Below are 144,179 nucleotides of genomic sequence, written 5' to 3'. Positions count from 1 at the left end.
AAACAAATAATATTGTATCACACAGGGTGGGAAACGGGCAAAGCTAGAACGTCCATCCTAACTCTGATTCTTTTTTTTTCTAAACTTGATTGATTGATTTGGGGGCCACATCCAGCGGTGCTCAGGGGCTACTCCTGGCTCTGCACTCAGAAATTGCTCCTGGCAGGCTTGGGGGACCTATGGGATGCTGGGAATCAAACCAGGTCCCTCCCGTGTGGCCGCATGCAAGGCAAATGCCTTACCATTGTGCTATCCCTCTGGCTCCCCCTAACTCTGATTCTGAAATCAATAAATATTCTTCACAGCAATCTTTGGTCATAGCCAGTTATCTGGAGCAGAGATATCTGGCTGCCACTTGGCTACTAACTTCATAAGGTGAATTCTGATTGTTTTATATTACTACTCATATGGGCTCACACAGGGTGAAGATTAGGCCCCCTTCTGGCAAATGGAATGTGGTGGGAGAGAGACTTTTAGAAAGATTTTCTTGTTCTGAAAGAGATACAGTTTTCACCTGTCTTGAATTTGTTGCATCTATATGAACCCTGTGAGGAGAATAGAGGGGAGACCACAGGGCCAGCAGCACAAACAGAACCCTGATTCCAAACCCCTGAGATTTGAGTATCTTGTTTTGTGAGATGAAGTTTTCTATTGTCTACTTCCTTTCTCCAGTGAACCTTCCTCTGGGCTTCAATTAGAATTGAAGCTCCACTATGACGTGATATTACCTCACATCTGCACCCTGGGAAGGACACAGGGATCAGTCTGTCTGGCCTACCTCGTTAGCTTCTAAACAGCTAGAGGTGTGTGTGTGTGTGTGTGTGTGTGTGTGTGTGTGTGTGTGTGTGTGTGTGTGTTTGACTGCTTTGCATGAATATTTGGGCTCCATATCTTCTGTCTGTATTGGGTCTTGTGAATGTTAAAAATTTTGTTTCCTCCATCCCTTCACCAGCAGGCGATATCATGAACTTCCATCAATATAAAACATATATAAAACATATATAAAACATAGCTTGTGACTCTCAGGCATCTCCATTCTATTTTTTTTTATTCTATAGAGGAAATAAATATTCTCAAAGAATATTTGAGAATACATGGTTTTTCTTAGACCTCTTCTAGAGAAAAGAAACTTCCAAACTGGAGGCATATTCAAAACCAGTTTTATTTCCTTGAAAAGGAAAAAATATATGCATTGGAAGCAAGAGTCTTCTCTTTAGAGTTTTGTCTTTCTATGAGATGTCAATAATTTCTGACAGGATGAAAAACACAATGGAAAACATGAAAAAGCATCTCTAGTTCTGAGTGATTGTTCAAATGCTTCACCCTCAAGAAGTCACCCAAATGATTAAATTTTACTTTGTGTGTATGTGTGCGTGTGTGTTCAATTGATCACCAAAATGAAAGATTAATAGGGAATAGATCTAAACCATTTTTTTTTCTTTTGCATGAGAGGACTCTACAGCACAGAACAGTAAGGCTCATGCCAAGGTCAAGGTTAGGTTTTCCCAAATTAATTCCCAGTTCCCAGAGAGCCCAGTTCACTGGCAGCTCCGAAAAGACAACAAATGCATCAGACAAGGACTTATTTGGTTTAATTCTGGTTTAATTCTTGCTTGCAAGGCCTGAAGGTCTAATCCCGAGATGGGAAGGGCAACGTCAGAAGTTTACCCTCTGGCGCCACCTGCTGCTCCTATTCCGCAACGACAGCCAAGCAAATTACTAAAATCACCGTAGAGCCATATCCTACTTAACCTCCAGGTGGCGCTGCTGTTCAGAAAAAGCGATTTTTAAGATCTGTCACCCCCCCCCCAGATCTGAAAGCCCAGCACTGATTTGCCTTTTAGGGTCTTTTTTATAAAAGTTGTAGAAAGACATTGACTATCTGTCAATTAAATCTTTCCATTTATTTTGCTTACTGTTTTTATCCTGTCTCCTTTACAAGGTCTTTTTAAGTGATTCCCTTAAAAATCTTGAGTTTTGTTAGTGATGTTTCCTCCTTGAAGATGCCTTTAGCCTCAATGTCATGGGGTGTTTTTACCTACGTGTTATTCTATATACCTTATAATTCTGGGTTTGATATCAAAGTCTTTAATCTATTTGCATTTGACCTTTATGCATGGTGTTAGATAGAGGTCAGAGTTCACTTTAACACCACCTGTGTTGAAGAGGTTTCCTTTGCTTCATTTTGCATTTCTTGCCTCTTTATTAAAGATTAATTGATTATATGTCTGGGGAACATTCCCTGAACACTCAAGATTATTCTATTGATCTGAGGGTCTGTCTTTATTCCAATACCTTGCTGTTTTAATGATTATTTCTTTGTAGTACAATTTAAAGTTGGGGAAAGTGATGCCTCCCATCTTCTAAGGGTTGCTTTAGCTAAAGAAAGTGTGGTACATTATACAATGGAATATTATGCAGCCATCAGGAAAAATGAAGTCATGGATTTTCCTATACATGGATGGACATGGAAACTATTATGATGAATGAAATAAGTCAAAGGGAGAGAGATAGACACAGAATAGTCACTCTCATCTGTGGGATTTAAGAAAAACAAAAGACATTATTGTAATAATATCCAGAAACAATAGAGATGAGGTTTGGAAGGACCAGGCCACGGTATGAAGTTTACCACAAAGAGTGGTGAGTTCAATTAGAGATATAACTACACTGACCACTACCATGACAATGGTAGTGAGTGAGAGAAATAGAATGTCTTTCTATTTCAGGCAGAGGTGGGGGTGGAAGGAATTGGGGGGCATTGATGGTGGCAAGGTTGCACTGGTGAATGGGGGTGTTCTTTTTTTATAACTAAAACCCAACTATAAACATGTTTGTACTTAAATAAAGATATTATAAAAAGTAAAATAAAAATAATAATTTAGAGGAGAAAATAAAAAACTCTTGAGTTTTCAGACAGATTGTCATTTGCTAAAAGATGACTTCTTTTTTTTTTTTGGGCTATCAAGTACAGTAGTTTATTTTTTATGAGCACAGACATACAAAGATGTGTTTGAAACTATGAGGAATTAAAATTATATTGTACCGGGGCCGGGTGGTGGCACTAGAGGTAAGGTGCCTGCCTTGCCTGCGCTAGCCTTGGACAGACCGCTGTTCAATCCCCTGGCATCCCATATGGTCCCCCAAGCCAGGAGCAACTTCTGAGCGCATAGCCAGGAGTAACCCCTGAGCGTTACCGGGTGTGGCCCAAAAACCAAAAAAAAAAATTATATTGTACCAAGAGGTTATGACCAATATCATACTGGCAGGTGCCCTTGAACTGTACTTATGCAAGCTCTATAATATAAACAAAAAACTAATTCAATCAGGTGTTTCATACATTTTGGATTCCATGACTAATGAACGTCTAACACCTTCCCCAGATTTTGGCAACTACTTTTGAAGATGCACTTTCTCTCAACATACAAGCATGTAGTATGCCAGTGAGTCTGCCTCCTCTATATTTCCTGCTGGTATTTAAATTTAATCTATATGGTTTGAACCCTTCCCTTTTTAAAAATCAATTGAATCGGGGCCGGGCGGTGGCGCTAAAGGTAAGGTGCCTGCCTTGCGTGCGCTAGCCTTGGACGGACCGCGGTTCGATCCCCCGGTGTCCCATATGGTCCCCCAAGCCAGGAGCAACTTCTGAGCACATAGCCAGGAGTAACCCCTGAGCGCTATGGGGTGTGGCCCAAAAACCAAAAAAAAAAATCAATTGAATCATATAAATATTTTCTTTTTTTATCGTAATGGCTTACATTATTAGAGGCATTTTTAATTTTTTCACAAATCTTACACAGTGATATTTAAGGTACACAGTGACAATAAATGAGGGCCTTTCCACCACCAGTGCTGTCCTCCCTTCATCCCTGTTCCCAAGCATATATCCCTTATCTCCCTCCTTTATCCCCCAGAATGCTAGTGTAACTAAAGGCATATATGCAGTTCCAGATATTTTTACTAGTGGTTTCTTAAAAGTTTAGAGTCAAAGGAGCTCTGTAAAAATAATGTTAGAGTGGCGATTATCGTTTGCACGGGCCCACCAAAGTATGGGGGTCATGGAAAGAAAAAACTTTGGCCTAAGTACACAGAGACCCTACCCCTGAAGTTTCCTGACATAAGACCATTTCTAGGCTCCAGGCAAACTAGTTTGTCCAATCCCGGTCATTGTCTGTAGTGCCCATACAGTTATATTTTTTTACAGTCTCTGTTGTTGGTATCATGTTTCTGTACTGAAGATCCTGGAATCTGTATATCCTACATTGAAGTCAGGATGGTGCAGAGCGGCGTCTAATTTCAACTCACAACTGAAGGGCAATGCAGAAAGCCCTGTCCAGTACGCAGGTTATTGTTGTTGTTTAAATCTTCTCAGTGTTAAGGGAAGACTCTTTTGAGTAAATCGATGTCAGAGCAGCAGTAGGGTCTTCCCTGGTAGAGGATTGCTTCCAGGTGATGTCATAGATAACTTTGGATGTTTCGTAGATGGCTTCCCTGGTTCAGGGGTGACTGGAAAATGCCCAAAATTTGAGACCTGTGCCGGGTCATAAAAGATGACTTCTTGAACACATTTTATTTGTTAAATTGGGTTGTTTTGGTCGCACTCAACTTAGAATTTGCCCATGGCTGGGGCTGGAATGATAGCACAGTGGTGAGGTGTTTGCCTTGCATGCTTCCAACCCTACAGACCTCGGTTAGATTCCCAGCAACCCATATGGTCACTGGAGCCTGCCAGGGGTGGTTTCTGAACAAGAGCCAGGAGTAACTCCTGAGCGCTGCAGGTTGTGACACACCCCCTCAAGAAAAAGGGAAAAAAAAAATTTGCCCATGGTTGATTTATAATTTTCTCCAAAGTCAAAGAGCATCCTGAAATCCTTCATATCTGACCTATTGACAGTTTGCTTTGCCTCCAAATATCTTAATGTATGAACATTTGCATATGGGAGCTAGTTTAAGGTTTCACTCTGCAGCCTGCCAGTTTTCTCCACAAAACCTTATTTTTAAGTGGTCAACTGGGATTCTGTGAGAAAACACCACAGGGCAGAAGAATTCCTACAAGAATCTCTGTTGACTTCTTATTACCAAAGCCAGATTCTTCTTAATTCACGACTCAAGAGTTGAGAATTTACTATTACAGTCTCATCCCTGTCAATTTAAGAATGATTCAAGTCTGATTTCTTTTTTTTTTTTCTTTTTGGGCCACACCCAGTGATGCTCAGAATTTACTCCTGGCTATGCGCTCAGAAATCACTCCTGGCTTGGGGGACCACATGGGACGCTGGGGATCGAACTGTGGTCTGTCCCAGGTTAGCATCTGCAAGGCAAATGCCCTCCCACTTGCGCCACCGCTCTGGCCCCTCAAGTCTGATTTCTAAGTGAGATGGGGTCCAACCCATTTATTGAGATAGATTTCCTGAGAATGTCAAAATCCTGCCTCTAAAACACTATTAAATCGTCAGGCAACGTGACTTTTTTTTTTATAATTTTTAAAGACTGTTTTACCTTTATAAAAATGTTTTTATTTAAACCATTGTGATTTACAAAGTCATTCTTAGTTGAGTTTTAGACATACAATATTTCAGCACCAATCCCACCACCAGTGTCTTCTCCCTCCACTAATGTTCCCAGAGTCTATCCCATGCACCATCCCCTGCAATTATCACAGACCTGTTTTTAATTTTGGTTGTTAAAGTTTGAGTGTCATGATTTCATTGTTGTTGACTCTAGTTTTGGGAGCTGGTTGGCAGCTGGCTAAGGTAGGAGGCATGTTTTGCTTCAAGAGGAGTTAAGAATTGAGGGTTAAAGGGGTTAAATGGGAAGAGTAACATGTTGGGCTAAAAAAAAGGGTTTGTAACATGGTAAGCAAAAGGGAATAAGGGGGTTATATATGATGGCAGGAGAACAACATACAACATAGGCATCATATCTGTTATCGACAGGCATTAGACTGGCATTGGTGTGGTGACCACATACACTCATGTGCATATAACCGCAGACACAGAATATTGATTCATGAGTTACCTTTACAGAGCTGACCCAAGTGATATGGGACTTAAAAGGGGAGCTGGAGAGATAGCACAACGGCGTTTGCCTTGCAAACAGCCAACCCAGAACCTAAGGTGGTTGGTTTGAATCCCGGCATCCCATATGGTCCCCCGTACCTGCCAGGAGCTATTTCTGAGCTGATAGCCAGGAGTAACCCCTGAGCACCGCTGGGTGTGGTCCAAAAACAAAAACAAACAAACAAAAAAGCTTAAAAGGGGGAAAGAAAAAAAATGAAAACCAAACAAAAAAGATTATTTAAAGCTGGCAAGTCTGATGTAAAAGTTTTCCATTTGTTAGGCCAATCATGATTGGGGACGGTGAGCTTTACTGGAAAAAGGCTTCATGCATTAGGTTGTGTATAAAGCATTCTAGAAAACTACGTAATATGGTATTGAGCACTGTATAGGGAGTATAAACAGTGGAATATTATACAGTAGGTCCTGGCATCCCATTTCCTTTCCCAAAAGCCATCCAAAATTATGAGCATTATGGTATCATAATATAGTAAACTACCTATAGTTTGCCTACATAAACTATAAACTACCTACAGTCGCTGCACATTTTGGAAGATAAGGACTGATGGGAGGGAAGGAAAGCTGTTTGGGAAGGCTGCTTGGACAGTGTTCCTTTCCCACAAACCCCTTGAGACCCACCTGTCTGGCCTCCTGTTCCCAGGTGAAAAATGTTCCGGTTTTAGTCTGTCGTAATTTCTAAGCAGAGAGTCAGGACTAATCCATAAGTGCTGACAGGTGCGGCCAAGAAAACAACAACAACAAATCTCTTAAAATCAGAAAATAGATCAATGGTAACCAGAGGGAATGGGACTTTGGGGTGACAATGGAAAAAGGAGTCAACTCATGATTTCTAAGTGCTTGAGTTTCCCCTTACCCCACCTCTTTTAGTTTGTTTGCTTTCACTGTGTTTTTATTCTTTTCCTATTCTATGATTTTTTGGGGCCACACACAACCATGCTCAAGTTTTATTCCTAGTTCGGTGCTCAGGGGTCACTTCTTACAGGGCATAGGAGATCATGTGTGGTTTGGGGGATCAAATTGGGGGTCAGTCATGTGCAAGGTCCATGCTCTATCTGGGGTACTATCTATCTAACCCTATTTCCCTGTTTTTATTTGTGATTACATTATGAGAACATTATGGCCTGAGAGGACCGTTGTTTGGATTTCTATCTTCTTGAGTGTATGGAGATGTCTTGTGGCTCATCTCTTCTGTCCTGAGAACATTCCACATGCGCTGGGAAAGAATGCATTCAATTTTGGGGGACAGTGAGGTGCCTTATCATAGTTTTATTAGGTTTATCTCTTCCATGTATTTCTTTAAGATCCCCCAGAATTGAGTTATCTCATGTACTTGCCTGAGAGTATCCCCCGAAATCAATTGAACCCCCTGGACATTTTCAGGTTTGAGATTGAGCAGCTAACAGAGAGATATTTCCTCTGGGACCCACCTTGGAATTAAAGTCTCCTGTACGCAAAGTAGGACTGAAATTTTTCACAGAATCACAGCCTCCAGCCTGCTGAGAATGACACAGTTTGGTCACAGTTTTACACAAACAGTTTTGCGGATAAACTGAACAGTCAACAAGGGGGAAATACACTCTTCATTATAATTCTCATGAGTAAAGCAATTTAAGAACAAGTGTGTTTAAAGGGAAAGAAGAATCGGAGAGGGAAACATTAGCAATGCTCCTGGCAGTGCTCAGAAACTAGTCCCTGGCTCTGACTCATAAGTCATAGTCATATGACTCATAGTTGGCAATGCCCCAGGTACCATCACAAGGTGCCAGGGATTGAACCACAAGAAGAAGATGCTTTCATCCCTGGACTTTCTCTGTGGCTCCCATATCATTCATTTGTTTCAAAGATGAAAATTACAGTCCAAAATCAAGAGAATAGTTTCATTTCTATTTATTTCAAAAGCAATAATAGGGAGGGAATAAGCAAAGCTTGCGGGAGTGGGTGGGTGGGTTGTTTCTATTCAGAGACAACATCTATTTCTACCAAGTCAGATCAAATAGTATGCAAGAATAATCGATGCATGAGAAGATTTTAATGAAGTTAAAAATTAAATCATAAAACTGAGTCAGTTTTTTTGACGCTGATGGTCATTCTGGCTGGAAATATTTGACATGTTATTGTAATCCTGAAGTTGTTGATTGTCACAGGGTTTAGAGTCTTTCAAACATGACTCAGGGAAAAATCCTTTATGCAGAAAAATCAGATTGGCATCCTTGCCTACAGAAAGAGCTTGAATTATCCATGCTTGCCTATGTGTGCATGGATCACATATGTTTTATATTTTCATTTTGTAAGTAATATAATCAAACTTTCTGAAAGAAAATGTAAGGATGACATAAAAATAATGCTAAGGAAAAAGTAGCTCTTACTCCTCAAGACCTGGGACCTTTTTCTAAATTCTTGTTTTGTTTTAGGTGCTACCAACATTTGTTCTTGGGTTTACTCATGGCTTTTTGCTTGGGCTTCACTCCTGGCAGTGCTCAGGGATTGAACCAGGATTGAACCAGAAGCTGTGCACAAGGGAAAAAAACCTTACTCCTCTATTGTCTATCTGACCTTCTAAATGCTTGGTGTTAGCAATGGACAATTATAGGGTTATATCTTTTTTTAAATTTTTACATTCAGATAGCTTTATTATAGTAGTATCTATTTTACAATATAAAAACCAGGGTTATTCTCCCTGAATATATTAAATAGTAAAATTCAGAATAAAACAAAAATCTCTGCAGGAACCAGCTACTAAGAAGTCACTTATAGTAATGATCAGATGTTAAAACCAGAAAAGTTCAGGGCAGGACCAGATATAATTTTCCATGACCAGTGTTTCTAATGCTCACATGGGGGACAAAGTCTGGTTTGCTAGCCCAGCTCTTTTAGGGAAACTGAAGTGAACTTTATACATTAAACTAGGGATGTCTGGGGCATCCCTAGCCTGGACTGAAGTTAACAGAACCAAACACTGAGGGGAAAACATGAAGATGTTTTCAGCTGCAGCAGGAGTGAAACAAGTCAACGCAAAGTAAGTCAGAGAGCTGATTTTTCTCCATTCCTGTATGGACATCCTCATTTCTTGTTAGAGATTCTATCCCGAGTTAGTGGTGATTCAGGCTGCCTTATTGCATGCTTACCAATTTAGAAACCCCAGGAAGTACTTTGAAAGGTCTGTAAAACACACCTGTCAATAGAAAATAAGTAGATAAAATAATATAGAAATAAATAGAAAACATAGTAAACAAAGGAGAAGCTCACCAAATATATATAAGATGCATTTAGGGTGATGTGATTGTGTGTGTGTGTGTGTGTGTGTGTGTGTGTGTGTGTGTGTGTGTGTGTGTGTGTAGAAAGGACCAGAGAGAACAATAGAGCTCTTTCAGCTTATTTGGAATATTATAGTTCATGTGTTTCAAAAATTAAATTTCAAGTCAAAAAATTAAATTTCAAGACAAAAAATTAAATTCCAAAAGAAAGATCATTTTTTAAAAAACGGACAGAATTTTCCTCATGCAATTATGGAAGTTCTGATCTCTGCCACCAGGCCACATCCCAGATCCTTTCACTCTTGTATTTCTCTCAAAAAATTTCAACACACAACTCGGGTCATTATGGTCTCCAAAACAAAAACCACACACAACCCCTGAGATTCTGAGGCGAGTTTCTGGTGAAATGCTCAGGCTGACAGACATATTGAGAAAATCCGGTAGAGCTACACAGGGGTCAAGATTCCACATTCTCAAGACACACATTTCTGTAAAGTTCCCCAGGTCCACTTGGCAGGATGAGCTTTGAATTCGACTTCTGGTTTGATGACCCCATTAATGATTAGCAGTTCCAACCTGGGAGAGGTAAAAACCCTTTGCTGTCTGCTTACTAGGAGGTGGGGAAAGCTTGAAGGACGACCCGGCTCTAGGCCGAAGGTGCTTCCTCAGATGCTCCTTGGGTAAGTAATTTATTTTGATCTTGCTCTGAGCCACCCCTAATGGTCCTTTCACACTCCAGCTTGTCTGATGTTGATTTTTAAAAATGAGTGAAATGTAAGGTGATAGATTACCACCAAAGGTCAAAGTGATCGAAGCAGAAGCTGGACTTTTGGAGCTGATCACATGCTAGTGTGTCTCCCTGGGAGGGATCTAGAACAATTTGGGATGTGAACTTAGCGGGAGAGGAGGGATCTGTTTGTGAACAAATATCAGCTCTACTATCTCTTTTATTGACTGAATAACCTAGAGGTAGATGGTCCATGTTCTTGCCACAGTGCAACAAGATAGTACAGCTCTTAGGGCACATGGCCAATACACACCTGACCAGATTCAGTTCTTGGCACTGCATGATATACTGTTTCTGTTGTGGCCATGGAGGTCCATGCTGTGAGGTGTGGGTACTGGAGTTTGCTAGAACTGGGTACTGCTGGAGATGATCCAATTGATTCCTCAAACCTCAAGCTTGGTCCCTTTGGCAAAAATAAATAGATGGGGGTGGGCACAGGCCTTCTGAGAACCTTTTAGGAGGCTCCCAAAATTAAACAAGAGAAAAATAATAGTGGGCCAGAGTGACTAGACAGCAGGTAAGATATTCTCCTGAACCCAATATAGCCCCCAAGAACTGCTGCGAGTAATTCCTGAGTCAGAAATAACTCCTGAGCAACCTGGGTGTGGCCCCAAAACAAACAAAAAGAAATAAAAAATAATCCTCCCCATGAGGTTGATGCAATCTGTCTAAGTTAGTAGTTAACAACAGTGGCTAAGTTGACTTCTGCTATACCAACTCTTGTGAAACACAGAAGAAAAGCTGTAGATAGCTGACAAAAATGTACTCCAGATAGAAAGAAAAAAATAGTATTCGCATCCTCATCCCATAGATGAAGAGTCGATTCCCACCTGCCAGAGCTGGCTCTGGCCTTTCTTAAGATCCATCTACTCAGCAGTAAGGCTATTTCTAATATCTTCGAAGACCCTGGTCTTTGTAACCAAGTTCATTGTTTTGGTGTCCTATTCACATCCACTAGGCTCCACGGCTTTAACAGAAAGATCTGGGGGTGGTTCTGGTCCAAGAAAACATCTAGAAAAATACATAATAAATAACTAATGAGTTAGAGCCATCTATAATCAAGTAAAGGAGACTGAATGAAAAGGAAATGTAGGGCTGGATTGATAGCACAGTAGTAGGGCCTTTGCTTTGCATGCGACTGACCCAGGATGAACCAGAGTTCAATCCCTGGCGTCCCATATGGTCCCCTGAGCCAGGAGCAATTCCTTAGTGCATAGCCAGGAGTAACCCCTGAGCATCACCAGGTGTGGCCCAAAAACCAAAACCAAACCAAACAAACAAGAAAAAAGGAAATGTAGAGAAAGAGGCAATGGAAGTGTACTGTAGGGCCATGAACGAAAGGGAGTCAGAAGGAATTACTGGGGAAAGTCCACAAGGCTAGAACATAGAAGCCACAACATTCTGCTGTTACTTGTACCTCATAAATGTATGTCTGGAATGGTGAATACCCCTGCCTTACACCTAACCATCCCTGCAAGAAACCTCAGTGCAACTTCCTGTGAATACAGTTTGGAACCAGAAACATCTCAGGATACTATATGCCCCCTCTTGCTTAGGTTGTCAACACACTTTTCTGGAGCAATGATAGAAAATACATGTATTTATTAAGACCATATATGATTGCATTACATTACATGTATGTATAGTTATACATACTCAGCAAGTCATTGAACAAATTCTGACATTTGTTCAATGTTATATTTAGTGTGACTTCCTGTTCTGATGAGAAGAAACTACTTCCTGGGTCATTAGTGGAGTTGGGAGGTTTTTGCCTGGTATGTGTGTTTTTTTCTGGCTTCTTCCCACATTACATATGTAGGAGGGATGTGGATTCATGGGTGTGGTCCTGTGTGTGTGTGTGTGTGTGTGTGTGTGTGTGTGTGTGTGTGTGTGTGAAATAGAGAGGAAAGAAGAGAAGAGGAGAGGGGAGGAGAGGAGAAGAAATGAGGAGAGGAGAGAAGAGGAGAGGGGTGGGGAGGGGAGGGAAAGTAAAAGGAGAGGAGAGGGGAGGAGAAGGGAAGGGAAGAGAGAGACTCCTGAGATAGAAGAGCATCCTGTCATGGTTGGGTCTAGACAGGTGCCCTGAGCTGTCAAGATAGACTCTGACCAACTATAACTCAGAACTTAAATCAGTTGGGAATATGAATCAGTACAAATCACTGTTTCATATTAACAATGTGGTGGGGCCTTATTTAGAAAGCTGATGATGTTCCTAAGACCAGAAAATATACTCTAGAAATTTGCATCTTCTCGGCATCAATTAACATATAATAAAATTGGCTTTCTAAAAATGGTTTTGCTTAAAATTACAGTTTCCAAAAATTTAGCAGTGATAACAAGAGAAGACAAACTTATTATATACATATAAAAACATAAATACTATGCAAAAATGTAGCTTCCAAGACTAAAATCATAAAACAATGGCCCTGTTATTCAGAGTGGAAGAGTATCACCACCACTGAAAATTCACTGCACAAGCTTCTATCTATAAAATCTCCTAAAGTCACCAAACTTTCATAAGATTCAGAGACTCCCTTGACTGCCAAATGTTCTCAGAACTTTTCCCCTTGTGTGAATCTCTGTTGGCTGCATATGTTCAACACTTCTTTGTGTATGTGAGTAAATGAATACTTATAAATACTTATAAAATACCATAAAAGATTGTCCTCCATAAAAAAAGAATGCTCTCCATGTCTATTTGTTTGTATTGAGTATGCAGATTTCTTGGACAAGACCTATCTCTTGATCCAGAATAAAAATAAGACAAAACTAAAAGTACTTGAAAATACTTAGTCCATATTATTAAATTTCTTCTTCCATCAAAGCTGATGTTCACGGCTCATCATTTGAAAGCCTAAGAGTCTATTTTATTTTTATAATTCTTGAAAGTAACTTGAAAACAAGGGAATATCCTCTCCGTGGGGACATCAACTACACTGGGGCTACTACTCTGAATAAGTAGAACTAGAGTGGAGGGACTCAAAAACTGATTCCTGGGCTGGAGAGATAGTACAGCAGGTGAGATATTTGTTTTTCATGCAGCTGACCTGAGGTCAATCCCTAGGATGATGACATAAAGTTCTCTAAGCACCACTAGGAGTAATCCCTCAGCACAGAGCTAGGAGTAAGCACTGAGAATTCATGGGTGTGACTTAAAAACATAAAAGAATAAAAGATCTAAGTCCTCTAGTGGTAGAAAAGTTTCAAATACTACCTAGAGGAACACATTGAAGACAGAATGAAGTCAAGGTAAACCAGGAATATGGCATAGTTTATTTTCACCCAATGGAATTGGGTATCAGAGTCAAATGACAAGATTTTGTTTTCCAAACACTTAAAGAGAAGGAGATTCAGCAGTGGAGCAATCACTTTGAATGTGAGAGGCACCACAAACTAAAACAAAACTAAATAAAAGTAACAAAGCCAAAATATTTATTTGATCATTATCCAAGAAAGAACATCATAAAACTTAGAGTAAAAGTTAGACGATAAAAAAGTTAGACGATATAGTATTTCCATCTTAAATTTGCAAGAGACATAAATTACCTCAGTACCTGAGAGTATAATACAATATAAGTGATAAATATTTGGTATTTATTTAAAATATATTCAATTATATATTAATTATATTAACATTAATTTATTATTAAAACATCGATTTTATATTAATTTAGTTATATTGATTAATTGATTGTATATTGACTATATTTAATTAATTTCTAAATTTACATAATTTAACTTCCGGTAATGGATGGATTAGAATTATTTTAACCACTACACAAATTATGTCTCCAATTACTATTGACACAAATCCATAACCCTCACAGTGGGTCATATTAGGAATAGTCTGACGGTCACCAGGACACCACAGGTATTGGGCAGTAGGAAATTCTAGTGCTGCCCAATTCTAGGTTGACCCATATTTATGGCAGCTCTATTAAGATGACAACGACTCTACATCACTTCTGAGTTCCAGGCCAGAGCAAAGTCTTGTGTGCTCACAACCTTGGTGAATGTGCTACTCATATAACTGTTATTTTTTAACAACATCTGGGATGCTGAAACCAGCATTTATAGGTAAATCACAGCTTGTATCTGAACGTAGGAAACCCTCACTCCAAAGCTAGGTACACTGGGGATTTGAGTCCTTAAACCTAAGCTATTGCAAACTCTAGATGCAGCCTGTTTGACTGAACAGAGAGGTGATGACTTCCTCTACCCCATCCAAATGATGATCCCTTCCTAAGTAGGGCTGTTCCTATTGCTATATTAAAAAGTTCTGGATGGTGATGGATGATGAGGCCTTTCTCCTCCAGCCTGGGCCACGTACCTGCAACCCTTTCCTTCCATACTTCGGGTCTGAGAGTTCAGGGTAGCTGTGAGGAAAAGACTCACAGCAATCAGGTTTCAGAGGCATCAGTTTTATTCAGGACCTAGCCACTACATGTGGCCCCTAAGCTTTAAAACTTTCAAGCCATCGCCATTATTAGCCCTGCATTCAACCTTGTCTCTTCCAGCTTCTTTCTTGCTGAATCTCTCTCCAACCCCTCAATCTGAGGCAATCTTTTTTCTACCTTCCAAAGACCTCTCCCAGAAATGGGCAGGTCTCACATCAGGTAAGGCTACTCAGGAAGATTGGGGGATGGAGGTAACACCTATGAGTTGCTTCCAACAGGAAAAGGTGATAACATGCAACCTCCACTTTATATATAAGACTTTATCTTAGCAGGGTGAAGCTAAAATCTTCCAAAAGGATCCCACTCTGCTTTTTGGTTTGGTGTTGGGCTACACCTAGTTTTTGGTCAGGGCTTACTCCTGGCTCTGTGCTCAGGGATCACTACTGGTTGTGTTGGGTGAAAGGCAAAATATGGTGTTGAAAATAAAATCTTGACCTCCTTGTGCAATTCAAGAGTCTTACCCACTGTCCTAGCTCTTTGATTCAAAGGCTCACTATTCTTTTATTTAAATTATTATAATTATTACTCATAATGTTTGCAATATTGCTAATATTTATTATTTTGATGTACACAGTTAACCCACCCTTTAAAATAGTATTTAGACTAGTCCTTAAATTAGGAACAATTCTTGCTTGGTGATCTCTGTTGAAGTGCTTCTAAGGAGTCTCCTTGCCTTGCAGATATCTGTGGGCTTCATATCTCTCGGATAGGTGAGGACACAATGGCAGCCATGACAGATTTGAGTCCCACAGAAGAAATGAATAAATATTCCCAAGAGATGCAAGTGGATAAAAAAATTCTTTCCAGAAAAGGTAAATTCACACCAGCCATTTGGTTTTAGGACTTCCTGGTGAACTCTTGATTTCAAGTGTCAGTACACAAAGAAATGAATTTCTACTTTATAAATTGCTCAATTATTTTTAAATATTAGTAATATAGATGCATATTGACAAAGATATCAAGGGAATCAATACCACTATTCTAAAGTATTTATCTTTAATGACTAATTGTTTTCCATGGACACTATATTCTTGAAATTACTTCTAATGATTCCTAAAATCATCTATAGTATTATTATCAATCAATATTATTATATTATTATTGTATGTGAATAAAAATAGTGTATTTCTTAATTAGGTAAAATAAGAAAAATTTTATTTCTCCACACATAATTTTACATACTGCTATATTAAGCAATCACTAATCTTAAAGAATACATGTTATTCTAAGATAGAAAATAAAATATTATTTGTCGGAAAATCAAACTATAGTTAGATATCTAAGTTAAAGCTTTTGTCTTGCTATTTGCTATGTGTACATATATTATATACTGCATAATGATCATATATGTGTAATAATATTTTTCAATGTAGTATTTGTTGGAAGTTAGAGTTACTCTTCTTGGTGTTATGCTTAAAATATTTGAACATTGAAGCAAAAGCTGTAAATGCTTCATTTTACACTGGCCACTACATAAATTTCAGTGAAGTCACATAGAAAACTTGGAGCAGAAAAGAGAATTATGTGATTGATGGTGTAACAAGGGCATTCAAACTGTTGTATTAGGAATAGACTGGAAGTAGGAAGTCAAAGTGAATATACTGCAGAAATCTAGGCAAGAAATAGGGTAGTGACTAGAAAGCCATGCAAGAAGCTCTCCATCAGAAGATAGTGATTAAAAAAAGAAGAAGATAGTGATAACCTGGTGAGAGATGGGTGATTCTACATACATTTTAACATAGAAACAATATGTGCTAGAAAGAGGCAATCTAATATGTAAAAAAAAATCAAGTATTGTTGCAAAGAGAGGTGATGAAATTTGGAGAATACACGAACTATATTAGGAAAGTATCTGGGTAGAAAAAATTTGCAAGTGGGGGTTAAGAGTTTAGTTTAGCATGACAATGTTAATGAATGGAGAAGTAGAATGCTTGTCTAAAATACAGGCAGGGGAGGGGGAGGAGGAGATTGGGGGCATTAGTGGTGGGAATGTTGCACTGGTGAAGGGGAGTGTTCTATTAATGACGAAACCCAACTACAATCATGTTTGTAATTCTGGTGCTTAAATAAAGATTTTATTTTAAAAAAAAGCGTGTAGTTTAACACATGGTTAAGTTGGGTACATTGTTTAGCCTATCATTTGTTCTTAGAGAAGTAAAACTTAAAATCAATGACAGCTTTTATTAGATAAAGTACAATATAAAGTATAATGTTTCTGTACTATATCGACTCTATTTGACTTATTTTTCTGTATATTATACAGTTCTTCATCACTGCCTATGCAATTTAACTTTTCTCTATGAATTGTTACAACACCCTCTACTCAGTATATGATTTGGGATGTTTTTATTATTTTTTGAGATTTACTGATTTTTAATAAAATATATATTTATTTCATATATGTCTTATTTTACCTTTATGATAAATTTTAATGCTTGATAGTGAAAATACTTTGAATGCTTGCCCTCTTTTTTAAAAATGTCTGTACAGTCTGTCATCTTATCTAACTTGTCTTTATTATTTTGCTAAGTTATTCATTTGTTATGTCTGCAAATATATATCTGCACACACATTCCCCTACCATAACACTTATTTATTATGTCATAGCTCTTAAGGTTCATAGTTGCAGATATACCTTAATTTATCTGATTTGGAGGTTGGGGGAGTTAGAAAAAGAAGGACAGATACTATATGGACTCATTTGTCTTTGACACATAAAGAAACAAACAAACAAAAAAAGAAAACAGATAGTACTGAACAACAACAAAGCCAAACAGTGGACCAAAGGTCTGCTGTAGGGAAGAATTATCCCTAATTTAAGGACTAGTGTAAAGACTATTCTAGAGAGGGCATTAACTGTGCACATCAAAATAATAAATATTAACAATATTACAAACATATTTGTAAGCAATAATAATAATAAACTTAAATAAAAGAAGAGTGAGCTTTTGAGTCAAAGAGAAAATTTAGTGGGTAAGAGTCTTGAATTGAGGGTTGGAGTAGTGGCACGAGCAGTAGGGTGTTTGCCTTGCACATGCTAATCTAGTACAGACCTGCATCCCATATGGTCCCCAAGCCAGTAGAAATTTCTGAACTCATAGCCAGGATCTCCCCCTCCCAAAAAAGAGTCTTGAATTACACAAGGAGATCAGGATTCAATCTTCAACATCATATTTCGTTTCTCATCCAGCACTACTAGTAGTGATCCCTGAGCACAGAGCCAGGAGTAAGCCCTGACCAAAAACTAAGTGCATCCCAAAACCAAAAACCAAAAACCAGAAGCACAAAATCAAAAAAGCAAAAATCTCAAAACCAAAAGCACAATGGGGTCTTCTCAGGAGATTCTAGCATCACCTTGCTAAGATAAAGTCTTATATATAAAGTGGATGTGCCACTTTATCACATTGTCCTGCTGGAAGCAACTCATAGACACAGCCCTACTTAGGAAGGAATCAGACAAATTTGTGCTAATGTCAGTCACATCAAGTTCAAAAGCAAACTCCTGGATTCTGATTAGAGTTTTCTTAAGGTCCTCAATTTACCTTTCCAGTCTCAAAAATTCATGATTCATGGTGTTAATGCTCAGTTCCAGTGGTTAAATATTGTTAAGACATTTATTAATTTTTACACTCTCCTATACACATACAAGATCACACATTCTCATGGGTTTGGGTTAATCATTGAAAAGAGACAACTTGTCTCTTGCATCAACCTGTAGGGCATATATGGTTAGACACTTTCATTTGGAATGAACAGGGGACACAAGGAACTATTGAGGATGCACATATAATAGCCAATAGGGAAAAATATATCATCCATCTAGGACCAGACTAAACCTTTTATTATGTTTGTGTGTGTATATATATACATATATGTATTTTTTTATTTGGGGATGGTTGTTGAGCACAATATCCCATGATGCTCAGGACTATGTGCTCAAGGCATCACTCCTGGCAGTGCTCAGGGGACTGTATACAATGCCAGGGATTGAACCAAGATCAGAAATATGAAAGAAGGCTAAGAACCTTAACCTCTGTAAATCTCTCACCAGTCTCAAGACTAAGCCTTTTAAATATATCCTTTAGATAAACCTCCAATAGTTCTTTTTTGTTTGTTTGTTTGCTTTTGGGGGGGGCACACCCATTTGATGCTCAGGGGTTATCCTGGCTAAGCGCTCAGACATTGCCCCTGGCTTGGGGGGGGACCATGTGGGACGCCGGGGAATCGAACTGTGGTCCTTCTTTGACTAGCGCTTGCAAGGCAGACACCTTACCTCTAGCGCCACCTCACCGGCCCCTCCAATAGTTTCTTAAGGTTGTTCAATCTACATATTTGTGGGTCTTTAGTTTCTTGATTTTCTTTTTTTTTTTTTTTTTGCATATTTTTTTTTATTTAAACACCTTGATTACATACATGATTGTGTTTGGGTTTCAGTCATAAAAGGAACACCACCCATCACCAGTGCAACATTCCCATCACCCAAGTCCCAAATCTCCCTCCTCCCCACCCAACCCCTGCCTGTACCCTAAACAGGCTCTACATTTCCCTCGTACATTCTCAATATTAGGACAGTTCAAAATGTAGTTATTTCTCTAACTAAACTCATCACTCTTTGTGTTGAGCTTCCTGAGGTGAGCTGGAACTTCCAACTCTTTTCTCTTTTGTGTCTGAAAATTATTATTACAAGGGTGTCTTTCATTTTTCTTAAAACCCATAGATGAGTGAGACCATTCTGCGTTTTTCTCTCTCTCTCTGACTTATTTCACTCAGCATAATAGATTCCATGTACATCCATGTATAGGAAAATTTCATGACTTCATCTCTCCTGACAGCTGCATAATATTCCATTGTGTATATGTACCACAGTTTCTTTAGCCATTCGTCTGTTGAAGGGCATCTTGGTTGTTTCCAGAGTCTTGCTATGGTAAATAGAGCTGCAATGAATATAGGTGTAAGGAAGGGGTTTTTGTATTGTATTTTTGTGTTCCTAGGGTATATTCCTAGGAGTGGTATAGCTGGATCGTATGGGAGCTCGATTTCCAGTTTTTGGAGGAATATCCATATCGCTTTCCATAAAGGTTGAACTAGACAGCATTCCCACCAGCAGTGGATAAGAGTTCCTTTCTCTCCACATCCCCGCCAACACTGTTTATTCTCATTCTTTGTGATGTGTGCCATTCTCTGGGGTGAGGTGGTATCTCATCGTTGTTTTGATTTGCATCTCCCTGATGATTAGTGATGTGGAACATTTTTTCATGTGTCTTTTGGCCATGTGTATTTCTTCTTTGTCAAAGTGTCTGTTCATTTCTTCTCCCCATTTTTTGATGGGGTTAGATGTTTTTTTCTTGTAGAGTTCTGTCAGTGCCTTGTATATTTTGGAGATTAGCCCCTTATCTGATGGGTATTGGGTGAATAGTTTCTCCCATTCAGTGGGTGGCTCTTGTATCCTGGGCACTATTTCCTTTGAGGTGCAGAAGCTTCTCAGCTTAATATATTCCCATCTGTTAATCTCTGCTTTCACTTGCTTGGAGAGTGCAGTTTCCTCCTTGAAGATGCCTGTAATGTCCTGGAGTGTTTTGCCTATGTGCTGTTCTATATATCTTATGGTTTTGGGGCTGATATCGAGGTCTTTAATCCATTTGGATTTTACCTTTGTACATGATGTTAGCTGGGGGTCTAAGTTTAATTTTTTGCAAGTGGCTATCCAATTGTGCCAACACCACTTGTTGAAGAGGCTTTCCCTGCTCCATTTAGGATTTCCTGCTCCTTTATCAAAAATTAGATGGTTGTATCTCTGGGGAACATTTTCTGAGTATTCAAGCCTATTCCACTGATCTGAGGACCTATCCTTATTCCAATACCATGCTGTTTTGATAACTGTTGCTTTGTAGTACAGTTTAAAGTTGGGAAAAGTAATTCCTCCCATATTCTTTTTCCCAATGATTGCTTTAGCTATTCGAGGGTGTTTATTGTTCCAAATGAATTTCAAAAGTGTCTGATCCACTTCTTTGAAGAATGTCATGGGTATCTTTAGAGGGATGGCATTAAATCTGTATAATGCCTTGGGGAGTATTGACATTTTGATGATGTTAATCCTGCCAATCCATGAGCAGGGTATGCGTTTCCATTTCCGTGTGTCCTCTCTTATTTCTTGGAGCAGAGTTTTATAGTTTTCTTTGTATAGGTCCTTCACATATTTAGTCAAGTTGATTCCAAGATATTTGAGTTTGTGTGGCACTATTGTGAATGGGGTTGTTTTCTTAATGTCCATTTCATCCTTATTACTATTGGTATATAGAAAGGCCATTGATTTTTGTGTGTTAATTTTGTAGCCTGCCACCTTGCTATATGAGTCTATTGTTTCTAGAAGCTTTTTGATAGAGTCTTTAGGGTTTTCTAAGTAGAGTATCATGTCATCTGCAAACAGTGAGAGCTTGACTTCTTCCTTTCCTATCTGGATTCCCTTGATATCCTTTTCTTGCCTAATCGCTATAGCAAGTACTTCCAGTGCTATGTTGAATAGGAGTGGTGAGAGAGGACAGCCTTGTCTTGTGCCAGAATTTAGAGGGAAGGCTTTCAGTTTTTCTCCATTGAGGATAATATTTGCCACTGGCTTGTGGTAGATGGCCTTCACTATATTGAGAAAGGTTCCCTCCATTCCCATCTTGCTGAGAGTTTTGATCAAGAATGGGTGTTGGACCTTATCAAATGCTTTCTCTGCATCTATTGATATGATCATGTGGTTTTTATTTTTCTTGTTATTGATGTTGTGTATTATGTTGATAGATTTACGGATGTTAAACCAGCCTTGCATTCCTGGGATGAAACCTACTTGATCGTAGTGGATGATCTTCTTAACGAGGCATTGAATCCTATTTGCCAGGATTTTGTTGAGGATCTTTGCATCTGCATTCATCAGGGATATTGGTCTGTAATTTTCTTTTTTGGTAGCGTCTCTGTCTGGTTTAGGTATCAAGGTGATGTTGGCTTCATAAAAGCTATTTGGGAGTGTTTCTGTTTGTTCAATTTCATGAAAGAGTCTTGCCAAGATTGGCAGTAGTTCCTCTTGGAAAGTTTGATAGAATTCATTAGTGAATCCATCTGGACCTGGGCTTTTGTTTTTCGGCAGACATTTGATTACTGTTTTAATTTCATCAATGGTGATGGGGGTGTTTAGATATGCTACATCCTCTTCCTTCAACCGTGGAAGATTATAAGAGTCCAAGAATTTATCCATTTCTTCCAGGTTCTCATTTTTAGTGGCGTAGAGTTTTTCAAAGTAGTTTCTGATTACCCTTTGAATCTCTGTCATATCAGTAGTGATCTCTCCTTTTTCATTCCTGATACGAGTTATCAAGTTTCTCTCTCTCTCTTTCTTTGTTAGGTTTGCCAGTGGTCTATCAATCTTGTTTATTTTTTCAAAGAACCAACTTTTGCTTTCGTTGATCTTTCGGATTGTTTTTTGAGTTTCCACTTCGTTGATTTCTGCTCTCAGCTTTGTTATTTCCTTCTGTCTTTCTATTCTTGGGTCCTTTTGTTGAGCATTTTCTAGTTCTATTAGCTGTGTCATTAAGCTACTCAGGTAAGCTCCTTCTTCCTTCCTGATGTGTGCTTGCAAAGCTATAAATTTTCCTCTCAGTACTGCTTTTGCTGTGTCCCATAAGTTCTGAGAGTTTGTGTCTTTATTGTCATTTGTTTCCAGGAACCTTTTTATTTCCTCCTTGATTTCATCTCGGACCCACTGGTTATTGAGCATGAGGCTGTTTAACTTCCAGGTGTTAAAGTGTTTCTTCTGAGTCCCTTTGGAATTCACAAATAATTTCAGAGCCTTGTGGTCAGCGAAGGTAGTCTGCAAAATTTCTATCCTCTTGATCTTATGGAGGTATGTTTTATGTGCCAGCATGTAGTCTATCCTGGAGAATGTCCCATGTACATTGGAGAAGAATGTGTATCCATGTTTCTGGGGATGGAGTGTCCTATATATATCCACTAGGCCTCTTTCTTCCATTTCTCTCCTCAGGTCTAGTATATTCTTGTTGGGTTTCAGTCTGGTTGACCTGTCCAGTGTTGACAAAGCCGTGTTAAGGTCCCCCACAATTATTGTGTTGTTGTTGATATTATTTTTCAGATTTGTCAACAGTTGTATTAAATATTTTGCTGGCCCCTCATTCGGTGCATATATGTTTAGGAGAGTGAATTCTTCCTGCTCTACGTACCCCTTGATTAATATAAAATGTCCGTCTTTGTCCCTTACAACCTTCCTGAGTATAAAGTTTGCATTATCTGATATTAGTATGGCCACTCCAGCTTTTTTATGGGTGTTGTTTGCTTGGATAATTTTTCTCCAGCCTTTTATTTTGAGTCTATATTTGTTCTGACTATTCAGGTGCGTTTCTTGTAGGCAGCAGAAGGTTGGATTGAGTTTTTTGATCCATTTAGCCACTCTGTGTCTCTTAACTGGTGCATTTAGTCCATTGACGTTGAGAGAAAGAATTGTCCTGGGATTTAACACCATCTTTATTTCAAAATTTGGTGTGTCTTTTGGGTAGTCTTGTCTTAGATTAGGTTTTTCAGTTTTTCTCTTAAGACTGGTTTTGTGTCTGTGAAGTTTCTGAGCTGTTTTTTGTCTGTGAAACCATGTATTCTTCCATCAAACCGGAAAGTGAGTTTTGCTGGGTATAGTATTCTGGGTGAAGCATTCATTTCATTCAGTCTTGTCACAATATCCCACCACTGCTTTCTGGCATTGAGTGTTTCTGGTGACAGGTCTGCTGTAAATCTCAGGGAAGCTTGCTTGAACATGATTTCCCCTTTTGATCTTGCTGTTTTCAGAATTCTGTCTCTATCTGTGGGATTTGTCATTGTGACTAGGATGTGTCTTGGGGTGGTTTTTCTGGGGTCTCTTTTGGTTGGTACTCTTCGGGCATGCAGGATTTGATCACATATATTCTTTAGCTCTGGAAGTTTCTCTTTAATGATGTTCTTGACCATTGATTCTTCCTGGAAATTTTCTTCCTGGGTCTCTGGGACTCCAATGATTCTTAAGTTGTTTCTGTTGATCTTATCATAGACTTCTATTTTTGTCTGTTCCCATTCTTTGACTAATTTTTCCATTGTCTGCTCATTTGCTTTAAGTTTTTTGTCCAATCTCTCCTGCTGTATGGAATTGTTATGTATCTCATCTTCCACAGCACCAAGTCTATTCTCAGCTTCTGATACCCTGTCCCAGAGCTTATCCATTTTGTCATTCACTTCGTTTACTGACTTTTTCAGTCCTGTTAGTTGACATGTTATTTCAGTTTGGAGTTTTGTGATTTCTGCCTTCATATTTTCTTGGTTCTTATTAGTGTTCTGTTCAACTCGATCCATGGTTTCTTGGAGTCTGTTGAGCACCTTCCATATTGCTAGTCTAAAGTCCTTATCTGAGAGGTTGATTAGTTGTTCAGTCATTATCTGGTCCTCAGAATTGTCATCTTCATTCTCTATGTCTGATGCTGGCCTGCGTTGTTTCCCCATTGTCACACTTGTATTGTGGGTTTTTCTACGTGTTGTGGTGGTATTCATTGTCTATATGATGTAGGCAGCACACTCCTCTGGCTCCTCCCTTTCTGGATGGGCTGACTTGCCTCTAAGAAAGGGGAGTCCTCCGTGGATGAAGCCTCACACTGGGTCAAATCTTAGGCCCGAGCATGCAACAGAGAAGACAGTCCAGAGAGAAATGTTTGCTTCTGTGATATAGCGCCGTTCTTAGTGTGATTTTTCCTTCTTGTTGCAATGGAGTTCTTTCCTTAGAAAGAGTGCACGGCCGCGTAGCGAAGCGGAGCGGCCGTGCTCCTCTGAGCCTCTTTTTGCCCCACTCGCAAGAGTTTCACGCAAGAGGACAGTAGACAGACATAGACAGGTCACACTCACAGTCTTTCACAGTTGAGCCCCACTGGGCCGGTGTACTTTCGCGGATTTTCCCCGCCTGGTGTCACACACAGGGAGCCGGCTTTTGCCCAGATAGCATTGTTATCTCTTCCCGAATGTAGTTTCTTTGGAGTTAGCTTCCCAGGGCTCTGAGGAGAGCTTCCAGAGTTCAGGAAAGACAGAGAAGGGTAGGACAGGGCTCCCTTCCAGTGCTCAGTTCCTCAGAAGAAGCACAGCCCGGTGGAGATTCTGCAGGTAGAGCAGTCAGCACTCTGCCTGGAAACCCCCACCTGCAGCCATTTCTCACTCACTCACTGGCTCGCTGGGTAGCTCCCGAATGTAGTTTCTTTGGGGTTCACTTCCCAGGGCTCTGAGGAGAGCTTCCAGAGTTCAGGAAAGACAGAGAAGGGTAGGACAGGGCTCCCTTCCGGTGCTCAGTTCCTCAGAAGAAGCACAGCCCGGTGGAGATTCTGCAGGTAGAGCAGTCAGCACTCTGCCTGGAAACCCCCACCTGCAGCCTTTTCTCACTCACTCACTGGCTCGCTGGGTAGCTCCCGAATGTAGTTTCTTTGGGGTTCGCTTCCCAGGGCTCTGAGGAGAGCTTCCAGAGTTCAGGAAAGACAGAGAAGGGTAGGACAGGGCTCCCTTCCGGTGCTCAGTTCCTCAGAAGAAGCACAGCCCGGTGGAGATTCTGCAGGTAGAGCAGTCAGCACTCTGCCTGGAAACCCCCACCTGCAGCCATTTCTCACTCACTCACTGGCCAGTTTCTTGATTTTCTAATATTCTCTTTTATATCATTTTCAGTCACTAGGTTCCCAAGAAAATCTAGGGAAACCAGAGTTACCAAAACTTATAAAATATTAATGGATTCTATTGGCATTTCTATGCCAACAGCCTGCCTTGAATACAGGAGGAAATTTTTTACAAATAAAATATTTTAAGCTCCCTATGGTAACTACAGTATAGTCAGTTTATTTAAAAAAGTTTTTTTTACCTCCCATTAATTTCTAAGACTAGTGCTCCTCCAAAAGAGGGAGCAGTCTGACCTTGCTGGGAAGGCTTTGTAATTAACTTTAGGGTACCACTTTTTAACTGTAAGTTTTAATTAAGTTTTCTTTATCTGTAAATTCTCAGGACTTACAGATGCAGAACATTTCCCCTATCTTCTATGGCACAGAATTCCATAATTACATAGATAGTTGCACTTGACTTGTAGAACAGTAAATATCTTGAAACTCCCTTGAACAAAACAAAGTACAGAGAAATTAGCTGTGAAGGTCATAAATACAGTAACTCACTGTGCACACATTAACACACGGTGCATGTGTGAATCCTAATCTATAAAATGAGGATAATACAAGTAGCTTCCTTGTAATATTGCTATGAGGATTTTATACTTTTTCGACTTTGTATTATATGAATTAATAGGAACATTTAATATACCCGTTGAGTGCCTCTTTCCAGAAGCCCTTTGTCCATTGGTTTCCAGGACATTCCATTCTCCTAATTGTCCTCCTATCCAGTGACCACTACTTTTCTGTTTTCTTTTTCTTTTTCTTTTTCTTTTCTTTTCTTTTCTTTTGATTTGTCTTGTTTTGTGCTCAGAGCTTACCTCTGGCTCTATTCTCAGGGATCACTTGCAAGACTGTATGTGGTGCTATGGGTCAAACTTGGGTCAACAGCAAGCAAGGCAAGTGCCCTAGCACCTGAATTAGCTCTCCAGCCCTACTTTTCAGTTTTGATGCTATTTTTTCCCTTATTTTTTTTTAAATCACAGTGTTCAGAGGCTGAGTTCTGAGCTCAAAGGACTATTTGGTTGTGCTCAAAGGACTATTTGCAGTGCCCAAGATTGAACCAGGATAGCTCACTTGCAAGGCAAGTGACTTATCTGCTGTATTTCTCCAGCCTTGCTATGCTAATTCTTCCACATTCATATGATCTCTGAGCCTGATCTCTGAATTCTGTAGATTCTTATGGATTCTCTTAGCTATTTGGTCTCATTTTTCAAATATTATGGCTTTGAGTATCATGTATAGACTATTAATTTCCAAAGTTATTTATTGGCCCCTAATCTCATCTTCATTCTTCAATTGTATAAACCACATTCTCAGTGTCTTCTATTGAGGCTCTAGATAGCCTCTTCATTAATTTTGATTTGATTTGCATTTTAGAACTCCCAGTGGTTTCTGGGGCCCACCAAGCCTGTATCTTAAAGTGTTAGTTCCTGGGCTCTCTACATGCCAAATACATGCGTAAGATCTTTGAGAACTCTCTAGCTCCATCTCCATTCGATAATAAACTCTTGATCACTCTCTCTTTTTTTTTTTTTTGTTTTGTTTTGTTTTGTTTTGGGGCCACACCCGGCATTGCTCAGGGGTTACTCCTGGCTGTCTGCTCAGAAATAGCTCCTGGCAGGCACGGGGGACCATATGGGACACCGGGATTTGAACCAACCACCTTTGGTCCTGGATCGGCTGCTTGCAAAGCAAACGCCACTGTGCTATCTCTCCGGGCCCTTGATCACTCTCTTAACTCACAATCTTCTCAGTTCACAAAATTCCCTTTCTCAGTAAAAGGTAATTCTATTCTAATTATTTAGAACAAAAAGTTCTCTAAGGACCCTCTCCTGCCATGGTATAATTGAAACCCTAAATTAGGATTAGTCCCTTGTTGAGATTTCCCTGAGCTCTGATCACATCTTAACTCTCCTACTGCTACTCTCTTTATCTACAATTCTTTACTTCTCTATGAGTGCAATTGCTTCTTTTTTCTGTTTGCTTGTTTTGTTTAGTTTTAGGGTCACATCTAGTGGCGCTCAGGGTTTAGTCCTGGCTCGCCAGGACTCATTGCTAGCAGCTCAAAGACCATTCGAGATACCAAGGGTCAAACCTGGTCAGCTGCGTGCAAAGTAAATCCCTAATAAAACATTGTACGTATGGTTCCAGCCTCACAATCTCTTCTTAACAAGACCCATTTTTCCTGAAAGACAAATTCTATTATGTGATACTGTTTTCATCTATCTTCTTGCATCATTTTACTTGTTTTATAAAGGGGGTGTCCGTTTATTATAATTGACTATTTTATTCACATTAAGTTAGCAAAACATACATATGGTTCACAAACAACAAATAAAACATACATTGGCTAGAATTCTGAAAGTATTCTACTTATGGCTGTAGAGATAGTACAAAAGAGAGACAATTTGCTTTGCATGCAGCTTTGGTCCTGTGATTCCTAGTCCTGCATATCTAGAGCTGGTTACTCCCAGAGTACAGAGCCAGGAATAACTATGAAAGCCAATGGGTGTGGCCCCAAACCAAGCAACAACAAAAAATACTGGTAAATGTGTACAGTAGAAATATTTGGAGATGACTATTGTGGTGGATAGAACCTTCTGCTTGAAGATGAGTTCTGCTTCTCTTGCTTCATGACATTGAGCATATATATATATATATATATATATGTATATATATATGTATATATATGTATATATATATATAGGTATATATATGTATATATATCTGGATCAATTCCTCACTTACCAAGAATTAAAAACAATCTGGAAATTTTATAAGGCAAGTTTCAAAGCTGAAAGTAGTAGAGAAATAGTGTTTCATTAAATTATATTTATCCAAAATTTTAAAAATAAAGATGTGTGGTAAGGGGGACCAAGGTTGACTTCATTGCAAACTTAAGCAATTTGTATTATAACAACATAATTTACAATGTTGTTCATAATACAACTTGCTAGATTTTTATATAACTTTCCAATTAAATTTGCTGTGATACTATGGGACTGACACTATTATAAAATTTTGAGGTGTTCAAAATCTACAGATCTGAAACAACTATGGTGGCTTAGCAGTTTGATAAGGCCAAGTTATAGAGCTGGGCTGTTTCTGTCAAAGAATATAGAGTGTGGTGCTGGGTTGCTATGGCTTCAGGGAGAAAGGGGAATCTGCCACCATTGGTTCTGAGAAATTCCAGAGGTATCAGCCTGGATCAGTCTATCTGAGAAGAGTCAGTGGCCATTATTTTTCTTTTAGAGCTTGGAGTGGAGCTGTGCTATTTTTCTCATGAGAAACTTTATATATGTCTATAAATATATACGTATGTATAAGCATATGTATGTATATATATATTTTTAAAGGTAAAATTTAAATTAATTTTACTCTGAAAGGCTAATATTAATAAATACTTGTATCAGATCTAATAGAATATCTTTCAAGAGGTTTCATTTTCTTTTTCTGCATTTTAAAATTTTTTTATTTATTTAAAGAAAATGCATCACATAGTTGACATGGTTGATCATTGTTTCCAGATATGTAAAAGCAAAGTTCTTGTAAAAATATAATGGAAAGAAATAATTATATGGAAAAGAAAAGAAAAAAATAGAATAGAAAAAGTAACATAGCAAGCTCATTTTTTAAAATTACTGTATAACCAATTAAGTCATTCATACAATGGCAAAACGTTTAGTAAGCTTTTGTTATATGGCCAGTCTGTTAAATTCGGGTGTTCCTTTAGGGGTGAAAACATCAAACAAATGATGTTGTACAGAAATTCCAAGCTATAATATTTTGAATTTTAGGGGTATAGACTCAGCTGCAGGGCCTCCTAGAATAAAACCCCATTCAAACATGGTAACTGTGTTTGTGGGTATGATTATAGCTGCCAGAAGACATAGGGGAGGATGCCCACACTTGCTTCACAAAAGCCCTAGTAATATCAGTCAAACAACCAGAGTACCTGAAGTGTGGTCAGATTCATGTTCCTGCGGGGAATAGTAGAGGGTCAGTGACTAGGGAGGCCATAGGGAAATGGTGATTCTGGGAGGCAATAAGAGTGACTTCAGCAGTATTGGGCCTTGGCCCACTCTCTTCTCCTGAGATGTGCTGCATAGGCCGACATACCTCTTATCTTTCATGGCTCTGTTTACATCTCAATCAATAAAAGAAAGAGTGAAACTCCTGGTTTGAACATCCAAGAGGTTTAACTTTTAAATAGAAACCTAAGATTGACCTCAGTACCTAAGGACAGAAGTGAAAAATAATCTACACCATTGAAGAGCTAAAATCTAAATTAAATTAAATAAATATCATTAATAAAAGTCATAATATAAAAGATATAATGTAAAATAATATAAAATTTTAAAAATAAGTTTATTTTATAAATATTTATTACCTATACATATTAAATATATATGTATTCCTATCTGTACATCCTTGTGAGTAATTTTATCATGAACCTGGAAATATAAAAGAAAAATTACAAAAAAAAATTTCATTCTGATCTGCAATATCTTTCTGTATAACAACTTGTATAAAACAAATTGGCTGTAAAGTATTTTAAATATTGAAAATACGAATTCAATGTCCTATTTCCAGTTCCAACCTTGTGTTCTGCCCGTTATGGAATAGCCTTTATCACACATCTCTGCAACTTCACATTGAGGGCACAGGGTATCATCATGAATATCACCATGGTAGCCATGGTCAACAACACAAACTATCAGTTCCAGTTTAATAGTTCCACAGAAGGGCCTTCTGACTCATTTGATGCCCAAAGGAGTCTTCTCTCAAAGGTAAGCAATGCAAGATTTGAGTTGTGCTCTTGTGTTTTGCTGTTTGTTAATTTTTGTAAAGCTTATATATATATATATATATATACACACATATATTATATTCCCCTCAAATTCAAAATATTGTAGCTTGAAATTTTTGGACAACTTCATTTATTTGATTCTGTCATCCCTAAAAGAACACCCTATTTTGGGGCCCAAGAGATAGCATGGAGGAAAGGCATTTGCCTTGCATGCAGAAGGTCGGTGGTTTGAATCCCGGCATCCCATATGATCCCCTGAGCCTGCCAGGAGCGAATTCTGAGCATAGAGCCAGAAGGAAACCCTGAGCACTGCCGTGTGTGACTCAAAAACCAAAACGAACAAAAAACAAAACAAATAAAAAACCCACCCCATTTTAACAGACTGGACATATAACAGAAATTTACTAAACTTTTTGCCATTGTATTAATGACTTCATTAGTGATACAATAATTTTCAAAAACAAGCTTGCCACTGTATTTTTTCTTTTGTCTTTCTTTTTTCCTCTTCTCGTCCATATGATTTTTAATTTCCATTTTTCCCCAATAACTTCACTTTCACATATCTGAAAACAAATATATATCAGGTGTTACTCCTGGCTCTGCACTCAGAAATCACCCCTGGTAGGCTCAGAGGACCAGATGGGATGCCAGGGATCTAACCCAGATCTGTTCCAGGTCAGCAGCATACAAAGCAAATGCCCTACCGCTGTGTTATTCCTCAGCCCCATATTTTTCTAAAGCTTATAAGTGAAATTTTAAAATTGAAATAGTGATTTGAAAGCAAGTCAAAGCACTTAATATTCTTAAGTTATTCAAGAACCCAGTTATAAAAGTTTTACTACAGCGTTCTGTTTGTTTTCATAAAGGCATCTGTATATAATTGGAGCCCTCAAATCCAGGGCATTATCTTTGCTTCTGTCAACTATGGTATGATTTTGACCCTGGCTCCCAGTGGATACCTTGCTGGAAGAATAGGAACAAAAAAAGTGGTTGGTTTTTCTTTATTTGGATCTACGCTTCTCACTCTCTTCATTCCTCTGGCAGCTGACCACGGGCTAGTTGTTCTCATTACAGTTCGAGTGGTTCAGGGCTTAGTTCAGGTAAGCATATCTTTTATAAATGTGACTTGATATGAATTTCTATATGGTATCAGCTATGTGAAGAACTCCATTTTTATTTTAGGGCTCGGCATTTGGGGGTCAATTTGCAATTTGGGAAAGATGGGGTCCTCCACATGAACGAGGCCGACTCTGTTCCATTGCTTTATCAGGTAAAAAGCTTATGACTAAAATCAGATACTTGTCAATCTTTTTAGTTTTCAACAATGTGGGGCTAAAATGTTTGGCTAAATGGGGAGGAGGGAGACTTGGGACATTGGTGATGGGAATGTTGCACTGGTGATGGGTGGTGTTCTTTACATGACTGAAACCCAAACACAATCATGTATGTAATCAAGGTGTTTAAATAAAAAAAAATGTTTGGCTAAAATGGTAGCCAAGATATTCTAACAGGCAAACTCTAGCAGAGATTATGGAACAATTTGCTTCTGAGCTTTCATTACTTTCTGTGCTCCAAATATTAGCTATGACTTATTTAAAAATAGTCATTACAGGTGACTGTCCCTAAAGTTAGAAGAAATGTACACTCAGATTTCTCTAGATCCAGCATTCATGAACCCAGGAATGATTGAATCTCATAGTAAAATCATCAGTATTTTATTAATACTATGCATCTCTTGGTCTTCCCATTTCTATCTATATTCAAAGCCACATGTCATTTTACTCAATTATCTTAAGTTAAACAGCCTATAGATATGTTATCTATATTATAAGCTATTGAATTAATCCTTACCTAAAATATGTTCAGGGCCAAAATAGTAGTACAATGGGTAGGGCATTTGTCTCGTACGCAACCTACCCTAGTTCAATTCCCAGCATCCCATATGGTCCCCCAAGCAACGCCAGGATTAATTCCTGAGTGCAGAGCCAGGAGTAACCCCTAAGTATCACCTGCTGTGGTCTCCAAAACCATATACATATGTGTTATATGTATGTAATATGTTTTATGGTAAAAATAAATATCCTCAAAAAACTGCAACATGCATTACAGTGTTCAAAAAGATAAAATCAAATATATTAACACTAATAAAGGTGAAAAAAACTAAATCCATACAACATAAACCTCGATGTGCATATACCAATTTGATAGCAGTCTTATATACACAGATAGATTTGTGGACATCTAATGTGATTTTTCAAGGTACTTGAATCAAGTGTTAGATTTGAACTCTGAAGTAGCAGAATGGAGATCAGCTGAGAGTCCAAACATGGGTAGAAATGTGAAACAAAACCAGACATTGAAATTCCTTCGACTATATAGTCTTTGTAAAGTCCCGGAACTGAATACAATCACTTAATGAAAAGACATAGGTGGAAGAAAGAAGAAAAACAAGGACATATTTCGGAAGTGCTCCAGTAAGCAAACCTGAAACAATGGTGAGTGAGGGACAAGCAGCTGGAGGAGCGGAAAAACTTCTCTTGAGCTCAGGAAACAACATTCAATCAGAGGTTCAGGGGTCAATTGAACTGCTTTGACAATGTCATTGAAGGTCATGGAAAGGCTTTGAAAGATCTCAAAGATTTTGTCAAAGGCTGTATCTGTGCTAGTGAGCTAGGGAGGTGAAGGATTGAAGGTTTGCCTGGAATTGGCTGAAGAGTTAAAGGAATGTAGAAAACAGAGGCAGAAAAATAACCCTTTGAGAAATTTTCCCTGAAGAGAAACAGCAACATGTCAGAGTACATGAAAACTCTGAAGTATGGGCCCGGAGAGATAGCACAGTGGCGTTTGCTTTGCAAGCAGCCGATCCAGGACCAAAGGTGGTTGGTCCGAATCCCGGTGTCCCATATGGTCCCCCGTGCCTGCCAGGAGCTATTTCTGAGCAGACAGCCAGGAGTAACCCCTGAGCAACGCCGGGTGTGGCCCAAAAACCAAAAAAAGAAAGAAAGAAAGAAAGAAAGAAAGAGAGAGAGAGAGAGAGAGAGAGAGAGAGAAAGAAAGAAAGAAAGAAAGAAAGAAAGAAAGAAAGAAAGAAAGAAAGAAAGAAAGAAAGAAAGAAAGAAAGAAAGAAAGAAAGAAAGAAAGAAAGAAAGAAAGAAAGAAAGAAAGAAAGAAAGAAAGAAAGAAAGAAAGAAAACTGAAGTAGTGGGAAATTTGTGTTGTTTTGCTTTGTTTTTGTTCGTTTGTTTGTTTAAATATGAAGTTATTTTGCCTATGGGTAGAAGAGATCCAGGAATTGAAGTCAATAAAGATTTGTCAATGCCAATATATGAATAACTGCCCAGGAAGGGCATGGGGTTGGTGGACTCAGGAACTTGACCCCACTATTGTTTTTTTTTTTTTTTTTTTTTTGGTTTTTGGGCCACACCCGGCGATGCTCAGGGGTTACTCCTGGCTGGCTGCTCAGAAATAGGTCCTGGCAGGCACGGGGGACCATATGGGACACCGGGATTCGAACCAACCACCTTTGGTCCTGGATTGGCTGCTTGCAAGGCAAACACCGCTGTGCTATCTCTCCGGGCCCTTGACCCCACTATTGTAATTAAAATTAATTATTATAAAGATTGGAAAGAGGGACTGGAATGGTGGCGCTAGCAGTAAGGCAACTGCCTTGCCCACACTAGCCTAGGATGGACCGTAGTTTGATCCCCCCAACCCCCAGCATCTCATATGGTCTCCCAAACCAAGAGCAATTTCTGAGCTATGGCATAACCAGGAGTAACACCTGAGCATTCCCGAGTGTGGCCAAAAAAACAAACAAAAAAAAAGATTAGGGAAAGAGCTTAGAAAAGGTATCCATTTGGCAACTTAGTGGTGTCTAGGAAAGTGATCATCTTCATTTCCCTCTATTAATGCTCAGGCCAGATTTATTATTATTATTATTATTATTATTATTATTTCTAGTGCTAAATTTCTCTGTTGCTAATCATGTGTTCTTGGATAAGCCTATTGAACTTTTCAGCATGCCTATAATTCTTCATGTTATAACACCAATAAGATGCTTAAATAAAGGCCATGGCAAAAAAAGAGAAGGAAAATGAAGAAGCAATATTTTTTATTGTCTGATAGGAAAAGCCCAAAGTAAAGTACAGTAATAAATTCTTATGACTGACAGTAATTTCTTAAAGAAATAAATTCTTTACAAAGTAAAGTAATAAATGTAGAGGTTATTATAAAAGAAACTTAAAGAACCGACTCCGTAAAAGCTTATGTGGGCTGAATTATAAAATGCTCCAAAAGCAAAATGAAAGATTAGAGAAAATAATTTCAGTCAACTAAGCTGAGGCATAGCTATCACAGCACATTAAATTTCTGTAAAGGGAGGCAAATGAAAGAGACAAAGGAAAAAATTATGAACATACAGTTCACAAATAAAATAAAAATGAGAAGTAGATATTTTATTCATATTTGTAAAAAGCATTTCTATAAATTGAGGATGTTGGAGAGATGAGAAAATAATGTGTGTTTTATTTATTGTAATTAGCAATTAATTATAAAATTGAATACAAATTTAAATAGATTAAAACTAAATGAATCAATGAGTTTGACACAATCTTTTAACAGTATATTTCAGCAAGGTGTATAAAAGACAGGCTTCGATCTAGGAAGTCTATTTCTCATAGACTATGATACAGAAGCAAAATTATGCTTTATTTAGAAAAAAAGAATTAAGCCTATGTTAATAATTTTTTAAAATGGAGAATCTATGTCATTGTAGAATCTATGTAGAATTTATGTCATAATGACATAAAAGTATTTACAAGACCAATTTTTACATGAAGATTGAATGCCACAGAACAGTGATATATTGTGGTGATGCTTATTTAAAATGAGTTCTAGGGGCCAGAGCGACGGCACAACAGGTAGAGTGTTTGCCTTGCATGTGGCCATCCAGGTTTGACCCCCCAGGAGTTATTTCCGAGTGCAAAGCCAGGAGTAACCCTCAAGTGCCACTGGGTGTGCCCCTAAAACAAGCAAACAAACAAACAAACAAATAAATGAGTTATAATTGGGGTCCAGAAAGATTGTACAGCAGAGAAGTTGCTTGACTTACATGCAGCTCACCAGGATTCACCCCATCTCCAGTACCCCATGTCGTTGCCCCAAACCCATATAATCTCTGAGCATTGAGTCAAATAAGCCCTGAGATTTGCCATGTTTGGCTCCACAACTGAAAGTAAACTATAATAAAAATTAGTAATAATTCACATATTTGTCATTTGACCAGCTTATGAAAATGTTTATAGAGAATAAAAACCAAAATAGCTTAAGTTTGCAGCTAGTAAAGAAGACAAAGGCCTTCTTAGGTATGAAAATACTCTGCAAATCTGTGTAAATTTAAAAATATTTTATCAAGAATTAAAAAGGAGGAAAAAAGAAAAAGAGAGGGATAGGGGGGGGAGATACAGACAGACAGACAGACAGACAGACAGACAGACAGACAGACAGACAGAGAGACAGACAGACAGAGAGAGAGAGAGAGTGAGTTAAATACCTGCCCCAGAGACAGGAAGGGAAGAGGGGGAGGAAACTGTGGACATTGGTGGGGGAAATGTTTGCCGGTAAAGAATGATGAACATTTTAAGACTGAACCTCAGTTATGAACAACTTTGTAATAACAGTGTTTAAATAAAAGGAAAAACTCTGGGACCGAAGTGGTGATACAAGAGGTAAGGCATCTGCCTTACCTGTGCTAGCCTAGGAAGGACCAAGGTTCAATCCCTGGTGACCCAGAGTGCATAGCCAAAAGTAACGCCTGAGCACTGCCGAGTGTGACCCAAAAACAAAAACAAAAATGTGATTATTAGCAAGCTTATGGAGAAATCAATTTACCTTAATAGTCTGCTTAATATGTATTTATATATTATTAATATGTATATCAATCTATAATAATATTACCACATATTATTTTATATATCATACAATATTGTGTTATACTATACTATATTATACCATCTTACATTATATTCTATTGTTTTTTATTATTGTTATTTATTATATATTTATAAATATATGCTTATATATTGTATATTATTATAAAATTCATTGTCTGTATTATAATAAATTATTCACATATAAATGTATATTAAGCAGAATGCATAAATGCACATACAATTATCTTTGTACACAAATGCATGTAAAAGAGAAATATATAATGAAAATTTATATTATGTATGTCTTTAGAGAAGAACATTTATACCTTCATATTAAAATAAATTGTTTTAGATGGCTAGTGTAATGAGTGGAGATAGATAAGGGATGCATATGAGATGAACATTTGCTCTCTGTAATAAAAATTAGCTTTTATGATAATCCTCTGATGTGTGTGATTTTAAATGAGATAACATCAAAGATAGCATTGCTGTCATCTGCAATGTTATGAGGGAATTTTCAGAAAATTCAGTCAGGAGAGCATATGAACTAAATCATCAGTCTAAAGCTTGTACTATTCTAGTATGTTTATCTCTTTGGTTTCGTTCTACCATGTGTCATCAATTGTTCCATATGTTGTCGTCCAGAACCCACAGCTCTCCGTCTGTCTTTCTGCAGGAGTGATGCTTGGAATCTTCACTGCCATCCTCCTGGGTGGCATCATCAGCCAAGCTCTTGGGTGGCCTTTTGCCTTTTATATCTTTGGTATGTAGCTTCTTCTTATTCTCAAATTGTCACACTGAGGAAGAGTCCCTGAGTATCTATTTTGGTAGGAGGGGCCACATCTGGTGATGCTCAGGGGTTACTCATGGCTTTGCTCTCAGAAATTGCTCCTGACTTGGGGGACCATATGGGAAGCCAGGGGATCAAACCACAGTCCGTCCTAGGTTAGCCACATGTGAGGCTAACGTCCTACCGCTTGCACCACTGTTCAGCCCCCCCTCCAATATCTATTTTTACTTATTTAAAGATGAGTGAAAACAGGAAACCTCCCCCAAATTAAATGCTTTAGTATGTTAGGAATAATACTATTATAGAGGAAATGATGTCATAAATCCCTCCATCAACTGATGGTAGGAAGTCTAAAAAAGAATAATGCAGTTTCCATATAGCTTAACATTATATTAGAACAAGTCTCAAATATATCTATATGCATACAAGGTGTTCAGTATCCTACAATATATAATTCTTTGTTTCTGACTTCATCAATAGATACCAGGCATGGAAAAAATAGGAAGATTTTCTAAGGGAAATGATTAAGGTATTAGCTCCAACCAGGAACCAAAACAATGTTAGAGTTAAAGTAGATATTATTATGTCTATTATAAATAAAGCTTATATTTATAATAGCTGCATTATATATAGTTCTAATTATTGTAGTGAAACATTAAAAAGTTAGACATGGAAAAGCTTTGAAAAAATTCAATTTAAACTTCTAGAGATAGAAACTTTAATTTTGGATTAAATGAACAGTATGTTTATATGTGAATTAAAGTATTAGCATGGTTTAATTAGTCATTAATATTAATATCCAAATTAATATTTGGATACTAATGTTGGATATTTGGATTAAATAAACAGCATATTAGAGACAGCAGAAGAAAAGATGAGTGAAATTAGAAAAAAGCAATAGCTGGGTGGGAAGGAAACAGAACATTTGCATTGTACTGCAAATCAAAGTGTCTAAAAGGATAAAAGGAAGAGAAAGAGAACTAGATAGATGATAGAGATAGATAGATAGATAGATAGATGATAGATAGATATAGATGATAGATAGATAGATAGATAGATAGATAGATGAGATAGATAGATAGATAGATAGATAGATAGATAGATAGATAGATAGATAGATAGATAGATAGATAGATAGATAGATAGATAGATAGATAGATAGATAGATAGATAGATAGATAGATAGATAGATAGATAGATATAGAGAAGAAAAACATATGCCCCAGAGACAGGAAGGGGAGAGGAAATCAGAAAGGGGGAGAGGAAAACAGGAAACATTGGTGGCAGGAAATGTGCACTGGTGAAGGTTGTTGTACATTGTATGACTGTAACTCAATCATGAACAACTTTATCTGTGGAGGAAAAATACTGTATTATGAACAACCTTGTATTAAAGGGTCCGGGAAAGCCCACCACCTCAAATAAGGACCACGAATCTTGAGAATGCAATCAGCAAAGCGAGATTTATTGTTCCAGAGCTCTGGGATCCACCATCTCCTGACGCAGCAGGTTCGCTTGTGGAAGCCCGAAGCTTAGAAACCCAGGGCCTTTATAGTAATCCATATGATAATGAGGTTTCAAACTTCAAACATTTCATTGGTTCACACAACTGTTACTGTTGAAAACAACCAATAAGCTAAAACCCCCTTTGACGTCAGCCACCCTAGCCCACATCCTGATGGTCTGGCCTGTACCATCCAGTTGACCCTTGGGAGGCTCCTGATCTGGCAGGATGGAGGCCTTGTTTCCTTGGTAACACAGTTACAAGGGCTAAGAGGTGGGGTGTGGGGGGTCTGGTTTCTTATACTGTAGCTCAGAGCAAGCCAGTAGCAGAAGCAAAGAAGCAAAAAAGCATTAATCTCAACGTCACTCTTACTCTATACCCATTGTTCCATCCTATGTGTTCTTGGATTATTAATTCTCACAGTACCCATATTGTTCTCCAATGCTTAACTTTAAATCATGTTTTCCAGCTGGTAGTTACTCTGTTAGTGTAAACACATCCCTTATCTCTTTGAGCCAGCTGGGGCCACCCCAGTCAGTGAGTTGTTTACTGCCTACTTGTCAGGGCCTGTAATGGCCAAAGTTCTATAATGGCAGAGCTTATGTCAACTAAGAGCCAACTCAAGAGTTTCTAAAGGCAAGCAAAAACAGAAGCCAGAAAGCATGGTTACTCCTAATATATCACACCTAAATTATACCTAATTTGTCCTAGCTTATTGTCAGCCCTTCCACTTGTAACTACAGTATTTAAATAAAAAAAAAAAAGTCAGTAAAATACTATTTGAAAGCCAAAAAAAAAAAAAAGTAAAGAAAAAGCAATGAAAATTGTTGAGAATGAGTCAAGAAAGGGGGAAAAAATAAGAACATCTGTAAGAAGAGGAATTGACAAATGAGACTAAAGTGGAATAACTAAATAAAAGTCTTTAAATAAATTATGGCAATATTTCCAAATTTGATGGAAACTATTATCTCACAGACCTCAAAATATTTATAAATCTTAAACATAAGAAACATAAAAATACTAAAAATTGAGATATCACCAAATGACTAAAAACAGCGGTCTTAAAATTTTATGACCAGATAAAACTAAAGAAAATTTACAGACAGAGGAACTAAGATTGTAAGAAACAATACAAATGAAAAATCAAAAACACATTTAAAGGCTAAGGAAAAATGTTCAGGACCCGGTGATAGCACAGCAGATAGTGCGTTTCCCTTGTATACTGCCAATCTGGGTTCAATCCTCAGTATTCCATATGTTCCCCCAAGTTTGCCAGCCGTGATTTCTGAGTGCAGAGCCAGAAGTAACCCCCATGTGCTGTTGGGTGGGCCCCCAAACCAAGATTAAAACAAAGAAACACACACAAAAAAATTCAATATAAAATCCTGATACAGAGCTAAAATAGAGACAAAATAAGGATATTTTATACATAAAAATGTTTAGAAATTTAAAAATTCAAATTACATCTAGCTAGTATTTTCAATAACCTCTCTAATTAGGGATATCAGACAATGATATAAAAGACCTATTCACAAAAAAAAAGGTATTGTGGAAATAAAACTATCTTTTTAGATGAATAAAAATTAGTATGATTAAAGTTAATTGGTGCCAAAACATATTATAAAATTGCATGCAATAGTGGCTGGAGAGATAGCATAGAGGTAAGGCATTTGCCTTGCATGCAGAAGGACGGTGGTTTGAATCCCTGCATCCCATGGTCCCCTGAGCCTGTCAGGAGCGACTTCTGAGCATAGAGCCAGGAGTAACCCCTGAGCACTGCTGGGTGTGACCCAAAAACCAAATAAATAAATAAAACTGCATGCAATATGATATAGGCATAAAGATAAATTTGTCAGTGGGAAAAAACAATCATAAATAGACTCACAAATGTAATGAAAATGATTTTTGACAAGGTGTAAAGGCTATTAAGTAAACTTAGCATAGTTGTTTTTATTTGTTGGGTTTTTTTGTTGTTATTGTTTTTTCGTTTTTGGGTCACACTCAGTGACACTCACGGGTTACTCCTGGCTATATGCTCAGAAATTGGCCCTGGCTTAGGGGACTGTATGGGATGCCTGGGATCGAACCCAGGTCCATCCTGGGTCAGCCGCATGCAAGACAAATGCTCTACCCATGTGCCACCGCTCCTGTCCCACATAGTTGTTTTTAACTAACAAAAGTTGCATGTATGAATATAAAACACCAACTTTTATTTTTTGGCTTTTTTGGGCCACACCCCACAGCATTCAGGGGTCATTCCGGAATTACACTCATAAATTACTCCTGGCAGGCTTGGGGATCATATGGTCTCCAAGGGATTGAAACCAGGTCAGCTGCAAGCAAGGCAATGCACTACCAGCTGTGCTAAAACTCTGGCCCTGAAAGACTAATTTTTGATCATATCTTATACAGAAAAGTATATGTTTCATATACAGAAATCCAACTCAAATCACTCCTGAACAAACTGTACTATTAGGCTCTGAGTTTATTATCCCCCTAGAAAAGGAAATGAGAACAACTTTGTCCTTAGGCATAATTGTATATGGTAGAAAAGTAAGGCTCAGTCCAATAATATGACTAATTAATAGGCTGGGTTCCATCAAATTAAAACTTTTCAAAAGACATTAAAGACATTATCATCTCCAGCTGACCTATCCTTTAGTATAGGCCTAATGACAAGTCAGTGAATATAAATAAGTTCTCCCCTGAATTTCATGAGTCATGCTAGTCATGCAAAATTATTTGTGGGTAATGGAGGAACCCTGGACTGTGTAGTCTAGTCAAAGAGCAACCAGTGGAAATACTTTTTTATACCAGCAACTGAGCAGGAGACAATATTCCAGAACTGACCTCTGGAGTGTCACAGGACAGCAGGGAGTTAATGTGAGTCAGAAGTAAGTTAAATTTTAAGAAACCACACTGGGGTCTATGGAGAACTGCTATATTGCTAAACGTGAAAATCCATAAATGTTGTAAGTATCCAAAATATCAAGACATCAAATATTGAGCCTGTTGTAAAGTTTGTGATTTCTAAAACACATCTAATCAAGAAAGAATAAATGGATGAGTTCTAGAAAGTTGTGGTATGCATGTGGAATTTTTCAGAGATGTCAGGTACTGTTATGAATGCAGACATATATCAATATATATGTCCAAAAGATATGCCAAAAGATGTCCTATTGTAAAGGAAATTTGGAGGAAAGGCAGAAATCAGTTGAGTGAGCCAATTTTCCCCTCTGCTTGCAGGAGGTGTGGGCTGTGTCTCCTGTCTCCTCTGGTTTACTTTGGTTTATGACGACCCCGTCTCTCACCCATGGATAACCATCACAGAAAAGGAATATATCATATCTTCCTTGGCACAACAGGTACATGTAAGGACTCCATCTTTCTCCATTTGAGCTTGTGTCCTGATTTGGATTTCTCAGGATAACCAATAACATTTGAGATGGAGGTCAGACATAGTGGTACAGCAGGTAGAGCACTTGCCTTGCACATAACTGACCCAGGTTCAATTCCCCAGCATCCGGTATGGTGTCCCAAGCATAACTCAAGAGGAAGCCCTGAGCAATGCTGGGTGTGGCCCCAAAACAAGCAAACAGACCAATAAAAAAAAGTTTGAGATGACTCAGATCTTACTATTGTGACCAGTGAACTTTTTTTTCAGGTCAACATATCTTCTGAGCCTTCTCTTCCCATCAAAGCCATGCTCCGATCTCTACCACTTTGGTCCATGTTTTTGTGCGGTTTCTCCCATCAGTGGTTGGTTAATATGATAGTTACATACACACCAACTTACATCAGCTCTGTGTTTAAGGTTAACATCCGAAATGTGAGTATATTTTTCCGCTCTCCTCCCCCATTTTGCATGGCTCACCAATTCATCCCACCTAGAAACATTGATCCCAAAAAATAATCTAGGTATGATAGAAAAATTAATTGTTTTTGATAAGAGATCAGTGATTTCAGGTTGCAGCAAGATGATTATTAGTGTATTTTGCATAAAATGTGTGACCTTTATTATGTTGATTTATTTATGTCCCCCCCCCACCTTCAGAATGGATTTCTATCTGCCCTTCCTTTCATTGTGTCCTGGATCACTGGAATGCTGGGAGGTCAACTGGCTGATTTTCTCCTAACAAAGAACTTTAGGCTTGTGACAGTGAGGAAAATTGCCACATTTCTAGGTAAGAATCAAGCCTGACGGTCATATATATAACAAAGCATCCATACAATAGGAAGATATATCTCATTGTTTCATTTATTTTTTCCTCATGCCCTAGGCAATCTCCCCCCTTCATTATTGATTGTGGTCCTGCCCTACATCACCACCAGCTATATCACAACAATGGTCCTACTGATGATCGCAGTTGGACTGATGCCATTATGTCAATCTGGGATCTATATCAATGCTTTAGATATTGCTCCAAGGTAGGACTTGAAGATCCATTCTTATTTTCATATTTTCTTTTTCTTTCTTTCTTTCTTTCTTTCTTTCTTTCTTTCTTTCTTTCTTTCTTTCTTTCTTTCTTTCTTTCTTTCTTTCTTTCTTTCTTTCTTTCTTTCTTTCTTTGTTTCTTTCTTTCTTCCTTCCTTCCTTCCTTCCTTCCTTCCTTCCTTCCTTCCTTCCCCTTCCCTTCCCTTCCCTTCCCTTCCCTTCCCTTCCCTTCCCTTCCTTCCTTCCTTCCTTCCTTCCTTCCTTCCTTCCTTTCCTTCCTTCCTTCCTTCCTTCCTTCCTTCCTTCCTTCCTTCCTTCCTTCCTTCCTTCCTTCCTTCCTTCCTTCCTTCCTTCCTTCCTTCCTTCTTTTTTCTTTTGGGTTTTGGGTCACACCCGGCAGCGTGTGTTACTCCTTGCTCAGAAATCGCTCCTGGCAGGCTCAGGGGATCATATGGGATGCCGGGATTCGAACCAAATGCCTTACCTCCACGCTATCTCTTCGGTCCTTATTTTCATATTTTCTGAGAAATATTTTGCCTGTAGCTTTCTGAGAATCTTCAACTTATTTTCCAAAGTTATTTCCAAATAACAGGATAAAATTAATATATGAACTAGAATCACAAAAGGACTTGTATCCACTTTTTCTCAGGTTTGTGGAGGTGCCTTGGTGTCTTGGTGTTTCTTAATGTAATGATTTGATGGATCCATACATGCAGGTTAAGGTAGAGGGACACAGTGGAGAACTTCTGACTTTAACCTGGAATATTCCTGTCACCCACAGACATTCCAGTTTCCTCATGGGAGCCTCAAGGGGATTTGCACAAACAGCTGCTATCTTATCACCCACAGTGTGTGGATTTCTTCTCAATCAGGTAGTATTTCCTTGCTGAGAAAATAAAAATTCCCTTTGAATTCCATAATTCAGAAACAGTGATAAAGAAAAAGTTATGCCTGGAAAATTTTAATTCAAGAGATAATATTCTATCTTAGAACTGAACTCATACAACTCATATTGAGTTGATGAACCTATACCTGGATATGATTTGTCATATCATCGACATCATTTTGAAATTTATGTTTGCATAACCTTGTAAAAGCAGAGATTAGAAATTAAACATATCTATGTCTGATACAAGCAAAATCTACTAGAGGAATTTGATGTAGAGTAATCTCGTTGTATCTAATTCTCATACCAATCACAAGTATGAAATTTTACTACTTTCATGTCCTGATGATTAAATGAAATTCTGATAGAATAAGTCCCCACTTCAGAGCATTTAAAGACTCAATTTTTCATTTTTACCTACAAACCCCAGAGTTTCTTATCTTTTACTGTTAATCATTTCCACTTAAGAATAACATTGAAAACATTCTTAGGTTGCAAAATAAAAGCATATTTCATAAAGCCTAGATTGATTCAAGAGAAAAATAGATGTTACGTTGTAAATAGTGACCAATGCAATTCTGTACAATAATGATAAAGGTCTTCTATATCATGAAAATTTTCTACTCAATTATCAAGCTACCTTCAGGAGATGAAATCTGTCATGGAAACCCACTGGTGGACACTGTTGTCTTAGCTACACCTATAGAGAAGAAAATGAAAGGGGTAAAATTTATCAGAGGTTTTGTGTACCTAGGATCCTGAATTTGGATGGAGGAATACCTTTTTCCTGTTGTTTGCCATTGACCTATTAGGATTGATCATCTACCTCATATTTGGAGAAGCAGAAATCCAAGAATGGGCTAAAGAGAGGAAACTCACTCGTTTATGAAGGTAAAAGCTGATGATTTTTATCTATGTTTATAGCCCTAGAAACACTTTTTAACTTTTAATTAAATGTCATTTTTCTTTCTTAGTTGTTTCCCCTTGGATGGAAAAGTCACTAGGTACCTCATTTCATAAACAAGAAAGGCTTCGGTGATGAAAATTTCAGCAGAAAGAATTTTTGTTTGCTGTAGTTTTTTTTTTTTTTATTAAGAATGCACATCTTCGGGGCCGGGCGGTGGCGCTCAAGGTAAGGTGCCTGCCTTACCCTGCGCTAGCCTAGGAGACGGACCGCGGTTCGATCCCCCGGCGTCCCATATGGTCCCCCAAGCCAGGAGCGACTTCTGAGCGCATAGCCAGGAGTAACCCCTGAGCGTCACCGGGTGTGGCCCAAAAACCAAAAAAAAAAAAAAAAAAAAAAGAATGCACATCTTCATTTCACTCAGTTTCCTTTGAGGGAAAAAATTCAATAAAACAATGGTCAAGAACAAAGTTGTCATTTTCATTGAATTAGTATAGATTTAGAGGAGGTTGCAGTCATCTGGGCACACAGTTTCTTGTCCTCAAAACAGAAAACAATGATTTGAAACTTTAAGTCCAGGCCAATGGCCACAGTAGGACCATGATTTTCCTATTGGTGAAGATGAATACTGTCCTATTGGTCTTAGGATTGGTCACACACCCTTCTGTTTGCTATCTCCCAAGAAGTTACCTAGACGAATTGTGTCCCATACTCCTTTCGACTTGAACTTCTACTGGATTTTCAGAGGCAGCAAGAAAGTATTTTTCTCTACAATTCTTCTCCATAGTGTCTGGTGGTAACTCATTCGCTCTCCACTTCCTGACAGGCAAAAACTTCACTCAACACCATCTGGAACATTTCTCTTCCTCTATTCCCTCAGCAAATTTATTTGATCTTAAACTTTGATAGGTAGGAATGCTTAAAGTTTAAACAATCTTTTGAGTTCCATACCACCTTTCCAATATTGTGTAAATTGACTTTTTAAAACATTTTAAATTAAAAATCCAGCATGAATCTGCCATATTTTTTCCTCCCGTTTCCAAGTAATAATGTAGGTAAGTCATATATAAATGTCAAAATATTTGGCATACTAGTATTATAGTAAAAGGATATTTGTGGGGGTTTTGGGGTCAGAGAATATTCATTGGTTAAAGATATTGACATTCTACTGATAAAGGTAGAGCAATATATCCTGAAACTCTATTATTAATAGCATGTTTTTTAAATTTGACCTCCCTCCACCAATGTTCCCAGAGTGTGTCCCATGGCACCACCCCCGTCCTCCAGTCTGTGAGCATAACAGGCCCATTTAAAATTTTGGTTTTTAAAGTTTGGATCTCATGTTTACCTTGTTGTTTACTCTGACATGGATACTTAAGTTAAGTTCTGTCCTGTTTTTGTTTTTGTTTTTGGGAGGGGCATATCTGGTATCCTTCAGGAGTTACTCCTGGTTCTGCATGCAGAAATCACTCCTGGCAGGTTCAAAAGACCAATGGGATGCTGGGGATCAAACACAGGTTTATTGTGTGCAAGGCAAGTACCCTATACACTGTGCTATCACTTCGTCCCCAGTTCTGTATTTTTAACACCACCAATGCACCTGAGACCTCTTGGCTCGTGGCTCCCATCCTTTTATCCCTTGTATTTCTTCATTTCCACTCAATTTCTTTTTTTCTCCTTACTATAATCTGGGGCCTAGAGTATTCTTGACAACTCCCATTTAAACCATAGCATTTCTTCATGAAGTTAATCTAAATATTAATAGTATCTTATATAACAGCACCTAGATAAAAATTGAGGGAAAAAAGAATGCCTAGGTCTTGTCATAATAAAATAGAGCCAGCTTGAAAGGATTCCTACAAATCAAAGAAGTGATATTGGTAAGGAAAAGCTGTATCACATAGATTGGACTGCATAAAATTATATCTAATTAATTCATAATTTTATCAGAACTTTTTCTGAACCCTTAAATTATTATTTTGAAAGTTTATGAGGTATTTGCTCTGATTTTCTATTAAATCTTGTTTTCACCATCATCAAACATTTGTTTCCTTTATATAAAAAAAGAAATTTTAGCTCATGAATCTACAATAAAGTCTCTATTGGGAAAAATATTTACATACCATTCATCAGACAAAGGGCAAATATCTATAATATGTAAAGCACTCTCAAAACTCACTAAAACAGCAAATTAAATGAACGACCTTATCAGAAAAATAAGGAGAAGAGGTGAACCTTTTCTTAAAGACATAAAAATAGCTGACAGGCACATAAAATGTATATCACTTCTGATTATAATGATATATTATTATGTATATAATATCAAAATGACAATGAGAAATCACCTCATACTAGCTGGATTAATTTCTATAAAAAAAACAGAAACAATAATTAGAGACAGGAATGTGTTGTGAAAATTTTTCCCATTCCTTGCTGGTGGGGATGTTAAATAGTTCTGCCACTTTGGAATCCAGTTTGGAGATGTCTCAAAATATTCTGAATAGACCTTCTATATTACCCAACAATTCTGCTCTTGGGCACTACCCAAAGGATATAATAACATTAATCTGAATACACATATGCCTACCTGTGTTCATCAGAACACTATTTACAATAGCAAAGGTCTGGAAACAATGCAAGTTCTCCTAAACATATGAAGAAATACTGTGGCATAACACGCACAAGTGAATAGTATATGATGAAACAATTTTTAAGATGAAGAAACGATGAAAGTTTGAAGTTTTCTGCAAGTTGAATGGAATTAGAAAGTTTGATTCTTCAAGAAATGGTCAGAAAGTCAAGCTAAACAACAGATTGTTTCTCTTATGTGGACTAAAAAAAAAGGCAAAGAAAGGTATTAGACAATATCAAATGGCAAACAGACCTTTAGACATGATCATTAGAACTTTAGAACTGTCAATGAAGGTGACTGGGGAGTGGGAGCAAACATGAGAGTAAAGGAGGGTTCTTGAATCACTTTTTGAGGTATTGGCATAAAATTCTAAAACCTAAAATGAAGACTTAAGTAGTATTGTAAACTATATTTTATTCATCGATAACCAATCAAAAAAAAGAACAAAAACTCTACCTCCAAAATTAGAAAAGCCTGGTATAATTAGGAAATCACTATTTTGCAATGTGTCGTCATATTTACTAAAAATTGATTAAAGCAATCGGTAAAAGTTATGAACCTTATCAGTTAATAAATAGAATCTCAGTCCACACACTATTCTTTCCTTAATAAAAGTAAAACAGCTTGTTGTTTTGGAAGCTTCATAAAATCCAGTGAAGCTTTCCTGTTCTGAATCTGTCTCTTATTTACCTGGCAGTTTGCACTCACAAAGACTTATTGAAGCATATTAATTAACACTGAAAGGAAGCAATTAGTCAAATCAATTAGGAAAGCCACTCTGTCCCTATCCCTGCTTTTCTGTTATTACTGTTGTCACTTTGAAGTAATTTCAAACAGAAAGTGGAAGGGATAGGACAAAGGGAAGAAGTGTTACAATTAAGGGGCTCTGCAAGTCAGAGTGAGTGACTTATCTAGACCTCGGTTGTATCATCATTTAAATGAATTAATGTTGAAGCTATTGGAAAAATTTGTAATGACTAGATTTACATGATAACAAGGAATTATTGGTTATTTAGAAGTGAGAGGCATATAAAACTCTAATGAATTATATATCTACATTTTGGGAAAAGAAATATGGGAGGCATTATTTCCCCCAACTTTAAACTGTATTACAAAACAATAGTTATCAAAATAGCATGATATTATATTAAAGACAAAGCTTAGATCAGTGGAATAGGTTTGAGTACTCAGAGAATGTTCCCCAGACATACAACCACCTAATTTTTTTTTATAAAGGAGCAAGAAATCCTAAATGAAGCAAGGAAAGCCTCTTCAACAGGTGGTGTTGGCACAACTGGTTAGTCACTTGCAAAAAAGTGAACTCAGACCCCCAGCTAACACTATGTTCAAAGGTAAAATCCAAATGGATTAAAGACATTGATATCATATCTGAAACCATAGGTATATAGAACAACATGTAGGTAAAACACTCCACGACATTGAGACTAAAGGCATCTTCAAGGAGGAAACAGCACTCTCCAAACAAGTGGAAGCAGAGATAAACAGATAGGAATATATTAAGTTGAGAAGCTTCTGCACCTCGAAGAAAAAGTGCCCAGATACAAGAACCACCCAGTGAGTGGGAGAAACTATTCACCCAATACCCATCAAATAAGAGGCTATTATCCAAAATATACAAGACACTGACAGAACTTTACAAGAAAAAAATCTAATCTTATCAAAAAATGAGAAGAAATAAACAGACTCTTGTTAAAGAAGAAATACAAATGGCCAAAAAGCACATGAAAAAATCACTAATCATCAGGAAGATGCAAATCAAAACAACTATGAGGTAACATCTCATGCCACAGAAATTGTCACACATCACAAAGAATGAGAACAAGCTGTGCTGGCAGGTATGTAGAGAGAAAGGAACTCTTATTCACTGCTGGTGGGAATGCCATCTAGTCCAACCTTTATGAAAAGTGATTTGGAGATTCCTTCAAAACCTGGAAATTGAGCTCCCATATGATCCACCTAAACCACTCCTAGGGATATACTCTAGGAACACAAAAATACAATACAAAAATTCCTTCCTCACACCTATATTCATTACCAAGCTATTTACAATAGCCAGACTCTGAAAGCAACCAAGATGCCCTTCAACAGATGAATGGCTAAAGAAACTCTGGTACATATACACAATGGAATATTATGCAGCTGTCAGGAGAGAGGAAGTCATGAAATTTTCCTATACATGGATGTACATGAAATCTATTATGCTGAGTGAAATAAGTCAGAGGGAGAGTGATAGACATAGAATAGTCTCACTCATCTATGGGTTTTAAGAAAAATAAAAGACATTTTTGTAATAATCCTCAGAGACAAAGAGAGGGGGGCTGGAAGGTCCAGCTCACGACATGAAGCTCACCACAAAGGGTGGTGTGTTCAGTTAGAGAAATAACTATAATATAATATCATAACCATGTGAATGAATTAGGGAAGTAGGAAGCCTGTCTAGAGTACAGGCAGGAGTGGGGTGGGGAGGAGGAAGAGTTGGGACATTGGTGGTGGGAATGTTGCACTGGTATAGGGCGGTGTTCTTTACATGACTGAAACCCAACTACAATCATATTTGTAATCAAGGTGTTTAAATAAAGATATTAATTAAAAAAAGTCTGAGAATCTGCTTAATGAACTGGTCTTGAATATTGTCTATCTAGACCAAATAAGTTTGTCACAACTTAGTTGCTGAGGAACTGTGCTAATCAAAGTTTCTTTTAGATATTAATTAACAAGTACTTATTCTAAATTTTAGATATGTCAATATTGTATATTTCCTTCAAAAGCATGCTATTGAAATTAATAAGTTGATTTTCAGTAGACCTAAATTATAGACTTACCATGTAAATATTATCTACTATTAGAAATAAAAAATGGTCAGACTGAAACACCAAATCCAAAGCCAATGACAACAGAATTGAAACTCAATCTACAACAAGCTAGACAGAGGGGACCACTTATACTAGCAGCCTGAAGGTCAAAGGAAAAAGATATGGTATGCATGCTGGGAACAGGGGTGGAGGGAACAATACTGGTGGTGGGAATGGCCCTGATTCAATGTCACTATGTACCTAAAATATTACTGTGAAAGATTTGTAATTCACTTTTGTCAAAATAAAAATTATTTAATTTAAAAAATATTATCCGGGCCGGCGGTGGCGCTAAAGGTAAGGTGCCTGCCTTGCCTGCGCTAGCCTTGGACGGACCGCGATTCGATCCCCCGGTGTCCCATATGGTCCCCCAAGCCAGGAGCAACTTCTGAGCACATAGCCAGGAGTAACCCCTGAGCATTACCGGGTGTGGCCCAAAAATAAAAAAATATATATATTATCCACTATTAGTAGCACCATTATCCTGAGGAATAAATAAAATATTAACATATATAAAAATAATTTCCAATAGATCAAAGACCACAATATTAGATCTGAATCTATAAATTACGTTAAGGAAAATATAGACAAAACTCTTTGTGATATTGACTCTGAAGATATCTTCAATGACTAAATGTCATTTGATATGCAAAGAGAAACAAAAATAAATAAATGGAATTACATCAAGTTAAGCTTCTACAATATGAAAGAGATAATGAATAGAAAAAAATAATATCCTGGGCCCAGAGAGATAGCACAGTGGTATTTGCCTTGCAAGCAACCTATCCAGGACCTAAGGTGATTGGTTTGAATCTCGGTGTCCCATCTGGTCCCCCATGCCTTCCAGGAGCTATTTCTGAGCAGACAGCCAGGAGTAACTCCTGAGCACCGCCAGGTGTGGCCCAAAAAACAAAACAAAACAAAAATAATAATAATAATAATAATAATAATAATAATAATATCCTATTAATTAGAAAATTATATGCTCATCGTGCATTGGACAAAGCACTAATTTTCAAAATATATTAAGCACGTATAAAACTTAATATCAAAAAATTGATCCATATAGGTAGGGTGTTTGCCTTGAATACAATTGACCAGGATTTGATCACCAGCATCCTATATGGTCCCCAAGCCTGAGGATTAATTTCTGAGCACAGAGTCGGGAGTAACCACTGTGTGCCATCAGTTGTGGCCCAATAGCCAAACAAAAATCAAACATCTCATAACAAAAAGCATAGATTTTCTTAAAGAAGTGGCCAATATACAAGTGGCCAATAGGTATATGAAATGTATTCTTCATTACTTATCATCAGGGATATACAAATAAAAACAGTGAGATATCATCTCATACCAGTGAAATTGGCACACATGAAAAAAGAGTAAGAACAAGCAATGTTGGGGGAATATGGAGGGAAAAGTACCAGTATCTACTCTTGGTAGGCATGTCATCTAGTTTGGCATTTGTGAAATAGTATAGTGACTTCTAGAAAAATTAAAAACTGAGCTTCCAAATTTTCAGAAATTCCGTTTCTAGACATATATCTTCAAGGGCCCAATAACACTATTTCAAAAAGATGTTTGCACTCCTATGTTTATTGTAGTGTTTTTCATAGTTGCCAAGACATGAAAACAATAGAAGTGGGCCAGAAGAGATGAATAGATAAAAAAATTGTGTCATATATGCACAAGTAATATACTCAGCTATAAGAAAAAAAATGAAATCATGCAACTCACCATTAGATAAATAAAACTAAAGGATATCATGCTAAAGTGAAGTCAGTTAGAAAAAGAGGGTAAAATAAAGAATGATTTGCTACTATTTTTTTTCCTATGTGGAATATAAGGAAACACAGAATATAAGGAAAAACAGAATAAGGAAATAACGAATATTCAGTAATACCCTGAAGATCAGAAATGAGTTTATCATTTATCAAAGAATAGACTGGGGTAAGTGGGAGAGAGCCTTGAGACATGGTGGAGACATGCTGGCATTCTGCTGGTATGTGTATGGTGTTTTACTATTGTTTGCCAAAACTTTAATGTAGCAGTATTATAAGTATTATAAAAAATTTTAAAGAATAAATGTTATAGAGCCGGAAAGGTAGCACAGTAGTAGGGCATTTGCCTTGCATGCTGCAGACGCAGGACAAATAAGGGTTTAATCACTATTATCCCATATGGACCCCTGAGCCAGGAGCAATTTCTCAGCCTAGAGCCAGGATTAATCCCTGAGCACTGCCAGGTGTGGCCCCCAAAAATAAATAAAAAAATAAATAAAAAACAAATAAATTTTAAAAAATAGAATAAATTAGATGCCTTTAAAGTTATTAAAATTATGCTTTTCAAGCTATTCTAGCTACCAATTCCAGCTGCTGAAATTTAAGCATCATCTTGCAATATTTACATTATTTTAACTGAAGATTACCAACCGTAGGTAGATAAATATCAGAATCTATTGGGAGTTTAGCTGAACATAGATATTCACGTAAGTTTATAGATTGTTCCCAGCAATCTTTGTTCTAAAACAGAATCCTGAGTTTGGAAGATTTGAAGACCAATAAACTTACCAAAAATATAGAAGACATAAGGCCATCCTACAGTCTGGCAGAGGATACCACCCAGCAGAAAAATGGTGAAGTTCCCCAATGTTGTTCCTAAACAGAAGATGGGAAGAATGTTCCATGCAAGAGAGTCAAACTTGAGTGTGTATTCTTGGCACACTCCATATGTCACCTCACAAATCCCCCTCACATAGCTAAATTGCTCTATGATTGAAGAAATTTACTCGTCTATGCTAAATTTCACTACAGAGGTTCAAGTCACATGCCTTGATTCAGTGTCTGTCTTATTTAGTAATAGCACATTAAATTAAAACCACGATCCCCATTACCTGACATTGCGATGGTGATAAGTTTATTCCTTTCCTGTGGAGGGGCCCATTTGATCCAAATGGAGTATTGACTTGTTGCTACATTAACCTAAAAAAAATCATTTTAGGGGCCGGGCGGTGGCGCTAAAGGTAAGGTGCCTGCCTTCCCTGCGCTAGCCTTGGACGGACCGCGGTTCAATCCCCCGGCGTCCCATATGGTCCCCCAAGCCAGGAGCGACTTCTGAGCGCATAGCCAGGAGTAACTCCTGAGCGTCACTGGGTGTGGCCCAAAAACCAAAAAAAAAAAAAATCATTTTAGCTCTCTGTGGTCACCTTGGAACTCATATTTCATTCATACTTAGAAAATATCTCCATACCTGTGCTATGCCTTGGACTATGCGAAGGACAATAAGCAAGACCACCCCAGTATCAGTTGCCAGTGGAATAAACAGTGTCAGGACTGATGAAATACACAAGCCAACTCCGACCACATACTTGGCTCCATATATTCCAGATAGATAACCACTAGGAAGGGGAGTGAAGAAAGATCCATAGTTGACAGATCCGAGAATGATTCCCTGGATTTGAGGACTCCAATCATATGCAGAGGCCTAGATGATAAAAGGAAGGTTGCTGTTCATTAGTATTCTGAAGATTTAAGCAGCAAAACCATAATTCGAGTTCTTTTAAATTTCACCTCTCCAATTCCTCCTACCTACCAACTTCTCCAAGAAATATATATATATATATATATGTATGTATGTATATAAGTACCAAACATAGGCTTTCCCCATATATAAATCCCTGTTTATACAATGACTAATCCAATTTAAATATGAAAGTCTACAAACAAAGCATATTTTTTTAAAATGCAAGAAGAGAGGCTGGAGTGACAGTACAGAGGAGAAGGTATTTGCCCTGCACACTGCCAGCCTTGAATAGACTTGGTTTGATCCCTGGCATCCTATATGGTCCTCCCTAGACTGCCAGAAACAATTTCTGAGAGCAGTGCCAGGAGTAACCCCTGATCATTCTGGGTGTGGCCCAAAAACAAAAACAAATGCAAGAAGAATAATAGGCAAGGCAATAAAAGATGATGTGAAAAAACACAAATCTGTTGTCTTCCCAAATTTATATTGAGGGTTCTTTTTGTCAATTTAGGTAAAGATATTATAACCTCTATGGAAAGCAATATGGAGGTTCCTTCAAAATCTGGAAATTGAGCTCCCATTCGACCCAGCTATTCCACTCCTAGGGATATACCCTAGGAACACAAGAATACAATACAAAAACCCCTTCCTCACACCTATATTTATTGCAGCACTATTCACAATAGCCAGGCTCTGGAAACAACCAAGATGCCCTTCAACAGACGAATGGCTAAAGAAACTGTGGTACATATACACAATGGAATATTATGCAGCCGTCAGGAGAGATGAAGTCAGGAAATTTTCCTATACATGGATGTACATGGAATCTATCATGCTCAGTGAAATAAGTCAGAAGGAGAGAGAGACACACAGAATAGTCTCACTCATCTATGGGTTTTAAGAAAAAATAAAAGTCATTTTTGTAACAATCCTCAGAGACAATGAGAGGAGGACTGGAACACCAGCTCACTCCATGAAGCTCACCACAAAGAGTGGTGAGCACAGTTATAGAAATAACTACACTGAGAAATACCATAATCAAGTGAATGAATGAGGGAACTGGAAAGCCTGTCTGGAGTACAGGTGGGGGTGGGGTGGGATGGAGGGAGATTTGGGACATTGGTGGCGGGAATGTTGCACTGGTGAAGGGGGGGTGTTCTTTACATGACTGAAACCTTATCACAATCATTTATGTAATCAAGATATTCAAATAAAGAGAAAAAAATAAAAAAAAGAATTCTTCTCATGGATCATTTTATTTTGAAAGAGTTAAAAGAAAAAGCAATGCTAATACTACATCCTAATGGAATTTATTTTGGTGGTTAAAGAACACATCACTTTTGTGTCAGTACTAGATGGAATATAAGCAGATTTTAGTAACAAATGATATAATATTATGGTATCTACTATAGACTTGTAGGACTAGGACATGTTATGGTTTCAATTATAGCAATATGTGATCTGTAGTTTAAGTATGAACATTGAGATTCCCTCCCACCCTCAAACTTTCCTGTCATTTTTTATAGATGAAGGAATAGGCATATGGAAGAATAATCATTTGTCTGAGTTCACAGAATGGGATGATTGCACAGCTGGATCATAAGCTTTGTACTTGACTGAACCCTTGACTTTGTCCAAGATGACAGATAGAAATACAAGATTTTCTCCTCACTAGCAGTGATTTTGAGGACCAGCTTTCAGAGCTTATTTGACACTGACTCTAAGCTTGATGATTAGTATTTAGCAGGAAAAAAAGGGGGAGGAATTACTTATCCCTTAGTATATAATTAACATCCAGATAAATCCTTTCTCTACTTTGTGAAGGGATCTGAAATTACCACAAATACAATATAGCTTTTAATTATTGTGTTGGATACAAATTTTGCTTTGAAAATTTTACTGTGAATGCTTTTATGCAAATGATGGTAAGGTTTTATTTTCTTTGTTTATTGTTCTGTTTATTATTTGTTCTGTTTTTTATCATTTTAAACAAAAGCATTATGAATTGATGTATTCATAAAAACAAAAAAATAGAAATTTTATAATGTACTACAATCTGGGGACTTGAGGGACAAAGTAATTGCACATGTATTGAGTTTTATTTCTCTTAATGTTTTTTGGCTGAAAGTTCAAAATTAAGGTGTCAGCAAAGAAATTTCTTCTGAGAACTCTGTTTATGGGTGATTGTCTTCCCACTGTAACTTTACTTTGTCCTCTTTCTTTGCATCTTTGTTCTCATAATAAAAAATAAAAAATTAAAATAAAAAGATCAGTTATATAGTTAATAGCAACATTTCTTCAGATATCCCTTAGGGTTTTTCTACCCTTTATTAAAATTGAAATATGTCTTGTCTTTTTTTTAATATATCTTTCTCTAGCATCCCCCTTCTGAACAGAACATAAGCTCTTAAGGCTGGAGGAGTAGCTCAGCAGGTAGAGTGTTTGCCTTGCATGTGATGCCTAGAGTCTAATCCCTGGCATCCCTATGTTCACTAAGCAATGACTAAGCAGTGATTCCTGAGCACAGAGCCAGGAGTAACTCCTGATCACCACCAGGTGTTCCCACCCCCCAAAAAAGAACTAATTTCTGCAAAGAATCAAAACAATATATTTTGGTTGACCCAAATTGTTTGATTGACTAAAGCCATTTACTAAAAGGTCATTGATTTTTCCCCCCCTGTGAAAATTGGCAGCTTCTAATTCTGCTTAATTTTATAGCAAAACATTTCAAAAGGCTAAAAAAAATTTAGCTTTTATTATTTTATTTTATTGAAACCATTGTGATTTATAAAGTTTTTCATACTTGGGTTACAGGCATACAATGAATCAGAGCCAATCCCACCATCAATGTCCACCACTCTCCACCAATGGTTCCAGAGTGCATCCCATACCACTATCCTCTGTCCCCAGACTGCCCATTTTATGCCCATAACAAGCCAATTTTAAGTTTAGATGGTTAAAGTTTGGGTCTCTTGATTCCATTGCTGCTGACTTTGGCTTGGATATTTAGTTCTGTTCTTTTTTTAATACCACCAATGCATTTGAGACCACTTGGCCCCTGTCCCCTATCCTTTCATATTTGTGTTTCTCTTCTACTCAATTTCTTTCTTTCTCCTAACTATACTCTGGGGCTAAGAGTGTTCAAGACAATTCCCATTTAAACCATTGCATTTCTTCACGCAGTTATTCTGAAACATATGTTTGTTCTGACTTCTCACCTCCAACTCTCTTAAACCCACTTTAGACAAGACCTAATTTGCTCAGCTGCTATCAATGTTCATGCCAGAAAATTTAATGATCATTTTCCAAAACTTTCTCCTGACTCTTGAGAACTTTTAATCATTTATTTACTCCTGATGCTTTGTTTCATTTGATCATTGTACAAAATTTAGCCCAGGTCTTTTATGCATTTATTTGTTATGCTAAGAGATGGAAGTGGAAGTTTCATCATACTGAGTTAGCTTTCACTAGTAACTCTCAATCTCTTGTGATAGAAACCAAATTAAAATAGTACTTTAAAACACACACACACACACACACACGTGCAGGTGAAGAAATGTTAAGTAGACTACGACAGCTCACATCAGAGCCTTTGAAACAAGTACAGATGAGGAAACTGCAAATGTCACATGATTTTTCCCTGCCACATGCTTCCAGAATCTGCTTTTAAATAAATAAAACCTTTTAGGTCACCTCTTTTCTCAACCCCTAGTAAGAAGCAGTAGCTACATCTTTAGCAGTTCCATAGTCTCATGTGCATCCTCATTAAAGAAATAGGGGCTGGAGAGATAGCATGGAGGTAAGGCATTTGCCTTATATGCAGAAGGTCGGTGGTTTAAATCCTAGCATCCCATATGGTCCCCCGAGCTTGCCAGGAGCAATTTCTGAGCGTAGGGCCAGAAGTAACCCCTGGACACTGCCGGGTGTAATCCAAAAAAACCAAAAGCAAATAAACAAACAAACAAATAAACAAAAATACTTTCCAAAGAAAAGATGAAATCCAGAATATGCTCACTGACTCAGTTCAGCTACTTTACTAATATTGGGCCAAAGCTGGAGACCAGGAGACAGTTCTATTGGCCATAATTATCTCTCTATCTCTCCTCCCTCCACCTTAGCTAGTTGTGCCTCTATTTTTCAAAGTGCAGTATTGAAATTAATTTAGTGGGCATTGAGAAGAAGAAAAAAGTGGAGAAGATTAAAATCTGATATTTTAAATCTCAGGGAAAACACATTTTTGTAAGACTTGCTGGGAGACTTGCCTGATTTTATTTCTTTTCCCCAGAAAAACTTACATTAACCATGTCTCTGAAATGAAGCATGGTTTCTCTGAACAATTTTCAGACTACCAAGATGTCCCCCATAGAATTTGCAAGAAGAATGTCAAGACAACATATTTTAGCAGGCTGATTTATTAAAGTATTGTATAATGTTCTTTTGTCCTTGCCATACCTCTTTCTCTAAAGTTGTGTGCATGGTTTTGAAAAAGTGTCTTTGGTATTTGATTTCTCATTGTTGTCTTTCCCCAGAGATTTATACTACTAGCAGGCCTTTACTGTCTGGAGACTTAATTTACACTTGCTTACTGTGTCCCTTGGAAGCTCCTGAGCTATGGTCTTACAGTCATGCTGAATGATTTGGGTCTTATAGTTCCCACAATCTTGCTTACTAGCTCCTAAATTGACTACAATTCAACTTATCGCCCACAAAGGAGACACTACCTTTATAATGGCGCTTGCTTCCCTGCATCCACTTTCAAAAATTGGGGGAAAATTGTTTATTTTTTGAATAACTGGCATAAGAATTCTTATTTTTTGTTTTTAAGTATTTCACTTTCTTGTCAAGAATATGGATCTAATTTGTATGCTGATTTCTGAGACCAGGGTAGGTATCTATTCAACCAGAAAATGGAACTGGAAACCCTACTTTTACACATAATCTACTAATTTTAGTTCGATTACAGCTAACTATTGTGAAATCTTATTTGCATACACAAACTGCCATTTCCCTCCACTGTGTCCATGACCATCGTGAGTCTTCCTTAAAATAGGGAAAGCTTGGGCCAAATGATAGCACAGTGGTAGTGCATTTGCCTTGCTTGGGGCTGACTGAGGACGAACTCGGGTTTGATCCCTGGCATCCCATATGGTCCTAAGAGCCAGGAGCAAGGCAATCCTTTCTGTTACAAACTGCTATGGGAGCCTGTTTCACTTCTAGTTGGGAAATTTTTTGCTCATTGAGTTTATTAGCAAATTTTCCATCAGAGGCTCCATATTTTTTACATATAGACAAGTAACCCTATTGTTGATATGGCAGAGAAAATGTCTGAAGTAATCACTTATATTTCTTTGGATAGGAAATACAAGATAAGCCCAGTTCCAAGAACGTAGGGTCTTGTTACACCAGTTTTTGGAGAAAGGAACTGGAAAAATTCCTCAGGGATCAGTCCCAGTTGTACTTTCCCTTCATATTCAGGAAGAGATGGTAGAGGGGCAAGGGTTGGCTGCCCAGTGTGAAAGATCCTTGTTGCCTCCAATACCCTAGGGTCCGAGGAGACCTGCATTCTTCAGAGTGGGGGGCCACTGTGACCGCGGTAAAAACTATGACACAGGACAGCATGGTGAACAAGGGTGCAGGCAAATATCGCCTCGGAGTCCCACTCTATTATAGATTTCTTAGAATGTTCATAGAAAAAGAATTGTTTAGGAGGGTTAAGTGTTAAGTATAATCACCATTTAAACTAGTAAGATACCTTTTTTAATTGAATATAAGAAAGTTTTTTTAGGGACTATACTTGGAATTAAATCTTCCTCTCTTTACATAGTCTGGCAGATACATATTGATATTTACCATGTTCTCTTGAAATAGGTATGATTTCATGCTGCTGAAATCTGCATGAAATGTTTTGTGTATTAAATATGGTCTTTAACTTACTAGTTTTCAAAACTTGTTTTACTATATCAAATTGTTCTTAAACAGGACTTTTGTTTTACTCATTTAGATTTTCTTTAATTATTAAATATTGTAGCTTATAGGAAGATTACTCATAATTAAGACATTGTTTATCATCTTGAGAACAATAAAATGCGATGTAGATTCTACTGTTCACCTCTGTACAGTCATTCTTTCCCATTTTGATTCATGTTTTTGTTTGCTTCCATGCCTTTTTTTTTTTTTTTGGGCCACACCCGGCAATGCTCAGGGGTTACTCCTGGCTATCTGCTCAGAAATAGCTCCTGGCAGGCACGGGGGACCATATGGGACACCGGGATTCGAACCAACCACCTTTGGTCCTGGATCGGCTGCTTGCAAGGCAAACACCACTGTGCTATCTTTCCGGGCCCTTCCATGCCTTTTTTTTTTAAACTTTATTTATTCATTGACTTGTTGGTTATTGGGTCACACCCAGCAGCTCTCATAAATCCTGACTCTGCACTCAGAATTCGCACTTGACAGGCTGAGGGACCATATAGGGTGCCGGAAATCAAACCGAGTCCCTCCTGGGTCAGCCACATGCAAGGCAAATGTCCTACAGCTGTGCTATCTTTTCAGCTTCTCTTTCTTATCTTTTGAATGATCTCAAATAACTAATTGATGCAGGTAGATTTGGAGAAATGCATTAAGCCTATTAGAAGGAGTAAGGAACATTGAAGATATGATTTTGTACACTTAAAATATAATATAACTGTGAATTAAGCAGACTTACTTATGTAGAAAGACTTTAGATTTGAGTGTTCTTATTTTGTTGAGTGCATCTTAGATTTTTACTGGGTAGGAGAGGGTGACAGTGACATGGGGGAGATGTTGACTAAGTGAATGGAATCTATTCAACTTTAGCTTTCATATAATGTAAGAATGAACTTGAAAAAGTTGTTTTTGGTGGAATTTTCATTTTGGGGACATTTTCTTAAAGTATGGAAAACAGTAATAATCTTGATTTTTTTCTTACTACCTTACTGTTTGTTTTTTGTTTGTTTGTTTGTTTGTTTTCTGACTTCTGAAAGTGCAAATAATAAGTACCTTGAGGAATTGTGAGAGGAAGAATCAATCATTTTCCTAATTTGGATGGAGATTTACTGAGCCTTTGTTGACTGTGAAGAGCTGCTGGCTGTGGCACTGGACACATGTGAATGTAAAGGGGATAACGGCTTTCACTGTGGCCTTCAGGGTCTGCAGTGAAATTGGGGAACATAATAAGATAATAAAGATATCTTCCCCATTCTTTGAACAAATTTTGGTGTAATATGCTACTTTCCATATAGTTTGAGGGGATCATCCTGTAAAATAGCAGCATTCAAAACTGCTTTTATGGGGGGGTGGGCATATAAAGAATTCTAAAGGAAAAGCATCTGTCTAAAATTTGTCCTGTGGCTTGCTGAGGTGTCTGTTGCCTTTTATGTTGAGCTACAGAACTTGAGTGCCATATCTAATCACTGATAGTAAGTTCATTTTATAAATATGAAAATGGTTGTCAGAGACATGGCATTCGCTATGCCCATTATTATTCAATAAATAATAGACCACAGGGGCCTAAATGCATTAACAAGCTAAGTTCCACCTTCCCCCCTCGCTTTGTTCCTTACATACATAAATAATCATACCTGACCCATAATATTTGATTCCTCTCTCCCTGCTTTTGAAGCCAGGTCTTTGTTTTTGGAAATCAAAGATAGATGGTAGTATTATTGCTCACATAATCACTTGAGATCAATATGAGCACAAAACGCCTCAAGTTGGCCTGTCCGCAAGGTATATAAAATGTAAATAAAGACTTTCAAATTAGAAAAAAAAGAAGCATAAAGGCTTAAAATCTGTTTTCCAATAAGCATTAAGAGTTTCTTTGAAAGAGAAAGCACATATAACGAAGCACTCAGAATTACTACAAAATAATACCAATTAATTCTTTTGTAGTCTCACTTAACATCAATGGTCTTAACACCTCAATAGACATAGAAAGGGGAGAACAGATCAGAAAATTGAACCCAACTTTTTAAGCCTACATGATACACATCTGAGCAAGCGTGGTAAATGCAGGTTCAAAGGCTAACAAAAACAGAAGGACAAATACAGTTATTTTTTTTCCAAGTCCTGCCCACGTTTGCAAGTATGCTCTAATAAATTTTTACATTTTGCTTCTGATTTTGGTAAATTCTTTTAACCAACCCACATACACCATCAAATGGATTGGCATGGTTTCTGTGGGGGGGTTGGCATGAGAAATATTGTTTTTTTTTGGTTGTTTTAATAAATTGGTGCATACTAGTACACAGCTACAAGTTACTTATAAGTTCTGATCTATGTACTAGACCAATGGTTGGCAATCTTTTCAACTGAGCCAAATCTCACCAAAACCACAATTGAAATTAATTTTGAGAGCCACATTTTTTTTAATTTTGTTTTTGGGTCACACCCGTTAATACTCAGGGGTTATTCCTAGTTCTACGCTCAGAAATCACTTCGGCAGGCTCGGGGAACCATATGGAATGCTGGGATTCGAACCAGCAAATTTCCGCATGCAAGGCAAACGCCTTACTGCTGTGCTATCTCTCTGGCCTCCCCCCCCCCCTTCTTTTTGGTTTTTGGGTCACACCCAGCAGCGCTCAGGGGTTACTCCTGACTCTATGCTCAGAAATTACTCCTGGAAGGCTCAGGGGACCATATGAGATGCCGGGATTCAAACTACCGACCTTCTGCATGAGAGGCAAACGCCTTACCTCCATGCTATCTGTCCGGCCCCGAGAGCCACATTTTTAAAACTGAAAATACATAGGATGGTACACTGTTTTTAGTTTCAATAAGTTTTTATTGAGAATATTCTGCATGCAAGTATCCACATAGGTAGGGAGAATACAAATAACACAACTAATAAAACAAAAACTTTAGAACGATATTATTTATCGATAATGTTAAATTCCATAAAATTTGCCTTACAATATAGAGAAAATTACATCCTGACAATGACTGACAAAGTCACAAACACTAATGTGAACATTGGCCTTGCATTTCCTTGGAATGATTGAGTAAGTCAGATTTGTATGTTGTTTTCCATTTTAGGCATAATTTCAGGTTCTCATCAGAAATGATTTCTCAATTTACTCTTGATAAGATTCATGCTTGAAAATGATTTTTCACATAAATATGTAGACCGAACAAGGAAAGAACAGCAAACGCTAGTTTTTTTAGTTGATTATATGAGTGAGGAATACTATTCCAGGTGTTAAAAATCATCTTCCTTCTCCAGGTCTTTCAAAGCAGACCACTTGTGATGTGAACTAAGTTCACATTTGCATTTCTCCAATCTTTCTAAATTAGTGCAAAGATTTCAAATTTTGAGCTCTACAGTTTTTTGTTTTTAAATCCAGCAATTGCATTTCAAAGTTGCCAATGTCAATTTTAAAGTGGCATCCAGAGGTTTTTTTTTAACAATGGCCAACGTTGCTTTACTGTTTCTGAAATCCTGAAACCTCTTGAGAAAAGTGCTGTTTTAATATAGGTAATGTCAATATCAGAATTATTTTCTTGGCAAAGTTTCAACAGGCTTGGAAAGTGAATCAAAGTTTCTCTGTCAAAATCTTGAGCAAGAACAGATAATTAGGTTTCAAACGAAATAACTTTTTCTAACATTGAAAAAAACTGTGTTTCCTTTCGCCTGTAGTTTATGATTAAGCTGATTTAGATGTGAAGTAACATCCACCATGAAATACAGTTTTTGAATCCACTGATTGTTAATTCTGGATAGTGAACACCCTTCTCGAGGGAAAATGCTTTAATTTCTGATAATAAAGAAGCAAAACCTAGGATGATGCACTGTTGGGGGGATCTGTGGATGATGCATATATGGCATCTTACATGTGTATAAATAGTATTATAAAATTAATGGGGCTCATCATGGATATTTTAAGCAGGGTTCAGTCAAATAGTCCTCTCTGGTACTGTTACATATTGACCTCAGATCCTGGCCACTAACTTATTTTGCTGGCTCCTAGATTTAAAAAATGCATGAAGCTCTGATTCACAGGGCCCCAATACAAATATTGTCCCACAGAGGAGGGGATGGGGCGGGGTCCAGGCTGGACAATGACTCACCAGGCACCACAATGCAGCCATTGACCTACACATGGCTCTCTCCTCTGTTGTTCCTCAGTATGTAGTGCAGCGAGGATGCTGCCTCAACGCTGCGGCACCAAACAGAAAGACACGCCCCTTCATACCACATGACCTGACTGGACCTGTGTGGCGCCACACAGAAGGTCACGGCCCCCCATACCACATGACCCAACTGGAGCTGTGTGGAGCCGGCCGCTGGGGCTGCACACAGGGCGCGCACTGACAGAGGCTAGGAGCAGAGTCCTGACTGCTGGAGCAGCCGCCGGGCACACAGAAGAGCCAAATTAAAAGTGTGGCTCGTGAGCCGCAGGTTGCCGACTACTGTACTAGACAAATATATCATATGTAAATGTGCCACTGCTCTGTCTTCCCTTTTTTGGTGAGAAATTGTTCCAAAGGCCATAGTCATTTTGCCAAAATAATTGAAGAAGTATTGTTTCAGTGCCAGAGCCATTGCAAAATGGGTAGGGTGCTTGTCTGCAGGTGACCAATCTGGGTTCAATCCTGGCATCCCCTATATGACTCACAGACTCAGTTTACTTACTTTTACTTACTATTACTGCTTTATTATAGGGTTACATCTCAGAAACAGCTAAGTAAAAAAGATACAAATAGGTGGGAAGGAATGCAGAGTGTCATCATTCCCACTCCGTGACTGGCAAGTTTTCCATTATCCAAGCACTTCCTTGTGCTTATCGAAAACTCTTGGAAACTTGCTATTTAGGACTCTAATGAGAGATTTTGATAATGGATTTAATCATTGATAGGTAACTGAATTTCCATAGGATATTTTTATTTTGTTGTTTTGTTTTGTTTTGGAGCCATACCCAGCAATACTCAGGGTTTACTTATGGATTTGCATTTAGGAATCATTCCTGGCAGTGCTTAGTGCTCGAGGGCCATATGGGATGCTGGGGATTGAACTGGGTAGGCCACATGTAAAGCAAGTGCCTTACCTATGGTACTATCTCCCTAGCCCTAGTAACTCAATCTTCAAAGATTCTCTCTATGGTGACTAAATGATGGAGCTCATCATTTCGAATGTTCCACTCTTCTGATGTTATCAGAGCCCTTCTAAAGCTTCCCATTATGGTGCTATCAAGGGTCTCAATCACCAGTTATCTCTTTAGCATACAACAAGCATTCCCATTATTTCAGAAATAAAAATAATTATAAAGCTCTTACGTCCAGGACACAGGCCTAGAACAAACATTATAAGGGGGGAATTTTCCCCAGGAAACTGTATGCTTTAAGAGCTCTGGTCAAGAAACTGGGACAGAAAGCAAATGCATATATCTCATTATCTCACAATAACAGTGGAAAGATTGGTTAAACACGTGAAAGTACAGGCACTTCAATGTTTCCAGATATTGACAAATAAATATAGAGTCTTCTTTCTTCCCATCCCTTACAAAATTTCCAGCCATAACTTTCAGTATTACAAAGCTAAGATCTCAGAGAAGATGCTGGACAAAGTCCATTCAAATCAAATGGCCAATCAGGCAAAGAGGAACAGAAGTAGAATGTCAGGGAAGTTAAACAATGAACCAACTACATCCGGATATAAGGTATCCCTTGTTTGGTTCAGAATTGGGTGAATGACTGCTCTCTAGCCCAGTCCTGGACCTCTGCTTTTCCAAAGATGAGGTAGATGATCAAGCCAACTAATCTAATAGCAATTGAAAGGAAGAAGATGTTGCTCCAGCTAGATTCTGAATCCTGAAAACAAGAAATTACATGTCATTCATGGTCTACTTAGTTCTTATCCTAACTATGCATGTCCTTTTGCCTCCATCCTCAACTCTCCTCCAGCTTCCCTGGGCTACCTGTCTGTACCTGGAATAAAAAGTATGCAACCAGTGTACTAGCATGTCCAATTTTCTGCCTCCCACACACAGTCATTTGTCTGACTTCTTGGCTTTCTTTTTGTTCAGTAAGTCATTTATAGCTAAATCTATTTAAAATGAATCTTCTTTGCCCTCTTCTCCCTACCTTATTTTTTATTTTCAGCATTCTGTCACATATATATCTTATTATTTATTCATTCTAATTATTTACTTTTCTATAAGTGTCATGGGAGCAGTGGCATGTGTTTAGTCACTTAGAAAATGCATGGCTTGTGCTAATGTTCAATATAGATTTGTTGAATGAGTAAATATAGAATAATGAATTAATCACCGGGGAAGCCAGGAAAAACTGGTGTTTTCCATTTTTATATCATTTCCTTGACAGTTTCAGTCCATGGCTAGAAGAAATTTAAACCTTTTAAAACAAGGAGCTGATAGATTTCTCTTTTGAGTGTTTTCATTAGAACATTTTAACTCACTTGATTGCGTAAATATCCAGAAACAGTTGGAGAAATGGCTCCGGCTATTTGTTCAAAGATTAATGCTAATCCCTTGACAAAGGCAGCATACCTGAGGGGGGAAAATAATGTAGAGCAAGATGGCAAGGATGAGAACATTCTAGCATCTCAACTTCATCTCAACTTCATCTCAACTCATCTGTTGCCTTCTGAAGTTATCTCTGGGGACATCTGGCCCTACCCTAAACCTTGGTCAAGCCTGAATAAAAAACAACTAGTGAGTTTTAGACATATACTCTGCTATGATCTAATATTCCTAAGTGTTTATCTACATTAACTTGCCAACACTTCAGCAAAATGTACACATTTATGGTTGGCACCTAAATACTCTTTATTACTGCATCAGAGCCTGACCAAATGATGCTTTGTTGAGGAAGAGGTGGGGGTGTCTAAAACACCCTTCCTTAGGTAGAAAAGACATTTCACTGATTGATACATTGGTTCCTCTTAAATAACAACATATTCCATTTATCTCAGTTGTTTATTATCAGAAGATAAAGTGTACCCTGTTGGCTGTGAAAGAATCCTGGGAGCTACCATTGGTAATTTCATTATTTTGATATTTAACTTATACCAGAGGTAAATTCTTCTCATTATCAGTACCAATATAAAATCCTTTCAAGAGTACATCCTGTGGAATTTCCTATGTTCTTTCAGTGATCTGACACCAAGATGCATCGTCCAATACAAAGAACAACTTGCTAGAACAACTCGAGCTGTTGTGATTCCTGTTTTTATCCAGGAAAAATTTAAATTCAGTGGTTCTGTTGCTGTGAATATCAACTCGTCAACCATTTTTAGAAAACAATATGAAAGCTTCTCAGAAAACTAAGAACTGAGCTTCCATACTACCTAACAAATCTGCTTCTTGGCATCTACTCCAAGGACCCTAAAACACTTTTAAAAAGACATTTGCACTTCTATGGACACATGTTCACTCTTTTTTTCATTTTTTTCCTGATATTAAGAATTTTTTAATATAAAATCTTTATTTAGGCTCGATGATTACAAGCATGATTGTAGTTGGGTTTCAATCATAAACAGAACACCCTCCTTTACCAGTGCAATATTCCCACCACCAATGACCTTCCCTCCTCCCAAACCCTGCCTGTATTCGAGACAGGCATTCTACTTCTCTCACTCATTAAGATTGTCATTATAGTTGTTAGTGTAATTATTTTCCTAACTGCACTCACCACTCTTTCTGGTGAGCTTCATATTGTGAGCCAATCCTTCCAGCCCTCATCTCTATTGTCTCTGGGCATTATTACAATAATGTCCTTAATTTTTCTTTAAACCCATAGATGAGTGAAACTATTCTGTGTCTATCTCTCTCAGATGCTATGTACATCCATATATTGGAAAATTTTATGGGCTATGAATATCTTATGAAAAAAATCAATGATGATTCTTTCCTAATCTTCAAATCTCTTACAGTTCTTACCTCCTACCAATATTTTTCATTCTTTCCTAGCAGGCAGACCTCACCTCTTTTTTTTTAATTAATATCTTTATTTAAACACCTTGATTTCAAACATGATTGTGGTTGTATTTTAGTCATGTAAAGAACACCCCCCTTTACCGGTGCAACATTCCCACCACCAATGTCCCAAATCTCCCTCCTCCCCACCCCACCCCACCCCACCCCTACTCAAGACAGGCTTTCTACTTCCCTCATTCATTCACATTGTTATGATAGTTCTCGTTCTCAGTGTAGTTGTTTTTCTTAACTGCACTCACCACTCTTTGTGCTCTTTTCACAATAACCCAAATCTGTAAGCCATTTGAGTACCTTAGTGCTGGGTAAAGAATATGTGGTATGTATATGCAATGGGATACTGTTCTGCTATGAGAAAAAAATGAAATAATTTGCTGCTATATGGATGCTATATGTGGATGGAAATGGAGAGTGTCATGTAAGTGATTTAAGTCAGAAGGAGAAAGACTGATTATGATATCCCTCATATGTGGGATACAAAGGAACAGCACATAAGGGAAGGTTAAAGACAATATAACTTAAGGGCAGTTTATAGAACTGAGGTCACCAAGGACAGGAGAAATGTGGATAGTTGTGAGGGAATCCTGAGCCATTGGTGGAAAGTAGCAGGTACTCTGGTGGAGGCTATGGTTTTGAAAGGTGGTATGTATAAAACTCTATCATTATAAGCATTATAAGTACTGCTACAAAAAATAAAGAAGTCAATAAAACAAAAGAAAACAGAAACATTCTCTAGCTTCGGGGAACTTATCTGAGGAGAGAGCTGTATTCATATTCCCTCTGACCTACTGTGCATGTCGTTAACATTGAAGGCCCCTTTGCTGTGAGAATAAGGCTAAAGGAATTCTTACCGTGGAGCAATATCCATCATGTTAATCATTACTCCAACATAAAGCCACGTGTTAAGGACACAAGACAGTATCAAGAAGGCAAGGGTGGTGACCTGGCTGGATCTCACCCAGTTCAGAGACAAGATGAAGATTGCTGAGCTGAGAACCCCTGAAGCAAGAGAAGACACATACACACAGTGAACTAGGGTGTTGTCCTAGAGATTCCCAGAGTCAATTTTGTATCAACATGGTTTCTTACCTACAGCTGTGAAAAGTTTTCGGATTGTGATAAGTTTAAGGAGCTTTCTGGAGTGCAGGAGATCTGCCAGCTGACCTTCAAGAATAACGCAGATATATCCCAAAACAAATGGCAGCGATGACAGGAATCCACTCTGAAGACCAGAGATGAGGTGAAGGACAGTGTCTCACCAACTCCCTGATAACATTGATTCGTTTCTGTGACGATTGTCTACATAATATGTTTCCTTTATATACACATTACATTATATACACATAACTTTCCATATGGATTACAGTTATTTCAATGACTCAAGACAACTTTAGGGTCCCCCAATATATGCACATAATGTGGGGAGAAATGATTCATTTATGTTATAAAAACACATTATATAGGATCTTCATATATTAATGTGACCTTAAAATAGAAAGTGTAAAAAAGTATATGACCTCCTATTTTTAAAAAAGATCTGTGAGATATCATTTTTCCTATATTAAATTATAAAAAACAATCCTCAAATATAAGGACTCACTATCATTAGTAACCAGTGGGGAGAAATAAGACAATAAATATAAAAATTTTATGCTTTGGGCTTGTGTTCTCAAGCCCCTGGTCTCCCTGAGATTGTGTTTCTCTCTCTCTCCTTTTATGTCTTTTTTTTTTTTTTTTTGGTTTTTGGTTTTTGGGCCACACCTGGCAGTGCTCAGGGGTCACTCCTGGCTGTCTGCTCAGAAATAGCTTCTGGCAGGCATGGGGGATCATATGGGACACTGGAATTCGAACCAACCACCTTTGGTCCTGGATTGGCTGCTTGCAAGGCAAACACCACTGTGCTATCTCTCTGGGCCCATGTCCTTTCTTTTTATAAAAAAAAAAAAATATTTGTTTGTTTGTTTGGTTGGTTGGTGGATTTTATGACCACACCCAACTGTGCTCAGGGGTTACTTTTGGCTCCTGGCAGGCACAGGGGGTCGTATGAGATGCTAGGATTCAAACCACCTTCCATCTTGGATTGGCTGCATGCAAGGCAAATGCCCTACCACTGGGCTATCTCTCAGACCCTTTCATGTTCTTTCTAAGTCAATGTTGTCCAATTTAAAAACTATCTTGCTAGGACCGGAAAGATAGTACAGTGGGTAAACTTTTTATTTTGCATGTAACTGACTCGGGCTTGATCCCCAGCATCCTATATGGTCTCCCAAACCTACCAGGATGAATTCCTGAGTGCAGGGCCAGGAGTAGCCTCTGAGCATCACCAGGTGTAGCCAAAAGACAACCCACCTCCAAAAAAGGGAAAAAACTATATTGCTTTACTTTAAAAAAAATGTAATGTTTGTGGATGTGACTTTCTTGCAAAATTTATATAAGACTTGGATTCAATCCTCATTATCAAGTATATATATATAAATGTGTGTATGTTTGTGTATGTTTGTATTTATACATGCATGTAAATTTTATAGCACTTATTCTTGATTCAGATATACATAAACTAACAGAAATAATTGAACAAATATGAGAAATACATAATATTTTAGTGCAGCCTTGATCAATGATTAAGAACAATTTAAATGCCACTCAGTAAAAGTCTTATGTGAAAATATTACACCAGTATAGTCTATAAAGAATACCAGCATAAGCAGTGCATAATGGTTTGTATAAATAAAATAACTTGAAAAATAACACACATTAAAATATTTTGTATTCTCACAAAGAAACAAAGAAAGATGATGTAAGAATGTAAATTTATAACTGTCACTAAACACCTGAAATACACTGTGAAAGACTTGTAATTCACAAGGGTCTCAATAAAAAAATTTTTTTAAAAAGAAATAAATTTGTAAAAAAAAAAGAAAAGACAAGGAAGAAAAAGAAAAAGAAAAGAGTTACCTGTGGAGTCAGTTGGGAGAATAAGAGATTGGGAGGAGAGGGGTGGGAAAAAGATCTTTCATTCTTTACCTTTTCATGTACATTTTTTATTTCACACACCAGACAATGCTCAGTGGTTATTCCTGTCTCTGCATTTAGCAATCACTTGTGAAGGGCTCTAGCAACCATATGGGATGCTGGGGCTCAAACCCAGGTTGGTCGTGTGCAAGGCAAATGCTTACTTGCTGTCTTATGCCCTGATTATAGGAAGAAACTCTATTTCCTTCCTATAGTTTTTAAATTGCTGAACTGTTATCAATTCAACTTCTAAATTAAAATACTGCTTCCAAAACAAATAAATAACAAAAACAACAACAACAACCACAAAAAAAAAAAAGAAAAGAAAAGAAAAGAAAAGAAAAGAAAAGAAAAGAAAAGGGGGACTAACCTTGCTATGTGTAGTTAAAAAAATGAAAACTGGATGCCTGGCCCAGGCTTTTTTATTTTATAGATGAAAAAAAAAAATCGTCCAGGCTATGTAACAGTACGAAAATATCCTGAAAACTATTGGAGTCCAGATTTCTTGAGGTTCCCCCCCCAAAAAATGGGAAAGTTCTACTTTATTTTCTCAAGTTGCTTTTTGAATCATTTCTCACTCTGCTCAACCTCAGCCTTAAATCATTCATCTGCAAGTCTGGGGATATCGCTCAGACTAGTAATCATTGGTCTGACCCTTCCATCCCTTTATACTTTGGCCTCAGAATGTGACTTAATTGGTTGTTTTTATCCATCCTCTTCTTTTGGAAAGTCCTTCACTCCAGCCCCTCTTCCCTTGTGATTCTAATCTTAACCCCTCCAGGCTCCTTGCACGCTTTAGTAACTGACTAGAAACTCTACTAAGACCTTCTCATTTGTAAGCACAGATAAGACAGTGGGTAGAGAATTTGCCTTGCATATGGCAGGTCCAGGTTTAATTCCCATCATGTCATTTGGTCCTTTGCACCTCACCAGCACCCTGAGCACAGGACTAGGAGTAAACTCTGAGCAACTCCACGTATAGCCCCCTACCCCCCAAAAAAGCCTGTTCTCTGATGACCAGTGAACATTCTTCCTCCTGGGAAGTTTAGTCAACTGAACACTACTTACTACTACTTTTTTAGTTCAAATAATGAGAATAACAGTAATTGAATGGCCTTGGAAATTGTAGCATAGTGCAGTCTAATAGTCTTCACCAATCTGTAGCCCAATTCTGACACTGAATCACTTGGTAATTTCATGGTCATGAAATAAAATATTTTTAACAATAAAATAAAAATTTTAAATTATGAAAACAACCACCTAACATGAATTAAAAGATATCTATTAATGGAAGCTGACAGTATGGCAGTGAATATGGTATTAGAATATAGTACGCATGAAATTCTATCATTAACAGTATTATGAACCATGGTACCTTGAAAAAAATAGGAGCAAATATAAAATATAAAAGGCTCTTATTATTCAATCAGAGCATTTATTAATTTTGTGAAAAATTGTTGTACATATATATATGCATACATATATATGTGTTATACTTGAGTAAAATTTTAGAAAATATTACTATAATCTTTATCTGAAAATTTATGTCTTATCAATAATTCCTTAAATAATGTTATTTAAGGATATAGTCACACCTTTCTTAAAATCAGAATTTATTTATTTTTAATATAAATCTTTATTTAAGCACCATGATTAGAAGCATATTTGTAGTTGGGTTTCAGTTATAACAGAATACCCTCCTTCACCAGTGAAACATTCCCACTATCAATGTCCCCATATCCCCCATCCTTGCCTGGAATGTTGCACTGGTGAAGGGGGTGTATTCTGTTTATGACTGAAACCCAAATACAAACTTGCTTGTAATCATGGTGCTTAAATAAAGATCTAAATGAAAGAAAACTTTAAAAAAAAAACCATAGATGACTGATATTATTCTGTGCCTATCTCTCCCTCTGACTTATTTCACTTAACATAATAGATTCCATGTACATGCACGTATAGAAAAAAATCATGACTTCATCTCTCCTGACAGCTGCATAATATTCATTGTGTATATGTACCATGGTTTCTTTAGAAAGGCAGAATTTATTTTGTCAACACTTTATCACATAAGCTGCCAGGAAGATCTCGCAAAATCTTTTTTTTTATTATTGTTTTTGTTTTCGTCCACACCTGTTTGACGCTCAGGGGTTACTCCTGGCTATGCGCTCAAAAATCACTCCTGGCTTGTGGGGGACCATATGGGACACTGGGAGATTGAACTGTGGTCTGTTCTATGCTAGCACTTGCAAAGCAGACACCTTACCTCTAGCGCCACCTCTCCGGCCCTGCAAAATCTTTTTTTGCAAGTATTTATTGAATTAAACAAAAATTTTTTTGACTAGAGCATCTTGAACAAGTATTACCTGGGGGGTAAAGTTGACCTAGAATTATGTCACATTGTCCCAATAAGTAGTAGCCTGTATAAATATGATGCAGAATTCACATGAACTGAGTTACAGAACATCCCTGGACACTTATCAAAAAGTAACCCACTTGCTCAGGGAAGTAGATGTGGGATTCAACCTAGTTCAGCTGCATGCAAGGCAAGCACTTTAACAATCTCCTTAAGTCTGATTTACTCTTGTTTTGGACTGTAAATAAAATGCCCACACTGCTTCCATTTCTCTTTCTCATGCCAGTCCCTGATCCCAAACTCCATGAATGTAAAAAAGTCTATTGAATAAGCTCTAGCTGTGTTTCCATTGCAAAAATAAGATATAAAAACTGAAAATTAGGCTGGAGCAGTGGCGTAGCTATAGGGCGCTTGCCTTGCATGCACTAACCTAGGACGGACCACTGTTGGATTCCCTGAAGTCCCATATGGTCCTCCAAGCCAGGAGTGATTTCTGAGTGCATAGACAGGAGTAACCCCTGAGCGTTACTGGTGTGGCCCAAAAAAACAAAAATAAAATAAAATAATAAAACTGCAAGTGTTCCAGATACCAGACTAAACTCACCTTTATGCAACATATTTTATTATCGTATCGCTTATTTTTTATGTATTGTATCACTTTATTTCAAGTCTACAAATAAAAATGACCAAATATGTAAAAAATTTTAAAAAGTAACCCACTGATGTGGAATTCACAGCAGAGAAAGAGAATGACATGGAGAAGCATTAACTAGGAGAACAGAATGAACTTCTTTTTACTTACATATTGGAGATCAACTTGAAGTACAGAATTAATGTATGTTGGTAAGTAAGATAAAATGATATGGTTGTGCCAGGATTCACAGAAATGAGAAATTAAAATGGTCCAAAGTGCTGTGGACTTAATCATATCCTTAATGGGAACTGACCAATGTGGTATAGCATCCTGGAAGAATACATATAGGAATATTTCTTTCATCAGAAGACAAAATCTTAGTACTTCTGCATCTATCCCCTCTGAACATCCAGACAGACATGAGGAAATGACAGAGAAGTCCCTTAGCTCACCTCTTGGGCCAGTGAACATTCGATGTACGCCTTCTCAGTTGTGCTGATGAACGGATGATTCGTGGGTTTCTCAGAGACAAGAGAAAGCCAGAGTAAAGAACAGACACAGCCTGTTGTACCTAGGAAAAGAGGATCCAGTTAGCACTGACTGGGGTTCTTTCAGCTTGACTTTACCTGAAGATCATTCCTAAGTTTCTAAGAATAAATGGTCTCAATATTCTACTCTTTCCACCATTTTCAGAATGGTCCTATCACTGTGAAGGGCCCTTAAAAAGCACTGCCACATTTTTTTCACTTATCCTCTTGGGCCTTAACCATTGTCAGGGAAAAAAAATCATTTCCCATCTGATCCATTACCCAAGGAAGATAAGAGATGAAAAAAAAAACAAAATTTCTAGCTATTCCACAGAATTCAGAGACTATGGAGCTATTGTTTTTAAACCACTGGATTTGGAGATATTGTGAAATGTGCCATTATTAACCACTGAACAACTTGGCGCTATTAATATTGGATGGAAATATGATTCTTAATACTTTCTTTCTAGAGTCTGAAAAATAGCTGAATTATCTCCACTGGTTAGTTTGCCATTTGTACGTAATCTTCACAAATATAGATTAGCCGTTATATACTAGATATTTTGCTAGCTTTTACATTTTTCTTTTCTTTTTATTTTATTTTTTAAATTTTTGTTGCTTTATTTTAGTACCATTGTTACAAATTTGTTCATTGTTAGGTTTCAGTCATACAGTATACACCATCCTCACCAGTGCACCCTTCCTGTTCCATCACTGATGCTTTCTGCTTCTTTGCCACCTCCTACTCTCTCCACCTCTGCCTTGCTCTGGGGCAGAAAATTTGTGTTTCTCTCTCACTCTTTCTCTCTCCCACATCTCTCTCTTTTCCTTTTTGACTCTGTGGTTTGCACTACTATTAATGGAGGGGTGCCTTGCCTGTTAGTTTTTCCAATTTTAATTTGTCCAGAGCAATCAGTTCTGCCTATCATTATCCTAGTAGATCCATCTTTACTCTAGCTACACTTCTCTTTGTGGTGAGCTTTCTACCCTGGGCTTGACCTTCTAACCAGTGTCTCTATTTGTCTCTGGGCATTATTACCATACTATCTCTTGGTTTTCTTATATCTCAAAAGTGAGCGGTAGTATTCTATGTCTATCCCTCTCCCTCGTTTCACTCAGCATAATACTCTCCATGTCCATTACGTATAGGCAAGCTTCATGACTTCATTTTTCCTAATGGCTGCATAGTATTCCATCATGTAGATGCACCACCATTTCCTTAGCCACTCATCTGTTGGGCACCTGAATTGTTTCCAGATTCTAGCTATTGTAAATCATGATGCATCAAACATAGGAGTGCAGAGGGCATTTTTTGTATAGTGTTTTTGTGTTCCTGGGTTATATTTCTAGGAATGGTATTGCTAGGTCATATATGGAAGCTCAATTTCTAGTTTTTTTTTTGAGAATTGTTCATATTACTTTCCAAAAAGACTGAGCCAATCTGCATTCCTACAAGCAGTGAACATATTCCCTGGACATACAATCAATTAGTCTTTGATAAAGATGCAATAAATCCCAATTGGAGCAAGGAAAGCCTCTTCAACAAGTAGTGTTGGCACAACTGGTTAGCCACTTGCAAAAAAAAGCGAACTCAGACCCCCATCTTACACCATGCACAAAGATCAAATCCAAATAGAATAAAGACCTTGATATCAGGCCTGAAACCATAAGTTATATAGAACAATAAATAGGTAAACACTATATGACATTGAGATTAAAGGCATTTTCAAGGAGGAAACAGCACTCACCAAACATATATGCACCCAATGAGAGACCAGCAAATTATCTAATACAGTTACTGACAAATCTGAAAGAAGACATTAATAATAACACAATAATTGTGGGAGACCTCAACACGGCCCTATCAACATTTGATAGGTCAACTAGACTGAAACCCAACAAAAACATACTAGCCCTGAAAAGAGTAATAGATGAAAGAGGACTAGTAGATATATATAGGACACTCCATCCCAAAAAACCTAGATACACATTCTTCTCCAATGTACATGGATCATTATCCAGGATAGACTACATGCTGACACATAAAACATACCTTCATAAAATCAAGAGAATAGAAATCTTGCAGGCTACCTTTGCTGACCACAAGGCTTTAAAATTAGATGTGAACTACAAAGGCCCACAAAAGAAAAACTTTAACAATTGGAAATTAAACACCCTGCTACTGAACAACCAGTGGATCTGAGATGAAATCAAAAAGGAAATCAAAACTTTCCTGGAAACAAATGATAATGAAGACACAAACTGCCAGAATCTATGGGACACAGCAAAAGCGGTCCTGAGAGCAAAATTTATAGGTCTACAAGCACACATCAGGAAGGAAGAAGGGGCATACCTGAATAACTTAATGACGCAGCTCATAAAATTAGAAAATGACCAACAAAATAAACCAAAAATAGAGAGAGAGAGAGAAAGAAATAACAAAACTGAAAGCAGAAATCAATGAAGTGGAAAACCAAAAAAAAAAAAATCCAAAAGATCAACAAAAGCAGAAGTTGGTTCTTTGAAAAAATAAACAATATTGATAGACCATTGGCAAAACTCACAAAGAAAGAGAGAGAGAGAAACCTGATAACCCATATTAGAAATGAAAAGGGGAGATCACGACAGATATTACAGAGATCCAAAGGGTAATCAGAGACTACTTTGAGAAACTATATGCTACTAAACATGAGAACCTAGAAGAAAGAGAAAAATTATTGGACACTTATAACCTTCCAAGGTTAAGTAAGGAGGATGTGGCAATATAAACACCCTTATCACTACTGAGGAAATTGAAACTGTAATCAAACATCTGCCCAAAAAGAAAAGCCCAGGCCCAGGTGGATTTCCTAATGAATTCTTTCAAATCTTTCAAGAGGAGCTACTACCAATCCTAGCCAGGCTTTTCCATAAAATTGAAAAAACAGGAACACTCCCAAACAGCTTTTATGAAGCCAACATCACCTTGATACCAAAACCAGACAGAGATGCTGCCAAAAAAGAAAGTTTCACTTTCTTTTCATCATTCACTGATGAATGCATATGCAAAGATCTTCAACAAAATCTTGGCAAATAGGATCCAATGCATCATCTAGAAGATTATACACTATGACCAAGTAGGTTTCATCCCAGGAATGCAAGGATGGTTTAACATCCATAAATCTATCAGCATCATACACAACATCAACAAGAAGAAAAATAAAAATCACATGATCATATCAATAAACACAGAGAAAGCATTTAATATGATCCAACACCCATTCTTGATCAAAACTCTCAGCAAGATGGGAATGGAAGGAGCTTTTCTCAATCTAGTTGAAGCCATCCCCACAAGCCAATGGCAAATATTATCCTCAATGGAGAAAAATTAAAAGCCTTTCCTCTAAATTCTGGTACAAGACAAGGCTGTCCACTCTCACCACTCCTCTTCAACTTCAAGTGCTTGCTATAGTGAACAGACAAGAAAAAAATATCAAGTGAATCCAGATAGAAAAGGAAGAAGTCAAGCTCTCATTGTTTGCAGATGACATGATACTCTACTTAGAAAACCTTAAAGACTCTATCAAAAAGCTTCTAGAAACAATAGACTCATATAGCAAGGTGGCAGGCTACAAAATTAACACACAGAAATCAATGGCCTTTTTATACACCAATAATTATAGGGAAGAGATGGACATCAAGAAGGCAATCCCATTCACATTAGTACCACACAAACTCAAAAAGCTTGGAGTCAACTTGACCAAGGATGCGAAGGACCTATACAAAGAAAACTATAAAGCCCTGCTCCAAGAATTAAGAGAGGACACATGGAAATAGAAACACATGCCCTGCTCATGGATTGGCAGGATTAACATAATTAAAATGGCAATACTCTCCAAAGCATTATACAGATTTAATGTGATCCCCTTAAAAATACCCATAACATTCTTTAAAGAAGTGGATCAAACACTTATGAAGTTCATCTGGAACAATAAACACCATCGAATAGCTAAAGCACTCCTAGGGAAAAGGAAAATGGGAGGCATTACTTTCCCCAACTTTGTACTACAAAGAAGTAGTTATCAAAACAGCATGGTACTGGAAAAGACAGACCCTCAGATCAGTGGAATAGACTTGAGTTCTCAGACGATGTTTACCAGACATACAATTACCTAATTTTTGACAAAGGAGCAAGAAATCCTAAGTGGAGCAGGGAAAACCTCTTCAACAAGTGGTGCTGGCAGAACTAGTTAGCCACTTGCAAAAAAGCAAACATAATCCCCCAGTTAACATCATGTACAAAGGTAAAATCCAAATGGATTAAAGACCTTGATATCAGACCTGATACCATAGGTATATAGAACAACATGTCGGTAAAACACTCCATGACATTGAGACTAAAGGCATCTTCAAGGAGGAAACTGCACTTTCCAAACAAGTGAAAGCAGAGATCAACAGATGGGAATACATTAAGCTGAGAAGCTTCTGCACCTCAAAAGAAATAGTGTCCAGGATACAAGAGCCACCCACCAAGTGGGAGGAACTATTCACCCAACACCCATCAGATAAGGTGCTAATATCCAAAATATACAGGGCACTGACAGAACTTTACAAGAAAAAACATCTAATCTCATCAAAAAATTGGAAGAAGAAATGAACAGACACTTTGATAATAAAGAAATACAAATGGCCAAAAGGCACATGAAAAAATGCTCTCATCACTAATCATCAGGGAGATGCAAATCAAAACAATGATGAGATACCATCTCACACCACAGAGACTGGCATACATCACAAAGAATGAGAACAATTAGTGCTGGCGGGGATGTGGAGAGAAAGGAACTCTTATCCACTGCTGTTGGGAATGCGGTCTAGTCCAACCTCTATGGAAAGCGATATGGAGATTCCTCCAAAATCGGAAATTGAGCTCCCATTCGACCCAGCTATTCCACTCCTAGGGATATACCCTAAGAACACAAGAATACAATACAAAAACCCCTTCCTCACACCTTTATTTATTGCAGCACTATTCACAATAGCCAAGTGCCCTTCAACAGACGAATGGCTAAAGAAACTGTGGTACATATACACAATGGAATATTATGCTGCTGCCAGGAGAGATGAAGTCATGAAATTTTCCTATACATGGATGTACATGGAATCTATCATGCTGAGTAAAATAAGTCAGAGGGAGGGAGAGAGACGCAAAATAGTCTCGCTCATCTATGGGTTTTAAGAAAAATGAAAATCATTTTTGCAACAATCCTCAGACACAATGAGAGGAGGGCTGGAACTTCCAGCTCACTTCATGAAGCTCACCACAAAGAGTGGTGAGTGCAGTTATAAAAATAACTACACAGAGAACTACCATAATCATGTGAATGAATGAGGGAACTGGAAAGCCTGTCTGGAGTACAGGTGGGGGTGGGGTGGGATGGAGGGAGATTTGGGACATTGGTGATGGGAATATTGCACTGGTAAAGGAGGTTGTTCTTTACATGACTGAAACCTAATCACAATCATATTTGTAATCAAGATGTTTAAATAAAAAAAATTAAAAAAAGAATGAATTAAAAATTTAAAAAAATATGAAGGCCACTTACAGGATGGGAGAAACTATTCACCCAATACCCATCAGACAAGGGACTAATATCTAAGATATACCAGGTACTGACAGAACTTAATAAGAAAAAACATATAACTCCAACAAAAAATGGGAAGAAATGAGCAAACACTTCTGCAAAGAAGAAATACAAATGGAGAAAAGACACAAGAAAAATGCTCCTTGTCACTAATCATCAGGGAGATGAAAATCAAAACTACAATGAGGTACCATCTCACACCACAGAGACTGGCACACATCACAAAGAACAAAAACAATCAGTGCTGGTGGGGATGTGGAGAGAGAGGAACTCTTATTCACTGCTGGTGGAAATGCCATCTAGTTCAACCTTTATGGAAAGCGATATGGAGATTCCTCAAAACCTGGAAATTGACTTCCCAAATTCATAAAAGTTTCCTATATGTGGATGTACATGGAGTCTATTATGTTGAGTGAAATAAGTTAGAGGGAGAGAGAGACACACAGAATAGTCTCACTCATCTATGGGTTTTAAGAAAAATTAAAGACAGTACAGTAAGAAGGCCCAGAGACAGTAGAGTAAAGGGCTGGAAGGGCTGGAAGGACCAGCTCACAATTTTAAGCTCACCACAAAGAGTTTGTGAACTGTGTTAAGGAAATAACTACACTAACAACTAACATGACAATATTAAAGAATGAGAGAAGGAGAATGCCTGTTGCGAATACAGGCGGGGGAGTGGGGTGGAGGGAGGCATTGGTGGTGGGAATGATCTGATGTGGAGCCAGGAGTAACCCCTGAGCACTGCGGGATGTGACCCAAAGAAACTAAAAAGAAAAGATTTATAATTTTTTTTAAAAAGCAGCAAATGAGAGTCCCTTTTTCCCCACATCCATGCTAACACTGATTGTTCTTGTTCTTTGTGATGTATGCCAGTCTCTGTGGTGTGAGATGATATGTCATTGTTGTTTTAATTTGCATCTCCCTGATGACTAGAGATAAGAAGGATTTTTTTATGTTCCTTTTGGCTATCTGTATTTCTCCTTTGAGAAAATGTCTGTTGATTTCTTCTCCCCATTTTTGGATGAGGTTAGCTGTTCTTGTAAATTTTAGTCAGAGATTTATATATCTTAGATATTAATATCTTATCTGATAAATATAGGGAATAGTTTCTCCCATTCTGTGGGTAGCCTTTGTGTCCTATTCACTGTTTCCTTTGAGGTACAGAAGCTTCTGAGTTTGATGTAGTCACATCTTTGTTTATCTTTGCTTCCACTTGCTTGCTCAGTGCTATTTCATCCCTGAAGATGCCTTTAGCTTCAATGTCATAGAGTGTTCTGCCTATGTTTTCCTTAATTTACTTATGGTTTCAGATTTGATATCAAGATCTTTAATCCATTTTGATTTAACTTTTATCATTAAAATGTCAATACTTCTTAAAGCATTGTACAGATTTAATGCAATCCCTATAAAATATCCCATCACATTTTTTAAAGAAGTGGATCAGCTGCTCCTGAAACTCCTATGGAGTAATAAACATCCACAGATAGCTAAATCAATCCTTAGCACAAAAAATAAGAGGAGAGGAATCACTTTCCCCAACTTTAAACTGCATTATAAAATAGTAGTCATTAAAACAGCATGCTATTGGAACAAAGACAGATCCTCAAATCAATGGAATAAACTTGAATATTCTGAAAATGACCCCCAGATATGCAACCAATTAATCATTGATAAAGATGCAACAAATACAAAGTGGAGCAAGGAAAGCCTCTTCAACAAATGGTGCTGGGAAGACTGATAAACTCTTTGTAAAAAAATGAATTGAGACCTCTTTTTTACACCAGGCACCAAGGTTAAATTTTGCTAACTTTTAAGACGAACAGGAGACAGGTGCAATTTTTCCATCAAGTAACTTCAAGTCTAGTGAATATGTTACAGCTTAAGGATAGAAGATATCAACATTGAATGAGTGCTAAGTCAGTAAGCCAACCATTGATTGAAAGCCTTTCATTGGTTGATATGGTTGTTTCCTTATCAACTTTTGAAGATGATGTGCATTCATGAAAAATTTCATCCTCTTTCAATATATTAACCTAATCTTACCAAATAACTTTATCTGAGAGTTCTTATTTTTAAAAGAAAAAAATACCTGTGGAATGTATTGATTCTACTGGACTTAGTTGTAAATGGGATTTGTAGATGGAATTGTAGCAAACATTTGAAAAAACAAACAAAATCAATCAAACATTAGTTGGAATCAACTGTGAATACTGCAACAAATAATAAGGAAGAAAAATTGGTGAAGGTCCGGAATACTTGCCTTGGGAACATGTTAGCATTACCCAATATGTATAATAGCCACTCCTGAATCTCATGAAGCCTTTCCTTGTGGGCTCAATTTATAAGCAAGAATTAATGTGGTAGCACACAAAAAAGATGAAAAACAAAAACATTTCATCTTTTTTCTCAAGATTGATTTGGTTCCTCATGGAATTTTCTTACTCCATCCATATAAATGTTAGAATCTTAATATTATTTGGTCCCTATTTCTAAAATATTCTATGGAAAATTTTTAGAGAGGAAGGGAAGAGAAAAAAGATAAGAGAGAGATAAAGGAAAGAAGGAAGTTTAGAAGGAAGAAAGGAAGGATGTATGAAGGAAGGTGTAACCCAAAAGCCAAACAAAAATAGACTGTCTCATAACAAAAAAACACACTGCCTTAAAGAAGACATACAAATAGTATGTCTTCTTTACATATACAATAGGTATATGAAGCATATTCTTCAATACTTATCATCAAGGATATGCAAATGAAAACAGTGAGATATCACCTCATACCAGTGAAATTAGCACACATGTAAAAAGAATGAGAACAAGCAGTGTTGGGGGAATGTGGAGGGGAAAGTACCACCATCTACTGTTGTTCAGCATGTCATCTGGTTCGGCATCTGTGAAAACAGTATAGAGACTTCTAAAAAAAATTAAAAATTGAGCTTCCAGGGGCCGGGTAGGTGGCGCTGGAGGTAAGGTGTCTGCCTTGCAAGCGCTAGCCAAGGAAGGACCTCGGTTCGATCCCCCGGCGTCCCATATGGTCCCCCCAAGCCAGGGGCGATTTCTGAGCACATAGCCAGGAGTAACCCCTGAGCGTCAAATGGGTGTGGCCCAAAAACCAAAAAAAAAAAAAAAAAAAAAAAAATTGAGCTTCCAACTTTTCAGAAATTCCATTTCTAGACATCTATTCCCAAGGGCCCCAAAGCACTATTTCAAAAATATGATTGAACTCTTATATTTATTACAGTGTTATTCACAATTGCCAAGACATGGAAACAATACAAGTGGGCAAGAACAGATGAGTAAATAAAGAAATTTTGTCATATATGCACAAGTAATATGCTCAGATATAAGAAAAAAATGAAGGGGTCGAAGCAATATCACAGCAATAAGGCATTTGCCTTCACTTGGCCAACCCCAGACAGACCCAGGTTCAATTCAATTCTCAGCATCTCATATGGTCCCCTGAGCCTTCCATGAGTGATTTTGGTGTGCTTGAAATCCAAGAAAGAAAAGAAAGAAAGAAAGAAAGAAAGAAAGGAAAGAAAGAAAGAAAGAAAGAAAGAAAGAAGAAGAAAGAAAGAAAGAAAGAAAGAAAGAAAGAAAGAAAGAAAGAAAGAAAGAAAGAAAGAAAGAAAGAAAGAAAGAGAGAAAGAGAGAGAAAGAAAGAAAGAAGAGAGAAGAAAGAAAGAAAGAAAGAAAGAAAGAAAGAAAGAAAGAAAGAAAGAAAGAAAGAAAGAAAGAAAGAAAGAAAGAAAGAAAGAAAGAAAGAAAGAAAAACAAAGAAAGAAAGAAAAACAAAGAAAGAAAGAGAAAGAAAGAAAGAGAGAAAGAAAGAAAGAAAGAAAGAAGAGAGAAGAAAGAAAGAAAGAAAGAAAGAAAGAAAGAAAGAAAGAAAGAAAGAAAGAAAGAAAGAAAGAAAGAAAGAAAGAAAGAAAGAAAGAAAGAAAGAAAGAAAGAAAGAAAGAAAGAAAGAAAGAAAGAAAGAAAGAAAGAAAGAAAGAAATCATGCAATTCACTATTATGTGAATAGATCTAAAGGATATCGTGCTAAGGTAAAGTCAAGCAGAAAGAGAGAGAAAAATACTGATTTGATACGATCCTTTTATATGTGGAATAGAAAGAAACACAAAGAATAAAACAGAGTAAGAAAATAACAAATGTTCTGGAATATCATACACTGAGGATCAGAAGTAAGTTTATCGAAGAATGGAGTAGGGTTAGTTAGGAGTGGACCTTGAGACATGGTGGAAACATGCTGGCAACCTGCTGTTGTGTGTGCGGTGTTGGACTATTGTTTGCCAAAATTTTAACTGTAGCAGTATTATAAGTATTATACAAAATGTTTAAAGAATAAATGTTATGGGGCCAGAGTGGTAGCACAGTGGTAGGGCATTTACCTTGCATGCTGCTGACCCAGGTCGGACAAGGATTCAATACTGGCATCTCATTTGGTTCCCTGAGTCAGGAGTGATTTCTGAGCACAGAGCCAGGATTAACCCCTGAGCACTGCCAGGTGTACCACCCCAAAAAAAACAAAAAAATAAAAATAACAATAAATAAAAATTAAAAAAAATAATAAATATCTTGATGCCTTTCAAGCTAATCTAGCTACCAATTCAAGCTGCTGAAATTTAAGTGTCATCATGCAATATTTACGTGATTTTCTCCGGAGATTATCAACCATAGATAGATAAATATCTATAAAATAGATCAAATAAATATTTTATCTATAAAATAAATAAAGTAGATAAATATATATATAAAAAATAGAAAAAGCATTAAAAATATTAGAATCGATTGGGAGTTTAGCTGAACGTAGATGTTCACAGAAGTTCACAGATTGTGCCCAGCAGTCTTTGTTCTAAAATAAATCCTGAGAGTTGAAGATTTGAAGACCAATAAACTCACCAAAAATATAGAAGACGTAAGGCCATCCTATAGTCTGGCAGAGGACACCACCAAGCAGAAAAAGGATGAAGCACCCCAATGATGTTCCTAAACAGAAGATGGGAAGAAGGATCCATGCAAGAGAGTCAAACTTGAGTGTGTGTTCTTGGCACACTCCATATGTCACCTCACAAAACCCTCTCACATAACTAAATTGCTCTGTGACTGAAGAGATTTACTTACTTATCCCAAGTTTCACTACAGAGGCTCAAGTCACATGCCTTCATTCAGTGTCTGTCTTATGATAGTAAGAGCACATTCAATTAAAACTGATCCCCATTACCTGACATTGCTATGGTAATAAGTTTATTCCTTTCCAGTGGAGGGGCCCATTTGATCCAAATGGAGTATTGACTTGTTGTTACATTAACCTAAAACAAAACGATTTTTAGCTCTCCGTGATCACCTTGGGACTCATATTCCATTGATATTTAGAAAATATCTTTGTACCTGTGCTATGCCTTGGACTATCCGAATGACAATAAGCAAGACTACCCCAGTATCAGTTGCCAGTGGAATGAACAGTGTCAGGACTGATGAAATACACAAGCCAACTCCGACCACATACTTGGCTCCATATATTCCAGATAGATAACCACTAAGAAGGGGAGTGAAGAACGACCCATAGTTGACAGAGCCGAGAATAATTCCCTGGATTTGAGGACTCCAATCATATGCAGGGGCCTAGATGATAAAAGGAAGGTTGCTGTTCATTAGTATTCTGAAGATTTAAGCAGCAAAACCATAATTCGAGTTCTCTTAAATTTCACCTTTCTATTTCCTCCTATCTACCAACTTCTCCAAGAAATATATGTATGCATATATATGTATAAGTACTAAACATAGGCCTTCCCATTTATAAATTCCCTGATTATATAATTACTAATCCAATTTAAATATGAAAGTCTGGAAACAAAACATATTTTTTAAAATGCAAGAAGAAGGGCTGGAGTGACAGCACAGCGGAGAGGGTATTTGCCCTGCACACTACCAACCTAGAATAGACTTGGTTTGATCCCAAGCATCCTATATGGTACCCTGGAGACTGTCAGGAAGCACTTTCTGAGAGCAGTGCTAGGAGTAATCCCTGATCATTGAGGGTGTGACCCCAAAACAAAAACAAATGCAAGAAGAATAATAGGCAAGGTGACAAAAGATGTTGTGAAAGAACATAAATCTGTTTTCTTCCAAAATTTATATTTAGGGTTTTTTTTTTGTCAATTTAGGTAAAGATATTATAACCATAAGTGGTAAAAGGTTTCTCTCATCCTTAGTCTTGATTACACTCATAAACAATAAAATTCACATATAATCTCCCAAAATACAGATTATGGTTCCTATGTGGTAATCCTTGGAATTTAGTAGATGCTCCAAAAGCACCTTTACTTCAAACTATTTGAGTCAAAGAAGGAATTTAATGTCTCATTGACTCACCATTGCCTTAATTTCTTCCTGAGTTTCATTCCAGCTGACATTGAGGACAGTCAGAGGCTCTTCTTCAGAAGCATTGGTTCTGTTGGTCTGGGCTGAGGTGTTGACCATTGCGGGCATGGCAATGCTTAAGCTCATTATTTGGGAGTAAACAGAAAAATTACAGAGTTGCAAAATGAAGGCCACCAAGTATCGGACTGCAAAACAACCTGAAGTGAGAAAGCACAGGAACGCTTAGAGGTGATTTTTCTCCCATCCTACCCAAGTTTGAAAAAGGTAGAAAGTGGAGTTTAGGAAGCAGAAATAGATATAAAACAAATAATGCTCTTTAGGTGTCTAGCACATACTTGTTCCCAGAGAAAGTAAGTGGATGCCAAAAGGACCCTAGAACCATCAGTTGAAGAATATGTGGAGTTTGCTTGTGTGAACATTAACAACAAGTTTTAAATAGTGCCCCTGGTTGAACTAACGTCGAAATGGAGAAAGAAAGAGTATATTTAGGGAATTGGCTGGAAACGTTAAAGGTATACAGGACAGGTGGGTTCTGGCAAAGATAAAATGACACAGTATCAGCAAAAGTTACTTCCAACTATGTACATACCTTGAAAATTAGTGGTACCAAGAAGATGTGTATTACCAAAAAGGAAGACAGTCTGACAATGAAACCAGATTTTTTAATCCACCCTCAAATACATAATTTTACCTTTCCTGGAGGTTTGGACTTGATCCATGCTGAAGTTCCTATCATTGGAAATATGTCCCACTGTCTCCTTCACTTCTACTCTAGAAGACATGTGGCTTCTATTTTGACTGGATCTGATGCTTTTCACCTGAAATAAATAAAACCATGGCAAACACTTTATAGAGGTGTAAAATATATTATATGTGATATTGCCCCAATTCTTCTAAGAATTAGGAGGAAACATTTTTATAAATTTAAATTTATTATTCAATACCATTTATTGTTTTGTATTATTTAATAAATAAGTATTGATTATTTAAAATAAATTTTTACCCAGGGATCACTCCTGGCAGTGTCTGGGCAACACAAGCCATATCTGGAGAGCCCTGCTATGTAAAGCAAGCATTCTACCTGCTATACTATCTCTCCAGACCCCAAAGTCTAATTTTAGAACATCTTGTTTCTTCAGAGAGAAACACTGAGCCCATTTACAATCAGGCCTACCTAATATACTTTGACTTTTTTCTCAAGCCTTAAACTACTACTACTCATATTCTTGTTGGAGACTGTTTGGCATAACTAAAAGCCCTTGATTCTAAAATCAAAATGGAGTCTCTGAGAGTCTGAGCAAAAGTGCCTATGTGACAATTAGCAGGCTGCCAGCCTGAGCAGCTAGCAAGATGTGGCCTTTGCCCTTGGACCTAAAGAAAAGGGGAGTCATTGCATTCCTCAGAGATAGGGGAGTCAGCCACAGGTACCAAGATGTTCCCATAAAGATAGAGGCTGGTGGGCCTGGGCAGAGATTAGATCTTATACTTTGTTGCTCTAACAACTTGGGCCTCATGATTGATGAATGCCAGCTTCGTGATGTACAGCCTTGTTAATTTTGAAAAAACATGATGTGCCTGTGTAAAGTTACAATTATTCCAAGAATGCCTTGCCCCTTTCTCTTTGTTTGGCCTGACTATAAAAGGCTGTCCTCCTCCCCAAATAAACGGACTCTTGATCGGAGCTTTTCGCCTTGAGTCTCCCTGTCTTCCCAAACCCCTCTTTTCTTTCAGACTGGAATCCACTTCGTGAATTGTGAATAGCTGTTGTGGTCTCCAAGCCTCTCCCGCTGGTCGGGATTGAGGTCCCTGGGGGGCCGCATATTCTGACTCTAGAAATGTAGCTATTCTGAACATTTAATGTAAATGAATCTACTATAACTGTGACTCTTGATGGTTCAATGTGAGGGCCTAAGGACCCTTGCACCTTAACCCCCCTGTACTTTCTCTCTGGCCTCACCAACACTTGTCTCTTGTACAAGCCTTCCTAGTACAAATGAATTGATACTCATTGTGAGTTTGATTTGTCTTTTTTGGAAAAACACAATTTATGGAAAAGGTATTACATTAGGATTCTGGAGACTTGGGTTGACATTTAAAATCTATCGGGTGCCAGTTGTGGGGTCTGGGACTTTGTACTTCTCTAAAATGCTGGATTTGGCTGGATTGTCCTGATGAATTACAGAATTCTTTTTATTTATATGTTTCTATGTCTCTGGTATCAGTATAAAGAAAGATTGTCAACTAGAAACCATCCTTATATTCCATCTATAAGGATTAAATTATCTGAAAAATTATCTATTATAAACAGATTTGTTGAATAAAACATAGCAAATCTCTTTTTATTATTTGACATTATTTGCTGAAATAACAGTGATTTATTTATTTATTTATTTATTTATTTATTTTGGTTTTTGGGTCACACCCAGTAGTGCTCAGGGGTTACTCTTGGCTGTCTGCTCAGAAATAGCTCCTGGCAGGTACGGGGGACCATATGGGACACCGGGATTCGAACCAACCACCTTTGGTCCTGGATTGGCTGCTTGTAAGGCAAACGCCGCTGTGCTATCTCCCCGGGCCCAATAACAGTGATTTATAACATTATATAGGTTTCAAGTATACTTGCATAATATAAAACAATATTTGTATGTATCAGTTCACCACTATGAGTCTAGATGTTAGCTTCATTTCAAATGTATCACCCTAAAGAGAGTCATGGAAAAAAATGCAGTGAAAAAAATGAACTGTTATGAAAAGTGAGATGTGAGCTAAATACCTTTGGCTGGAATCAGGGTAAGGAAGAGATATGACCTCCAATGATGCAGATCTCAAGATCTCTGCAACAGTGGCAATGAAGAATGAAGCTAAGGTTCATCTAGGAAGCTCTTACATGGAGTCTTGGGGAGTAGGAAGAAAATCAAAGTGACTTAAAGAGACCCTGTTCCTTAAGCAGTGAGAATGAAACAACTCTGATCTGGAGGCCAAAGAGAGACTACATTGGTTACTTGGCTTGATGCGCTCAACCCCAAATTAATCCACACCGCAAAATGTGATCCAAGTACAAAGCAGTCCCTGATTGAATGCCAGGAGCAATCTTGAGGACTAAAGGGTGTGGCCCCCAAACAAAATGACAAACAACAAGCAAAACCCCTCTTGTCTATATTTTCTTGAAATCTGTTTCAAAAGAGCCTCCCCTGGAAATCCGAAAATGCATAAGTGGCATAAAGGGACCTGAACGGTGCGGGGTATGTAGGAGTGTAAATTTTATGGTTTGGGGTTACATGATAACCCTTCCTTAGCTAAAAACTGAATTAAGAAATAGGTCCAAGCTGATTTGCTCACACAATATGGTAGAGAATCACTGCAGATGATATCACTTCAAGGTCCAAATTATCTAGGGAATTCCTCATACTCAATACACAGCTGGGTTAACTACTAAGAACTTCAAATGGACAATACATTGACAAGCTCTCTGGGACTGGTCGGAAGCCTTGCCAGCATGGGGAATAGTATGGCTCCAGGCCAAAGGCCCTTTTGCCAAGCTTAGGGGAGACTATGGGGCTTGGCCTCCCGACCAACAGCCTTCCCTCTCCTTCCTCCCGGAACTCCAGGGCTTCCCTGGAGCCTGGCCCAGGGAGCCAGCGAGGTGGGTGCTGCAGAGCAGTTTAAAAGGGACCCCAGGCTTTCCCCAACCCCCACTCTGCACAGTAGGGCTGTCTTGGGGAAGTCGCTGGCAACTTTCCTCCCAGCAGTATCCATTCTCAAAACACGTGAGGGCGTTTAATAGGATCTCATAGGGTTTCATCTATGTTTACAACATACAGAATGTCTATGTTGTATACTTTCCTTCCCCCATTGGCTCGTCACCTTACAGGCTCATTTCTAGTCCTTTACTCTCACCCCCACTGCCTACTACCCCACATTTAACCATTTTTTACCCTCAGTTCTTTGCTCCTCATGAAGCAGATCATTATCCTCACTCAAGCCAGCTGCCAGCCAGCTTGCAAATGGAAAAAATAGACTCTCACCTTGAGAAGAAACCAATACTCTATTCCTACTAATCTACTCTCAGCGGCCTCCTATCCTCCACCTTCCTTCACTGTGTACCTGTGCTTGCTACCATACTCAGTTTCTGAGAAGCCCCCACTCAAAGACATTTCTAGATATGGGATAGCTGGGAATCGTTTGTAGAATCCAGATGGCCAAATCACAGACCAAAATGGTGTCCTGGATTCAACATCCTCCTACTCGACTATTTCTAAAGACATAAAAGGGGCATGTGTATCTCCTTTGTATATCTGAAATGTATTCCTTTAACATCTATAACTCTTTTTGAATATCCTATTATATAGTGACAATTTTGCCCACTGGTTTTTATTGTTTGTTTGTTCCCCCACGCCTTCTTTGGGAACTGTTCAATAATGAATTCTGGTAGAAGAGTATCTCTATTTAGAATTCATGTTAGAACCAAGTTACAGGGAATGTTGGTCTTGTTCCCTCAGTCCCCAGATGCACCAATACCTTGTGGCATTGTTCCTCTTTTGCATAGACACATTAAAATGGGAAAATATTACATATGCAAACAAGTTCTTATCTAATAGAGATGGGAACACAAATTTGATAATGCAGTTAGGCCTTATAACCTGAACATTGGCATAATGACTTGGCTCAGACCTCAGAAGAATGGGCATTGCCCATACACCCCTGAACCACAGGTAACATCTATGGAAACAATCACAATTTTCTATAACATTACTAGGAAGCAAACCTTTACCAGGGAAGACCCTACCACTGCTCTGGCATTGACTTACTCCAAAGAGTGCTCTCAACACCCAGACGACTTAGCAACAACCTGCTTGCAGGGCAGGTCTTGTTGCATCTAATGGTGAGGTGAAACTAGAGGATGCTCCACATCAGCCTGACTTCGATGAAGGAAATGCACAGAATCCAGAATCTTTAAATACAGGAACCTGACATCAACAATAGCTAATGTGCAAATTTTCACCGGGACCACAGAGAATGACTCAGGGGTTGGGCAGTCTGGTATGCCTGGAGCCCAGAGTCAGTTATATGCCAGAAAACTTCAGAGGTGAGGCCTCCTTGTAATTAGGCCAAGGTTTTTATTTTTTCCCGTTTTCCCCATATTTTTGCTGGGCCTATGCAAACAATGGTGATTGCCACTCTCCCACCATTACTACTGTATTTTTTTAAACACTTATCCTTTAAGAAAGAACAAAAACAGCTTACTAAACTTAAAAAAATAACTGTAGTAAAATACCTGTCTCAAATACAGGCAGGGGATGGGAAGAAGCGGGGGAGCATTAATGGTGGAAATGTTACACTGGTGAAAGGATGCTCTGTTTATAACTGAAACTCAACTACAATCATATTTGTAATAATGGTGCTTAAATAAAGAATTTATACTTTAAAAAATACTTTGACAAATGTGTATATAAATATGCTTGAAATAATTGAATAGGACGGAAGAGGAAGTGGCTAAAACATTTGCCTTGCATACAGCTAACTCAGGTTCTGTCTGCAGTACCCTATATTGTACCCCAAGTCTTGATAGGAGTAAGACCTGAGCACCAGTAGGTAAACAAACAAAAAACAAAACAACAGAAAATAATAAAATTGAACATTTAAAATATGGAGGTTTAAAATATAAGAAAGTGCCAGAGATGAGGCAGCTTTTAGAGAGACTTTCTAAAACACAAACCAAAAACTAGACATGAAAATTGGAATTAAGTGATTAGACTGAAAAATTTAATTAAACGATGAAGGAGAAGATAGAGCTAAGTAAACCATGCACCAAAGTATACTGAGAATATGAGGAATAAAAGTAAAGAGACTAGAAAACCAAGAGACAAAAGTGGAAGATGCTGACATTCTGTTGGTGGGGGTGATAAGCCAAAAATATTAAAAGCATCAATATTAAGTATAAATATTAATATTATTTATCACAGTGACAAATAAAGGGGGAGAAGAAAGAGACCTGGAAAATAGTAAATATGTTCCATATATGTAAATATATGGAGATATCAAAAAGTAGAAATTAAAAAGAATTGAAAACAGGCAACACTTCGAGTAGAGATGAGTAAGATTATTCCAGAAGTAATGAAACACCAGAATTCCTAAATATATAAATTATAGTGAGTGGAGCATCTGAAACCAGATTAAAAAGTTTCATGGGCTGTAGCAATAGTATGCTGGTAGTGCGCTTGCCTACCTTGCAAGCAGTTGACCCGGGTTCAATTTACGTCATCCCATGTGGTCCCCTGAGCAATGTTAGAAGTAACACCTGAACATAGAGACAGGTGAGTCTCCGGAACAAAACAAGAAGTTTCATTACAATACATACCATAAAAATACTGCAAAAAATCAAAGGGCATGAAATCGGAGACCATCAGAGTCAGTGGTAAAAGGAGAGAATATAATTATAACACAAAATAAGAAAAAAAGGTGGATATTTTTAACTTCTTCAACAATAAAATGATCAAAATTGATACAGTAGGTAACTAGCAAAACAACATACAGTTATAGAAAATAACATGATAAAATACATTATTCCTTAGTACTACTGAAAACATTATGAATTAACAATTATTCATAACGTATTATGAATTAACAAGATATTACTATTTTCTATTCATCTTAATAACTATATGAAACATTTTTATCACAAAGTTTAAGCAAAACTGTAAACAACAAAATTCCTTTGCTTATGAGAGTCAAAATTCTGCCTTCCTCTCAAGAGGAAAGATACCTGAGTTCATAAATTTACCAGAAAATTTGATTTATAATCACATAATTAAGTATGTTCCTAGATGCTTTGTGTAGCAATATGTATAAAAGTAAATAATCAGGAGCAACCAATGATCATTAATATTCAAATAAAGTAACTATTTATTGAATATGAGACAGACAGTCATCAAATACTAATTTTATAAAAGTAATGAATGTAAAAATGTATTTAGACTTAGACTTAACCTTTTAAATAAACTTTCTTTTTAGAGATTAAAAAATAAGGGAAGATAATATCCTCATATCATTGTATCACTAATTTCCTTTGCTAAAACTATTTCTTTTGTATTAATATGTAATTTGATTCTCTGTTGTTCATTACTTCACTGTATGGGAGGGAGAGTTTGGGCCACATCAAGCAGTGCTCAGGGGTTACTCCTGGCTCTGGGCTCAGAAATTACTCCTGGTGGCCTCAGGGGTTTATATGGGATGCTGGGGATTGAACCTGGGTCAGCTGCATGCAAGGTAAACTCCCTCCCCACAGTGCTAAAGCCCCAACCGGATGGGATTTTCCCCTTAAGTTCCATTCAGACTATTAAGACCATATATTCTTTCACTCTGGCCTTAGCACTGAACTTTTCCTCCATAAAAGAAACTATCGTGGATCTTATTTTAGCTCCAAAATAAAGGTCTATTTCTCACCACCAAAATTCCTAACATTTATTAACCCAAATATTAGACTGTTACCCATCTCACAGGGCAAAATGCTAATACTACCTGATGGTAAAATGAGCCCATTTCTGGGAGGGGTCTATGGAAGGTAACAAAGGGGTTTCAGCAAAAAGACTCAGCAGAAGTAGGCAGCTTGGAGAGATGGCAGGTTCAGGATTAAATTCAGGGCAGCTTAAGGGGCTACTTAAAAGGTTAGCTTAGAAGCCACACGTGGTGGCTAAGGCCTATTAATTATAAAGCTTCATGTCTCCTCAAATCTGACTGCTGGGGATCATTTCCTCACAGCTACCCTGAACCTGCAGACCCACCAGCTGGAAAGGGTTGTAGGCGCCTGGCCCGAGCTGGCCGAGAAAGTCCTCACCATACATCCACAACAATCCAAGAGTCTATAATTAATATGTAATTCTATATCAAATTTCTTTTTATTTTATATAAATTCATTGAAAAATGTCATTTAGATTATGGTAATTTGATCTTTTAGCTCTGAAAAAAATTTTTTCTGCCAGAATTTAGCGTTAGTATTTTTTTATACTATGTGTATGCTTGGTGTTTGTTTTGAAAGCAGCCTACAAAAACAAGTAGCAAGTCATCCAAACCAATTCCAATACTTGGGTGACATTAACACTTAAAAGTACTGGGTCCAGGAGCTGGAGAGATAGCATAGAGGTAGGGTGTTTGCCTTGCATGCAGAAGGACAGTGGTTCGAATCCCGGCATCCCATATGGTCCCCTGAGCCTGCCAGGAACGATTTCTGAGAGGAGAGACAGGAGTAACACTTGAGCTCTGCCAGGTGTGACACAAAAACTTAAAAAAAAAATAGTACTGAGACCATAGGTAGCACAGAGGGTGAGTGTATGTCTTGTACACAGCCCACCCGGGTTCAATCACTGGCATCCTATATGGTCCCCCGTTCCCATCCCCAGCCTGCCAGGAATGAAGAGCCAGGAATAATCCCTGAGTGCCACTGGGTGTGGCCTTAAAAATATAAAACTACTTAAAAATACAGTTTAAAATTGCTGGCTTTATTTTAAGAAAAATAAAAGACAATACAGTAATAATACCCAGAGATAACAAAGACGAGGGCTAGAAAGACCAGCCAATGATATGAAGCAACTGGATAACAACTGGGGCCAAAGAGATAGCACAGCACTAGGGCGTTTTCTTGCACGCGGCTGACCCAGGACGGACCTCTGTTCAATCCCCGTCGTTTCATATGGTCCCCTAAGCCAGGACTGATTTCTGAGCATATACCCAGGAGTAACCCCTGAGTGTCAAAGGGTGTGTCCCCCACCAAAAAAAAAAAAAAGAGTGGTAATAACTACCATGATAATGATAGAAAAATGCAATGCCTGGGCCGGGGGTGGGGGAGGAGAGAAATGGAGTAAATTGGTGGCTGGAAGGTTGCAATGGTGAAGCAGAGTTTGCATTTTATGGCATAGAAAATACAAAAAAAAAAAAAAATGCTGGCTTGGGCTGGAGAGATAATAGTGGAGGTAAAGTATTTGTCTTGCATTTGGTCACCTCAATATGAATCCCTGGCATGATATATGATCCCTTGAACACCAGTAGGTTTCACTGCTAAGCACAGAGTCAAGAGTAGCCACTGAAGACAGCCCGGTGTGGCTATCAGTCAATCATCAATCAATCAATTATTGTTTTGTTGGCAAATGCTTAGATAATTCAGTTTACATCCATACAATCACCTTTTCTTTTTTTGATGAATTTATTCTCTATTTTTTTTTTTTTTGGTTTTGGGTCACACCTGGCAGCGCTCAGGGGTCACTCCTGGCTCTACATTCAGAAATCGCTCCTGGCAGGCTTGGGGGACCATATGGGATGCCAGGATTTGAACTACCGTCCTTCTGCATGCAAGGCAAATGCCTTACCTCCATGCTATCTCTCCGGTCTCTATTCTCTAAAATTTTAATTCCTATAGTTCTGGAAAACTTATGTTTTCTAAGGTAAGGTAAATTTTTTCTTTATTTACAGAATTATCTGAGGAAGCCATAATTTTCATATTCAGTTCAACAATATCTAAACCTAAAACTAATCAAGCTGATTTTCTAACTAGGGGAAACCCATTCCCATTTCAAAAGCAGAATATTAAGAGAAAAAAAAGTTAAGACTTACATGCAGAAGGTAAAGTGCAGAACCCCTTTTCCTTTCAAATAAAGCATACTCTACTTTCCAAAAATTAGTGTTTTTCCAGGAGGTAAATGATTTAACTTGGGATGTCACTGGGTGAAAATCATTTTATTGGCTCAATGGCTTAATGTTCAACTTTAATTGACCAATTTTTGTCATTCTTCAGTCCCATGCAGGTCACTGAAATCTTCCATTCAAAGGGGAAAATGGTTTGTCCTTAAAAGATCAGCTAGATCAGGGGTCTCAAACTCAATTTCCCTGGGGGCCACAGGAGGCAAAGTCGGGGTGAGGCAGGGCCGCATAAGGGATTTCGCTTACCGAATATTCGCAATAAAAAATTGCATTAGTAAGAAAAATAATTGCAAAAAATCACATTAAACATTTGCATACCCCAAACAAAACTGCTCGGGGTATGCGAATGTTAATGCTATTTTTTTGTTACTAATGCAATTTTTATTTTGATTATTCGATAAGCAATAGGGATAGGTAGTTAATAGCACTTTCTCCTCAGATATACTTTAGGGTTTTTCCATCCTTTATTAGAATTGAAATATGTCTTGTCCTTTTTTATATCTTTCTCTAGCATCCCCCTTCTGAACAGAACATAAGTTCTTGGGGCTGGAGCAGTAGTACAGCAGGTAAAGTGTTTACACTGAATGTGGCTGACCTGGTTCAGATACCTGGCATACCTACGGTTCACTAAGCAATGCCAGGAGTGATTCCTGGGCACAGAGTCAGGAATAACCATTGAACATCACCGGGTGTGCCCCCCTCCAAGAAAGAACTAAGTTTTGCAGAGTCTCGAAATAATATATATTTAGTTAACTCAAATTGTTTTGTTGACTGAAGTCATTTACTAAAAGGTCATTGATTTTTTATTTTACCCTGTGAAAATTGGCAGCTTGTAATTCTGCTGTTTTGTGGCAAAACATTTCAAAAGGCCAAAAAAAAAATTTTAGCCTTTTATTATTTCATTTTATTGAAACCATTGATTTACAAAGTCTTTCATACTTGAGTTACAGACATACAATGAATCAGAGCCAATCCCACCACCCGTGTCCAACACTCTCCACCGATGTTTCCGGAGTACAGACCATACCACTATCCTCTGTCCCCAGACTGCCCGTTTTATGCCTTACATAACAAGCCAAATTTTAAGTTTAGATTGCTAAAGCTTGGGTCTCTTAATTCCATTGTTACTGACATTAGCTTGGATATTTAGTTCTGTTTTTTTTTTTTTAACACCGCCAATGCATCTGAGACCACTTGGCCCTGGCTCCTAAACTTTCATATTTGTGTTTCTCCTCCTCCACTCCATTTCTTTCCTTATCCTAGCTATATTGGGGGGGGGTGAAGAGTGTTCAAGACAATTCCCATTTAAACTATTGCATTTCTTCATGCAGCTATTGTGAAACATATGTTTGTTCTGACTTCTCACCTCCAACTCTCTAACTTCACTTGAGATAAGACCTAATTTGCTCAGCTGCTATCAACTTTCATACCAGAAAATTCAATGATCACTTTCCAGAACTTTCTCCTGACTCTTGAGAACTTTTAATTATTTACTCCTGATGCTTTGTTTCATTTGATCATTGTACAAAATTTAGCCCAGGTCTTTTATGCATTTATTTGTTATGCTAAGAGATGGAAGTGGAAGTTTCATCTTACTGAGATAGCTTTCATTAGTAACTCTCAATCTCTCATGATAGTAACCAAATTAAGGGGCCAGAGTGGTGGTGCAAGTGGTAAAACATCTGTCTTGCCCACGCAAGCCTAGGACTAGGACAGCCTAAGACGGACCAAGGTTCCATCCCCCAGTGTCTCATATGGTCCCAGGAGCGATTTCTGAGCGCATAGCCAGGAGTAACCCCTGAGTGCCACAGGGTGTGGCCCCAAAACCAAAATAAACAAAAAAGAAACCAACTTAAAATAGTACTCAAACACACACACACACACACACACACACACACACACACAAAAGTGCAAGTGAAGAAATGTTAAGTAGACTAAGACAGCTCACAAAAAGGCTCTTGAAACAAGCTCAAATAAGGAAACTGCAAGTGTCACTCTCTTTTCCCCTGCTACAGGCTTCCCAAATCTGTTTATGAATAAACAAAACCTTTTAGGTCACCTCTCTTCTCGACTTCTACTAAGAAGCAGTTTCATAGTTCCATGGTCTCATACACATCCCCATTAAAGAAATAAAAACACGTTCCAAAGAAAAGATGAAATTTCAGCCACTTTTCCAACATTGAGCCAATCGCTGGGGACCAGGAGACAGTTCTATTGGCCATAATTATAAATAGCTTGCTCTCTCTCTCTCTCTCTCTCTCTCTCTCTCTCTCTCTCTCTCTCTCTCTCTCTCTCTCTCTCTCTCTCTCTCTCTCTCTCAGCTAATTGTGCCTATATTTTTCAAAGTGCAGTATTGAAATTTGTTTAGTGGGCATTGAGAAGGATTATAATCTGATATTTTAAGTCTCAGGGAAAACATATTTTTGTGAGGCTTGCTGGGAGACTTGCCTGTTTTATTTTTCCCCCAGAAAGCCTTACATTAACATGTCTCTGAAATGAAGCCTGGTTTTCTCTCCACCTTTACAATGAACAATTTTCAGACTACCAACAGATTCCCTATGTAATTTTCAAGAAGTATGTCAAAACAACGCATTTTAATAGGTTGATTAAGTATTGTATATTGTTCTTTTGACCTTGTCTAAACCTCTTTCTCTAAAGTTGTGTGCATGGCTTTGAAAAAGTGTCTTTGGTAATTTGGTTTCCCATTGTCTTTCCCTAGAGATTTATACTACAACTAGCAGGACTTCATTTTCTGGAAACTTGATTTACATTTTCTCACTGTATCCCTGGGAAGCTCTTGAGCTATGGTCTTACAGTCATGCAGAATGGTTTGGGTCTTATAGCTGCCACATTCTTGCTTACTAACTCCTGAATTGACCACAATTTAACTTTTCACCCACAAAGGAGACACTGCCTTTATAGTGGCACTTGCTTCCCTGCATCCACCTTCAAAAACTAGGGAGGGGGTTGTTATATTTTTAGAATAACCGGCATAAGAATTCTTAGTTTCTGTTTCTAAATATTTCACCTTCTTGTCAAGGAGTATGGTCTAACTAGTATGCTGATTGCCTGAGGCCAGGGTAGGTATCTATTCAACCAAAATATGGAACTAGAAACCCTACTTTTACACATAATCTACTAATTTTAGTTCAATTACAGCTAATTATTTTGAAACCCTATTTGCATACACAAACTGCCAGTTCCTTGCACTAGAGAAATCTTGGGCTGAAATGGTAGCACAGTGGTAGGGCATTTGCCTTGCATGGGGCTGATCCAGTACTGAGATGGGTTTGATCCCTGGCATCCCATATGGTCTTCAGAGCCATGAGAAGTTTCTGAGTGGAAATCCAGGAGTAATTCCTGAGCGCTGCTGCTGGATGTGCCCCCCCAAAATAAACAAACAAACAAATAAATAAAAACAATAGGAAAAGCTTACATTGCTGTGAGATTTTTTCAAAGAATAGTTTGGGAGTCTGTAGGAAAGGTGGTGAGAAATAAGGGATCCACATGTTGGCATTACAACAAGAATTTTGAATGGCAAACTGCCTCAAAGATCAGCTTAGAGCCCGGAGAGATAGCACACCGGTGTTTGCCTTGCAAGCAGCTGATCCAGGACCGAAGGTGGTTGGTTCGAATCCCGGTGTCCCATATGGTCCCTCGTGCCTGCCAGGAGCTATTTCTGAGCAGACAGCCAGGAGTAACCCCTGAGCATTGCCGAGTGTGGCCCAAAAACCAAAAAAAAAAAAAAAAAAAAAAAAAGATTAGCTTAGATTTCAGGGCTCCAAATGACCCTTAGAGGTTGTTTCTGTAGCTACTCAGAAAACTGTATGGCTAGCAGGCTGTTTGTTTAATTCAGAGCCACTTGAAGTTCTTTTATCAAAGATTATTTCTTATTATTTAATTATTTAAGTGATTATTTAATTTAATAATTTAAGTGATTAATCACTTTTTCTTTTTTTTGGTTTTTGGATCACACCGGCTATGCTCAGGAGTTACTCCTGGCTTTGTGCTCAGAAATCGCTAGTCAGGATTAAAGGACCATATGAGATACTTTGAATCAAACCATCATCAGTCCTGAATTGGCCGTGAGCAATGCAAATGCCCTATTGTTGTGCTATCTCTCTGACCCCTATTTAATCATTTTTTTAAAAAGTCTACCTAGGATCCAAGCGAGTAAGGGAGTTAAGATATTTGTTTTTAGGGGCTGGAGAAATAGCACAGCGGTAGTGCGTTTGCCTTGCATGCAGAAGGATGGTGGTTCAAATCCCAGCATCTTCTATGGTCCCCCAAGCCTGCCAGGAGCAATTTCTGAGCGTGAGCCAGAAGTAACCCCTGAGCGCTTCTGGGTATGACTCCAAAACAAACAAACAAAGAATTCCATATCAGGAACAACCAGGTTCCTGAATATTCCCTCAAAAAAAAAAAGATATTAGATATGATGGGCCGGAGAGATAGCATGGAGGTAGGGCATTTGCCTTGCATGCAGAAGGACGGTGGTTCGAATCTCGGCATCCCATTGGTCCCCTGAGGTTACTGGGGGCGATTTCTGAGCATAGAGCCAGAAGTAGCCCCTGAGCGCTGCTGGGTGTGACTTCCCCCAAAACAAAAACAAAACAAAACAAAAAAGATATTTGCCTTTCATTGTACTAGACCAGTTAAAAACCCATCACCCCCAATCAAGTAATAACCCCTTGTTAAATCGACCTAAATGACCTGGTCCCGGAATGTGGTCAGGGGGCCAGGAGATCCCTCGAACCTGGGGATAGTCCTAGGGGTCGGGATGTCCAGAAGTCCCAGGAAGAAAAAAGCCTGCCGCCTAATGAGGAGCCACCAACATTGAGGATGCAATCACAGGCAGGTTTATTTCCTTCCCAGAATTCTGGGGTGTCACAGCAAGCCAGGAATTCGGTCTGCAGTGAGACCCCAAGTATCCAAATTTACAAACATTTAAGGGAATTCATATGATAATGAGCATACAGGTCAAAGCATTTCATAGGTTTATACAGTTTGAATCATCCAATGATTTTTTTTACAGAAAAGGAGCAATTTTCTGTCTGTTCAGCCCCTTCATGACATCATTTCCCCCCAACTCCTAGACTGATGGCACGCAGAGATACAGGTTGAACCATTCAGGTGGTCCCCTAATCTACAGGGTGGAGAACCCGTCTGGTCAACCCCTTCGTAACATCATTAATTCCACTCCTCATTCCGATGGCATTTTTGTGATATGGGTAGGACCCAGATGGTCTTTAGGTGTGTAGTGATTTGGCCTGGGAGGACCCCAGGCTAGCAGGGTGGAGGTGTCCCATGCGACCAGGATGGAGGTACTGGGCTAATGGGAGGAGGAAGTTTGGGGTCCCATGTTTCTACCTCAGGCAAGCTAGTGACAAAAGCGAAAATATCACTAAACTAGATATCACCCTATTCTATACCTATTAATTCCGTCTGTGTTATAACTTTTTCAGTGACTGTATGCAATTATTCCTCCCTAATCTTCAAGGGCTATCTGTCCTCTGCGGGGATCTCTGCGGTGTTCAAGGTGTCTGATGGAAAACAAGATGTCCTTGCATTCCTTGGAATGTTCTTTGTGATTTACAGTGGTTTGTGATTTTTGTGGCTCCAGGAATCAGCTGTCTCCTTGAGCCTAGTCTTTTTACCTTGACATTGCAGCCTATGACTAAAGTTGCCATCCCATCTATTACTAAGAAATCACTATCCCTATTAAAAACTATGAACATATGGGGCCGGGCGGTGGCGCTGGAGGTAAGGTGCCTGCCTTGCCTGCGCTAGCCTAGGACGGACCGCGGTTCGATCCCCCGGCGTCCCATATGGTCCCCCAAGAAGCCAGGAGCAACTTCTGAGCGCATAGCCAGGAGTAACCCCTGAGCGTCACAGGGTGTGGCCCAAAAACCAAAAAAAAATAAAATAAAATAAAAAAAAACTATGAACATACTATGTCAAAAATATCCATTCTTTCATAAGTTATGCAGATTGTATAAGTTTAAATTTTTTGTCAAGGAAATATTTGTCAAGTGTGCTTTATCATCAGGCGCCAAGCTACCTTAGGTTTGGGGAATCCGCCCGGCTATGAGGGCTATCAGGGACCTTGGGCAGTTAGAGAAAAACTAGCTAATATAAAAATAAAATACTATTTTCAAGTCAGAAAAACACAAAAGTTAAAAGGTTACACCCCAAAATCAAAGGTCACCTCTTTTCCAGACTCAACACCCTATGTCACCACCAAATGTGACCCACCGATTTTTACTCCAAAAGGAAGAAAAAAATGGTCTAATAGGCTGGAATAATATTAAAATGTCTTCTAACAATGGGTACTAATTTATTCAGACAAAATTATCAAATTGTGTATACCAATAAATGTTATTTTAGCATGTTGATTGCTGAACACAAGATTTCTTCTTTCTTTTCTTTAGAGAGTATATTTGACTTTTTTCAAACAATCACACGTTTCTTAGATAGATCCTCATTTGTCATTGTATGGTAATTTTTAATGACTAACATGATTTATTATATTTAAGGAAGATTTAAAGGAAGACTGTTGATTATCCAAATTTTACATTGTGCTGTCCTTGGTAGCACTGATTTTATATTAACTACATTGAATTTTCTATGGTTTTATAATGATTACATTTCTCCACTGGCTTTTATATTTTCTCAAAATTGTGAGATTTTTTTCCATTATCTGGAACGATTCCCTTAGCTATAAACTGTAACTCCACCCCGGTTTACAGTTAACTACCTGCAAGTCCCTCCCATTTGTGGGAGGAGTCTTTGGCAGATATGACCTGTAACTTTACCTGCAAGACCCCGCCCATTTCATGGGAGGGGACTTGGAAAGGTTAGATAAGGGCTTTGACCCAGGGGATTAGGCTCTTTTGGATCTTTGCCAGCATAGAGGTCAGAGGAAAGATGGCTGAAAGGAGTTAAGACGCAGGGCAAGCTAAGATGGCATGCGTAAATGGTTAACAGCCACATCTGTTGGCCAGGGCAATGAAGCCTGCCTGTGAGTGAGTTCAATACCCATCGCTTTCCTGGACCCAGACCTGCCGGTTAATGGGGAATGAAGCCACGTGGCCAGTGCCTAAGAACAAAGGCCTCCATCTCCATCCACCATCCAAGTCCATCCTAAGGTCTTAATGCAACAATAGGCTAATCTTTTCCTCAAATATCCAAGAAGGTACATCTTGGAACACTGATCTTTGAGGATAGAAATTCTTTGATAACCTCAATTTTTGTTTCCCATTTCTCTTGGTTCTAGCTGCTTTGTAGGTTCAATTTCAGCAAGTTTTTTTCTTCAAAAACACATTTCACTGACATTTTTAAATATGTCAGCATAGCTCAACAAGCCACCAAACCACCAAATCATCCCAGATAGATCCATGTCTGAGCTAAAAATTCTGGCCTTCTTGGAATGGAGATGGGCAGATTCCTCTTCCTTCTACCTAGACTCAGTAGCCTCCACACCCAACCTCCTCTGCTATAAAAAAAAAAGGGGGGGGTCGAAATCCACAACTCCTAAAGCAGCATGTCCCTTTTCCAAAATTCACAATTCTTAGAGGAGCACAGCAAATTTGATGGGAAGGTTGCACGAAAGCTCACCAAGTGAGAGCTTCTCACCAAGTGAGAACAATAACAGAAAACTCAACAAGCACTAACCAGCTTGGTGAGTCTTTAATGAGTTTAGGAACACCATTGTGAGATATGATAATGATCACAAATTGTCTTTTAATGGCCTATATTCTGAAAATTCCATTTTATATTTTGTTGCAGCAGCAATGTAAAATTGGTATGTATCTGCTAACAAACATATTTTGGGGTGGGAAGGCAAGTTATTCCTTATAATTTTTAAATATATTTTTCTTCTATTATAATGTAAATAGCATGGTCACAGGAGTGTTAACACTTACGGCTAAAAGGCTTCATGAAAAGATTAGGGTATAATTCTATTATTAAAAGTCAAGCCAAAATAATTAAGAGTGCTTGGGGCCAGTGAGGTAAGGTGTCTGCCTTGCAAATGCTAGCCAAGGAAGGACCTCGGTTCAATCCCTCAGCGTCCCATATGGTCTCCCCAAGCCAGGGACGATTTCTGAGCATTTATCCAGGAGTAGCCCCTGAGCATAAAACAGGTGTGCCCCCCCCCAAAAAAAAAACAAAAGAAAAATAATTAAGAGTGCTTAAGAATTTTTATAATTTGTTATAAATGTATAGGTTTTTGTTTTGCATTGTGTTAGGGGGCCACATCTAATGATGTTTTTAAAAACTGTTTTTGGGGATTGGTGAGTCACCCAGTGGTGCTCAAGGTTTACTTCTAGTTCTTTCAGGGATCACTCTGGTAGGCTTGAGGAATCATATGGGGTGCCAGAGATGGAACCTAGGCCTGCCCTTTTAGCTGTACTATTCCTCTGACCCCTTTGATGGTTTTATTTTTGTAAAATGGGTTGCTTTCCTACATTTTAGTTGTCTAAAATATCCTAAGGGGAAGTTAAGTGAAATAGAGGGGAGGAGAAAAGAACAATACATATTAGTGAAATTCTTGGGAAGTGGGATAACCAAAATAAATCATTCAGATTTGAAGAAATAATAAAAGCTTCAACAACAGCTTTTCTAATTTTTTTCTTTATTTAAGCACCATAATTACATACATGATTATAGGTGGGTTTCAGTCATAAAAAGAACACCCCCTTCACCAGTGCAACATTTCCACCACCAATGCTCCCCTTCCCCACCCCCTGTCTGTATTTGAGACAGGCATTCTACTTTTCTCATTCATTAACATTGTCATGGTAGTTGTTAGTGTATTATTTTTCTAACTGTACTCACCCCTCTTTGAGATGAGCTTCATATCGAGAGCCAGCCCTTCTGGCCCTAATATCTGTTGTCTCTGGGCATTATTACAATAATGTCTTTTACTTTTGTTAAATACCACAAATGAGTGAGATTATTCTGTGTGTCTGTCTCTCTGACTTATTTCACTCAGTGTAATAGATTCCATGTATATCCATGTATAGGAAAATGCCATGACATCATCTCTCCTGATGGCTGCATAATATTCCATTGTATATATGTACCACAGCTTCTTTAGCCATGGTGTTGAAGGGCAACAGCTAAACCACTCTTAGAAATACACCATAGGAACATAAAAACAATGCAAAAATATCTTCTTCACACCTATATTCATTGCAGCGCTATTCACAAAAGCCAGACTCTGGAAACAACCAACAACAATAGCTTAAGAAGTTTATAGACTTCGGCACAGAAGAGTGTTGCAGCGAGCAGTGCAGCTGCTGTCCAGTAGTGGTGTCCACTGTTGCCTATGCCATGGCCAGTTACATCCACTTCCTGCCTGTCTCCCCAGAGATGTCCAAGATGGATGTGACAGTCCACTATCAGGAGTAGGGCTGCCAGGAGTGGGCCCCAAATCTCCTGCAATACCTGTGGCTGCTCTGGGACCCCCAGGAGGTGACCTTGCAGCTTTGAACAGATGGAATCACAAATAAACTTATTAGCTGTATAGCCTCTTGAAGGATTCCTCCCAGTTTTTTTCTTTTCTTTTTCTTCTTTTTCCAACAGAACCACAGAACTTGAATCATCTTGTTCTTCCTCATAAATTGAGAGCAAAAAAAAAATAAATGGATGGTACCTGGAGCAACCAGTCATATGATACCATGAGTGGAAATAAAAAATGATCAGACTTAAGCACCACACCCAAAGTCAATGAAACCAGAATAGGTACCCAATCTACAACAAGCTATACACAGAGGCGAGCAGTTACACTAGCAGTGCATGGGGCCAAGGGGGAAGGTATGGGATGCATGCTGGGAACAGGGGTGGAGAGAGGACAACACTGGTGGTGGGAATGGCTCTAATTCACTGTCACTATGAACCTTTAATATTACTGTGAAAGACTTGTAATTCACTTTGATCACAATAAAAATATTAAAAAAAAACAAAATTTAATGGCTGTTATGTGGGTGATATAATGGATGACAGCAATCAAACAGGGCTGCTAAAGGACCACGACGAGGAGGTGAAGAGTTCGTGTGCTGCATACAGGCTCACAACTGTGCCTTGCAGCTCTACAACACCTTCAATCATGGACTCTGCTATGAGTTTATTTAGGGTAAAGCCCTGGATCCAAAGCCCGTCTGCAACCCTGCCATCTTCAGGCCTATTGCACTTTCACTTGCTGAAATCCATGCTCTCCATGCACGTAACGGTTGGATTTCCCAATCTAATCTGTAGCTGAAAATGGCAAAGGATTTCTCTCTCATTTCCACAGGATTTACAGATGAAGCCATAAATTAAAGGTCCCTAAGTCGGGGGCCGGGTAGGTGGCGCTGGAGGTAAGGTGTCTGTCTGCCTTGCAAGCGCTAGCCAAGGAAGGACCGCGGTTCGATCCCCCGGCGTCCCATATGGTCCCCCCAAGCCAGGGGCGATTTCTGAGCACATAGCCAGGAGTAGCCCCTGAGCGTCAAACGGGTGTGGCCCAAAAACCAAAAAAAAAAAAAAAAGGTCCCTAAGTGATATACCAAAGCTCTCAGGTTCTTCAAGAAGAGATGATTTCGACGAAGGAGAATAACTTTCCAAATTGGGCTCACCTGTGTCATTTGGCATACTGATCTATTGTGTAAGAATATAATATACAAGTTGATGTACAGTTTATTGGTTATGAATATTCTGGCTACAAACTACCTGGCATATGATGTTAGAAATCATTTGAATGAATTTTCAGGTGAGAGTGACGTAGACTATATTCTCTATCCAAATAGAGAGAACTACAAATCCAGTGGCTTTGTTCTTAACTTGAAGTCTACAATGCATATAAAGATTTTGGATCTGAAGTAAGCAAAAAAGGGGGTGGAAAAACTTTTATTCCTGTCAATTAGTTTGCTTTGGCTCTTATTTCTTTTCTTTTCTTTTTTGGTTTTTGGGCCACACTCAGTGATGCTCAGGGATTACTCCTGTCTCTGTGTTCATAAATCATTCCTGAATCAGAAGCATATATGGGACGCTGAGGATCGAACCAAAGTTCATCCTGGGTCAACTGCATGCAAGGTAAATGCTCTCTACCACTGCAACATTGCTCAGGCCCCTTGGTTCTCATTTTTGGGGGGGAATTGTGGGCTTTGATTCAAGCCAAATACTATACCACTGAATTTGATTTCCTTGGATATGCTATTGTTTGTTTTAACCAATACTTTAACAGGACGCCTGAGGTTACTGCAATAAAATTGCTGGAGTAAAGGAAAAATTAGTTATGCCTAAGTAGCTGAACAATGCCTGTGAATTGTTTCTTAAGACATTCAAAAGCCAGTATTTGTTAAGATTCTGTTATTTAATTTGGTTATCTTGCTTTAAGAATTATGCCTCTAAATAACCAGTCTTTTTCAAATAGACTAAATGATGTCAAGAAATATACCTAATGCTATCAGTATGTGTGGTGGAATAGGAATTTGTTAAATCTGCAAAAAAGGTATAAAGTTGAATCCTTTAATAATTTAATCTGTGTTATATAAATTATTTCTTATAAATCTAACATGATTCTGTAACATCTTCTATCTGTGTCGTTTGATGAGTATCAGCAATGAGTGCTCCAGAGATTTCTTTTGATTTCACTTTAATAAATTTAATTTTAGAAAATATTTTAAGCAATCAAGTGTAACCTTTATCAATACATTTTAAGTAAAACAAATTATATACTCTTGAAATGCCAGGGATTGGTATAGATTTCCTTTTTTTTTTCTTGTTTCAATTTTTCTTTTATTCCAAGATGGTAGAATTAATTACAAGCTTAAAGTATAATTTAGCCATTATAAGTCAGGCACCTAATTTTACTAAAGACAAATACATATTTAAAAGAGATCATGGAACTGTTCACAGTTCAGAGGAAGTAGCTTTTATATAATGTGAGAATAAACTTGAAAAAGTTGTTTTTGGTGGAATTTTCATTTTGGGGATATTTTCTTAAAGTATGGAAAAAAATAATAACCTTGAGTTTTTATTCTTACTATTTTACTGCTTTTTTGTTTCCTGACTTCTGAAAGTGCAAACAATAAATACCTTGAGGAATTGTGAGAGGAAGGATCATTTTCCTATCTTCCTCCCTGTTCAGACTATTTTGGATGGAGGTTTACTGAGCCTTTGTTGACTGTGAAGAGCTGCTGGCTGTGGCACTGGGCATATGTGAATGTAAAGGGGATAACGGCTTTCACTGTGGCCTTCAGGGTCTGCAGTGGCATTGGGGAACAAAATAAGATAATAAAGATATGTTCCCCATTCTTTGAACAGATTTTGGTGTGATATGCTACTTCCCATATAGTTTGTGGGGATCATCCTGTAAAATAGCAGCATTCAAAGCTGCTTTTATTTTTATTTGGTGGGGGGCATATAAAGAGTTCTAAAGGAAAAGCATCTCTCTAAAATTTGTCCTGTGGCTTGCTGAGGTGTCTGTTGCCTTTTATGTTGAGCTACGGAACTTGAGTGTTTTATCTAATCACTGATAGTAAGTTCATTTTGTAAATATGAAAATGCTTGTCAGAAACATGGCATTCGCTATGCTCACTATTATTCAATAAATAATAGACCACAGGGGCCTAAATGTGTTAACAAGCTAAGTTCCACCTTCCCCCCTCCCTTTGTTCCTTACATACGTGTATAATCATACCTGACCCATAATATTTGATTCCTCTCTCCCTGCTTTTGAAGCCAGGTCTTTGGTTGTTGGAAATCAAAGATAGATGGTAGTATTATTGCTCACATAATCACTTGAGATCAATATGAGCACAAAACGCCTCAAGTTGGCCTGTCCGCAATGTATATAAAAATGTAAATAAAGACTTGCAAATTAGAAAAAAAGAGAAGTATATAGCCTTAAAATCCATTTTCCAATAAGCATTAAGAGTTTTTTTTGAAAGAGAAAGCAAATATCACGAAGCACTCAGAATTTCTACAAAATAATACCAATTAATTCTTTTGTAGTCTCACTTAACATCAATGGTCTAAACACATCAATTAAGAGACATAGGGGAGAACAGATCAGAAAATTGAACCCAATGTTGTAAGCCTACATGATACATATCTGAGCAAGCGTGATAAATGCAGGTTCAAAGGGTAACAAAAACAGAAGGACAAATACTGTTATTTCTCTTTTTTTTCAAGACCTGCCCACGTTTGCAAGTATGCTCTAATAAATTTCTACATTTTGCTTCTGATTTTGGTAAATTCTTTTGACCAATCCATATAGTCCATCAAATGGAATGGCATGGTGTGTGTGTGTGTGTGGCATGAGAAAGATTGTTTCTTTTGTTTGTTTTAATAAATTGGTGCATACTAGTACACAGCTACAAGTTACTTATATGTTCTGACCCATGTACTAGATAATTTTAACATATGTGAATGACACCAAATGTAGTTACACAAACCAACATGGCACTGCATATGGTCTCCTAAGCAACATCAGGAGTGACCCCCTGAGCACAGAGCCTATGGTAAGACCTGAGCAGTTCTAGGTGTGGTCCTGAACCCCCAAACACCAACAAACAAAATATATGACTTTGTTAAGGAAGTAGAATGCTAAGAGGAAAGATATCTGGAGTCATGAGTAGAGGGACACTGACACTGATGGTATTAGCAGTTTCGTTCACGAAGAGGTAGTTGGGCAGATATACCCCTGGTGATGGTGGATGGAGTTCAGCTTCCAGCCATAGCCAGTCTGGACATGACCAGATGTTTTTGTGTGCTGGTGATTTCTTCTCTATTATTGGAAGATAGAAGTTTTGTACCCCCAGAGATGGTGAAATCTCATGTGGCCCTAGAGTCTTTCCTGGCTGGCACCTTGCAACTACTCCTGCACCATTGTTACTCTTCTCCCTGGATACTCTGTGTTTCCTGGGAGATTCACTCTCATATTCTCTATTTCTTTGCCTCTGTTTTTCTCTCTCTCTCTCTGTTTCTCTCTGTTTCTCTCTCTCTGTTTCTCTCTCTGTTTCTCTCTCTGTTTCTCTCTCTGTTTCTCTCTCTGTTTCTCTCTCTCTCTCTCTCTCTCTCTCTCTCTCTCTCTCTCTCTCTCTCTCTCTCTCTCTCTCTCTCTCTCTCTCTCTCTCTCCCTGTCCACCATACTTCTGATTCATCTAATTTTAGGACTGTTTGTCACAAGGAAAAACCTGTGGGAGCAACCAATATTAAGCTATCACAGAGATAAAATATGGAATTGGCAAGCCAGTTGCCAATGGACTTCATGGATATCACATTGCAAAAGAGTTCTCTTTATAAAAACAGAACAAAATATCACTTGTTGGCAGCTTTGTCCTGCAGCGCTGGCAGAATTTTGATGAATCCTGCTTTAGAGAAAAGTGGGTTGCATGAACCACAATGAAATATGAAATATGAAGAAATGAAACCACACAATGAATGTATGGGGAAAACACGTTCTGGCAAGTGTGTTACAACTTTAATCTCCAAGGTAGGAGTATTTAAAGGGGTAAAAATATAGTCATATTATGAGAGGAATGCTCACCTTTTGTTTCTTTGCAAAGTACAGAAACTTATCAGTGTACATTATTTGATCTTTAAAACAATATACATGGGTGGCTCTAAGTGGTTTGTAATCTTAGAATAGAATATAGTTCAATTAGGACTCCAAAGAACAAAAGGAAAGTGAACTTTTACATTTCAAAGTAGTTCCTTTCTGGCCTGGCCCTAGATGTCATACTGATGTAAAGCAAGAAATCTGGTTTCCTGTAACAAATTTACTTTGCCTAAGGAAACAGGTCTCTAGCTTAGGGGCTAAGAGTAACTTCCTAAATTCTGGTTTTAAAAGAGATAAAACTTATATGAAAGAGGTACAGAAATATTAAGATTCATATTATGTTAATGCTGTGATACACTTGTATCTGAATTTGTCTATTTTTAATTACTTATAAAGCATAGAATACAGAGTGGAAGGGAAGCCCTTCCTTAAAATCTAGGTGTGTTACACAGTGCATTATACTACATGGTGTACAAGAGATCACACTGAATGGGTGAAGGGAAACTAACTTCCAAATCCTCATGCCATCTTTCTCCTTAAACTGTTTCGCAATCTATATTTTGAACTGCTTTTATTCCTTTTCAAAGAGGTCAGTCCCAATTCCCCCTAACTCTTGTAAACTCTAACTTTTGTAGAAAAAGAAAAATTCTCACAAATATCTTTTGTGAATCATTGTATTCAGAGAACTAAAAACAGTACAATAAAAACGTCTGGTTTAATATGTTTTCCTCAAATTACCTTTCTTGCCCTATGATACTTTAGATGAGACACGTTACACACACAAAAATGTTATTAATAAAATTAACAATAAATAATAGTAATCCAGGGCAAGAGCCATAGCACAGTGGATAGAGTTTGATCTCCAACATCCCATGTGGTCCCCCATATGGAGTAATTTCTGAATACAAAGCCAAAAGTAACACACCACTGGGTGTGACCCAACCAACTACAAGAGCAATAATATTAATAATAATAATAATAATAATAATAATATATCCCAAAATAATAAGCTTCCAAGTTTCAGGGGCTATGTATATAAGACTTTGGTTTCTGTCATTCCCTCATATGATATTGAATTTATTTTTAAAAATATCTTTATTTGAGCACCATGATTACAAGCATGTTTGTAGTTGGGTTTCTATCATAAAAAGAACAACCCCCTTCACCAGTGCAACATTCCCACCACCAATGCTTCCCATCTAATTTCTTTTTCTAAAAAACTATATAACAGGGGCCAAAATGATGGTGCAGCAGTAGAGCATTTGCCTTGCATGCTGCTGACCTAGGACATATCTCAGTTTAATCCCTAGCGTCCCATATGGTCCCCCAAGCTAGGAGCAAGTTCTGAGTGCATAGCCAGGAGTAACCCCTGACCGTCACCTGGTATGACCCAAAAAACAACATATATATGCATATAGATAGATAGATAGATAGATAGATAGATAGATAGATAGATAGATAGATAAATAGATATACACTGTATTTTCCAACGTATAAGATGACTTTTTAACCCATAAAAAACTTAAAAGTCATCTTATACACTGCTATACTGCATGCTGAAGTTTACTCCAGCTTCGGGGATGAGTGATCTGCCCCCCTCTTACCACTGCATTCCATCCAGCTGTCAGGCATCATCACTCAGTTCTCTGCTTGTTCTGATTCATCTTTCAGGGCACACAGAGGAGCTGAGTTACCGAGCACTGCATCCCATCCAGCCGCCAGGTGTCATTGCTAGTATGTGGCTTTCTGGTGCTCAGTCCTCTGTTCAGCTTATATGGGGCACAGAGGAGGCGCTCTGTCTCCCTCTAGCTGTCCTATTAATAACTTCACCCCATCCAGCTGCTCTCACAATTAAAAAATCAGTCATTCATATAAATGACAAATGTAAACTGATTGTTGGCATTCCAAAGTCTAGCTTTATTAAACATGTACTGTTAACCTTTGAGGGTTCTACTCTTCTCTTATGTTTTTTAATTTTCATTTGGTGTGGATTAAAAGAGAGGTAGTCTTACACAATGAATATAGCCCAAACCCTATATTTTAACAGAAAAAGTAGAGGGTCGTTTTATACGCCCAGTTGTCTTATATGCCGGAAAATATGGTATATATGTACACGTACATATATGTACATATATATAACTGATTTTAGTATGTGATATAAAATCGTTTATTATTGAGTTTCAGACATAGAATACATACCACCTTTCACCAATGCACCTTTCCCACCACCAGTGTCCCCTGTTTCCTGCCCAGCCATCACTACCCTCTACCTGTCTCTGGGGCAGGCATTTTGCTTGCCCCTCTCTCTATCTCTATTTCTCTCTCTTTCTCTCTTTCCTTTTTTTATACTGTGATTTGCACTACTGTTAATGAAGGTGCAATACAAGTCACTCTATCCCCCTTCAACATGAAGTTCTTGTTCAGAGTGATCAGTTCTAAATATCATTGTCATAGTGGTCCCTTCTCTATTCTAACTACACTCACCCCTCTTTGTGGCAAGCTTTGTACCATAGCCGACATTTTGACCCTCATCTCTTTTGTCTCTGGATATTATTTTACCATACTGTCTTTGATGTTTTTAAATTCCACAAATGAGTGATATTATTCTATGTCTATTCCTTTCACTTTGACTCATTTCACTTAGCATAAAAACCTCTATATACACCCATATATAAGCAAATTTCATGGCTTCATGTTTTTTCTAATGGATGCGTAGTAGTCCATTGTATAGATGTACCATAGTTTCTTTAGCCATTAATCTGTTGTTGAGCACCTAGGTTGTTTCCAGATTCTGAAAATAGTGCTGCAATGAACATGAGAGTGTAGAGGGCCTTTTGTAATGTTTTGTGTGCCTATGGTATATCTCTAGGAGTGGTATTGCTAGATCATATGGGAACTCAATTTCCAGTTTTTTTGAGGAATATCAATATTGTTTTTCAGAAAGGTTGGACTAGAGGACATTCCCACCAGCAGTGAAACAGAGTTCCTTTCTCCTAGCTTCCACATCAGCACTGGTTGTTCTTTTTCTTTGTGATGTGTGCAGTTCTCTGTGATGTGAGATGATACCTCATTGTTGTTTTGATTTGCATCTCCCTGGTGATGTGGAACATTTTTTCATGTGCTTTTTGGCTCTTGCATTTCTTCTTGGCTGAAATGTCTGTTTTTTTGTCTCTCCCCATTTTTGAATGGTGTTTGACCAGAATTCTTCTTGGCTTCCTCTTTTTTTCCCTTTGGTTTTTGGGTTTTGGGCCACACCCGGTGATGCTCAGGGGTTACTCCTGGCTATGCACTCAGTAATCACTCCTGGCTTGGGGGACCATATGGGATGCCTCGGGATCGAACCTCAGTCCAACCTAGGCTAGCGCGCACAAGGCAAACGCCTTACGCCCTGCACCACCACTTCAGCCCCGGCTTCCTCTTTTTGTTGTGTGAAATTGTTCCTTAGGCCCTAGTCATTTTGCCAAAATGATTGAAGAACAATTGTTTCAGGGCCAGAGCCATAGCACAATGGGTAGTGTGTTTGCCTACACATGACCAATCTGGGTTTAATCCCAGCATCCCATATATGACTTACTATTACTGCTTTATTATAGGCTTACATCTCAAAAACAGCTAAATAAAAAATATATGAATAGGTGGGAAGGAATGAAGAGTGGCATCATTCCCTCTCCATGACTGGTAAGTTTTCCATTGTCCAAGAACTTCCTTGTGTTTATCAAAAACTCTTGAAAACTTACTATTTAGGACTCTAATGAGAGATTTTGATAATGAATTTAATCATTGATATGTAACTGAATTTCCATAGGACATTTTTATATTGTTGTTTTGTTTTGGAGCCATACCCAGCAATACGCAGGGTTTACTTATAGATTTGCATTTAGGAATCATTCCTGGCAGTGCTCAGTGCTCAGAGGGCCATATGGGATGCTGGGGATTGAACCTGGGTGGGCCACATGTAAAGCAAGTGCCTTACCTTTAGTACTATCTCCCTAGCCCTAGTAACTCAAATCTCCAAAGCTTCTGTCCATGGTGACTAAATGACGGAGCTCATCATTCAGAATGTTCCACTCTTCTAATGTTATCAGAGCCCTTCTAAAGTTTCCTATCATGGTTCTATCAAGGGTCTCAATCACCAGTTATCACTTTTGCATACAACAAGCATTCCCATCATTTCAAAAATAAAAATTATTTTAAAGCTCTATGTCCAAGATACAGGCTTAGAACAAACATTATAAGGGAGGAATTTTTCCCCAGAAAAGTGTATGCTTTCAGAGCTCTGGTTAAGAAACTGGGACAGGAAGCAAAGGCATATTTCTCATTATCTCACAATAACACTGGAAAGATTGGTTAAATACATGGAAGTACAGACACATCAATGTTTCCAGATATTGACAAATAAATATAGACTCTTCTTTCTTCCCATCTCTTATAAATTTCCAGGCAGAACTTTCAGTATTACAAAGCTAAGACCTCAGAGAAGATGCTGGTCAAAGTCCATTCAAATCAAATAGCCAATCAGTCAAAGAGGAACAGAAGTACAATGTCAGGAAAGTTAAACAATGAACCAACTACATCCGGATGTAAGGTGTCCCTTGTTTGGTTCAGAATTGGGTGAATGACTGCTCTCTAGCCCAGTCCTGGACCTCTGCTTTTCCAAAGATGAGGTAGATGATCAAGCCAACTAATCTAATAGCAATTGAAAGGAAGAAGATGTTGCTCCAGCTAGATTCTGAATCCTGAAAACAAGAAATTACATGTCATTCATGGTCTACTTAGTTCTTATCCTAACTATGTATGTCCTTTTGCCTCCATCCTCAACTCTCCTCCAGCTTCCATGGGCTACCTGTCTGTACCTGGAATAAAGAGTATGCAACCAGTGTACTAGCATGTCCAATTTTCTGCCCCCCACACACAGTCATTTGTCTGACTTCTGGGCTTCCTTGTTTTTCATTAAGTCATTCATAGCTAAATTTATTTAAAATGAATGTATTTTGTCCTCTTCTCCCTAATTTTTTTTCATTTTCAGTGTTCTGTCACATATTTAACTTGTTTGTATTTGTTGGGGACTGACTTGTTTGAGGCCATTTTGCTATTCTTTCTGCCATAATCCAGCCTTTCACCTAAAGGCTACATGCAGTCTTGCTGTAAGTTCTTGGGCCAAAGAGAAAGGAAAATGCAGCTGCAAAGTATAATTAATCTTTTAGCCCGGAGGAGAGCAACACAGCCCAGTACCATTCCCAGAAAAGAGGCCTTACTCCCTTAACCATATCCCTGAGTTTACAAGACATTCATTATTGTGTATATGCTACATTGTCTGTTCAAGATCACTGAGGCAAGCACATCTTGCACCACCTCCTGATAGTCAAGCAATTAGGAATGCAGCTGGAAGGTCACTAGAAATTTCCATGGAAACAGCACGTTCATCATGACTTGCAGATCATCCTGCCTCCTAGCCCACTGCCCATTTCCTTATTTGGAGAATGATTTACTTTCTTTGTTCCTTGTAACCTGATATGTATTCTTGCCTTGTATGGACCTTCGCACCAAAAGAATGACTGACATCACCTTTGTACTGCCCCCTTCTCCTTCACTATATAAGAAGGAGCTGTAGCCAAATAAAGTTGCCCTTGAGCAGTGAGACATTGCCTTGGGTCTTTATTATTAACCTCTCTCAGATTTTTTACAGTGTGGTTGTGCTTCTACCCAGCAAAATAGGAGTGCGGTTGTCTGAGAAGTCTTCCCAGCTAATTCCTGCTGGCCAGGCCCCCCTGGGGGGCTTCAGGACCCCGCATGTATTCATCCTCAATTATTTACTTTTCTATAAGTGTCACGAGAGCAGGGACCTGTGTTTAGTCACTTAGAAAAAAATGCATGGCTTGTGCTAATGTTCAATACATATTTTTTGAATGAGTAGATATGGAGTAATGAATTAATCACAGGGAAAACCAGGAAAAGCTGATGTTTTCCATTTTTAAATCATTTTCTTGACAGTTCTCAGTCCATAGCTATAAGAAATTTAAACCTTCAAAAAAATAAAGGAACTGATAAATTTCTCTTATGAGTGTTTTCATTAGAACATTTTAAGTCACTTGATTGAGTAAATATCCAGAAACAGTTGGAGAAATGGCTCCGGCTATTTGTTCAAAGATCAGTGCTAATCCCTTGAGAAAGGCAGCATACCTGAAAGGGGAAAATAATGTAGAGCAAGATGGCATAGGATGAGAACATTCTAGCACAAAAGCCTCATCTCAGCTCATCTGTTGCTTTCTGAAGTTATCTCTGGGAACAATTGGTCCTACCCTAAACCTTTGTCAAGCCTGAATAAAAATAACTAGTGATTTTTAGTTGAATTCTCTGCTATGATCTAATATTCCTCAGGGTTTATCTACATTAACTTGCCAACACTTCAGCAAAATGTACACATTTATGGTTTTTGGGCCACACCCGGTAACGCTCAGGGGTTACTCCTGGCTACGCGTTCAGAAGTTGCTCCTGGCTTGGGGGACCATATGGGACGCAGGGGGATCGAACCACGGTCCGTCCAAGGCTAGCGCAGGCAAGGCAGGCACCTTACCTCTAGCGCCACCGCCCAGCCCCTGTGGGGCTGGCAACTAAATACTCTATTACTGCATCAGAGACTGACCAAATTCTGCATTGTTGAGGAAGAGGGGGGTGTCTAAAACACGCTTCCTTAGGTAGAAAAGACATTTCATGATTGAATTAGACAACTACATATTGCATTTATCTCAGTAGTTTATTATCAGAAGATGAAGTGTATATACCCTGTTGACTGTGAAAGAACCCTGGGAGCTACAATTGGTAATTTCATTATACTGATATTTTACTTATACCAGAGGTAAATTCTTCTCATGCTATCCATTATCAGTACCAATATAAAATCCTTTCAAGAGCACATCCTATGAAGTTTCCTATGTTCTTTCAGTGATCTGACACCAGGATGCATGATACAATACAAAGAATTTGCTAGAACAACTCGAGCTGTTGTGAGTAGAGTCTCTGATTCCTGTTTTGATCCAGGAAAAATTTAAATTCAGTGGTTCTGTTGCTGTGAATATCAACTCGTCAACCCTTTAAGAAAACAATATGAACGCGTCTCAGAAAACTAAGAATTGAGCTTCCATATCACTTAGCACAGGGGTCTCAAACTCAATTTACCTGCGGGCTGCAGGAGGCAAAGTCGGGGTAATCCTTGAGTGCAAAGTCAGTAGTAAGCCTTGAACATTGGGGCCTGTGACCCAAACAACTAAAACAAAACAAAACAAAAAAAGATTCCTCTAGGGAAGGGCCACAAAATGTTGTACGGAGGGCCTAGCAAATCTGCTTCTTGGCATCTACTCCAAGGACCCTAAAACACTTTTTAAAAGACATTTGCACTTCTATGGACACATTTTGACTCTTTTCACAATAACCAAAAATCTGTAAGCCATTTGAGTATCTAAGTATTTGGTCTAGAACCTGTGGTATGTATATGCAATGGGATACTGTTCCGCTATAAGAAAAAAATGAGATAATTTGCTGCTATGTGAATGGAAATGAAGGGTATCTTGTAAGTGATGTCAGTCAGAAGGAGAGAGACTGATAAATAATGATATCTCATATGTTGGATATAAAAGGAACGGCACATAAGAAAAAGTTAAAGACAATATAACTTAAGGATTGTTTATAGAACTGAGGTCACCAAGGAAAAGGGGATGTGGATAGTTTGGAGGGAATCCTGAGTCATTGGTGAAAAGAAGCAAGTACTCTGGTGGAGGATGTGGTTTTGAAAGGTGGTATGTATAACGCTCTATCATTATCAGTATTGTAAGTACTGCTACAAAAAATAAAAATGTCACACGCACACACATACATACAAAAGAAAAGTTCTCAGTGGTTAACTAACTTCCATGAACTTATCTGGGGATAGAGCTGTGTTCACATTCCCTCTGACCTATTGAGCATATTGTTAGCATTGAAGGCCCTTTGCTGTGAGAATAATGCCAAAGGAATTCTTACCGTGGAACAATATTCATCATGTTAATCATCACTTCAACATAAAGGCACGTACCAAAGACACAAGACACTATTAAGAAGGCAAGGGTGGTGACCTGGCTGGATCTCACCCAGTTCAGAGACAAGATGAAGGCTCCTGAGCAAAGAACCCCTGAAGCAAGAGAAGACACACACACACACACACACACACACACACACACACACACACACACACACACACACACACACACTGAACTAGGGTGCTGTCCCAAGATTCCCGGAGCCAACTTTTTATCTACATGGTTCCTTACCTACAGCTGTGAAGAGTTTCCTGATTGTGTTAAGTTTAAGGAGCTTTCTGAAGTGCAGAAGATCTGCCAGCTTACCTTCAAGGATAATGCAGAAATATCCCAAAACAAATGGCAGAGATGACAGGAATCCACTCTGAAGACCAGAGATGAGGTGAAGGACAGTGTCTCACTACCTCATGATAACATTGATTCGTTTATGTGATGATTGTCTACATAACAGGTTTCCTTTATATACATATTACATTGTATACACATAAATTTCCATATTGATTCCAATGTTTTCAATGACTCAAGACAACTTTAAGGGCCAGGAAAAATATGCACATAATTTGGGGAGAAATAATTTATTTACATTATAAAAACACATTATATAGGATCTTCATATATAAATATGACCTGAAAATAAAAAGTGTAAAAAAAAGTATATGACCTTCTATTTTAAAAAAAAAATGTTCTGTGAGATACCATTTTTCCTACATTAAATTATAAAAAAAATAAAATCCTCAAATTGTGAGGACTCATTATCATTAGTAACCAGTGGAGGGAAATAAGACAATAAATATAAAAATTCCATGTATGGGGCTTGCCTTCTCAAACCCCTGGTTGCCCTTGAAATTGTGTTCCTTTCTCTCTCCCGTTCATTGTCCTTTCTTTAAAAAAAATAAAATATGGGGCTGGCGAGGTGGCACTAGAGGTAAGGTGTCTGCCTTGCAAGCACTAGGCAAGGAAAGGACCCACGGTCCGATCCCCCGGCGTCCCATATGGTCCCCCCCAAGCCAGGGGCAATTTCTGAGTATGTAGCCAGGAATAACCCCTGAGCATCAAATGGGTGTGGCCCGAAAAAACAAAAAAAAAATTACTTGGTTGGGTGGGTGGTTTTTGGCCACACCCAACTGTGCTCAGGGGTTACTTTTGGCTCTGCATTCAGAAATTGCTCCTGGCAAGCACAGGGGGTCGTACGGGATGCTAGGATTCAAACCACCTTCCATTTTGGATTGGGTGCATATAAGGCAAACGCCCTACCACTGTGCTACTCTTCGACCCTTTCATGTTCTTTCTAAGTCAATGTTGTCCAATTTAAAAACTATCTTGCTAGGACCAGAAAGACAGTACAGTGGGTAAGCTTCTTATTTTGCATGCAACTGACTCGGGTTTGATCCCCAGCATCCTATATGGTCTCCCAAACCTGCCAGGATGAATTCCTGAGTGCAGAGCCAGGAGTAGCCTCTGAGCATCACTCGGTGTAGCCAAAAGACAACCCACCTCAAAAAAAGGGAAAAAACTACATTGCTTCACTTTAAAAAATTTTTATGTTTCTGGATGTGACTTTCTTGCAAAATTTATACCTAACATGTATAAGACTTGAATTCAATTCTCATTATCAAGTGTATATATATATATATATGTGTGTGTGTGTGTGTGTGTGTGTTTTTGTACATGCATGTATATTTGTACAGCATTTACTCTTGACTGATATATGCTTAAACTAACAGAAATAACTACACAAATATGATAAATACATAATGTTTTATAGCAGCATTGATCAATGATTAAAAACAATTTAAATGCCACTCAGTAAAAGTTTTATGTGAAAATATTCCACCAGTATAGTCTATAAAGAATACCAGCAGTGCATAATGGTTTGTGTAAATAAATTAATTGGAAAAATAACACACATTTAAATATTGTGCTGTCTGGCAAAGAAGCAAAGAAAGATGATATAAGAAAGTAAATTTAGGCCCGGAGAGATAGCACAACGGTGTTTGCCTTGCAAGCAGCCGATCCAGAACCAAAGGTGGTTGGTTTGAGTCCCGGTGTCCCATATTGGCCCCCTGTGCCTGCCAGGAGATATTTCTGAGCACACAGCCAGGAGTAACCCCTGAGCACCACCAGGTGTGGCCCAAAAACAAAAAAAAAAAAAGAAAGAAAGTAAATTTATAAATGTCACTAATGCATGAAATACACAATAGTCTCAATAAAAAAATTTAAAAAGGAAGTAAATTTGTAGAAAGAAAGAAAGAAAGGAAGGAGGAAGGAAGGAAGGAAGGAAGGAAGGAGGAGGAAGGAAGGAAGGAAGGAAGGAAGGAAGGAAGGAAGGAAGGAAGGAAGGAAGGAAGGAAGGAGGAAGGAGGAAGAAGAAGAAGAAAGAGAAGAGAGAAAGAGAGAAAGAAAGAAAGAAAGAAGAGAAAGAAGAAGAAGAAAGAAAGAAAGAAAGAAAGAAAGAAGAAAGAAAGAAAGAAAGAAAGAAAGAAAGAAGAAAGAAAGAAAGAAAGAAAGAAAGAAAGAAAGAAAGAAAAAGAAAAAGAAAAAGAAAGAAAAGAAAGAAAGAAAGAAAGAAAGAAAGAAAGAAAAGAAAGAAAAAGAAAGAAAGAAGAAAGAAAGAAAGAAAGAAAGAAAGAAAAGAAAGAAGAAGGAAGAGGAAGAGAAGAAAGAAAGAAAGAAAGAAAGAAAAGAAAGAAAGAAAGAAGAAAGGAAGAAGAAAGAAAGAAAGAAAGAAAGAGAAAGAAAGAAGAAAGAAAGAAAGAAGAAAGAAAGAAAGAAGAAAGAAAGAAAAGAAAGAAAGAAAGAAAGAAAGAAAAGAAGGAAAGAAAGAAAGAAAGAAAAGAAAGAAAGAAAGAAAGAAAGAAAGAAAGAAAGAAAGAAAGAAAGAAAGAAAGAAAGAAAGAAAGAAAGAAAGAAAGAAAGGAAAGAAAGAAAGAAAGAAAGAAAGAAAGAAAGAAAGAAAGAAAGAAAGAAGAAAGAAAGAAAGAAGAAAGAAAGAAAGAAAGAAAGAAAGAAAGAAAGAAGAAAGAAGAAAGAAAGAAAAAAAAAGAAAGAAAGAAAGAAAGAAAGAAAGAAGAAAGAAAGAAAGAAAGAAAGAAAGAGAAGTTATCTGTGAAGTAGGCTGAGAGAATAAGAGACTGGGAGAAAAGGAGTGGGAGAAAGTTCTTTCCTTCTTTACCTTTTCATATACTTTTTTGATTTCACATACCAGGCAATGCTCAGAGGTTACTCCTGTCTCCGAACTCAGCAATCACTTGTGGAGGGCTCTAGCAACCATATCGGACTCTGGGGCTCAAACCCAGGTTGGTTGTGTGCAAGGCAAATGCTTCCTTGCTGTACTATCCCCTGATTATTAGAAGGAACTCTATTTTCTTCCTATAGTTTTTAAAATGTTGAACTGTTATCAATTTAACTTCTAAATTAAAATACTCCTTATAAAAACAAACAAAAAGAAGAATAAAAGAGAGACTAACCTTGCTATGTATAGTTCAAATAATGAAAACTGGATGCCTAACTTAGGCTTTTTTTATTTTATAGATGAAAAAAAAATTTTGTCCAGGCTATGTGCAGGACAAAAATGTCCCTAAAACAACTGGAGTCCAGATTTCTTGATTGTCCTCCCCCCAAAATGGGAACGCTCTACTATCTTTTCTCAAGTTGCTTTTTGAATCACTTCTCACTCTACTCAGCCTCAGTCTTAAATCATTCAGCTGCCAGGCTGGGGATATTGCTCAGACTAATAACCTTTGGTCTGACCCTTTCATCCCTTCTTGGTCTGGCCTCAGAATGTGACTTAATTGGCTGTTTCTATCCATCCTCTTCTATTGGATAGGTCTCAGCTCCAGCCCCTCTGCCTTTGTGATTCTAAACTTAACACCCACAGCCTCCTTGCAAGCTTGAGTAACTGACTAGGACCTCTACTAAGAAGACCTTCTCATTTGGAAGCAGAGATAAGACAGTGGGTAAATAGAGCATTTGCCTTGCATGCGGGGGTCCAGGTTCAATCCCCATCATGCCACATGGTCCCTTGAACCTCGCCAGCAATGATTCCTGAGTGAAGGGCTAGGAGTAAACTGAGTACCTTCACATATAGCCCCCCCGCCCCGCAAAAAAAAAAAAAAAGGCCTATTCTCTGCTGACCAGTGAACATTCTTCCTCCTGGAAAATTCAGTCAACTGAGCACTACTTACTACTGTTTTTTTATTCCAAATGATAAGAATAGCAGTAATTCAATGGCCTTGGGAATTGTAGCCTATAGCAATCTAATAGTATTCACCAATCAGTAGCCCAATTCCGACACCCAATCACTTGGTAATTGGTAATTTCATGGTCCTTAAATAAAAATATTTTTTAAAAATAAAATAAAATTTAAAAATTAATAAAACAATCACCTAGCCTGAATTAAAAGATACCATTAAGACTTGGGACATTGGTGACGGGAATGTTGCACTGGTGATGGGTGGTGTTCTTTACATGACTGAAACCCAAACACAATCATGTATGTAATCAAGGTGTTTAAATAAAAAAAAAGATTTCATTTTGATATTTATACTTAATTACAAAAATAAATGTTCAATTCGTACAGAAAAATGCCATGAAATCTAATTCAAGTTTTTATAAAAAAATATGGAATGGGAGTGAAATGTATTAAGTTGAAAGTAAAATTGATTGAAAAAAAAAGAGCTTTACATAATTTTATTTATATTCTATTATTTTCTCACATTATCTCTATCATTCTTTGAGGATTTAAATGTTCACACTATATTTTCTTGTAATAGAATGTCTCCAGAGGTGTTTGGGATTAATAAACATAAATAAAACTGATTAATATGTGTTTTGTTAAATGAATGTATTTTAAAAAAATAATAATAAAATAAAATAAAATTTAAAAATTAATAAAACAATCACCTAGCCTGAATTAAAAGATACCATTAAGGAAAACTGACATTATGGTGGTAAATATGGCATTAGAATATAGTACACATAAAATGCTATCATTAACAGTCTGATGAACTATGGTACTTTGATAAAAAAAAAATAGGAGCAAATATAAAATATTAAAAATTCCTATTATTCGGGGCCGGAGAGATAGCATGGAGGTAAGGCATTTGCCTTTCATGCAGAAGGTCCGTGGTTCGAATCCCGGCATCCCATATGGTCCCCTGAGCCTGCCAGGAGTGATGTCTGAACATAGAGCCAGGAGTGAACCCTGAGTGACCCCAGGTGTGACCCAAAAACCAAAAAAAAAAGTTTCTATTGTTCAATCAGAGCATTTATTAATTTTGTGGAAAAACATATATATACATATATGTATATATACATGCATACATACATGTGTGTTATACTTGAGTAAAATTTTAGAAAATATTGCCATAATCTTTATTTAGAAATTTATGTCTTTCTTTCTTTTTTTTTTTTAGAATGAAAACTTTTATCAACACACCTGTTACCCCGAAGAGCCCGCGAGGGTGGGGGGGAACTAAAGCGCATTCCACTGGGGGCCGAAGGGAAGCTACATCTGCTTTCACAGCCCCCAAAGCCAGACATTGGGGTGACCAGATATAAAGCTAATGGTTAGTCTAGTTCCTGAGCAGACCCTCTAAGAAACCTCATAAACGTGAAAGTCTAATGCACTAGGTGGAACTAAAAGCAGGGACCTAGCAAAGCTAGGATACCACCAAGCAGAAAAATGATGAAGCACCCCAGTGATGATCCTAAACAAAGATGGGAAGAATGATCCATGCAAGAGAGTCAAACTTGAGTGTGTGTTCTTAGCACACTCCATATGTCACCTCACAAACCCTCCTCACATAGCTAAATTGCTCTGTGATTGAAGAGATTTACTAGTCTATGCTGTTTCACTACAGTGATTCAGTGTCTGTCTTATGATAGTAAGAGCACATTCAATTAAAACTATGATCCCCATTACCTGACATTGCGATGGTAATAAGTTTATTCCTTTCCAGTGGAGGGGCCCATTTGATCCAAATGGAGTATTGACTTGTTGTTACATTAACCTAAAACAAAATCATTTTTAGCTCTCTGTGGTCACCTTGGAACTCATATTTCATTGATACTTAGAAAATATCTTCATACCTGTGCTATGCCTTGGACTATCCAAAGGACAATAAGCAAGACCACCCCAGTATCAGTTGCCAGTGGAATGAACAGTGTCAGGATGGACGAAATACACACGCTAACTCCAACCACATACTTGGCTCCATATATTCCAGATAGATAACCACTAGGAAGGGGAGTGAAGAATGAGACATAGTTGACAGAGCCGAAAATGATTCTCTGGATTTGAGGATTCCAGTCATATACAGGGGCCTAGATGATAAAAGGAAGGTTGCTATTCATTTGTATTATGAGGATTTAAGCAGCAAAACCAAAATTCGAGTTCTCTTAAATTTCACCTCTCCAATTCCTCCTATCTATCAACTTCTCCAAGAAATATATATATATATATATATATATATATATATATATATGTATATAAGTACCAAACATAGGCTTTCCCCATATATAAATTTCCCCCAAATATAAACTTTTGGTTTTTGGGCCACACCCGGTGGTGCTCAGGGGTTACTCCTGGCTGTCTGCTCAGAAACAGCTCCTGGCAGGCACGGGGGACCATATGGGACACCGGGATTCGAACCAACCACCTTTGGTCCTGGATTGGCTGCTTTCAAGGCAAACACCGCTGTGCTATCTCTCCGGGCCCACATTTTTTTTTAAATGCAAGAAGAGGGGCTGGAGTGACAGCACAGCACGGAGGGCATTTGCCCTGCACACTGCCAACCTTGAATGGACTTGGTTTGATCCCATGCATCCTATATGGTCCTCCTGAGACTGCCAGAAGCACTTTCTGAGACCAGTGCCAGTTGTAACCCCTGATCATTGTGGGTGTCGCCCCAAAACAAAAACAAATGCAAGGAGAATAATAGGCAAGACAATAAAAGATGTTGTGAAAGAACATAAGTCTATTTTCTTCCAAAATATATATTAAGGTTTTTTTTGTCAATTTAGGTAAAGATATTATAACCATAAATGGTAAAAGGTTTCTCTCAGCCTTAGTCCTGATTACACTCATAAACAATAAAATTCACGTATAATCTCCCAAAATACATATTATGGTTCCTATGTGGTAATCCTTGGAATTTAGTAGATGCTCCAAAAGCACCTTTACTTCAAACTATTTGAGTCAAAGAAGTAATTTAATGTCTCGTTGACTCACCATTGCCTTAATTTCTTCCTGAGTTTCATTCCAGTTGACATTGAAGACAGTCAGAGGCTCTTCTTCGAAGGTGTTGGTTCTATTGGTCTGGGCTGAGGTGTTGACCATTGCAGGCATGGCAATGCTTAAGCCCAACATTTGGGTGAAAACAGAAATATTATAGAATTGCAAAATGATGGCCACCAAGTATCGGACTGCAAAACAGCCTGAAGTGAGAAAGCACAGGAAGGCTTAAAGGTGAATTTCTTTTATCCTACCCAAGTCAGGAAAAGGTAGAAGGTTGGAGTCTAGAAAGCAGAAATAGAAATAAAACATATAATGCTCCTGGTGTCTAGCAGATACTTGTCCCCCTAGAAAGTGAGTGGATTCCAAAAACGACCCTAGAACCATCAGTTGAAGAATATATGGAGTTGGCTTGTGTGAGCATTAAGAACAAGCTTTAAATATTGTACCTAGTTGAACTAATGAAAAAATGGAAAAAAAGAGTTTCTTTAGGGAATTAGCTGGAAACTTTAAAGGTATACAGGGCAGGTAGGTTCTGGCAAAGATAAGATGACATAGCTATCAGCAAAAATTACTTCCAACTATGTATATACCTTAAAAATTAATGGTACCGGGGCCGGGCGGTGGCGCTGGAGGTAAGGTGCCTGCCTTGCCTGTGCTAGCCTAGGATGGACCGCGGTTCGATCCCCCGGCGTCCCATATGGTCCCCCAAGAAGCCAGGAGCAACTTCTGAGCGCATAGCCAGGAGTAACCCCTGAGCGTCACAGGGTGTGGCCCAAAAACCAAAAAAAAAAATTAATGGTACCAAAAAGATGTGTATTACTAAAAAGGAAGTCAAGCTGACAATGAAACCAGATTTTTTTTAATTCATCCTCCAATACATGATTTTACCTCTCCTGGAGGTTTGGACTTGATCCATGCTGAAGTTCCTATCATTGGAAATATGTCCCACTGTCTCCTTCACTTCTACTCTAGAAGACACGTGGCTTCTCTTTTGACTGGATTTGATGCTTTTCACCTGAAATAAATAAAAACACAGCAAACACTATAGAGGGGCAAAATACATTATATGTGATACTGCCCCAATTCTTCTGAGATTAGGAAAAAACTTTTATAAATTTATATTTGTTATTCAATAACACTTATTGTTTTTGTATTATTTAATAAATAAGTATTGATTATTTAAAATAAATTTTTACCCAGGGATTACTCCTGGTAGTGTCTGGAGAATACAAGCCATGTCTGGAGAGCCCTCCATGTAAAGCAAGCATTCTACCTGCTGTTCTATCTCTTCAGCCCCCAAAGTCTAATTTTAGAACATTTTATTTCTTCAGAGAGAAACACTGAGCCCATTTACAATCAGGTATACCTACTATACTTTGACTTTTTTTTCTCAAGCCCTAAACTACTACTACTCACCTTCTATCTCTAGAAATGTAGCTGTTCTGAACATTTAATGTAAATGAAACTACTATACCTGTGACTCTTGATGATTCAAGGTGAGGGTCTAAAGACACTTGCACCTTAACCTCCCCTGTACTTTCTCTCTGACCTCACCAACACTTGTCTCTTGTACAAGCCTTTCTAGTACAAATGAATTGATACTCATTGTGAGTTTGATTTGTCTTTCTTGTAAATAACACAATTAATGGAAAAGGTATTACATTAGGTTTCTGGGGAATTGGATTGCCATTTAAACTCTATCACTTGCCAGTTGTAGGGTCTGGGACTTTGTACTTCTCTAAAATGCTGGATTTGGCTGGGTTGTCCTGATGAATTATAGAATTCTTTTATTTATATGTTTCCATGTCTCTGATATCAGTATAAAGAAAGATTGTCAATTAGAAACCATCCTTAAACCCCACACCGAAGTATACTGAGAATATGTGGAATAAAAGAAAAGAGACTAGAAAACCAAGAGACCACAGTGGAAGATGCTGACATTCTGAGGGGGGGTGATAAGCAAAAAATATTACAAAGCATCACTATTAAGTATAAATATTAATATTATATTATCACAGTGCCAAATAAAGGGGGAAAAGAAAGAAACTTGGGAAATAGTAAATAGGTCCCATATTTGTAAATGAGGCATCGAAAAGGAGAACTTAAAGAGAATTGAAGACCTTAAATTTGCGTAGTAATGAGTAAGATTTTTCCAGAAGTAATGAAACACCAGAATTCCTAGCTATATGAATCATAGTGAGTGGAGCATTTGAAACCAAATTAAAAAGTTTCTCGGGCTATAGCAATAGTATGCTGTTAGTGCGCTTGCCTGCCTTGCAAGCAGTTGACCCGGGTTCAATTTACGTCATCCCATGTGGTCCCCTGAGCAATGTTAGAAATAATACCTGAACAGAGAGACAGGTGAGGCTCTGAAACAAAACAAAAAGTTTCATTACAATACACATACAATAAAAATACTGCAAAAAATCAAAGGGCATGAAATCAGAGACCATCAAAGTCATTGGTAAAAGGAGAGAATATAATTATAACACAAAATAACAAAGGGGGTGGATATTTTTAACTTCTTCAATAATAAAATGATCAAAATTGATACAGTAGGTAACTACCAAATCAACGTACAGTTATAGAAAAATCATGATAAAATACATTATTCCCTAGTACTACTAAAAAACATATGAATTGACAAGGTATTACTATTTTCTATCCATCTTACTTAATAACTATTGGAAATATTTTTATCACAAAGTTTAATCAAAACGGTAAACAACAAAGTTCCTTTGCTTATTAGAGTCAAAGTTCAGCCCTCCTCTCAATAGGAAAGATACCTGAGTTCATAATTTTACCAGAAAGTTTGATTTATAATCACATAATTAAGTATGTTCCTAGATGCTTTGTGTAGCTTTGTGTATAAAAGTAAATAATCAGGAGCAACCAATGGTCATTAATATTCAAATAAACTAATTATTTCTTGAATATGAGATAGTCATCAAATACTAATTTCATAAAAGTAATGAATGTGAAAATGCATTTAGACTTAGACTATAACTTAACCTTCTAAATAAACTTCCTTTATAAAGATTAAAAATAAGGGAAGATAATATCCTCATATCAATGTATCATCAATTTTCTTTACCAAAACTAATTATCTATTTCCTTTGTATTAAGATGTAATTTGATTCTCTGTTATTATTACTTCACAATGGGAGGGAGAGTTTGGGCTACATCCAGCAGTGCTCAGGGATCACTCCTAGCTCTGGGCTCAGAAATTACTCCTGATGGCCTCAGGGGACCATATGGGATGCTGGAGATTGAACCTGAGTCAGCTGCATGCAAGGCAAACTCCCTTCCCACGGTGCTAAAGCCCCAACTGGATGGGATTTTTCCCTTAAATTCATTCATTCAGACTATTAAGACCAAATATTCATTCACTCTGGTCCTAGCACTGAACATTTCCTCCATAAAAGAAGTTATAGTGGATCTTATTTTACTTCCAAATTAAAGGTCTATTTCCCACCTCCACAATTCCTAACATTTATTTACCCAAATATCAGATTGTCATCCCCTTCCAGGGAAAAATGCTAATACTACCTGATGGTAAGTCCAGCCCATTTCTGGGAGGTGTCTATGGAAGGTAAGAAAGAGTTTACTGAGGGGATTCAGGAAGGAATTCAGCAAGAAGACTCAGCAGAAGCAGCTTGTAGAGATGGCAGATTCAGTATTGAATTAAGGGCAGCTTAAAGGGCTACTTAAAAAGTTAGCTTAGAAGCCATGCATGGTGGCTAAGGCCTACTAATATAAAGCTTCATGTCTCCTTAAATCTGAGTGCTGGGAATCATTTCCTCGAAGCTACCCTGAACCTGCAGACTCACCGGCTGGGAGGGGTTGCAGGCGCCTGGTCCAGGCTGGTGGAGAAAGGCCTCACCTTCCATCCACAGCAATCCAAGATCTATAATTTAAATGTAATTCTACGTCAGATTTCTTTTTATTTTATATAAATTTATTGAAATGCCATTATTTAGATTATGGTAATTTGATCTTTTAGCTCTGAAAAAAAATACTTCTGCCAGAATTTAGCATTGGTGTTTTTTATACTATGTTTTTGAAAGCAGTCTATAAAAACAAGTAGCAAGTCAACAACCCAATTCCAATACTTGGGTGACATTAACACTTAAAAGTACTAGGGCTTGAGCAATAGATAGCACAGCAGGGTGAGCATATGTCTTGTACACGGCCCACCTGGGTTTAATCCCTAACATCCTATATGGTCCTCCCAAGCCTGCCAGGAATGATTTCTGAGCACAGACCCAGGAATAATCCCTGAGCACCACTGGGTGTGGCCTAAAATTATTTTTAAATAAAATTACTTAAAAGTACAGTTTAAAATGGCTGACTTTATTTTAAGAAAAATAAAAGACAATATAGTAATAATACCCAGAGACAATAAAGATGAGGGCCAGAACACTACAGACAATGACTTGGATTGGGCAAACTAGTTTGCCTGGAGCCTAGAGTTGGTCTTATGCCAGGAAACGTTAGGGCCAAGGCTTTTCCTTTCCATGTCCCCCATATTTTGGTAGGCCTATGCACACGATAATTGCTACTCTAACACCGTTTTACTGTGCTCTTTGACTCTAATCCTTAAAAATAAAACCCACTTAAATTTTTAAGGTTAACTGAAACTAATATGCATGTGCATGGAAATGTAGAAAAATACTATGCCTTCAATGTTTAAGGAGTTACATAAGTTTTATGGCTTTAGATTGCTTTCTGTGCTGCTAAGAAATATTATAATGTATTACAATCTGGGGATTTAAGGGACAAAGTAATTGTATAATTGTACATGGGTTCTGTTTTAATGTTCTTTGGCTGAATGTTCAAAGTCAAGATATCAGCAAGGGGACTTCTGAGAATTCTATTTATGGGTGATTGTCATTCCACTGTAACTTTACCTTGTCCTCTTTCTTTGCATCTTTGTTCTCATAATTAAAAATAAATCATCCAAAAAAAAAAACAAAAAAAAAGATGAGGGCCAGAAGGACCAGTCCATGATATGAAGCTTACCACAAAGAGTAGTAACAACTGGAGTAGAAGAGATAGCACAGCAGTAGGGCGTTTACCTTGCATGTGGCTGACCCAAGATGGACCTCTGTTCAATTCCGGCATCCCATATGATTCCCCCAAGCCAGGAGCAATATCTGAGTATATAGCCAGGAGTAACTCCTCAGCATCACTGGGTATGCCCCTCTCCCCCCAAAAAAAGAGTGGTAACAACTACCATGACAATGATCGAAAAATGCAATGCCTGGGCAGGGGGTGGGGGAGGAGAGAAATGGAGGACATTGGTGGCAGGAAGGTTGCACTGGTGAAGGAGATTTTGCATTTTCTGGCAAAAAAATTACAAAAAAAATGCTGGTTTGGGCTGGAGAGATAATAGTGGAAGTAAAATATCTGTCTTGCATTTGGTCAACCTCAATATAAATCCCTGGCATGATATACAATCTCTTTTTATTTTGGGGGGGTACTTTTGCTTTTTCAATGTCAACCAAAACTTCTGCTTAAAATTATAGTAAATTTGGCTATACAAAACATCATACAGTGATCTTAATATTTGTTTTTTTTTTTATTTAACCAACTTTATTACATACATGCTTGTGTTTGGGTTTCAGTCATGTAAAGACCACCACCCATCACCATTGCAACGTTCCCATCAACAATGTCCCAAATCTTCCTCCTCCCCACCCAACCCCCACCTGTACTCTAGACAAGCTTTCTATTTCCCTGGTACATTCTCATTATTAGGATAGTTCAAAATGTTACTTCTCTCTAAACTCATCCCTGTTTGTGGTGAGCTTCACTACGTGAGCTGTAACTTCCAGCTCTCTTCTCTTTTGTGTCTGAAAATTATTATTGCAAGAATGTCTTTCATTTTTCTTAAAAGCCATAGATGAGTGAGACCATTCTGCATCTTTCTCTCTCTCTCTCTGACTTATTTCACTCAGCATAATAGATTCCATGTACATCCATGTATAGGAAAATTTCATGACAGCTGCATAATATTTCATTGTGTATATGTACCACTGTTTTTTTAGCCATTCATCTGTTGAAGGGTATCTTGGCTGTTTCCAGAGTTTTGCTATGGTAAATAGTGCTACAATGAATATAGGTGTAAGGAAGGGATTTTTGTATTGTATTTTTGTGTTCCTAGGGTATATTCCTAGGAGTGATATAGCTGGGTTGTTTGGGAGCTTGATTTCCAGTTTTTGGAGGAATCTTCATATTGCTTTCCATAAAGGTTGAACTAGACAGCATTCCCACCAGCAGTGGATAAGAGTTCCTTTCTCTCCACATCCCCATCAACACTGCTTGTTCTCATTCTTTGTGATGTGTGCCAATCTCTGTGGTGTGAGGTGGTACCTCATAGTTGTTTTGATTTGCATCTCCCTGATGATTAGGGATGTGGATGTGGATACAAAATTAACACACAAAAATCAATGGCCTTTCTATGCACCAGTAGTAATAAGGAAGAAATGGACATTAAGAAAACAACCTCATTCACAATAGTGCCACACAAACTCAAATATCTTGGAATCAACTTGACTAAAAATGTGAAGGACCTATACAAAGAAAACTATAAAACTCTGCTGCAAGAAATAAGAGAGTACATGCAGAAATGGAAGCACATAACCTGCTCATGGATTGGCAGGATTAACATCATTAAAATGGCAATACTCCCCAAGGCATTATACAGATTTAATGCTATCCCTCTAAAGATACCCATGACATTCTTCAAAGAAGTGGATCAGGCACTTTTGAAATTCATTTGGAACAATAAACACCCTAGAATAGCTAAAGCAATCATTGGGGAAAAGAATATGGAAGGAATTACTTTCCCCAACTTTAAACTGTACTACAAAGCAACAGTTATCAAAACAGCATGGTATTGGAATAAAGACAGGCCCTCAGATCAGTGGAATAGGCTTGAATACTCAAAGAATGTTCCCCAGACATACAATCACCTAATTTTTGATAAAGGAGCAAGAAATCCTAAATGGAGCAAAGAAAGCCTCTTCAACAAGTGGTGTTGGCACAACTGGCTAGCCACTTGCAAAAAATTGAACTTAGATCCCCAGCTAACATCATGTACGAAGGTTAAATCCAAATGGATGAAAGACCTCGATATCATACCCAAAACCATAAGATATATAGAACAACATGTAGGTAAAACACTCCAGGACATTGAGACTAAAGGCATCTTCAAGGAGGAAACTGCACTCTCCAAGCAAGTGAAAGCAGAGATTAACAGATGGGAATATATTAAACTGAGAAGCTTCTGCACCTCAAAAGAAATAGCGCCCAGGATACAAGAGCCCCCCCCCACTGAGTGGGAGAAACTATTCACCCAATACCCATCAGATAAGGGCCTAATCTCCAAAATATACAAGGCACTGACAGAAATTTACAAGAAAAAAAATCTAATCCCATCAAAAAATGGGGAGAAGAAATGGACAGACACTTTGACAAAGAAGAAATACATATGGCCAAAAGACACATGAAAAAAATGCTCCACATCACTAATCATCAGGGAGATATATGATCTCTTAAACACCACTAGGTCTCACTTCGAAGCACAGAGCCAAGAGTACCCACTGAGGACTGCCAGGTGTGGCGATCAGCCACAATCAATCAATCAGTCAATCAATTATTGGTTTGTCTGCTTAGATAATTCCGTTTACATCCATGCAATCACCTTTTCTTTTTTTGATGACTTTATTCTCTAAAATTTTAATTCCGATAGTTCTGGAAATCTTATGTTTTCTAAGGTAAGATAAATTTGTTCCCTTTATTTACAGAATTATCTGAGAAAGCCATAATTTTCTTATTCAGTTAAACAATATCTAAACCTAAAACTAATCAAACTGATTTTCTAGCTAGGGGAAATCCATTCCCATTTCAAAGCAGAATATTAAGAAAAAAAATAGTTAAGACTTACATGCAGAAGGTAAAGTGCAGAACCCCTTTTCCTTTCAAATAAAGCATACTCTGCTTTCCAAAAATTAGTGTTATTTTTCCAGAAGGTAAATGATTTAACTTGGGATGTCACTGGATGGAAATTATTTTATTGGCTCAATGGCTTAATGTTCGACTTCGATTGACAACCTTTTCTTTCTTCAGTTCCATACAGGTCACTGGGAACTTACAATCCAAAGAAAAAAACATTTGTCCTTAAATGATCAGCTAGATAGTTAATAGCACTATCTCTTCAGATATCCCTTAGGGCTTTTCCATCCTTTATTAGAAATGAAATATGTCTTGTCTTTTCTTTTATATCTTTCTCTAGCATCCCCCTTCTGAACAGAACATAAGTTCTTGCGGCTGGAGCAGTAGTACAACAGGTAAAGTGTTTGCATTGAATGTGGCTGACCTGGGTCAGATCCCTGGCATACCTATGGTTCACTAAGCAATGCCAGGACAGATTCTTGAGCACAGAGCCAGAAGTAACTCCTGAGCACCACCAGATGTGCCCACCCCCAAAAAAGAACTAAATGCTACATAGAATCAAAACAATATATTTTGGTTGACTCAAATTGTTTTGTTGTCTAAAGCCATTTACTAAAAGGCCATTGTTTTTTTTCCCCTGTGAAAACTGGCAGCTTGTAATTCTGCTTAATTTTTATGGCAAAACATTTAAAAAGTCTAAAACTTATTTTTTAGCCTTTTATTATTTTATTTTATTGAAACCATTGTGATTTACAAAGTCTTTCATACTTGGGTTACAGGCATACGGTGAATCAGAGCCAATCCCACCATCAATGTCCAACGTTCTCCACCGATGTTTCCAGAGTGCATCCCATACCACTGCCCTCTGTCCCCAGACTGCCCATTTTATGCCCATAACAAGCCAATTTTAAGTTTAGATTGTTAAAGTTTGGGTCTCTTGATTCCATTGTTGCTGACTTTGGCTTGAATATTTAGTTCTGTTCTTTTTATTTTTTAGCACCGCCAATGCATCTGAGACCACTTGGGCCCTGGCCCCTAGCCTTTCATATTTGTGTTTCTCCTCCTCCACTCCATTTCTTTCCTTCTCCTTGCTATACTCCGGGGCCAAAATTGTTCAAGACAATTCCCATTGCATTTCTCATGCAGTTATTGTGAAACATATTTTGTTCTGACTTCTCACCTCAAACTCTCTTAAACCCACTTGAGATAAGACCTAATTTGCTCAGCTGCTATCAATTTTCATGCCAGAAAATTCAATGATCACTTTCCAGAACTTTCTCCTGACTCTTGAGAACTTTTAATCTTTAATCCTGATGCTTTCTTTCATTTGATCATTGTACAAAATTTATCCCAGGTCTTTTATGCATTTATTTGTTATGCTAAGAGATGGAAGTGGAAGTTTTATTTTTTTTTTTGCCCCCAATTCACAATACAGACCAGGCAAAGGGCCTGGGTTGAGGGGTATATGGGGTGCATTTACTGTACTTCCTCTTTATATACAGTCAGTGTAAAGAACACAGACTGTGGTAAGAATTGGGAGGCCTTATCTTTTCTTTTTTATTTTTAATATATATATTAAAAATATCTTTCACCAGTGCAACATTCCCATGAGCATATCCAAAGTGTCCTTCCTCCCCACCCCACACTGGCCTGTACTCTAGACAGGCTTTCTACTTCCCTCATTAAGTCACATTTTGTTATGATAGTTCTCAGTGTAATTATTTCTGTGATTGCACTAAACGATCCCTGTGGTGAGCTTCATGTCAGGAGCTGGACCCTCCAGTCCTCCTCTATTTTGTCTCTGAGAATCATTACACAAATGTTTTTCATTTTTCTCAAAACCCATAGATGAGGGAGACCATTCTGTGTTTATCTCTCTCCCTCTGACTTATTTCACTCAGCATAATAGATTCCATATACATCCATGTATAGGAAAATTTCATGACTTCATCTCTTCTGATGGCTGCATAATATTCCATTGTGTATATGTACCATAGTTTCTTTAACCCTTCATCTATTGAGGGGCATCTAGGCTGTTTCCAGAGTCTGGCTATTGTAAACAATGCTGCAATGAATATAGGTGTGAGAGAGGGATTTTTGTATTGTATTTTTGTGTTCCTAGGATATATCCCTAGGAGTAATATAACTGGATCATATGGGAGTTCAACTTCCAGCTTTAGGAGAAATCTCCATATCGCTTTACACAAAGGTTGAACTAGACAGCATTCCCACCAGCAGTGGATAAGAGTTCCTTTCTCTCCACATCCCCGCCAACACTGCTTGTTCTCATTCTTTGTGACGTGTGCCAATCTCTGTGGCGTGAGATGGTACCTCATAGTTGTTTTGATTTGCATCTCCCTGATGATTAGTGATGTGGAGCATTTTTTCATGTGCCTTTTAGCCATTTGTATTTCTTATTTTTTTTTACATCTTACTGAGTTAGATTTTACTAATAACTCTTAATCTCTCATGATAGTAACAAAATTAAGGGGCCGGAGTGATAGTGCAAGAGGTTAGGCATCTGTCTTGCCCCGCTAGCCTAGGATGGACCAAGGTTTGATTCCCCAGTGTCCCATATGGTCCCCCAAGCCAGGAGTGATTTCTGAGAGCATAGCCAGGAGTAACCCCTGAGTGTCACAGGGTGTGGCCCAAACATAAAAAAAAAGAAAAAAGAAAAAGAAAAGATACCAAATTAAAATAATAGTTAAACACACACACACACACACACACACACAAGTGCAGGTGAAGTAATGTTAAGTAGACTGAAACAGCTCACATAAGAGCCCTTGAAACAAGCTCAGATGAAGGAACTGCAAGTGTCACTCTCTTGTCCCCTGCCACAGGCTTCCCAAATCTGTTTTTGAATAAACAAAACCTTTTTAGGTCTCCTGTTTTCTCAACTTCTACTAAGAAGCAGTAGCTACATCTTTGGCAGTTCCATAGTTTCATGTACATCCCTATTAAAGAAAGAAAAATACATTCCAAAGAAAAGATAAAATCCCAGAATATGCTCATTGACTCAGTTCAGCCACTTTTCCAACTTTGGGCCAATCGCTGGAGACCAGAAGAGACAGTTCTATTGGTTTACTCTCTCTAATCCTTCCTTCTCCCTCCCCCCTCTCTCTCCTTCTCCTTCTCTCTCTCCTTCTCTCTCTCTCTCTCTCTCTCTCTCTCTCTCTCTCTCTCTGTCTCTCTTAGCTAATTAATTGTGCCTGTATTTTTCAAAGTGCAGTATTGAAATTAGTTTAGTGGGAATTGAGAAGGATTATAATCTGATATTTTAAGCTCAGGGAAAACGCTCTTTTGTGAGTCTAGCTGAGAGACTTGCCTGATTTATTTTTTTTCCAGAAAGCCTTACATTAACCATGTCTCTGAAATGAAGCCTGGTTTTCTCTCCACCTTTACAATGAACAATTTTCAGACTACCAACAGATTCCCCATATAATTTTCAAAAAAAAAACTAGTTAATATAAAAATGAAATAATATTTTCAAGTCAGAAAAACCGAAAAGTTTTTCACCTCTTTTCCAGATTCAACACCCTGGGTCACGACCAAATGAGACCCATCCACCTTTACTCCAAAAAGAAGAAAAAATGTGGTCTAATAGGCTGGAATAATTTTAAAAAGTCTTCTAACAATGGATACTAATTCATTCAGACAAAATTATCAAATTATATGTACCAGTAAATGTTATTTTAGCATCTTGAGTGCTTAACACAAGATTTGTTCTTTCTTTTCTTTATAGAGTAAATTTGACTTTTTCAAACAACCACGTTTCTTAGGTAGTCCTCATTTTTCATTGTATAGTAATTTTTAATGACCGACATGATTTATTATATTTAAGGAAGATTTAAAGGAAGACTGTTGATTATGCAAATTTTATATTGCACTGTCCTTGGTAGCACTGATTTTGTTAATTACATTAAATTTTTATTATTTTTAAATAATTTTATTTCTCCATTGGATTTTATATTTTATCAAAACTATGAGTTTTTTTTTCATTATCTGGAACTATTCCCTTAGCTATAGACTAATCTTTTCCTCAAATATCCAAGAAGATACACCTTGGAAGACTGATCTTTGAGGCTGGAAATTCTTGAATAACTTCAATTTTTGCCTCCCATTTCTCTTAGTTCTAGATACTTTGTAGGTTTAATTTCAGCAAGTTTTCTTTTTTCTTCAGAAATACATTTCACCCACATTTTCAAATATGTCAGCATAGCTCAACAAGCCACCAAACCACCAAATCATCCCAGATAGATCCATGTCTGAGCTAAAAATTCTGGCCTTCTTGGAATGGATATGGGCAGATTCTTCTCCCTTCTACCTAGCCTCCACACCCAACCTCCTCTGCTATAAAAGAAGGGGGGGGGTCCAAATCCACAGCTCCTATAGCAGGATGTCCCTTTCCCAAATTTCACGGTACTCAGAAGAGCACAGCAGGGCTCGGAGAGATAGCACAGAGGTGTTTGCCTTGCAAGCAGCCAATCCAGGACCAAAGGTGGTTGGTTCGAATCCCAGTGTCCCATATGGTCCCCTGTGCCTGCCAGGAGCTATTTCTGAGCAGACAGCCAGGAGTAACCCCTGAGCACCGCCGGGTGTGACCCAAAAATAAAAAAAAATTTTTTAAAAATTAAAAAAAAGAAGAGCACAGCAAATTTGATGGGAAGGTTGCATAGCAACTCACCAAGCTCAATAAGTGAAAACAAAAACAGAAAGCTCAATAAGCACTAACCAGCTTGGTGAGTCTTCAGTGACTTTAGGAACAACATTGTGAGATCTGACATTGATTGCAAATTGTCTTTTAATGGCCTATATTCTTAAAATTCCATTTTATATTTTGTTGCATCAGGCAATGTAAAATTGGCGTGTATCTGCTAACAAACAGGTTTTGGGGTAGGAGGGCAAGTTATTCCTTGTAATTTTTAAATATATTTTCTTCTATTGTAATGTAGATAGCATGGTCACAGGAGTGTTAACACTTATGGCTAAAAGGCTTCACGAAAAGATTAGGGTATAATACTATGATCTAAAGTCAAGCTAGATTATGAGTGATTAAGAGTTTTTGTAGTTTGTTATAAATGTACAGGTTTTTGTTGTGATTTGTTTGGGGGCCACATCTAATGATGTTTCTTAAAACTCTTTTGGAGGTTTGGTGAGTGGTGCTCAGGGTTTACTTCTAGTTCTTTCAGGGATCACTCTGGTAGGCTTGAGGGATCATATGGGATGCCAGAGATGAAACTAGGCCAGCCCTATTTGCTGTACTATTGCTCTGGCCCTGTTGATGGTTTTATTTTTGTAAAATAGGCTGCTTTCCTATTTTTTTTTTTTTTGGTTTTTGGGCCACACCCGGTGACGCTCGGGGGTTACTCCTGGTTATGCGCTCAGAAGTCGCTCCTGGCTTGGGGGACCATATGGGACACCGGGGGATCGAACCGCGGTCTGTCCGAGGCTAGCGCAGGCAAGGCAAGCACCTTACCTTTAGCGCCACCGCCCGGCCCCATGCTTTCCTATTTTTTAGTTGTCTGAGTATCTAATTATATGCAGTGCTAAGAGGATGAACAAAGTTTTAGTTCATTTTTGTCTCCAGAATTCTATTTCTGAATTTACAAGTTTTTACCACCTTAATATAGTTCATTGTCAAAATGTATTTTGCTGAGATGCAACTTCCATCCAATTTTAGTTATATACCTATTACTCATTGTTAATGCTTTTCTCACAAGTAGATGTCAAATGTTTGCACACACTTTTAGATTAACATGTTTTAAAGTTTTAAGATCTCAGGTTGTGGAGTCTTACTAAAACCTTTACAAGGAAATGATTTTCTGTTAGCCATGCCCCATAGCTGCATGTGGCAATTTGCTAACCATACCTGGCTTGTTCAAAAATCAACTGAAACGTTGAACATACATTTCCCAAACAATTGCCTCTCCTATGCTTGTATAATTTAGTGCTATCACTTCACACACACACACACACACACACACACACACACACACACACACGCCTTAAAATAGGAATTCACCTTCACTCTCAGGCCTTATGTCCAATTATCACAAACCCCAAATTTGCTTCTCTCCCCTAACCCCCCTTAAAAAAAAAGAAAACCCAACTCCAGAATAACATTCATTTCCCCTCCCAGAATGGCTGGCCCATCAATTCTAAAGAACTGAAGGAAAATAATAATTAAAAAAAAAAAAACCGGGGCCGGGAAGGTGGCGCTAGAGGTAAGGTGTCTGCGGTTCGATCCCCCGGCGTCCCATATGGTCTCCCCAAGCCAGGGGCGATTTCTGAGCGCATAGCCAGGAGTAACCCCTGAGCGTCAAACGGGTGTGGCCCAAAAACCAAAAAAAAAAAAAAAAAAAACCAGCTCCACCTAATAGATTGAGTTCCTTGGTCAAAATAACTCCACAGAACTAGATTCTTGTTGAGCCAAAAAAGACCTTTTATTGGTTAATAAAACAATAGCCGGGGGGGGGGGTCAACCAACAATTCCTGAGCTGGTGATGAATCTGCTCTCCATTTTGTTTTTTGCACACCTATAGTCTTTCAGAAACTCTTGAGTGGCTCTGAAGAACGTTTTTGCTTTCCATTTGGGGGATCTAGAAGGGATCAGGGATCAAGGGATGGTCCTTCCCTTCCTTCCAAGGACCTTCAGGAGGATACCTGCCGGGGCGTCCAACCTTCTTACTTGGCCTTGGCCTTGTGACGGTGGCTCTCCGAGGTCTTCTTGGGCAGCAGCACGGCCTGGATGTTGGGCAGGACGCCGCCCTGCGCGATGGTGACGCGGCCCAGCAGCTTGTTGAGCTCCTCGTCGTTGCGGATGGCCAGCTGCAGGTGGCGCGGGATGATGCGCGTCTTCTTGTTGTCGCGCGCCGCGTTGCCCGCCAGCTCCAGGATCTCGGCCGTCAGGTACTCGAGCACGGCCGCCAGGTAGACCGGGGCGCCGGCCCCGACCCGCTCCGAGTAGTTGCCCTTGCGGAGCAGCCGGTGGACACGACCCACTGGGAACTGCAGCCCGGCCCGCGATGAGCGGGTCTTGGCTTTGGCCCGGGCCTTGCCACCTTGCTTGCCGCGTCCAGACATGGTCCGTTATCCTGGGAAAAGTCATCCGTTGGGGCAGTTGCAGGGGTTACTTATAGTCTGGGGGGGCGGGTGTGAGCCTCTCGATTTGATTGGTTGAGTGCTTCAAGATCCAATCAGAGAAGCGTAGAGAAGAGCTTGATTTGCATCCTGCCCTACCCATCATCCAATCAGGCGTCGACTACCCAAGGTGGCGTTGGAGCCTGGGCCTATAAATACCATGCAGCTGCCTGCCTTTCTTCCTATGAGAGCTATGATACCAACGATGCCAAAGTTGGACTTCCAAGAACACAACCATCTCCATCTCCATGAAGGGCTTCAAGAAAGCTGTAACGAAAACCAGAAGAAGGAGGAGAGGAGGCAACATAAGAGATGCCACAAGAGAGTTATTTCATCTACATCTATTAAGTGTTGAAGCAAGTCCATCCCAACACTGGTATTTCTTCCAAGGCCATGAGCATCATTAATTCTTTCTTTAGTGACATCTTCAAGCGCATTGTAGGTGAGGCCTCCCATCTGGCACACTACAACAATCACTCAACCATCACATCCAGGGAGGTCCAGACGGCCATGCACCTGCTGCTGTTCTAGGAGCTGGCCAAACACGTAGTATCTGAAGGGACTAAGGCTGTCTCCAAGTACACCAGCTCCAAGTAAAACTTAAGTGACCACATAAACTTTGTGACCAAAGGCTCTTTTAAGAGCCACTTAGATTTACTAAAAGACTGATGACTGTTCTTGAGTGGGGTAGGTTGGAGAGATGGGAGTTGGACATGGTCATGCTTCCAAGCTACTCCAGCTAGGGCTGGGCTGGGAGATAGCTTGTGAGCATGGGGCACTCGGTCCCCAAAAGGGATCAAAATCTAACCTCTTCCATGAATATGTGCTCAAGACTGTTGGAGCTCTTCCTGAGCCCCTTAATTGGTTTTAAAAGTAAAAATGGTTTTATTGAATAAATTAAGAATATGCAAGTTAAGCTGGCAAATATTTCATTGGTGCATTTGCTTACCACGTGACAGATTAATTTACAGCAGATCTATGAAAGGAAATCCTTCAGGCCTGAAGGCAGTAGTGAGATATAGTAACAAAAAATTTAAACTCAATGAGATGAATGCTTCACTAATAATTTTAGCCAGCCAGACTCTGATTCAGATTTGAATGCACATAGTTTCATGGATTGAAAAAGATTATATTGTTATAATACCCAGAACCATGTTGTTTAGTTGGATTTTTCTGTGTAACTAATTTTGTGTAACTACTAATTTGTGTAACTACACATTTTGCTTTGGTTTTGGAGATTACACATTGTTTTTAACAAAAAATGGTACAATTTAATATTCATACTAAAAATACAAAAGGGTAAAAGTGTCTCTGGTCATAGATCCTAAGGAGTCTTAGACAAAAGTCGTCCAAGTAACAAAACAGACGGGACATCAGCATCACATTGTCTGGAAGTTGGAGCATCTTTTCCAAGGGTCTTGTAGGTATATCCATCTAACTATGAGTTTCACAAGGGCATGAATAGACCCAGAGCAGTCTACTGTATCAGATTTCATAAAGTCTAGACTCTAATGTCTCAAAAGATAAACCCATCAAGAGCACTGGCATGTGAAACAGGTTCTAACAAAAAAATAATTCTATTCCTCTTTCAAAACTAAAAAATGGAAGTTAATAAAACTGAAACAAGTTGACCTGAAGCCTAGAGATTGAAAGACATGACAATCTCACTGGGAAAAGCAATATGTTAAGTTGTTCCACTATAAGAGGTTATGAGGGGCTGGAGAGATGGCATGGAGGTAGGGTGTTTGCCTTGCATGCAGAAGGATGGTGGTTTGAATCCTGGCATCCCATATGGTCCCCCGAGCCTGCCAGGAGTGATTTCTGAGTGTAGAGCCAGGAGTAATCCCTGAGCACTGCTGGGTGTGACCCAGAAAAAAAAAGATTATGAGTTTAATAGCAAAGCAAATTATGATTATCTTTGGCCAAGTTTATTACAACTAAGTCTAATTTTCAAATAAATTAACTTTACTATTTTTCTTAAGGAAAGGCAAAGGAAAAATATATTTCAGTTGCATATACTTTCGTGAATGTATGATTAAGCATTTAAAAAAATTTTTCCCTTTAAATGGCTGGTGGGATTGGTATTAGAACTTTGTACTCCTGAAACTCTACTATAGATTTACCATGTAAATATAGAATAACCATGTAAATCACAGTGCCTTTAGTTTTGGCTTTTGAAATTTGAAATATTCCCTAATATGTGACTACCAAAACTAAATTATTGCAATTTTCATAGTTGACTTATATTGAATATAAGTGAAGACATGTGGTTCCTTCATAGCTCAGTAGGCAGCGTGTCAGTCTCCTAATCTGAATATAAGTGAAGACAGTTCTTTTTCAAGAACATGCAAACAAAACGTAGAGATAAAAATCCCAAAAAGATCACTACAGTGATTACACTTGGATCAAACATGCGCTTTCTAAACATTAGAGAACACTGAAACCCAGAAGAATCTACCACCTGAAGATGTTCTGACATCTAAAAATAATTCCCCATTGGTAGTTCTCAGAACTTACGATGGGATTATTTTTTATTTTAATTGTTAATTTTTGATTGATTTCAATGATTGATTTTATTTTATTTTTTTTGGTTTTTCAGGCCACACCTGTTTGATGCTCATGGGTTACTCCTAAGCACTCAGAAATTGCCCCTGGCTTGGGGGGAATCATATGGGACACCGGGGGATCAAACCGCAGTCCTTCCTTGGCTAGCGTTTGCAAGGCAGACACCTTACCTCTAGCGCCACCTCACCGGCCCCTTCAATGATTGATTTTTGTCTCTTACAGGGGTCTTCAAACTACAGCCCGCGGGCCACATATTGTATTTATTCCCATTTTGTTTCTTCACTTCTAAATAAGATATATGCAGTGTGCATAGAAATTTGTTCGTAATTTTTGTTTTTACTGTAATCTGGCCCTCCAACAGTCTAAAGGACAGTGAACTGGCCCCCTATTTAAAAAGTTTGAGGACCCCTGCTTAGAACTTTATTTTTTTTTCTTTTAGGTCATACTTCGAGGTGTTCAGGGCTTACTCCTGGCTCTATACTTCAGGATCACTTCTGGCAGTTCTCAGGGGACTATATAGGGTGATGGAGATTGAACCCGGATAAGCTATGTGCAAGACTAATGACCTACCCACTATACTGCAGACCTCAGAACTTTTTCTCATTCTGTTTCAAGAATTGAGACATAACTGTTGAATTGAACTTGTCTAATCTTAGAACTGAGAGATTTGATGAAATAATTAGACTAATCATGTTTCTGAATTGTGTAACTTCTCAAGCAGTATCAAATGTGACAAAAGAGACTATGTGCTTAGTTTATGAACGCTTGAGAAATAATGTGACTATTCGCTGTCCAACTGTGAGTGGTACCAAGATAATTCATTGCATTACATAAAGTTCCCACAGTAGAGGGAACTAATAGGTAGGTTGTTCCCATGAATTGATTTAATTATCATATTAA

At 38.2% G+C, this 144,179-nt stretch overlaps 4 protein-coding genes, 1 non-coding gene and 2 pseudogenes across 5 annotated transcripts; 3 read left to right on the top strand and 4 right to left on the bottom strand.

Moving 5' to 3' along the window:
- Positions 1–15,296: 15,296 nt before the first annotated feature.
- SLC17A3 (solute carrier family 17 member 3) lies at positions 15,297–44,522 on the top strand. Its single transcript, XM_049764817.1, has 11 exons — positions 15,297–15,387; positions 29,872–30,068; positions 30,955–31,188; positions 31,271–31,358; positions 36,695–36,781; positions 41,559–41,677; positions 41,977–42,141; positions 42,367–42,496; positions 42,593–42,740; positions 43,529–43,619; positions 44,388–44,522. The coding sequence occupies exons 1-11, from the start codon at positions 15,297–15,299 to the stop codon at positions 44,520–44,522; spliced, it is 1,485 nt and encodes a 494-aa protein (XP_049620774.1).
- A 20,431-nt stretch (positions 44,523–64,953) lies between these two features.
- Positions 64,954–86,858, bottom strand: LOC125996175 (probable small intestine urate exporter). Its single transcript, XM_049765121.1, has 11 exons — positions 86,760–86,858; positions 86,060–86,265; positions 85,076–85,309; positions 84,909–84,996; positions 84,587–84,673; positions 73,989–74,107; positions 73,705–73,866; positions 68,624–68,756; positions 68,386–68,533; positions 65,998–66,088; positions 64,954–65,390 (listed from the first exon to the last, which is right to left on the bottom strand). Exons 1-11 carry the CDS (start codon positions 86,848–86,850, stop codon positions 65,256–65,258), a joined length of 1,494 nt encoding a protein of 497 aa, XP_049621078.1. The 5' UTR covers positions 86,851–86,858; the 3' UTR covers positions 64,954–65,255.
- An 18,215-nt stretch (positions 86,859–105,073) lies between these two features.
- LOC125996112 (ethanolamine kinase 1-like) lies at positions 105,074–107,019 on the top strand (annotated as a pseudogene).
- Positions 107,020–114,858: 7,839 nt separating this feature from the next.
- Positions 114,859–125,745, bottom strand: LOC125995847 (probable small intestine urate exporter). Its single transcript, XM_049764816.1, has 9 exons — positions 125,607–125,745; positions 124,466–124,699; positions 124,299–124,386; positions 124,027–124,083; positions 119,072–119,079; positions 118,607–118,739; positions 118,320–118,467; positions 116,393–116,483; positions 114,859–115,039 (listed from the first exon to the last, which is right to left on the bottom strand). Exons 1-9 carry the CDS (start codon positions 125,742–125,744, stop codon positions 114,905–114,907), a joined length of 1,032 nt encoding a protein of 343 aa, XP_049620773.1. The 5' UTR covers position 125,745; the 3' UTR covers positions 114,859–114,904.
- A 9,235-nt stretch (positions 125,746–134,980) lies between these two features.
- On the bottom strand, positions 134,981–135,114 carry LOC125996898 (small nucleolar RNA SNORA51). The gene has a single exon (XR_007491559.1). It is a non-coding gene; the product is annotated as a small nucleolar RNA SNORA51 (small nucleolar RNA).
- A 5,144-nt stretch (positions 135,115–140,258) lies between these two features.
- On the bottom strand, positions 140,259–140,657 carry LOC125996116 (histone H2A type 1-H-like). Its single transcript, XM_049765068.1, has one exon. The coding sequence runs from the start codon at positions 140,655–140,657 to the stop codon at positions 140,259–140,261; it is 399 nt and encodes a 132-aa protein (XP_049621025.1).
- LOC125995846 (histone H2B type 1-A-like) lies at positions 140,656–141,311 on the top strand (annotated as a pseudogene).
- Positions 141,312–144,179: the final 2,868 nt, after the last annotated feature.

This window comes from Suncus etruscus, chromosome 18 (genome assembly GCF_024139225.1).
Source record: "Suncus etruscus isolate mSunEtr1 chromosome 18, mSunEtr1.pri.cur, whole genome shotgun sequence".
In the NCBI taxonomy this organism is placed as follows: Eukaryota; Metazoa; Chordata; class Mammalia; order Eulipotyphla; family Soricidae; genus Suncus; species Suncus etruscus.
The sequence above is the reverse complement of the archived record's forward strand: the minus strand, read 5'-3'. Positions and strand labels throughout refer to the sequence as shown.

Bases quoted from the DNA above. Each gene is read 5' to 3' on its own strand.
- SLC17A3 (XM_049764817.1), top strand. From the start codon at position 15,297: ATGGCAGCCATGACAGATTTGAGTCCCACAGAAGAAATGAATAAATAT. The intron at 15,388-29,871 runs GTAAATTCACAC...TCCTATTTCCAG, and splicing joins AAAAATTCTTTCCAGAAAAG to TTCCAACCTTGTGTTCTGCC. The intron at 42,741-43,528 runs GTAGGACTTGAA...TGTCACCCACAG, and splicing joins GCTTTAGATATTGCTCCAAG to ACATTCCAGTTTCCTCATGG.
- LOC125996175 (XM_049765121.1), bottom strand. From the start codon at position 86,850: ATGTCTTCTAGAGTAGAAGTGAAGGAGACAGTGGGACATATTTCCAAT. The intron at 84,674-84,908 runs GTAATGGGGATC...TCTTCTGTTTAG, and splicing joins TATTACCATAGCAATGTCAG to GAACATCATTGGGGTGCTTC. The intron at 73,867-73,988 runs GTGAGCTAAGGG...GTATTCTTCCAG, and splicing joins AATGTTCACTGGCCCAAGAG to GATGCTATACCACATTGGTC.
- LOC125995847 (XM_049764816.1), bottom strand. From the start codon at position 125,744: ATGTTGGGCTTAAGCATTGCCATGCCTGCAATGGTCAACACCTCAGCC. The intron at 124,700-125,606 runs GTGAGTCAACGA...TTTATCATCTAG, and splicing joins AGGAAGAAATTAAGGCAATG to GCCCCTGTATATGACTGGAA. The intron at 118,468-118,606 runs GTAAGGAACCAT...CTCTTGCTTCAG, and splicing joins GAAACTCTTCACAGCTGTAG to GGGTTCTTTGCTCAGGAGCC.
- LOC125996116 (XM_049765068.1), bottom strand. From the start codon at position 140,657: ATGTCTGGACGCGGCAAGCAAGGTGGCAAGGCCCGGGCCAAAGCCAAG.